The sequence below is a fragment of the Strix aluco genome, chromosome 16 (genome assembly GCF_031877795.1).
Source record: "Strix aluco isolate bStrAlu1 chromosome 16, bStrAlu1.hap1, whole genome shotgun sequence".
NCBI classification, from domain to species: domain Eukaryota; kingdom Metazoa; phylum Chordata; class Aves; order Strigiformes; family Strigidae; genus Strix; species Strix aluco.
The window spans coordinates 3,425,939-3,536,840 of NC_133946.1; the positions used below are offsets into that span (position 1 = coordinate 3,425,939).

At 39.6% G+C, this 110,902-nt stretch overlaps 1 protein-coding gene across 2 annotated transcripts; it reads right to left on the minus strand.

Annotated features, from left to right (window-relative positions):
* Window positions 1-8,065: 8,065 nt before the first annotated feature.
* HIPK3 (homeodomain interacting protein kinase 3) lies at window positions 8,066-83,613 on the minus strand. Of its 2 annotated transcripts, XM_074841770.1 has the most exons (16): window positions 83,370-83,613; window positions 65,828-66,923; window positions 30,372-30,495; window positions 26,308-26,427; window positions 24,344-24,430; window positions 23,292-23,476; window positions 22,347-22,506; window positions 21,837-21,960; window positions 18,204-18,325; window positions 17,910-18,034; window positions 17,640-17,801; window positions 16,423-16,719; window positions 15,399-15,539; window positions 14,125-14,360; window positions 13,736-13,863; window positions 8,066-12,093 (listed from the first exon to the last, which is right to left on the minus strand). In XM_074841770.1, the coding sequence occupies exons 2-16, from the start codon at window positions 66,919-66,921 to the stop codon at window positions 11,617-11,619; spliced, it is 3,582 nt and encodes a 1,193-aa protein (XP_074697871.1). In that variant the 5' UTR covers window positions 66,922-66,923; window positions 83,370-83,613; the 3' UTR covers window positions 8,066-11,616. The 2 variants fall into 2 exon arrangements, with proteins under 2 accessions (XP_074697871.1, XP_074697872.1); XM_074841771.1 differs by lacking the exon at window positions 26,308-26,427.
* Window positions 83,614-110,902: the final 27,289 nt, after the last annotated feature.

A 110,902-nucleotide genomic window follows, 5' to 3' on the forward strand; every position in this document is an offset into this window, starting at 1 on the left:
GACCAACCTGAAACTACTGACTTCCTAAAATGCTGGATTTGTAACTCTGGAGAGCAACCACAGGAGGTGTAGAGTGTCTTTTTCTACGTCCTCAACACGGAGCTGGATGCAGGGAATGACTCCCACCCTGATACGCTCACGGCCCTCGCCTCTCCGGCAGCTCCTTTGGCAACGGGAACACCAACCCAGATGTGCCAGTTCTGGTGCTTTCTGTGGAGTTTCAGGAGCTGAGAGGCATTGAGTCAGTGCTCAGGTAGCTGCCATCCACCAAAAGCCATGGTCCGTAGGAGGTGGGACCGGCAATTTAGCAGCTGGCACAGAGCACTCTCCGAGTTGTTCAATCAAAGCTCCAGCTGCGAGAAGCAGCTACTGCGCTGGAGGTATCGTTATTGTTTTCGAAATCATTGTTAATTAAGGTGAGATCTTACTGTGCTAGTGTTCAACAAACACAGGAAGAAATGGACCTTTCCCTGACAAGTTTATCATTCAAACAGGCTACACAAACAAGCATAAAGGATGATGGAAAATGTAGAAGGTATATTTTAATGTTTCTTCAGACTTGATTTCCCCAGGCCCCCCACTGCAACCCCTCCAATCAGTTGATTAAGCTCATGGGCAACATAGCTGTGAGCAACATGCCTTTTCCTCTGTTTTACTCAAACAATAGTGCCATGTGTATTTACCAGCTGAGAGATGGTCCACCAAGACCAGATCAGCTGTCAACAGCTGCCTTTCAAAGTTACACCCAATTCAGAAACTGCCTCTCTTCTTCCCCCAGGGAAGATGGTTGCCCACGGTTCATGCCTCTGGTGCACGAGGGAGTCTTACCCGGCTGGAGTATGGTAGGAGTCACCCCAAAACTGCACATTCCCTCATTTGTTTTCTCGCTCCTTACTTTTTCCTTTCTTGACAGATATATTCAGTTTGACTGAATTTTTGCATTCATTATTCTATAACCCACCAGAAATCACAGTTACATACTTCTGATTCTGGTAGACAGTGTAATTTTATTTTCAACCTGAAATCAGGCAGTGGTCCTGGGGATAACATGCTGTGGAAATTAATGATTAACTCTGCATGTCACTGAGCAGTTTTGTATGTATCCAGCTAAAGAAGCATAAAATACTTCTAAAATTAAAAATAAAGCTTCTCATCTGCTGTTTGAAATCTAATCGCTCTGTACCTGGTGGTGAAACTGTCCCAAGGCACTGACCAGCACTCAGGTCTGGTTCTGAACCCCCAACACAGAGATAATCAATCTCTCTGCTCCCAACACCTGGTAGCCCAATGCCTCATCCTGTCAGGATCTCTTTTCAGGGAAATCTTTTCCCTTTGTGTCGAATTTTTATCGAGGTCAAAGGAAATACTGTTACCACAGCTATTTAAAATTATCTCAGGGATCAGGAAACTTTTGAGCTGTCTTCTGAAGAACCAGCACCAGAGTAAAACTCTCTTTACCCTTTGCCCCAAGTTCCCCGCTTCATCTTCACACACAGCAATGCTGTGTGTTGCATGTAAACCCAACAGAAGAACCAAGCATTTACCTGTGAGTGTTTACGTATGCACAGACATAATTTTCCCATAGATGCAAATATTCCCCAGTGGAGAAAGCTGTAGTAAAAATGGTGCATGACAAATGCTCTTCCCGGTGTTTAATGCATCACATAACGCCACTTGGACTTCATGGCAGTAGACCTGCTCTATGAACCATATACGTTAGAGTAATAATCACAGAAATCAGTAAGAGCACATTTGCTTAACAGAAATCCAGAACTACACACAGACTGCTTTACGTAAACATACAGTAGACAAAACTAATGTTCTTGATTGAAAATCTGGCTCTACTACGTGTTTTGCCCCTGACTTCAATCGGAGACTGCATTTCATGTGCTGTCTCACTGGAAGACAGAGCTTTATACGTTGATTGACATCCAATTTCTGCACCTTAGCAATCGTAACTGCTGATAAACACTGCATTGCACTAATGAAGTTTTACTTGCAATTTCAGCTGTAATGCTCAAAGCTATTAACTACGACCGATTACATTAACTACCTTAATGTAACTACCTGATCATCTAAAATTCCCAGGTAATGCCTACTGGTGACAGTATTTTCCACTGTGTGTGCTATGCATACTATTATTATGTACGTTGGCTTGGCACTATTGTAGCTTCTCACCTCTTTTCTTTCAAGCTGCAAGCTATGAGATACCTACAAATATGTTTTTTAACTCTATTGGATTTGCTCACTTAAAAGTGAGATAATGGCTGTGTCAAAGACATACGGACCACAAAGGGAGAAATGGTGTATTAATACTTTTCGTTCCTCTCTTGAACCTAGTGATCAAGTGCGAAGAGGTGTCTTGTTGCATTGTCAGAAATACCTCAGCTTTTAAAATTCAGCTCTGAGAGGCTGGCTACCTCCGAGTGAAGACGCATTTCCTAATTTAGACATGGTGCGAGAGTTCATGTGAAATCCAGACTGAATTGACAAGCACAGGTAAAAAATTAGCCATTCCTCTGATCACAGGTCAATTATCTTATAGCGATAAATCAAACGGCCGTATTTACATGTTCAGCTCAAGTAATGAAGTATGAGGCACTGTTCCACCTACCTACAACCTGCCAGTGAGAAACCTTATTGTATTATGGCTATAAAACTGACATCAATTGTATATGATTACTGTACATTCACGTTAACAGCTTGGAAATGCGGATCCACATCCCTATTCTTCTCTTAAATCCATGAGATTAATCTAGCCATATATCAATTTTAGCCTCTTTCAATTATTTTAGCATAGCCTTAGAATTATGTTTGGCATCTCTATCTGGCACATACAATAACTACTAGCAACAGCAATCCTTTCTGCATTGAGGTCACTGAGTATATCGACTGTGTAAGAAGTCGGGAGGACATGGAATACTGCCTGACTCAAAAAGTCAAGGGAAATAGGAAAAATATAACCCAGAAATTGTTGGAGCTCTCGGCTGCATTTGAGATGTAGCGCTCAGATCTCAGCAGAGCTTGCCCTCTCCTAACCCCTCCTTACCTTTCCCTCCTCCCAGCCACACACGTACCGAATCGCTAGAAACGATCCTTTGGTTTAACAAAAGCCTCTGCCCGTCCCTCTTTCTCTGCCAGGAACGAGCCCTAGCCCAAGCAGCCTGCCCCACAGGCAAAGCTGGGCTTTGTGCGTGAGGCAGGGAGGCGATTGCAGCGCAGGCTGCCCACGGGAAGGCAGAACGCCCGAGCATCCCCTTGGCACAGACGAGCCTCTGCTCCAAGCGCGGGTAAAAAGGGCCGCAGAAGACAATGAGGCAGAGCCCGGCTTTCTCCCCACTTCCAGCATGACACGGCACAGGGCGGGTTTCAGGTTTTCAGTCTCTCGCCTCCGGCAGCCCGGCTTGGGCGCACGGGGGACCCTCTGCCACTGCAGCAGGTGAGGCGGCCGCTGCCGCGCAGGGAAGCCCGAGCCCCCGCGCAGAGCCGCCCTCCCCACGCCGCCGGCGCGTTCTCCGCGGGTCTCCGCGGGCAGGGCGGTGACTGACCGACCGCGGCGCTCCCCGCCGCCGGGCCCCCCCGCCCCGCCCCGCTCCTTACCCGGCTCGGCCCGGGCGCTCGGCAAGAGGGCGACGACCACCCCCAGCAGCACGACGGCCCCGGCCAGGCCCGCTCCGCCGCCCACCGGCGGGGCGCTGCGCGGGGGCGCGGTGCCGGGCGCTCCGCCGGGCCCCGCGGGGCGCGCCCCGCTCCGCCCGCCGCCCGCCGCCCGCCGCCACATCCTGGCACGGCCCCGCCGCGGCTCAGCGGGCAGCGCTGCCCATCGCCCCGCCGCGCCCGGCTCTAGAGCAGCGGCTGTGCGGGGAGGCGGCGGCGGCGGCTGCGGAGGAGGGCGGGGGGGAGCGGGGGGCACCGCATGCTGCCGGCGGCTCTGCCCGGGCGCCCGCCGCGGCCGGGGGACGCGGTGCCGGTGCCCCTCAGCGGCGGCGGCGCGGCCCCTCCGGCTCCGGCGCGGCGAGCGTCCCGGAAGGGAGCTTCCCCACAAAGGGCTCACGTCGCCGCCAGTCCCGGCCCCGCTCCCCGCCCTCCGAGCGCGGGGAGGCGGGGAGCGGGGGCGGCGCTGCCGGGGCCGCGGGGACCCTCTCCGCCGCCCCGCGGGGCGCCCGGCCCCCCGCACCCGCCTGCTCCGCCCTGGCGGCGGCCGGGCCGGGCCCGGGGAAGCGGGAGGGGGCCCGGGCGGGCGGACGGAGGCCCGGGCGCTGTCCAGCGCCGGCCGCTCCACCGAGCCGGCGGCCGCGGCAGCCGGGGAGAGGGCGGTGGGGGGGGGGCTCGGCCCTCGGTGCGTCCCAGGGCGCCGCAGCAGCCCCTGGCCCCCAGCCCCTCCCGCATCCTCTGAAGCGGCTGTGCCCAGCACCACCTTCCAGGGGTGAATGAAGCTGCGCCCGCTCCCGGTGCTCCTGCGAGCCCGTGCCCGCTCCCGGCGGGAGCGGCCCTGCAGTGCCCGCTGAGGCACCTGCGAGGCGCCGCCCGGGACATCTCCAGCGATGGCCCCTCAGTACCTGGGGTGCCAGCGAGCACCTCCTCTGGGGCAACTGCCACAGCGCAGAGCCCCGCGGGCAGCGGTTCCGCCAGCGTGGAAAGAGCTCTGAGAATAAAGAAGCGGGAGCGAGCCCCAGGGCTTGACCAAAGTGGCAGCTACACCCTCGGCCCCCCCAGGGTCAGCACAGGAGAGCTCCGCTCCTGGCCCCCACCCCTGCACTCGCCCCTGGTCACTCCGCCCCGCCCGTGGCTGCGCTCAGACCTCCAGGCGGAAAGGGGAGCCCGAAGGACAGAAGGTTTGCCTCTGCAGTGCTCAAAGGTGCACCAGGACACCAGGCGCCTCGGAAAAGGTGTTACGGACAGCAGAGGGGAGCCCCGGCACGAGGCAGAAGCTGCCTCAGTCACAGTCAGACCAAAGATCACCGCACTGCATTTCATGTTCCCCGTCACCAGTATTTTCAGCAGGAGCAAGGTGAATTATCATCTCTTCCCTGAGTTATTTTAGTGCCCCGGTCATGCCTGCGGGCAACAGACGATGACGGGAGGAGGAGGAGCAAAGTGAAGGTGGGCTCGGGGCAGAACGTGCCCCAGGACCCCGAGAGCCGATTCTGAAAGGGTGCAACATCGCTTACGTGGGGGAAAGCTGGGCCAGCCTCCCTGCCCTGCCAGCAGAAAGCAAGGAGTCGTCCTTCTGATCAATTCTTAAAAGTGAGGTTTGAGGTAGAGCAAGGCCCAGCACGGGCTAGTCACAGCCTTACACCCTGCTACCCAGCTACTCACAGCATCCCCAAAGTCACGATGACCCGTAATTGCATAATTACCTGACTAGTTTAGCACACTCCGACTGCCACCAATACAACTACTTGGCCACTAATATGCCCCTTTTGTGCCGTTTTACTTCCTTTTTCCTCAAATCACTAATTCATTCTCTGCAAAATTAGCTTCCACATGATGACTACTAATGATTAGCCACAGAGAAAAGATGGCAGTTGTATGATTATTATAGTAAAATGGATAGCTTACTCATCACTCCGGTTTATTTGGGGCCAGCTCGTTTAGTGCAGGGCCCTCTGGTGGCACCTTCTGTTCCCTTTGGGGAGTCCTGTGGAAAAAGCATTTCATCATTTTCATATTCTTCTAGGCTTTGTCATAACACAATCTTTGTAATAGATCTATCAATAAGTTAATTTTGACAGCACTTTTTCCTGATCTAGTTCTTAACCATTACAGTCTTCTCTTCATTTTCCATTACACAGTATATATGTGTATGTACATATGTATAAAATACAAATATCTTTTTTCCTAGCACATTGTTCTTTCAAAGGATTTTAAAAATGCGTATTTTCCAGAATGATGTCTGGATAAGATCTCTTACAGCTAGTGAAAGATCACTGAAGTTTTACCAAATTACTGTAGTTTACTTCCTAAACTTACCTTTCCCAAATTGATTTGTTTTCGTTGTCCAGAAAGGTAACTTCAATGAATAAACAGGCCAAGTTTATGAACATCTCACTCCACAAACACAACCACAGAATGGAGTCAAGTCTCTTGGTACCTCCAACAGGGTGTAGATGCTCTTAACCCACTACTTCAGGATTTAAGGAGAAGAATCCATTCAAATGTGTAATTCAGCCTCTCAGCATGAAGCTTCACCATTCTAACAAAGAATACTCAGTGCTGTTCCCCAAGACAGGGACTGCTAGAATTGTCTGAATCTGCTTAGAGCACATACCCACCTCCCCTGAGAGATAAAATGCACTTCTTACAGGCGAAAGGTAGCAAGATGTAATTAACATCGATCGCCGTCAAACTTTACCCCTGGTTTTATATGCCTTCCTACACAGCCAGACATCAGACTGACCATCCCAGCCACCGTGTGGGAAGAGAGGCAGGAAGGGCTGCAGCATTCCTCTGGTGCTCGCCAGAGCTCCGCACCACATGCATGCCAAACACTGCAGGCCTCTGAGGCAGTTACAGCTCTTTAAGCAGGGAGCAGTAGTATTTCAGAACCCTGCCGAAACTTTGACTCACGCTGCCTCAATTCACTACAGGGGCTGAAGTCACAGCACGCATGAGTCACAGTGATTCCTGTGAAGCTACCGTGATTGTCAGGACTGTACTGCTTTGTGAGTGATACCAAACAGCAGCTTCTCTGTCGCCTCCCAGAGACTGATCATCTCTCCAGCTGAGAATCTAAGCTAATTCATTGAGAAAAACATAGCATCATCCTGAACGTGTTTGTCCCACTACAGATCTGTGGCATGTGACTGCCCCGTTGACTCTGAAAGCTTTTCCTTGAATGAATCTACTATCATAACTGCAGTATAAATTCGTCCTTTGCTTTTAGTGACAGGGAAAATACCGAATTTTAAACCAGTGTTAGTCATCCTAAAGACAGCTGAGAGGAAGATTACTTACTCATAATAGTCTGTCCTGGTCCTACCCTTCCACGGGACAGGAAGGACCACAGGGGACAGTCAGACATTATTGCTAATAGAAACCAAGAACAGAAAGGACTTCACAGGCAGCATATTCCCTCGGAAAGGCTCAGGCTGTCTTTTCTTGTTTGTTAGATGTTGTCAAAAGTGAGAGTGTGAAATGCACCAAGGCAGTGGCTCTATTTGCTATGGAAAATGTGGGATATAGATACCAGTGTCAACATGCATTTAAAAGTCAACAATACATGAGTCTAACCGTAAAGACTGAAAAGGAAGCAGCTTTCATAGCAACAGAGGCGTCTGCAGAATTTGGACAGATGTGTTTCCATGTAGCCTAAGGTACAGTGCTGCAGGAAAAGCTTTGCATACACTGTGACCAACTTGCATTGAAGAGCTGTGAAAGATCACTAACAGCAGCACCTCGTATTTAGCAAAGTAAAGCTTTCTGTCTGCAATATTTTGGTATCAAAAATATATTGCGCTGTCCTTTCAGCCTTTCACATTTACGACAGCACCTTAAACGCGATGTTAAAGACAGAAACCATGCTACCTCCCAAGTACATGCACCTAATAGCCCGCTCCATGACAGCTCCCAAACCACCAGATTGCAGTAAGCACTGTAACCCCGTGGCAGAACCAGCACATTTGGCTGCAACAGCAGCAGCAAACGCGCCTTCCACGGCCGCCTGGTGCACACCAGGGTGGCCATCTGGAGCCACCGACCGCACGGGGCCATCTGCGGCAGCGGGAGCACCTTCCCGCTGGCCAAGCAGCAGTTGCCACAGGCTTGGGACAAACTGCAGCAGCAATGATGTATCTGCTGGTATCTGGGCCAGGTAACCTTTCTCTAAGGTTGTAAAAGTGGGACATCCAGAACAAAGAACCTTCAAGGTCTGGCTACACTAAAGGCAGAATCTCAAGATGCTCCTAAGCAAACTTTGAAAGGTAATAAAAATTAAATTTTCATAAAGAAGCTTAGTCAAATGATTATACCAGAATTTTAGAGCCCTCCCCCTGAATTTTCATCGCCTTTTACCTTAATCCAGCCTTGATGTAACACAGCAAAAAATGAAAGCCACCAAAAGTCATCTGCTGCAATATATATTTTAATTCAAAGTGAATCTCGACAGTAATACACCATAAATTCTTATTTTGACACTCACCAAAATAGTCACCTGGAAAACCCGCTTTTTGTGACAAAGTACAGAAGGCTTGGTCACATTTAAATCACTGAGAACTAGAAAGAAATACTATCGCAAACTGTAAGAGACATTACATCCATAAAAAATTTTCCCAGTCCTCATATTGTAATATTGCACAGTGCAATTGCTACATGGCGAACTAGTGTAGCATAGAAATTCAAAGCAAAAAAAAAAAAAAAGCCACAAGTCTACAAATTGTTAAACAGTAACAGTTCAAACTTATTAATCAAGTCTCTATCACTGGGTATTTCTAGAACAAGTCTTCCTACAGCTTGCAGTGTGATTTAACTTTTACTTAACACAAACCAAGTTAATTAGCAGTAAAAATAGAAAATTTAAAAATTAAAACCAAAAAAAGTTAATACAGTAGCATATTTGACCAATAAAACACCCTGAAGTAAAGTTAAAAACTGAACACAAGAAATTCATATAAAATCTTGCAAATTAAAGTAATATGCAGATATGCAATTCTGTAGTCATGCAGTGTTTTATTTAAAAAAAGGCATTAAAACGGTAACATATAAATGCTTCTCAGAGGATGACTTTTTTCACAGAAAAGGCCCTCGCCCTGAAAGCTCTTGGTTGTTTTTTTTTTTTTTTTCTGCAGATGGGCCCCGGACACTTGCAGTGACAAGAGTCCGTTCTCTCAGAGTGTATTGCAGGATGGGGGAAAAGTCACCCAGTATATCGAATTTAAGCTGTGGCAGGATCCCAAATATTTCGTTCTTTGAAATGCAGACATTTCTAGAATTACAACACATAGAAAGAGCAGCAGATCTAATTTGGGGCGCATTTACAGCAACTTTTTCCTGCATATGATAGGATACTGTTGTGATATACAGATAATTGTGTCGATTTAACAAGCACGTTAGCTTAAAACCTTAAGCACAGTAAAAAGAAAGTACAGTAAATACATTAGACCAATGAAGATCCCCATGGCCCCAGAAAAAAAATGCAGTATTTTTGTGTTATCACAATACAAAACTCATTTCCTCCATTTGTATTGGTGATTCTTGGTGTGTCCATTGCCTGCAATGGAGTGAGCACCAAAAAAACATCGCTTCCCAACACAAGGGAGTGAACAGAAAACTACCTGCTGGACCATACAGCACAAGTTTGAAGTGGTAAGGTGGATATCCAATTTGAGCATTTTCTCGACTCCCTATATTTAGGCTTTATATATGTGTTGATAAGATTTCAAATTCATCAGGATACTCCTAGTTTCTAATGTATACTTTATATACATACACTTGTACAAAATGCATAGAGTTGATTACTAAAAACACTGAAACTTTTGGGAAAAGTTAGGTTTCTTAATTTTCAGTGTGATTAAAAATGAACTGCTGGTATTTTTATTTTTTTTTTTTTTATGATCTAATACTGTTGTATTTTAGTTATTACTTAAAAATAAATCAAATGTAGGCACATTTATTTCATTCAGACATTCATTAAATAAAACACTGCTTGTGTTAGTGGAGTAAAGAAAAAGATTACCAGTTATTAGCTTATTGACAGAGTTAAATGCTTTGCACTCTTATTCCAGTCAACATTGCAAGGATTGTATTCCAGATTTTGTTTTAAAAAAAAGTTAAGTCAAGCCTGCAAGATGCAGCTTCTTAAGTGTCTACACAATGCCAATATGAAAACATAAAAAAATTAAGTTACATCCATACATCCACTTATATGCAGTGATGAGCTCAAAGTTAATGGAGATAAAATACTGATGCAAATAACACACCCCCAAAAAACATATGCAATCATCTTCCATCATTTACAGTATAGTAGTTACGACACTTCAAACATGAAAACAAAATTTAAAAAAAAAAAACCAAACCCAAAACCCGGCTTCTATTTCATGTAATTAGACTTGTACAGAAATTAGAAGGCTAAGAAAGAACTAGTTAATCACCTAATTTCACAGCTATCTGAAGTGGCAATCATTATATAGCAGCTTATCTATGATACATTCAAGATAAATGATACAATTTATTACTTGCCCATAAGCTAAAACACAGCCTCAGCTTAATACCTTCCGTAAATCCCATCTCTACACTACAGTATACTTGAGGTCTATGAAAAAGTAGCTACCTTTTATAGGAAATGGATGATTAAGTCTTTGGTGCTGCAAAAGCAACTTCATTTGAACAAAACAAAAAACGAAAAGACACACTTCCTAAGGAAAAAAATAATGCAAAAAGCATGTAATTTACGTCCCTGACGGAATGTATTAAATAAGCAAACACACACAACAGGCTAAAACAAATACTATAATGTAAAAAGACTAAAATCTCTCCCATGCATAAATGAAAGATTGCACACAAAGAACTCACATCTTTTCAAGCTTCAATAGTAAATATTCTGCTACTAGTTATTAAATACTGCATGGTTTGCTCAAGCTAAGATGAAACCACATCATGGATCAATGAGCACTTGGCTTTTTCTTTCATTAGCTAGTCAGTCATGCCTACCGCACCTCTAAACATTTTATTATATCCAATTAGACAAACACTTTTAAAATAAACTACTTAGGTTGTATTGCAGTTCCATTTACCAGTATGAAGTACTGTGTTGTGTGTCACTACTCAATAGCTACTGAATCAACTTTTCTTAAGCACTACTAAAGTCTTGTCTTGAAGCTAGATCATTCTGGGGGAAAAAAAGACAGCAAAATTCGGCTACAGCAAAACATGCTGCCTTCTCAGTAAGAAAAACACACCCAATACTAAAATCATACCACACAAAACCCAAAATGAGCATTACGCTATCAAAAAATCAGCAGATCTGAATTTTTAAGTGCTGCAGTCCTCAACATTTATATATAAGTAATAACATTAACAACCTCAAATATTTAAGGCACTATGTGTGGGAACAGTTTACAATGCAGCTGAGATTATTAGGACAACAACATTTAAGAGCAATGTTTAGGCTTTTTTTTTTTGCCCATGCAAAAGACACATGCAATGTGAAGAACAACAGCTCAACTTTTAGATAAGTGACTCAACATTTAAACACCAAGATACGCAATACAAACAAGTTACTTCTACACTGTACTGCTGACACATGTGCATCTGTTGCTCTAGTTCTGTACACTGAATGGCTTCCCAAATGTAGACGTGTCTTGCACTAGTTAGAAGGCAATTTTATAAAAAATAGCAGGAGCAAAACCAGATTTCTGCTCCCATAAGTCACCTGTCTAAAGTTACTATATAAGAAGATAACATGACCAAAGACAAGGTATACCAAATGTGCAAAACACATTAAAAGTGAGTTTGTTTTTTTTTTTAAAGCTCAGAGTTGTTTAAATTGCACCCAAGTCTACATGATTCAAAAAAATAATTTTCCTGTTGTGCCATGGCTAATATTTAATAAATACCATGTTTCTTCTTAAACCAAACTTCTGTATCATTGAGCTTCCTCAATATACTGTATTTGAGTTCTCACATAAATGGATACTGGCTGAGTTTTGTTGGACTCAATGGAAATCCTGTGTAAGCAGGAGATGCTGCAATGTACGAATGCGGTGGGAAAATTGGTTTGTATTGAGTCTGATGAATGGTTGGGGAAGGTAAGAGACGGGGATTTATGCCAACTGGAACTTGGTGTACTATACCACTGGGATGAGAGATATTGTACGTTGGATGTTGTAACAAGGGTCTTGAGGTACATGGCGAGGCAAGGAGGTGGGCAACAGGCGCAGCAGTACTAAGGGGTGCCGACGACGGGTAGGGGAGAATAGCAGGCTGTCCTCCAAGGTGGGTACTTCCAGAGAGATGCGCGTGCACGGTAGTGTGATTTGGACTTCCTTGCGGAAGGGAGAAAGCGTGACCGGCAACACTGGCTGCGATGTAAGCCTGCTGCCTCCTATGAGCGTAGTTTCCGTTCCATTCCTGTGGCCCAGATCCAAAGGGCTGAACCTGTCCACACAGAGAAACGGGCAGGTCTTAGTTATTTTGAAGTATAAAGAGAGTTTGAAAAATGGAATAATGCACTAAAACTAGTCAACTTAAAAATCAAGAGAAATACTGAGATAGGAATAATTAAATGCTCGAACAAAGAAAAAAAAAGTAGCTATTTAGATAGTAGCACAGACAGGAATTCTGACAATAAGAGATGGTAAACAGAACACAAGTTATTTTAATGCTCTTGCAAAAAAAAAGAAAAAGATAAAATGCCATGCTGGGCTGTTTTAACAGAAATACCATGTATCACATGAGCAAGGTGCTTATTCCACTCTACTCAGCACTGGCTTGGCATCAATTGGAAGTGCTGCATTCAGTTTGGGCACCATAATGAGGCACAAAGAGGACAAATAGGAGAGAAATTTTAGAGGAGAGCAGAAAAAAATAATAAACGGATTGAAAATATCTGAGACAACTAGGCAAACAGAAGTCTAGGGCTACGATCACAGGAAGATGTGACAATCATTAACAGTTACAAGGCAAAAGATTAAAAATCAATTACTCCTATTAAATGATGCAGACTTCAAACTACACAGGGCATCTACCAAAGAAGGAAGGATCAGCATAAATTTCTGTAATGAAAATAACGTTCTACACTTTCTGCCAAGAGGCCGAGGAGCCGCAGCCATTGAGAGATTAAAAATTAATACTGTGCTGATCATATTAAGGTTTGCTTAGAATTAATTAAACCAACCCTTCTGCATAATCATGCAGAAGAGGAGATGGTGTCACCCATCCAAATATTTCTTTCAACCTAAACTATTCAAGTCATTATTGGTAAATCCTCTTATCTACATATAGCATGCTTGCATTTAGTATTTAACTTAGAATTTAATATTCACAGTTAGTTATACTCTGCGAGACTCATACAAACAGGTACTGCTCTTATATTAAATGTACCTCCAGATATCTAACCAAAAGCTCAAGGCAGCTACAGTTCAAAATTAATTAATTAAGAAGGGCTTAAACTTGATGTCCTATGTCAACTTCAGTTCTCAGCCACAGCAGACACAATTACTATGTTGTTAGGTAACGATAAAAGTAACTTTCACATTAGCTTTGAGTATTTTCCAACACTGGATTGAACTACAGTCACAACTTCTTCCCCCACCAGCTTCACTACCTGGCAGCAAAGGTAAGAAACTGTTGGGTTTGCTAAGCTCTATCCTATCTCTGGATACTCAAACTACAAGCATTTTCATGCACACTACTTACAGAACAAGACTGAAATACAGACCTAGTTTTTAACTGCACACTGAGTATTTTAGCATTTGGGTGTAGGAAAAAAAATATGCTAATGTATTTTTCATTTTGTCTTGTGCTTTGATTTTACATGGGCATTGATAGTTTTCCCAGAATGGCTTTTCTATCATTTTTTAAAATGAAATTAGCTGCTTTAAGAAAATGACCAAAAGTAAAAGATACTTATGACTTGCCCAGTAAATTGAAATCCATTTTTCAAGATTTTAACACTTCTGCAGTAAAGCTGTTGAAAACCTGCAGTTGCCATTTACAGCAATTGAAATTATGAGCATTCAGCATGTTTGGAACCTCAAAACAGAAAAAAAAATACTTAAATATGAGTAAGTACACATACCTGACTGAAGTTTATATGTTGCTGATGGAATGCTGATGTCAGTTTTTGCTGACGGTTTCCTACTACAGAAGACTGGTTTATTTTTCCCAGGACAGCCCGACCCTTTTTCAGTGGCTGGCACGTAGCATCTTCCAAGATATAAATGAACAATGTTATATTTTTGTTGTTACTGTTCTAACAAAAGTTAGACAAAGTTTCATTTGCTTCAGCATACAGGGAGAAATAATAAAATAATACACTAATGTCTTAAAAAACAACACAATTTAGGAGTGTTTATAGCAGATATATGAGTGGTCAAAATCTTTGTATGTATGGCTATTGAATAGATACTCAAATTTCTATTATTATCTATTGGTATAGAAAGAAAAAACACACCTGAACTAACCTACCTGTATTCACCATCTGTTCATCAAGATGTAGCCTGTTTTCAAGTCTCATTGGTGGGACCACTACTGTGCAAACAGCTGATTTGGTTTCAGGATTAACCGATGCTCTTGCTTCCTTATTTTTATTGGTATTAGTTACAAAGCCATTTTCCACAAATGGGCTGTCATGTCCTGAAGAGTCTGAAGTTGGGGAACCATCCACTGTATCACATCCACTTTCCTGTTCATCATCTGACATACTATCAAAAAATGGTAGTATTGCATTGAAACAAATACATTTTCATAATAGAGATACATTTTATTAAATTACCATATAAAATTTATGGAAGTGGAACTACTCAAGGGTGGATAAAAATGTTACATTTTAATTATACAAGCACAGACATTCAGATGGCAGTTCAATATTCAAACTCATTCTACCCATGATTTGCAAAGTTCAGAGAAAGGGGATAACTTCAACATAAAGACTCAGACGTGCAACCCAACTTACACTCACTTTTAAAATTTATTTTTTAAATAGTCTTGTACTTATAATCCAACTGAAATTTAGATTTTTAGGCCAAATAAAGGATTGTAGAAGATTATTTCATTTCTTCCCGAATCAAAACATAAAAGGTGTCCCAATGGTTATTACACTAGCAAAAGAGAACATACTGATCCAATTTCCTTCTAGAAATCAGCCACATCCTGAAGCCTGCAAAAAGCCATCCCTGGGGCCTGCGAGAGTCAGGATGAGATAGAACGTGCTGAGGAAGCAATCTGCACAGTGGCAGGCAGCTCCCTCTCATCTGCATATCAACCACCAGCACCTACACTAGACCTTATCTACCGAAAACTCAGGTCTCCGTGAAGCTCCTCCAGAGAGCGCTGCCTGTGCATGACTGATAGATTCTTATAAACAGATTTAGATTAAGGAGACAAATGTAACTCTCTCTCTACACAGTGGCTATTTTAGCTCTGGTGGTCTGCAAAATCCATGCTGGTCAAGTGCTGTGAACTCATCCATTCAACCACTGCTTCTACCAAAGCTGCTGGAAGGGGAAAGAGGTGGAGAAGCCAACTCATAATAATAGCCTTGGCTATTATTGAAGCTCCATGTTTGGATCAGAAGAAGAACGGGCTAAGAAGATGGTGAATGCCAGCTGCCAGAAGCAAGACCACAGTACAATCAGTGGAACCAGGACCAAATACCTTTTGGTTTTTGCATTTTTTAGTATAAACTGAGACTGCTGTATATTAGGATCTTTCTTTTTGTTGAAAGAAGCACAACTTTTTACCTGTTGGACCTCTTGCAAGGAGATGGACTGGACTGTCCCGAGGAGCTGGTACTCAGAGTGCTGTCAGGACTGCTGAGAGAACAGACGCGGTCAATGTTCAGGGTATTCCGGCAGGCTTCACAGTCAAGGCTACCTTTACACCTACCACACAAAAAGAAAGTGAGCAAACTTACCATCCTTCATTCATTCTTTCCATACAGCACTGACTTAGGTGTAATTACAGAATAAAAAAGAGGTCAAATATTAGAAATGGTCCCTTAAATGTAAATTAATACCCAATTCCTTATTTCTTTTACATCCAAAAGTTATTTTAAACCTTTTCAGTGTTTTTTTGGAAATTCTAGACTAAACATGCATGTTTTGAAACGTATTAAATGAGTAATTTTTTTACTGAATCAGTACTAAAACAAGTAGATAGAAGACTTTAATACAACAGTTCAGAGCCTTAAAACATTTGACAAAGTTTAGACTTAAAATACAAGTTCTTCCAATTCAGAATCATTACAAGTAAAAATAGTCAACAAACATTAAACTTTTAAGCCCTCATTTAAAATGATACATGCTTCTTTGATAGCTTTGTGAAAGAACGCTCCTCTGGTGGACCATACTCAGCATCTGCTTTTATACCCAAATGCACACCCTTTCATACTGTTAAGAGAAATACTTTTTACCCTTAGGTATGTAATATTATCTACTGGATGCTACTGTAGAGCGATAACATTGATTATAGAAAGCCAGAAGACTGATCTTCAACAAATAAATAGGGTATGACAACATTAAGAAAAAAAATATGCTGGACCTAGAAGTATTCTGTTTGAAAATGCCTAAGATCTATAGATTAATGAGGTAGACTTTTGAAAGTATTTTTCACTTTCAAATAATATCCTGCTCAGAGTTAACTTCTTAGTGAAATTTGATTAGAAGTGGATTGTCTTTTTTTAACTCAGATTCATTAAATACAGTAGCTATGCTAAGACAGCTATATTTAAGTAACACCTTAACAAAAGTAAACATCGATTCTTACTCTCTCAGTGAATGCGTTCGTCCTATGTCATCTTCATCTGTGTCACTGCTGATGGTGATCACACTGACTGCTGGGCTGGGGGAGCCGGCAATGAAGATGGCCTGGCGCTGTTTGGTTGGAAGAGATGAATCAGGGGCCAGCCTGACCGATGCTTCACAACAGTTACTTTCCTGTCCTTCCGAGTTATGATTGTCCTGTGCTTCTATACAACTTATTCTCTTTACAGCCTTCAGGTTAAGTATCTTTGGAGATATAAAGGCTGAATTTTGGATATTGGTATTTTGTAACACATTGCTCCTGTGAAGAAAACACACCACTTGATATTTAGTGAATCTCTACCAACAGACCTGAAAACTACTATTTTCAACAAAAACAAAGAAAGTAATGTAGACTAAACCACCAATTTTCTAAACTAATACAAAGAAAACCACAAAACAGTAAAGTCATAAATACATAGATGATTTCAGACATTAATAAAAAAAATCCAAACTACGTAATATCCAAGACAGAAATTTGCAACAACATTCAATACAATACATTGAAAATCCCATTTTCTTATAAAAGAAATTAAAATCCCATTTGGGCAAAAAACAAGCAAACAAAACCTGGTCAGACTTCCTGCAAAGATTCTCCCTGAAAACAAAAGCTGGTAGCCTCCAAATGAAATCCTTCCTTAACACAGGGCTGCTGACATTGCCCTTTGTAACCCATGCTTTCCCCTTTACTGAGCGCCCACACCTTTGCGAATACTTTGTATGGCAGTGGGGCATATTTTATTCAGCAAACAGCTGAAGAATTTTTGGTTACCAGTGAAAGAAAGACTATTCTTAAGATGACTGTAAGACATACTGCAACCGTGTTATGTAGTATCTCTTTACTTCTCTTTGTCTAAACCTGATATAACCTCATGCACATAAGCTTAGGAGTATCTCATTAGAGCCACCTCCCCAAAGGCTATAAAGACAACATTGCTACCGTGATAAGCACATACTAGTCAATAGGGACTAAAACCTCTTACTATTACAAGTATTTGTTCCATCTAGTCTGTATTACCAAAACAACATTGAAAACTTAGGGCAGAAAGGACAAATTTTTCCAAAAGACCATTTAAGTACAATTGTCACTAACAAACATTCCACTTTTCCAGGCTATTCCCCTTTCCGCTGAACAGCAACTACAGATACAATATCTTTGAATGTCTGAAATATTCGACCAACCTGTTCTGACACAGTTTGTTCCTCTTGGTAGCTGCAGGCTGAGGCCAGACAACATGTGCAATGCCCACACTAATTGGCTGAGGGGCAGACAAGGTTATCTGATGTGTTAAAAGAGGCTGCGGTATCATTGAATTGTAATGGGTGCCCTGGGTAATCATCTTCCTGCGGAAAAGTAAAGGAAGTTTTAAATTGCAAGTCATTTGCATCAGCATCTATAGATCTTGTTAAATCAAAGCCATTAAGGTACTGCACAAAAATATGTGGGCTTACCCCCAGTCTCCAAGCCTCTGTGGGCCAGCCACAGCATCAGAGGTCAGAGATGTAGCAGGAGCTGCCACTGGTGCTACTTGCTGCCATGCAGGAACCAGTATTTGCTGGGTCTGATTCGACCATGTCTGTGGTGAAGCAGAGAAGATTTCATGATACAGGGAATGACTGAACTTACGTTAGCTGCTTCTAGTTCAGCACAAAACAAAAGACCGACTGCAACGGAACTCTACAGGGCAAAAATATTTACTAACTAATAATAAAACAATTAAGATTTTTACTTTAGAGTAGGCCAACCTGAGAAAGGATTCCTGCTCGAATCTGTAGTGGCTGAATTGTGTGAGCTTGGGTCATCAACGGAACTGCATTATCCACCCTCAGGGAGAAACTGGTAGGTTTACTATGGTTTGTAGGAATTCCTATCAAGGAGAAAAGCATATACCCAAGCTTTAAGCAAAACACCAGTCTTATATATATTTTCTAAGCAAAATGAAAACATAAAGGATAATTTTGGAACACTTTACTATTTTTCCTTGATGTATTTATGATCTAACTCCCTAATTTAGACTTTCAAGCCAAATGAATCAACATCTAAAAGATTTTTGTGCTATTACTTATCTGCACAAATATTTGATGCTGTAATTTCCAGAAAGAACTGCCAATAGCTACTATTTGGAAACAGACTACTAGAAAGCAGAATTACTTTGCCAGAAAGGTCTGCAAAGCTAAGCATTTACTCTTTATCACAAATTATATTAAAGGTATTTGAAAGGAAGCAGACAAAAGCAAGTAGAACTGAATTTCAAAGCTTCTCACAACTGACTCCTGAACTTCCTATGCTCTGTATTTCCAGCTAGCTGAAACCCATTCCTCTTCGCTTTTATAGTTGGCAATACCACACGTATAATGCCCCTATTTGTTACCTTTTGTTATATCTCTTTTGTGGGAACCAGTGTAAAATTTTGTGTATGTCATCAAATATTTGCAATGGAATGCAAAGGAATAATCCTATTCCTCCCTTCATCAAAATAATGCAAACTGTAGCACTGTTGGAATATTACCACAAGCACATAATAGGAAAAAGATGCATCTCATGCCCTGTGTAGATTTCATTATTGCCCCAGGAAACTAACAACATATAGCAAGGCTGCAATGTTTACTACTACTACTAATTTTTGACATAATAATGTTAAACTGAAATGAAATAGGATTTTTTTTTTTTCCAACAGATATTGCAACAGAACAGCTATGTTAGAAGAAAATACTGCCTAGGCAATATATTAATTTCATCTTCTAACTGCACTTTGTGTCTTGTGCTTTAGTCAAAGACTAAGTAATGGGTGTTTGGAGGTAACTGCTAAAGAACTATTAAACTAAGAATTAAATGTGGGGTGTTTTTTTAAAATCTTTACAGTAAAGGATGAAGGAAAATCTTCATCTGATGTAATCTCTCATGTCATAACACAATACTGAGATATAACCACGCAGTCCAAAGCTTTTAATTTTGAAACACTGTTGACTAATTTTTTCCACACAGCCATCTAGAACAGCAACATCTTCTCTCTGCCAAGAAGTAGCAAGCTTTAGCACTTCAGATATTCGACAGAGTAGCCAAGCAGGGAAACCTTGAAGCAGTGCCAGATACCATTAATATCCCCTCCCCTCTGTGCCAGCAGCTCGTCACCTATGTGATGAACACAATATATCCCCTTCACTCAGGCTGTAGCAGAATTTAAATTTGGAGATTTGTCATCAGAATAAGAGTACAGTATATAGATCACAGACAGAGTATTTGCCTGTACTGTTTCCTTTTCTATTATCATAGAATGGTTTGGGTTGCAAGGGCCCTTAAAGATCATCTAGTCCACTAGCCCAGGTTGCTCAAACCCCCGTCCACTTCCAGGGCCTTGAACCCTTCCAGGGAGGGGGCAGCCACAGTTTCTCTGGGCAACCTGTGCCAGTGTCTCACCACCCTCACAGGGAAGAATTTCTTCCTTATATCTAATCTGAACTACCCTCTTTCAGTTTAAAACCATTACCCCTCACCCTACCCCTACACCCCCAATAAAGAATCCCTCCACAGCTTTCCTGTAGCCCCTTTAAGGACTGGAAGGCTGCTATAAGGTCTCCCTAGAGCCTTCTCCTCTAAAGTGCTAAATAATCATTTATTCATATGAATTTCATTCGTATAATGAAAACAGAAGGGTTTTTAAATTATGGATTATGTCATTGTGTAAAGCATATATACAATTTAAGTCAGAAATTACTTAGCCATACTAAGTGCTCAGAAGGAAATCTGTGTGAAGCTATGCATGTAGCTCTTACAGCCTCTGACACTCTGCACGGTAAATACACATAGCTTCCATGAGTTTCTGGAACCCAAGACAGATGCAGCCAGCACAAATAACATTACTGAAAGCCTGCTGTAGCTGTCTTTATCTAAAGGGATAGAGTTCTCTAAGTTCAGGGTAAAAGTGGTTTGGGTTTTTTTTCCCCCGAGTGAATCTAGTGTGATTTCTAGAACTTCAAAATGCAGAGGGAGAATTAAGGAGGACTTTGAAAGTCATTCTTAAAAACCCTACTTCCTATAAACTCCATCATTTCAAGATCTGATCTCAACATGAAGCTGAACATCACCAAGACAGATAAATTGCATCTTTGGAGATGAAGACTATAATCAAGCTGACTTAATAAGCAAACAATATAAACTACCTTTCCCTCTCCATAAATGACTATTACTAGTATATGAAAGGCTGCTTTTCATTAGCTCCTCTTTGATCAGCCCATTATAAACACAAAAACCAAGTTTTTCTTGATATATTCTGAGATCTAAATGAGGTTTTAAAGACTCCTCCAAAAAATAAGACCTACATTTTTATGATGCAAATACAGGTTTTTAGGAAACAGAGGTCAACTGCATTACCATGTGTCCTTCTAGAGATGCATATGCTTATTTGTTCATTTTCTACACTGCAGAAATACCTCCATACTAGCATTTCCACCTTGCAGTCTTCCAAATGTTTCTGAGAATTAAATTCTCACCCAATAATTTCTTTCAATAAATACAAAATTGTATGCTTAAATCAATATTATCCTTTGTAATACAGGAGCGTTCAGCCAAGCTGCCCTTTCCTCCTCAGAGCACAATGCAATGAAAATTCTCAAAGATGTAGTTATGTGTTTTTCAGCCATCAGAAAGCTGTGGCAGTTCTATCCAGCTGTCCTGGTTCATCATAACTGCAGGACAGTAAATGTGACAGGGTTTACATAGGGCAGCTACATCCTTAAAAGAAGCCTCGAGTTTCCAGATGTTTTCTTAAACATTCACTTTGAAGTCCAATAAAAAAAACCAACTTTACCATCCAGACAGATTTATCACAAGAACTGTTATGTTTTCTTATCCTTACCCCTAGGATACCCTACGGCTGTAGTTGGAGGAGGGGGAAGAAAAGAAAATAAAAGAAAAAGCAAACCCCAAACCACAACCACATCAACAAACAAAAAAACCCCAACATACACAGACCCACCAAAAAAGAAACAAAAAAACGCACCACTAAAAAATCCACCACAACACTGATATTCCCTTCATCTTGTTTCCTCTCAAATTTTATTTCAGAATACCCTCCTGTCTTGCTTCAACTTTTACAATGTCCCTTTATTTTATCCAAGATATGTATATATGTACACATATCTATGTGCGTGTGGTATACTCTGGATTGCTTAAACCATTTTCTGCAGATGCTGCTTTGCTATTTCTTTCAGAAAGGTGCAATGTATCTGGATCTGACTCACATGCTACTTTTTTAATGACATGATAAAGTCCTTTTAAGTATATAGCTTAAGTGGATATAATGGAAAACTCAAATATTGCTAACAGACAGACAGTTACACTAATATTTTAGGAACTGTAAGAATTACAATTCAACATACCTTGAATAGTAGGAGGACATATAATCAACGCCTGTTGGAAAACATCACTGCAACCAAACTGAGCAGTTCCTGCCTGCAGTGGTATCCCTCGGTGCAAAACTGAATGGGCAGATGCAGTTAGTGCCTATGGGAACAGATTCAATACAGGCAACATTATAACTGTGAATCTATATCTCTCACACACTTGTCCCACCAGTTTATATAATAAACAACTAAAAAACAAAACCAAAACAACTTCTAAGCATTAAAATTTCAACTACATTTCACAGGAAGGGATCCCGTTTGGCCACTGGAGGGCACTACAATACAGCGCTGCTTTGCTACAGCAACCCCAGTTTGTAACTTCATTTTGGAACGGACTGACTGATTTGTTTAAAACACTAGGAAAAAAATGAGAGTAAAAGACAGAAGATTTTGTCACTTAACAGATGTACTTTTTTTCAATTATGAAATTATTTAGAGAAACGGCATTAACGGAGTTTATAATTTTTTAAAAAAAATTGTTTTTACCTGACTTCTTACCGGACCAATTTTGGTAAAGCTCGCAGTCAGATTAGCTGCACTGCCTGAGGCAACTGGTCTCATAAGCGATGTTTTATTGCGGTTACTTAAGTCATACAAATTTGATCTGCATTTGCAAATATCCATGATATGAAAACAGGACTTCACTCTATCAAAACCAGAAAAGAAGTTGCTGTAATTAGAATTTCATGTCGTTAAACGTACAAAACAATACCCCAGAACAAGGAGAAAAAAAAAAAAAAAAGTAGTTCAAAGCCCACATTTCCATGCTTCACAGAATGGCATCATACACAGAAGTAGCAAAAAAAAAGAAATCCCGCTATTACTATGTTCACGTTAAGCCTTTGTAATCCACATTTTAAGATCAAGAAGAATACTGCTATTTCCTGCTCCTCGCGTCTAACACCATTTCCTAACAACTGTGTACCAGCAGGAAGGATAGTAAACTGAATGGATGGAAAGCTTTTTCAGTGAAACACTTGCACTTTAGGAAATCCACAACGAAAGAAACACACAATTCCAGAACAGCAAGAAAACTTTCAATATATTCCACATTAACCATGCATAAAAGAAGGTATCTGAGTTGTTCATCTCGAGAGGAAATGCCTACCCTAGCTCTCAATGACTGACAGGAACTAAGGCTGTTCACACTTCCAAAAACCAAGCCCAAGTTTCTGCAGTGTTGGAATTTAAGAACCAGGCATTAAAATGGTAACTTAGATATCTATTGCTTTAAAGGTAACTTTTCAGAAAAAATCGTAGTTTCCTTGACCAAGTAGATGTATTTAATTTCGCAAGCACTTGAAAGAATTCTCTAAGACATTACAAAAATGACAAAAGATTTTTCTCTCTGATAGCAGAAGAAACAACACTATTATACACATGAATCACTACAACAGAGATTTAAAAAAAGAATTTTTGTGTGTTACATACTGGTTGCTATGAGGAAAATCAAGGAGGTGCTTCATGGTAACAAAAGAATGGTTCAGGGTCTCAGCTGGAGTGATTCTTAGATCAGCGTCGATAAGCAACATTTTCTTCAACAGACTGACAAATTCCCTCCTATCTGCCTTCTCTGCCAACAGGTCACTTCCTTCCAAATCCATCACCATGTTCACCTGGCATTGAGCAAAACAGTCAAATAGAAGATATGCATCTTAGTTTAACTTTTTCTGTTATTGTTTTCTACTATAAAATAGTAATATTCAATGATTTTATCATGCGAGGCATTGGCTTATCCCAACACAGTTGGCTTGGAATTGTGACATTCCTCTGCACACACACTACTCCCCTTGCAACCTCCCCAGCTAAAAACCCCTGAAGGCTTTAATTCCAGTATGGGACATGGAATTTAAGTAGTAAGATTTGGGATAAAGGTCTTTATATGGTCTTACTTAAACTACAGAGGTAATCTCCAAAAAACAATTTCAAATGTGTATTAATGCCAATCTCGTAAAAATATTTTTTTATTCTCTTTTCAAGATATAGAAGAGAACGAAAAATTTCCTTTTGTTATTGACTAGAGAGTTATAAAGCTAAAGAAAAGTGAAGAAACATTTATTTTTTTTAAAAAAAGAAAGGAAAAAATAATTACACTGAGAATTATAATGTTAAAATAGCAGAATTATACTGGAAATTATATAGTTAAGATAACAGGATCCGTATGTGTTCTTTTTTAACCCAGAATGGCAGATAAGGTGGAAGCGAAAGTACACATTACACATAAAATGGAAGGGCTCCCCCACCACAAGGACAGGGACTATTGTTTAACACAAGCAATGACAAAGGAAGATTTTTATAAAAAGCCCAAAGGGCTGACATAGCTAGACATTTTCCTTAGCACAACAATATACAGAGAAGAATGGAGATGAATGATATACAATAAATAATATTCTAAAAGGTGTTTATTTCAAAATGAGTAAAATATTTTAAAATCACCATTCCCCCACATTCCTTTAGCAAAGGAAGAACTCTTTAATACTCACGTGCACTATATCATCCAAACTGTTGAAAATATACTTTCTGGCCTCTTTAGACTTCATACCTGTCTCTGCCTCGTGCTCTTCCAATGTCTCAAAAAGAAAAGGAAAGCTGAGTTTAGAAGTTGACAATAAAGGTCACATATTTGAAGTTACTTTGTAGTTATTTATTGACCTAAACCCCCTGTTTTTAAAAAAGTAATTAATATTTTAACTCTGTATTTGTATGCTGCTTTGCTGCCTAGTTTCATTTTCTAAATTAAAATACAAAACCTACTAAATTTCACATCTGACTAATCACAGTACTGGATTACAATAGATGGTTTGTAAATCATACAGGAAGTGCTGAAAGCCTAGCAAAAAGTTGTTTAAGGAAACTCTCTTGTGTGCTTATATTTTTATATATCACAGATTTTCTATCACTTGCATTTTACCAATTTCCTTAAACTTAGACCTTTAACTACAAACAGCAGCAACATCATATCACTGTAAAAAACAAAACAAAACCCAGGCAGACTGTTCAATTTCTCTTTGCTTTCTCTTTTCTTTCGTTATTTTTATACTTTTATTCCTCCATATACATAAGAGTTGGTTTAAGTATTTAAATATTGAAGTATGAAACAAACAACTAAATCCTAGAGAACAAATGCAATCACTCAGTGATTTATGAGCTGGAATACCACTTCCTGTTACAATTTTCCTCCTTCAACACAGACAGCACCAGTAGGCTGGTGTTGCAAGAGGCAAGGCAGGACTGCAGGGAAAAAAAAAAAAAAAATAACAATAGAGATTACAGAAAAGTTCCCAAAATTAACTTTGGCAAAAACTGTTGAGTAATGACCAGTGGTCCATACCAAAACTCCTTTCTTCCCCCAAAACAGCATTTAGTCTGATGCAAGAGAATTAACCTCTGCAAGGTAACAGCTTCTGAAAATGGGGAGGGCTGTTTGCATCAAGAACTTGTTTAGGTTCTCCGATACGGAGAAGCCAGGTGTAAAGTGCCACCTAATGATCAACTGCCCAAAAAAACAGAATACTGGAATAATCAGGACTGTGTAATTGGAGAATCCTTACATAACCTGACCCTGCAGCATTACGACAAGGCAGCCCGGCCCCAGCCGCTTGGCCCAACGCGCGCCGGGGATTTATGAAGTTACTGTGGAGAGTTACACAACTTGTGCTTTGAGCTCGTCAGCTGTTTGTTACTGCAGAAGTTTTATGTCAACTGTAACTGTTTCCTAACTCCCCGAGTCCTCCGTAAATTCAGTGAAGCTGCACCATGAAGCAATACAATTTAAAATAAAATATATATATATTTGCATAGAAAGTTAAAGTTCTGCTTATGGCTAGTGTGCAATAGTGTTGCTTAGAGAGAAGCAAGGTGTATAGACCATAAAAGTCCATTTTTTTAAATTTTGTGTGTTTTCATTGTATTGCAGCTTTGAGCCAACAAAGACTGTTTTAGCAGGAGATCTGAAGGAAATGAGCTGTACAGTCATGTTGTTTCTTAATCTCCTTTTTCTCCTAGGTACTTCTGATCGCAAAGCCAGTTTTGAACAAACTTTGACAGAGCAGTTTGGGCCTCCGAGACAAATTCTTTAAAGTGAAAAGCAGTAACTGAGCAAGGAAAAAAGACAAAACAAAACAAAAAACTAAAACACCACCTAAATTAGTACCTCTGGAGATGTGAGGCTTAATTTGAATTGTCCACGGGGCAGGCCTGCACTGGCTGCCGCACAGCCTGGCAGCGGCACCAGACCTGCCTCTGGGCCAGCCAGCAGGAGGAAAAGCAGGCATGAGCTCGGAGTGCTGGTTTGGGGGAATGGGAAAAATGGAAGGGACACAGAGCAGGGACTGATAAAAAACACAGGAGGTGCAGAAGGGAGCTAACAGTGTTGTAGCGATTCTTGGCCTCTGGTTTCTCTGCTCACAAAGTAATATACTGTTTTCTACTACATTATACTGTTTACCTTTAATCTCCAACTAGAATATGGTGCATCCGTTTCTCTACAGAAAAATCTTGCAGTTTTCGTTCCCATGCTTAACAACTGCTCCCCTGGCAAACCTTGGGTCTGTGAAATGTAACGAATCTGAGGAAAGGAAAAAAACAAAAAAGCCAAAAAAACATGGGAAATAATTTACTTCTGACTTTCAAAACCTGATCCACAGCTAAAAACTTGTCATTTCATTTAAAAAAAGGCAAAATGAACCACCCTCAAAGCTCCACAGTTCAACAGCTACATCTTACATAGGGGAGAAACCTAACACTGAGTGCTTGATACTGCGCGCTCAGTCTCTCAGAGAAAGCCATACATAAACAAATCTCTGAGGTGACCTATATAAGCAAGCTTTTAAAGTTCAGTCACAGAAGTGAGGAGCTGGGGAGAGTGGCTGTCATTACCTCCTCAACCCATTCAAATCCTAAACGTAATCTTTCGACACAGCGCTTAGGGATATGCTGTAGTTGGGAACTGTCAGTGTGAGGTTAATGGTTGGACTGGATGATCTTCAAGGTCCTTTCCAACCGAGATGATTCTGTGATTCTGTAATATTTCATTCTAAACAGGAAAATTAGTAGGAGTGCTTTGCTTGCATACAGAATTTCAAATAATTTTTTTGCATACTCTCACAAGACTAGATAAAAATCCTTCCCGTTTGCTGTTTCCTGTGTATCAGTCTTTTACATGCCTGACACACCTGCGTTCCAAGGAAATGTTCCACTTGGAAAGGGAGTGCATGTACAACCTCTAGGCATCCAGCAAAAGACACTGTCCTTGTCTGAGAAAATCTGCTACTGAATGCGATGGGAATGGACTAGCTTTATGCCTGAAATGGTCAGATGCTCTTTTCCACTGAAATGATCAACATGCAATTATTTTAGAATATGATTTACTACGCATTTTGCATTACCTTTCTTATAGTTGATGATTAAAGTATTATCTAAAACAGTTAAGGTTCAAGGCTTCAACAGAAATCTGTTGAAACAACATGTTATGATGTGTTTTAACTACCGTATATGCAACATTAACAACAATAACAAGGAGAGAGTGGTGAAATACACCAAACCAGAAACTGGGAGATGAGAAGATGAATTCAACGGATGACAGAGGACGTGAGAGCTAGAAGCACCTCAGAGGAGAAAAACTGATGGACAATAGAGAGGAAAGGTACATGCAAGGCTTCTGCTGAAAAATAAGTGACAGACCAAAGTGGGGAGGAACTAAACGCAATGCTGCCAACTTTCGGTATTTGGTATCCTCCATAATTCCTTACATCAGGAAGCAGAGGGAATCCCACTCTGACCAGAAATATTTCTAGGTCATTTAGTTGTTTTCTAAGCATATTATAAAGTCTTAGAAATTAGGGGGGAAAAGACAATGCATTAATTCAAAAGTTTAGCCGTTAAGCACCTGTGCCTGTTTTTAATGAGTATTAAATCTCAGAAGACACAGCTATTTTCCACTGAGAAGTACAGCTGTTACTGGTTATAATCACAAATGAATATAATAACCAAGAGCTTCCTTTCAAGGGCTAGCATGTTGATTGCCACATACCGGGAGGACAGGGGGAAAGGCAGCACAAAGCCCTTGCCTGTTCATTTACTCGGTGACACACACCACATAGCAGGAGGAAAGGAATTTACTTAGGAGCCATCTCCTACGAATGCTGTACTCATATACACTGAGGAAAACTCCGAATCAAATTTCTCCAAAGCAAGCTTTGCAGACCTGCTTGAGCACAATGACAAGTCTGTCTCAAGTAAGGTAATTCCTGCTGGTGCAGAGGAGGTTACAGCTCCTCTTCCACCACGACTTCTCCAACATGATAATCAGACAAGTTGCTAGACAAGTTATTAACTGACGCTTCCAGCGAACTTGAATGATAAGTCTGTCTTTAACTAAATGTCTTTTAAACTCAGTATTCACTTGTAAAGCAAGCAGAAAATCTTACGGGCATCAAGATTAACCCCTAATCCATGTAGTCCTTTGCATGAAGTACAGCATCCTGGAAGGTGGCTGTCATTGGTGACAACACTGTTTACTTGCACTGTCCAGCTGTATCTAGAGGTTGAGCCATGTTGGCCCTCGGCCTACTACATCAAGAAACAAGTGATAGAAATAGGCTGTCATAAGGACCTGGCTCCCTAAAACTGAGAAAAGATAAGCCAATGAGCACTCTGAAGGTAGGCACTCTGTGCGACATATTAAACTGCCTTCATCTGCCTGGGTTTCATACATGACAAGATGGCTGTGGTGCAGCAGGGGAAAGAAGGTCTTGTCTTTTCAAATGAGACTCTGTGTTATTCTGAAAAAACATCCTCATAACCATGAGCTTGAGCTTTACACTTACTGTTCTCTGTACAGAAGTCAGAGGCTCACGGCTACGTAAGTCTGTTGGCACACATTAATTAACAGTCTGGGCTGCTGCCATCATGACAAATCACAAGTTAATCTGAACAAAGAATTGGGACACAGGCAGCATTTTCCACCACTCAAACCACTACTTCATCATAAGTGACTGAAGATGTGGTCCAAAGCCACGTTCCACATGTAGAAGCAGCATCTGCCTATATGCATGATCATGATCAGAGGACCATGAACTGGGCTTACAGGTCCTTCCTCACCCCCAGCAGCATCCCTTTTAACATCTATTTATAGCAGTACAGGGGTCAAAAGTTGAAGCAATCCTGGAAATTACATATTTTTGGCCCCTCCTCCCCCCCCCCCCTTTTTTTTTTTTTTCAAAGTCCAGATACCCTGCAGTTTCTTTCAAAATAAGAGCTAAATAAATCTGCCAAGGTCTTGGAAATTTTTGACACAGTAATATACATTTTTTTTTTAAAAAAATGCCTTCACTTTTTCTTAAAGAGTATAGTGAATTATATGGTTGTTGTTTCCTCTTTCGTTCTCCATTTTAACAGTAACACCCTGCACAAAGGTCCTCTAAATGCATCAAAGTATTAACCCTTGTTCCACTCTTAGCTCACTGCCTACCCATAAAACACTGAATTTTGTGTAAATAAACTGAAATATGAAATGTTACCAAAATCAACACAAAATCAATATATCCCTTGACAGTGGCTTTAACAAACAATTTTTTAGAAGTTGGTTTGATCTGTAAGTACAGGGAGCCAAAAGCCCTACCTACATGAAGATCAGGATTTGTATAACCTAAATAACATGCTGCAGGAACTTCCCCTAAACTGAATTTTGAATCAAAGATGTAGAAGTTAATAAGAAGCTAGTGCTGTTACATCTGGGATTTTCGGGAGACTTCTTCGCTTCAAAGTTCAAAACCAGGTGGGGATTTGTCAGAATACTGATTACATTCCTTCCGAATTTCCACATTACGCTACAAAATTAAAGACTTCTCTCTCTTAAGTGTTTTAAATAGAATGTTCTATATCTTTCATTAGAAACAACCTTTTTTTAAGTCAGCTCACAAGTGCCAGTGGTGTCAGTAGTTGAAAACTCCACCAAAGGAAAGGCACAGCTTTACCATTGCATTTATACAGTATTATTGTGACAGTTGATTCTTGTTCCTCATGAAGTATAGGCTCCCAAATCTTTGAGCTATGCTGGATTTCCAGAAAACATCAGGAATTATTCAGATGACAACTAATCCTGATACCTGAACAGACATTCCAGAGTCAACTCTGTTCATGGCAAGTGAAAGAGAAATTATAATGCAGTGATGGTGGCCACAAACTTTGGCTTCCATCAGAAAAAGCAGCTTCAATACTAACATTTATTTTGCAAGACAGGAATAAAAAAAGTGGGGTTTTTTTTTAAAAAAAAAAAAAAAAGGACAAATTAAAATTTAATTCAGAAAAGCAGCACAATATACAGTTTGATCTAGAAACAGTATTTATGTTTCTAGGACAATCAATAAGACTAAATTAAAAGGACTAAACAGACTTGAAGAAATACTAATTAATAGGGGATATTATTAACATTTGAAATCCTGGATTTAATGATCTGAAATTCTTAAGTTGCAGAAAGCGTGCATATGCTTGTGAAATTTATTCTACTACCTGGTCATATTCCAGTGCTCCTGGGTACAGTGGCCATCCAAGAAACAGCTCTGCAATCACACACCCTAACGACCACATGTCTATGGCTTCACAAAACGGCAATCCCAGTATGATCTCTGGTGCTCTGCAAATTAAACATGGTTACTGAATTTTTTCCTTGGGGAAAAAAAGATAATTCAACAATCCAACATGGCAAAAAAACCCAAATCAAAGCAAAACTAAATCTGTTATTTGAAAACACAGGCTAATTATTTCAATCAAATCATAGCATCAGAAATTGCATTTTTCTTTATCTAGATAATCCGTGGTAAAATTTTGCAGCTCAGAGACATTTTTCTCCTACAAATATCAGTTTGCTACATATACGAAAATAATTGATTGGCCTGAAAAACAGAATGCCAATGATTCAACATTTTTGCCTTTCCTCCAGTATGTCCCACCAAATGATTTGTTCACTCAATGCCATATGCCTGTAACTACATTCTAAACACAATACAGTCATTTATCTCAATAACAAACAAAAAGTTTTATCTGAAAATCCACTTGCACAATTCCCAACTGGACAGTTCACTTAAAGCTATTTAAAATATCAATTTAATTACGTAACTGCAAATCCCTTAATACACTCAAATTAGTTCAATGTGATCAATTTTTAAATCACTTAAATGAAAACACTGCACTTGGTAAAGAAAGCAGGTCTTATTTTTCACCTAAAATGAATGTGAATTATTTAACCAACAGTATTTGACTTTAGCAGCTGTGTCAATACCAATTTCTCTGGTTCTTGAGTACAGAAATAAAGGGGCTTTTAACGTTTCTGTTCACGTGGAACAAAACTCAAGTATTTCACAGATATCCATTTTAATTGCATTTGTTCTTTTTAAACTTTCCCTCCCAGTTCATTCAAGCTATTAACAGGGAAAAGAATTAAAATATATCTGCATGCTAATACAGAAAGACACCTGGAGATGTAAAGTATTATTTAAAGCATCACACTATAACATGATTTACTTTTAAAACAGACAATCTGTTGTTAGCTTAATATGTCAGAGAATAGTAGGAAGGTGGTTAAAACTAACAGAGTGATTCTCATTGCAGCCGGGCATTCAATTGACCAGGCAACACTCTGGTGGGGAAAATCATGATTTCTCACCTGTGTAAAAGCTTAAGAAAAATCTTGCACTTCAACACATGTTGCTGTATCATATTGACATTCCACACACAAAACAATCTTTGGCCATAATAAATTCCTACATATCTCATTTACCTTCTCCTCTAACATTTACCTTTATCAAAATATTCTTTAATTCACCAAAATGTACCGGATTGGAACAAAATCCTATTTTCATGCTACACTGAGATAAAGAAGCTATTTTGCAGTATATAGTAGACCAAGCGCTGAAGCATCTCCATCCCTTTTCACAAGGGGTAGTTGGCAGAAGCTGTACGTAAACATACTCCAAACTCCAAGGATGCACATCCACTGCCGGGGAAGGACTCCCAATGCTCTGCCTCATCCCTGACCACTGAAACCACCTGGGTTTCTGCTATGGAGAAAATCCAAAACTTTCCACAGATAAGAAAGTCTACAGGACAGGATATACTGTTAAATATTTATGCACTTTCCATTCATGCCAGCGCTACAGTTCTTCCCATCCCTGTCACAAACCGTTTCAGATGTGATTATATGAAGGATAAATCTTGTCACACTGGCAGTGAAACAGGAGAAGCTCAGTTTTCTACTGCCTTCAAAGATTTGATTACAATAAACTTCTAGGGATCAAACATAATGTATTTTTGTAATGCGGGATCATGACACTGCAGTAAGTATTAGCTAGTTTCGTTATCCGAGAAATAAATTTAATATATCTAGATGCCGCAAGACTAGAAATAGCTGTAAGAAACGTCTGCCTTCGGCCGCTGGCTGGGTGCCAGCCTGCATACGGTTGTTACAGATATCTGTTAAAATACACTTCCTTTTGTTGTATTATGTTACAGGCCTGAATAGTTAATGAATATACACACAGCCTATGGATATAGGGGCTTTAACAAATGCTTCTGCTAAAATAAGCTCTTTAAAACCTCTTACATTTACTCAATGGTTAATATGTGCACTGCATAAAAATAGCCACCGTCGGTCAGTCTATTGCTTGTCTCTTTTGAGGGATAGGATTGCAAATAAAAGAAGGATAAGGGTAGATATGATGAGAATAAAAAAAAGAATGTACCGTATATAGTTTCTATATAGTAATCTGTTAGTTTTTCAGGGTCATCAACTAGTTCTATTGGTAAATATATAATAAAAGTGCTAATAAATCTAAGGAAAAGGGATGTATTTAAGGAGAGGCAAGACTAGTGCTCCTCACTTCCCAACACCTGACCTGCCATCCAGAAAGGAAGAACAAATAAATGTGCTTCCAAACAGGGCTACCTGCACCTCACTACAGTACAGTGAAAAATAATTTTCAGGCTAGCTTCGAGTGAGGACAATGAAGAGCTGCTACTCCACAAAAATGTCAAATTTGCTTTTTTCAGGTTTAACTGCTCTACCATGGCCTCATTGCTGGTCCTTAAAATGGAGTAACTCTCCCACAGAAAAGTTACAAGAGAACTTGTACTAGGTTTGATTACATTCAGATTGGTTTTAAGCAGCTCAAATATTTCTGATAAAGGAAAACAGTTTGTTAACAGTACGCTCAAAAGCGCCTTTCCCCTCTCCTTTTAAACTTCCAGTTAAAATCTATTTGGACAATCAGGGAGGAAAGGGTTATAGAGGAGAGAGCAATTCTTCAATTTTTATTTTTTTAAGATGATCCACAGCTCTTTTTTCACGTAAGAAAGAGTTTTACATACAGCTTAAAAGGAAGGTATTCCCTTTCCTAACTACCACCATAGACACTACATTAAGTGGTAGGAACTCCAGATGTCCCAACACAGTCACTTTAACATCAGATTATTCAAAATAGACTGTAACTTAGTACTTTTCTCTCTCAAATAACACCACACACACTACTGCTTAGTATCTACTGCAGATGACAGGATGCTCAGTACACCAGAAGCTACTGTAGTCCCCAACTTAGCAGACAGCATCTGTTTTCCCACACCAAGACATCAACAAGAACAACAGAATTTTCTAAACTTCTTCAGGATACCAAATCTTACTTAAATGTACACTTAAATGAAATCAAAAGTAAGATTTTACAGAGAGCGCATCTACTTTCTTTTTATCAATGTTAACTAAACATCCTGGCTTGCATCAGCAATAGCTTGGCCAGCAGGGACAGGGAAGGGATCTTACCCCTATACTCGGCACTGGTGAGGCCGCACCTCAATTACTGTGTTCAGTTTTGGGCCCCTCACTCCAAAAAGGACATTGAATGCCTCGAGTGTGTCCAGAGAAGGGCAACGAAGCTGGTGCAGGGTCTGGAGCACAGGTCTGATGGGGGGCGGCTGAGGGAACTGGGGGGGGTTAGTCTGGAGAAGAGGAGGCTGAGGGGAGACCTCATCGCCCTCTACAACTCCCTGAAAGGAGGGTGCAGAGATGGGGGGATGAGTCTCTTGAACCAAGGAACAAGCGATAGGACAAGAGGGAATGGCCTCAAGTTGCACCAGGGAAGGTTTAGACTGGATATGAGGAAGCATTTCTTTACAGAACAGGTTGTGAGGCGTTGGAATGGGCTGCCCAGGGCAGTGGTGGAGTCCCCATCCCTGGAGGGGTTGAAGAGTCGGGTTGACCCAGAGCTGAGGGATCTGGTGGAGTTGGGAACTGTCAGTGTGAGGTTAATGGTTGGACTGGATGATCTTCAAGGTCTTTTCCAACCTAGATGATTCTGTGATTAATTAGAAACATTAGCAGAGACCTTCATTTGGAATTTGAAATGCAGTATTACTACACTGGAAAAATTCACTTTATTAAGCAACAATTCCTAGACTAAAACATCTAAAATCCTCCTTTCTTGCTTGGCACAGCAATGCTCAATTCAACTCTCTTGAAGCAGACTTTTCAATTTGAAATATCTAAAAAGATGAAAGACACAAATGAATATTTGCTTCAGGTGTTTGTTTGAATAGCCTCATTTCTATTTATTACATCACAGACCACGAACACGCACATTATTCTATAGGTTTCTGTAAGCTTCTGAGGAAAGAAACAACACAATTTGTTCTGTTAACTTGCTTAGAGACTGAAACATCTCATAAAATAATTTAGCTTCAGCATGTTGGCCAGCTTAGAATCATGCAACAAAATAAGCACTTTTTTTCAAAAAGTGAAATAATTCCTCTCTGGAGGGTTAAGAAAACCCCACAACAAACAACCAAACAAAAACTTTACAAAAAACCTTAGCATAGTAACAGAAAAATTCTTCCAACCTTTACACTGGGATAACAAAGAATAAAGACCAAGAATTAGCCATACTAAAAAAATTAGTCATGACAAAAACTCTAAGAAGTCAAGCCATTTCAGATGATCACTACCTAGAAGTCTTCAGTCAGAAATCCAATTTAGAACAAAAGTTAAATGAAAAAAGCTAAAATCCAACAGTTAATGTACACAGTAACAACTGAAAAACAGCATAAAACAATAAAAAACAGCAGCTTCCTGGAACTGCTAACTTTACGAAAAATTCTGTTGAATACATGAGTAATTTCTGAAAAATGTTCCCACTGAAGGACCTATAACAATTATACGTACCCCCTCACATATCAAGGAAGTGAGATTAAGGATTGAGCATTTTTTATTTCTATTTCTCTTCTGGCAGCATGAAAGGGTCAATGTATCTACTGTCTACCACATGCCATTATTTTATTTATTGACAACCAGGTTGCTACTCTCCAGATGAGAGAAAAGTATATAAATAGCCTTCCTCCCCTCACATCTCCCACTCCTTTCAACATATCCATGTGACTTCTCTCCAAGACCAAAACCTTTAGCCACCACCTATACCAACTTCCATGCCAGAAGCAGAAGGTAACTGTACCATATGAGGAACATGGAGCTACTTTCTCTCCCCAGGCTGGACACTGACAATGCTGGAATGTTCTTAGCAGTGTAAAATTCCTTCCAAACAGGCATATAAGCCTTATCAAGCCATTCTGACTTTGCAATTTAAAACACACTGTCTCTCCATAACTTTTGGCTTCTGTATATTCATATAGTTGACGGGAAATGCAGACAGCATTTCTAATAGGAGCATGCAACACAAAATTTTTATTCTTCTCATATAAGCCAAACATTACTACCCCTAATTACCACTATTCATTGCGTCAATGCCTAACACTTCATCTGCTCAGGATACAGCACACTGTCATCATTATAACGAATACTTATTTACATAAGTCATCAAACGGGTAGGATGTTTATTTTTTTTTTATTAATGACTTGTTGAAAGCCATCCTATGGATCAAAAGAACTAATGGAAACGAATCCAATTTGCAAGAGTTATAGTCAAAAGGGATTACAAACCTGACAATAACACTTCCCCCCCCCCCATTACTAGCATAACACAAGCATATACTTTACAAAAGAAATAACTAGATATGGGTTGTGAGATGGTAGTTGTTCTTCTAAAGAAAGGAGGTCTAAGAGAAAGATCAGATGCAGTGAAGAAGTTAATGAGAGACGGTAATGGGCATTCTGGTGAGTATTCTCATGTACAATTCATTTTCTTCAACTACCAGTCTTTATGAATGTGGAGGAGTGCAAACCTTTCTAAGAGATCTACAAGAACATAGGAAAGACTCTAGGCTAGAGGGATCCAAATCAAGGTGGCAATACTCAGAAAAAACCCACAGGCAAGTACACTTCAATAATGTGAAAGATGCTATGGGAATGAACCACGTAATGACAAAATCTGTGGATGGTGAAGGATATAAAGAACAGGTGGTTCTCTAGTGCATTTGTGATGGACTTTAGAAGGAATTTCAAACATACAATTAGATCAACACAATGACAGGCAGTAGAGCATACACGGTGTATGGTAAATCATAGTGAAAATTAATGTACATTATTCTTTAATTAACTACCCACAAGAATTAATAGGTTACAAATTAACCAACTTTCCAACAAAAAAAATCTAGACAGCTTTACAGATTACTCGAGAAAAATATATTACAACTGTGAGCAAAAATAATCAGAGTATCAGTATTTATTTTTAAAGGACAAAGACATATCAAAAATTACTATGTCTTATATAAAACTAGTGATATTCCCTCACCTTGAATAGTGTGTGTTCACTTTTGAATTCTGTGTTCAGTTTTGGTCACCCCCATCTGAAAAAGGATACAGCAAATAGAAAAGACGCAGAGAAGGACAATATAAATTAAAGACTTGAAGAGACTTAGGTACAAGAAGAAACCCTGGTTAAAACTATAAAGCTTCAGGAAAGAATGAATGATCAGTAACATTACTCAAATTATATATAAAATAATGGAGAAGAAACAGCCAGGTGTTTCTAACGCCCTGCCTCACTACAGAAGACCAAGGAATCCCCCACCCCCTTTGAGATTAAAGACTGAGGCAATTTTTTTTTTTTTTAAAGCCAGAATACAATTAGCCTTTGAATCATGGGCCACTGTTGAGGTAAAAAAATATTAAGAGCATTTAAGACTGGATCAACTGAAAAAATATCCACAACAGCTCCAGTTTAAACAGTAAGGTTCATATCAACGTACAATAAAAACAGTCATCAGCTGTGTAGAGCTGGAAGAAACTTGCATCAGAAGACACTGAAGTTCAACTTTCTGCTCTGGTAAATTTTTTCCATCAACAAAATAGCAGAATACATTGACCATGGATCTGATAACATATATATCTCTCACTTCCTACATATTAAAATCCAAATTGTTGCACAAAGATAAGAGCTATTCAAGCAAATCCCTTGATCCAAACTAAAAAGTCTCTACAATCTTCTTCGTGATCAGAATAATTTTTATCTGTAATGCCATTTCATTAAAATAAGAATTATGTCAATAAAATTTAAAGAAGTCTTTAAAATAAAGACATGTTACAGATAAGATGTTCACTGGAGTGGTTTTTTTTAAGAACACTTTCATAGTTGAATTGTATCTTGTTTTTAAGCCCACTGAGATGTTAGAATACAGACTGGTAGTGTCATGTGTTAATATATATTTGGTCTTTGAAATGCAAGTATGGTACACTATGCCAGACAAGGAGCTTTCCTCCCTATCCTTTGAAAGGATTGTTGCTGTAAATCTATAATGCAAAAGTGCATTATAGCTCTATATTCACAATCCTGGCTTTTCTTATACAGTTTTCTAGTGTTCATTTAACCCTGCTATGATTAGGCATTAGGAAGTACATAACTAGAAAATTCTGATTTTTTTGTTGTTGTTGTTCTTTTAAACTCTAAGAAGGTAAGAGGATTTAAACTGAAAGCAAAAATTAAGTGCTCAGCAACAGACTCTGGAAACATTAGATAAGCTGAATAGGGGCATCTGTGTCTTTGAGGTGGCAGGAAAGAATCAAAAATATCGCTTTGCTATTTAGGGCTATGTCACCATATATCACAAAACACAGGGAGAACAAATACGTTCAAGAAGATATGAGACGTTATCCTCTCATTCATAATTTCATTCCTCCTTTGAAGGAGTTTGGTGCACTATCAGGCCCTCACATGGCAGGTGATAGTGAAGACAGGAGGAAATGAGTCACCGTATCTCCTATAAACTTCTAAGGCCACGGTATTGCTGTGGTGTCCACAGCACTGCGGAGAAGGAATTCTCATTTCCTGGTAGAAAGAACTTCATTTTAGCATAATAAAACTTCTTCATAGAACTATGCAACGTTCAACGGCTAGAAAAGACCTACTTAACATCACAGCCTTCCACTGTTATATATAACATACAAGAATGACGTGCAGCTGCCAGTTTAACTTCGAACTCTGATCTGACCTTGAGAAGGAGATAGGATTTTAAAACCTTATATAGAGAGTAGCCCAAATATGTAACTACTTACAAAAAGCAGCAACCACTGGAAAAAAAAAAAAGTTAATTGTAACATAGGGCTCACAACTGAACGGGGAGAAAAAAAAAGACAAGAAATTAAACCAGACAAGTAACAAATAAATCCTAGGTAATTTCATCAAATAACACAAGTGAACTATCCTAGCGTTCTTCCCCGATACTGAAGAATTTCATTTTGCAAGAGCCATCATAAATTTTAACCTAATACACCTTCTCTTACCACTTACCAGAAGTACTAAAGACAGTAATTATTAATTCTTTTGATTTTTTTCCAGCTGAGAATAAGTTACTTCAATAGATTCTTTTCCACTTATTCACTATCTTTAGTGAAATGAGATGTTGATTTTATTAAAACCAGAAGATGTTTATGCTTCTGCCTTTTCATGATTTTGTTTTCCTCAGAAAGACTGCAACTTACCAAGTGATTTATTTATGTACTTGATATGCTAAGCAGTTTTTGAATTACATGAAAATTAAGCAAAGTGGATACCGATGTAGCAATATAATGAAGAAAATTGTGTACAGAGAAACTCTTCAGATGCTTTATTGGTAAATAGCCTGCAATTTAAAATATTTTATTTACATTTTGGATAGCAAAGTGTCAATATTCAAAGCATTAAATGAGGTTACTTACCAATAAGTGAAGTTTCACAATATCCTTTGCGTACTTGCGCTTGTATGTTTTACTCTTAACTGTGAAACCACCTTTCAGCACTTTATCCTTGATAGAGTCAAAGGCTGCAAGAGATGGTTGCACAGACACTGCCTCTGTCCTCACCTGCAGCGGGGAGCGTACTCTGCCTAAATGCCACGCTCTGCTGTACCCACAATATCAAGGTGCTGAATGAGGCACACGGTTCGGATGGGACACTGAAGTCACCCGTGACAAGTAACTCCCTTCTCAAACAGGTGAGTTTCCTCATCTCCTGCCTTCCTACAGAGTACACAGTTGTGTGTGCAGCCTCACAAATTCCCCCCCAGAGTACAGGGGATGATAGGCTGTTACAGGTGTGTAACAGGTATGTGCAATTCACAATATACAATTACAGGTATGTATATACACACACACAGATACCTAATTTCTTGTTTTGTACATTTCTTTCTAGAAAGACCTAGACACCCTTGCTTGTGCAGTTTTGCAAGCAGTCATACTAACTTCCTGAGCTGCAATAACAGCCTATGCATCTCATTTAACGAGACTGTCTCTATCATATAGTGTGCTGCTCCTGACATGCCTCCCTATATGCTACAACCACCTTCAGGGGCTTTTTTTCCCTCTCTTCTTCTCTTTCTTTTTATTGGGGCAGGACAGGAGGAGGGATGGGAAGGGAAAAGAAGCAACACCCAGAAAATGAAAACATCCAAAAACTTGTGCCAACGCAGGTGAATTGTACAAATCATTTTTCAAGAAAACCTAGTCTGAAATTCTCTTACTTGGAACAGAGATAGAAGTTAGAGCAAGCACAGGTAACTGTGGAAGACCACGCAGTGGGGCAGGTGGCAACCACAAACTGGTCTCCACCCAAGGAGAGGATCAAACACTAGCAACAATTTCCAGCTCTGAACAAGCATAAGAGAAAAATGAGAACAGCAACAGCGTGGGAGATTTCAAGGCCTCAAAAACCAGAGATGCCAGATCTTAATTCCCCCCACCCTTTGCTTTGTTATTGTTGATTTTGAGGGAATATCAACTTCTAACTCTATAAGGGTCTGCATGGACTTGCAGCGCCCACACACAACAGCTGAACAAGAGGTAGGGAGTTTCTACAGAAGAGTAATAAGCACAGCTGTATTGGCTTGTAGCATCCTCACTAAGAACAGCAAGACCTTTTAAGTCAGTTTTGTGTGAAGGCTTCTTCTGCTTTCAGCCCTGATGACGACCCTCCTGCATCTGGACTGAGGGTACAAAGTCATGGTCATCCTAAAGAAGCAAGCAGCCTGATCCTGCCATAAAAACCCTACCGAGGGACTCCCACCAGACACAAGGCAATGGAAAGAAGTATCAGTTTCTGATGTGACTGATTAGCATGAGGGTCTCTCTTATTTACATTTAAATGGATTCTTGCTTTGACATAGTTCAGGTAAAATACCAAAGAACACAAGGATATGGGTGTTAAGTCAAGAATCATGTGAATCATAATATGTTACTTTATATTAACTAGCTATAAAAAAAACAAACAAGACCAAAGGAAAATGTACCCTGAAGACACAAAGGAAAATTCCTTTCATTCTGCAGCAACACTTGCAAAAGAGTTTGCCCTCCAACACAGAACAACAACATGCCTGCCTGCTGCAGGTCTGCAGCTCAGCCCCAAGAGCTTGATAAACATGAAAGTGTTTGAAATCATTTTCTAGCACACACCTGTTGCAGAACAGTTGTTCAGGTAGGCATACTGCAGTGGAGATAAACACACCATACAGATACCTGAAAAAGTAAGGAAACCTGCACACGTCCTCATCCATTGTGAAAAGATTTTGGTTTTTACTGCTGATGTGTGCCCATCTGGATGATGCAAAGTCATACTGTGATGAAATTTTGCAATTCAGACTGATAGATTTTAACTTAAAATTACATTGTTTGAATCACAGAAGGCTCACCAAAAAATCAACACAAATATTCCTGAAGAGGCAGAGCGATGTCATGTCATTCATCTCTCTCAGACCTCCAGATCATTCTGTATTCATATAAATTAATATGTTTATCTTATTTACCTTCCTAGTAACATTCTACATAGTATTGGAATAAGGCTTTCACAGTCTGTTATCCTGACTTGTAGGCTGAAGGTTGTTGCCCTTGCCACAAGCCTGCCCTCAAAGAAAAAATTTGTCAGAAGAAATGAAAAAAAAAAAAAAGGATTTGTAATTGTAGAAAAAGGTCACTATTTTCATTACAGAAAATTTATGTAGTGATACTGGATTATAAAGACATTGTCAAATCAACAATCAAACACTGACATCATGACATCAGGATAAACAGAGTAGGCTTGTTAAAGTTGGTTTATTTTAAAAGACAAGCAGAAGACTTGTAGGAGAAATTAACATTTAAAAATAATTATGTTGGATTAACAGCAACATTTGATCACTTAAATTTCAAATATTCAAAGCATACAGAATTAAAAGAAAGTGCTGCCTAGCAAAAAGTCAAGTACTGAAATCACAGCACCACATAGGAGATTCTTGTCCTGTTCACTATGTAAGTTAAACACCAGAATCCATTTCACTTTGGATATTCCCCTATATAAAGTATTATCTAGTCACTTAATAGCTATGTCAGCTGCTAAATGAAAAAAAAAAAAAAATAGAATAGAAACATTACAAGAAAGTTATAACAGAAAACCTACAGAGCAGCAACTGGGGCAGGTGGGTTAACATACCTGAAATTAAATCTGCTTTCTCAAGATTACACTAGTAGAGACTTTTTGGTGAATATTTTTAAACAATTCTAGGTTCTAAGTCTACTAGATTCATATCCAGCAGACATAAGTCTGGCACAAAGTTTTATTGGGATCTGCTGCTTCCATAAAACAACGCAGAAAAATACACCCAACATACCGTATGCACCAACACTCAATAACCTTAATTTTAATTTGTGTGCTGCTGTAGTAATTTATGATGCACTGGCAAGTGAACTGACTGGCTGACCTGGTGAGTTTTTGCCATACAAACTTCTATGATTAGACCACTGGTGTAAATATGACACCAGCAGAACAAGTCCATCCTCACCCATGGTTTAGTGATCCCACTAACATAATCATGGGGAAATACTGAAGAGCTTAAGCTTTGGGCACTATGGAAAATCATCTGTCAATATTCTGACAAAACTAAGAAATTACATTAGAAAATTTAAAAGGTTATTTTTCTCCTCCCCACTGATTTAAACCTATGGACTATAGCAAGGAAAGTTACACAAGTCTATTTTGGTAGGCTAGACTGTAAGACTTCAGCCTTCCAGTATGTCACATCACCTGCTTGCCACTGCACTGCAGTCTGCTGAAAGAATCCATATGCAACAATTCCTTCACGTGTTTCACCCCAGCCCTGAACCCCACCAGGAACAGTCTGCTGGTTTTTCCCTTTTTGCTCTCCTTAGGCACTTTTTCCTCCCTGCTTTTTTCCTGTTTTTCCTTCCCTGGTAACCTATTTTAATTTATTTGTCCTTTCCTGTTGAAAGGGGAGCTTGTCTATTCTTAGAAGAGTTTCAGATCCCAAAAATAAACTGCTTAACTATGTATCTATTACATCCAGATTGATGCCATATCAGACCCTGACAACATGCTGCAACAGGAATGCGACTATAGCAAAGAACCCCAGCATTTCTTCAAACTCTGCTTTGCAAAGATTTTTAAAGTAACATTACGTACAAAAATGTAACACACTCTACCCCAAACATTAAAACATGGGGTAGGGGTTTTTTCCATTTATTCTTCTCACTACGTAAGTGTCGATATCATTTTTAAAGCAGTTCCTGCCCGATATCTAATACTAAAAAACAGACCCTCTACCACCACACTAAAGAGGTGGAAATCAGGGTAACTGGATTACAGAGGGAATTGTTTTTAATCAAGTAGAATGTTACAATTTTGCTGTCAGAGCAAATAAGAGTTAAAAAACAGGTAGTGCAGTTTAAAGAAAAAAGATAATAATGGGATCTAGATAATAATTGGATAACAATGTCAGCCTTTCATCCAAGTAAACCTTTTGAATCCAGTCCCAGACACTAATAATTGTGAGCAGCTCATTACTTATGGCTAAAAACTCTATTCTGTTCCCAACATAGACAGACACTCACGTTAGGAAGAGGCACACTTGTTGACAGTATTAACAGAAGCAGCAAGGATCAAACAGAGGGGAACTTTCCCCTCATTAACAGAAGTGTTTCTGCTCAGACAGGGCTGTAGCACACCGACTGCACAGTGCCTTGAGTTGGTGCTGTATAATAATTTTTGTCTGCAAGAGGAAAAGGAAGGAGAAGCTGTCTTCACTGCCTGCTCTTCTCAATGTATAAAGAATTATTACACTGAATTTCACAAGACTCTGCAAGACACTGCTGGCAAAGTGTGAGGAGCAGTAAACATTTCCTGAACTTTAAAAAATAGTAGCAGTAGTTATTTCAAGAACACAACTGTCCTTTCACTTGAACTAATTAAAAAAAGCATTAATGTAATACCAATAAAGATTATGAAGCTCTCTCAAATATGTCCTAAACTGAGAATTGACATATATACCACATAAAATCCATAATCCATCTGAAGTACCATACTATGTCAGGGAGAAATTCTAGTTTCAACTTTCAAATGACTTGCACCAAAATACAAAACATGCTAACTAAAAAATGTATTCAAAATGCTTACGACTAACAAAAGCTGCAAAAGTAAAACCACTGAGAAGTCTATTTTGCATGTGATATAACCTTTGGCCAAGCCCTGAACACTGCCCTAAAGGCTAATGTATTATGAGAGTCTACACAGTAGGAGTATTTACTGGGTACTCCTGCTCTTTGAAAAGATGAAAGCTAAAGTTCAGTTAATGAGTCTCCTCTAAAAAGGTATTTGTGATTTCCTTGGAGATGTGGAGAATTCACACTTGTTTTGTTTCCAGCATATAGGAATTTTCTAAGGATAAAAAAAAAAAAAAAACGAAACCTCAAATCAAAGCATTACCTTTTCTTAGTCCCAGGAACTATTTTTAGATTATGTTGTCATACCACAAATTGACACGACAAACTTTCAAAGGCCAGCCCTGCCTCATGTCATCACTTTTTAGTAAGGCTCCCAACACTGGCCTTGCTGTGTTTTCACTGGCAGTCAATATTTCTTTTTGAGTCAAGTTCACTAAGTTTTCTAGGATTTTTACATTATGTTTTTCACTTCAGGAAGAAGTCAATCTAAAAATCTAAAAAAATGTAAGTGTAACATGCATATGTTAAAATTGGAGGTGGGGGGAAATAGCTCTCTTAAGAAAAAACTCACCTCCCAAAAGCAGCCCACTACTGCTCTGCTTCAGCAATGTCCCAAGTTTCCTACCTGCAACCTGAACAGTCCCTATACACACACACTTCTAGGGGGAAATCTTTGCGTTTTGAAGTTCCTTTGTAGTTCTTTTCCGCCACTGACATCGGCCAAAGATTATAGGTGAAATCAGAAAGGATCGTTATCATCAGCTCAGAGGGATTTTTCTATAACATGAGTCAGTTTGAGTGTTTTCCTTGCGAAATCTTGATTTTAAGATTGACAGCAGTAAAGACTCAACTTTTTGTTGACTATTCATGAATAAGAAATTATATTATCCATGATTAGGGTAGCATAAACTATCACAAGCAGAGCAATATACTTAAGGAAATCCTTGGCAGTAATCCCACTGCCAAGACAGACCTATAAATTTGTTTAGAATTACCCAGGAAGAACTGCTGTCAACGAGCCTTGAAAAGATTCTATAAACAACATCTACATTAATGATGCTGCTGGGACATGAGCAACAAAATTACCCATTTTCAAACAATTGCCGAGATGTTGGAATTCTTGAAGCCTTATGCAGAAATAACCTCTTGAGAATAAATAGTTAGAAACAACACCAGCATCAGATCTACATCAAAATAGAAGAGACTTAGAGGCTAGCAGCATAACCTTATGAGGAAGAGAGTCCATTAGAGCATAATGATAAATAAGAGTATTTTCATTAGTCATTTCAGAACTAGACTATATGACAGTGACAAACCTTTTATTATTATTATTTTCTGGCTCTGATGCTGTAAATGCCCTCAGGCAAATAACCTTGTGCTATGATTCAAGATTACAATTTTTTTAAAAACATAAATAACTGAAAATAACCAACTGGGAAAGACATAAAACCTAGCAGACTGCAAAAAAAAAATCCCCAAAGCTGAATTTTTCAAAAGAAATTTTAATCTGAAGATAAAAATCACTACAGTCTACAAAAACTATGTCAATGACTTATCAAGTCTTGGAATGGTACTGTGAGTACCTAAAGACAAAAAGCTGCTTCGGTGAAGTACCAAGGAAAGAGGTCTTTACCCATACTTAGAGAACTCAAGCAACTGTCTTCTGAAATAAAAGGCAAGATGGTCCTGTTCCAAAACAGATTATTACATTCTGCTATCATTTTATGCTCTCCAAGGATGGTCAATGTACTATTACAGTGTTCACTTTAAGGCTTATTAAGCATCATGTAGCAATAAAGTGCATTACAATTACTAAGTTTTCTCCCAAAGATAGTTAAAATTTCATAGAATAAGAAGTGATCATATACATTTTTGCAAGTTATAACCGTAACAGTGGAATGTATTTATGGACCTGCTGCACTTCAACCTGATGTAAACAGGTTTACAAGATTTATAAAACTATGGGTGTGGAGGTTTCTCAAAGATGCCAGGCCTGTTTTGAAACCATTTTTATTATTTTAAACATGACAACAATAGGCTCACTATCAATCGCATACCCCTGATTTCAGTTCAAGTTCACGTGCAGTCCATATGAACTGTGCAGATGACTAGTTGCCACTTACTTTGCTTCCATTAGCTCACCATGCTGCTTTGACATTGGAAAGATATCAGGAACACTAACCAACCAACTTAACAAGCATCATCAGATTTTATCTGTCAAGATCAGGGGGGAGGGTGTGTTCAACTTGGTTGATTAGTTTCATCAGAGGAAAAAGAAAAAAAACACCCTAGTCAGCCTCAAACATCTGAAACAAAAAGACTGTGCTCAAACGTCTTACATCTCGAAGGTTTAAGGACTCTACAGCAGCATCTTTTAATAAAGAATGGCACAGCAATCTTAACAAGACACGCTGTTACCAGCTCTACCAACTTCGAGAGCTACTGAAAATCATCTTTGTTCTACAGAATAAGCACATACCTCACTGTGTTGTGTATTTCTTATCCCCCACTGGTGCCAGTATACCCACTGAAATGAGAAACAAGTGAAATCGTAGAGTTTCTTTGTTTCACTGTTCAGTGCAAGGAAAAAAAAAAAGTATGTTAAAAATCTATGAACTGAGAGATTGAAGTTACAATAGGAGTTAACTGAAGTAAGTCATCATGCATTTAACTAGCTATCTTCTTCCTTCTAGTTGATTTAAACCATTGCTTAACTGTCAAACCACTGCCCATACCCCTGGGAGGAGAAGATGGGAGCTGAACTGTGTCCAGGGGAACTCTATGGTGAAAACTGACCCCTGGGGACACCTACATATCAGGCAGGTAAAGTGCAGAGCACTGGCTTCATAAACTTCTCCCAAGTATCAGCATGTCTCAATGCAACCTTGCTGTGATTTAAAAAGCAGTGTGTAAATACAAGCATAATTACAATTGCCATAACATTTGGTATTTTTCAATACAGGAATGGGCAAAAACTACCAGATGAAGTTAATGGTCACACATGTCAACAGAGCTTTAGATAAGAATGTTCTGAAATAAATACCACCCAAAGCCACTGCATGTGCTACCACTTCAATAAGGAGTTATTGCTGTGTCATAACCATGTCAAAAAAAAGAAATCACAAAAATATCGAGGCAATGTTTACAAGTTGCATGATTACTTTAAAGGTAATTATTTAGCTAGAACACATGACTCGTATTTCCCTATGAAAGGCTCTCTACTTAACTGGATTAACACACTATTGATAGCTAAATTCCACTGCCGGAGGCTACTGTCAAGTCATCATTTCCAGAACAAACCTATAAGCTATTTTCTTTATCCTGTGCAGGACTATTACAACAAGCTCATCATGAATTTGCTCCCAAAGTGCTCTAAAAAAAACTGTTGCAAAGAACATTCAAGAGATGCATGACACAGGATTACCTGTTCTAATGAAATTAGACCGTACATCAGTCACAGGTTGGAAGGCTAAATACGTTTTGCAGCCAACCAAGAAATTAACATCTAATTTTTCAATATTTTTTCGTTTAAAGACGATTCAATTTTGATGCTGTGAAAATTTGACTATCGCCTAGAAACTCCCAGATGTTTTCTAGGGAAAGCAAATCCAGCTCTGCATTCTCAGCAAACATTTCTCATGAATATGTCTATGTTTTTCCTATCAAAAGCAACACTCACAGATATGTACACTCACTTTCTCCACCCACTTCTTAACACACATGCGATACATAGGAGATTTATTAATACACGGAGAAGTCAGCTAGGAGAGAACAGAAGTAACCTATGTCAAAAATACATTTCTTGCACAAACATGTATACAGAGTAATGCTACTGGAAAACATGCCCTGTCCTGTGCTGTTCACCTTTGCAGAGCCCTCCCTTGCCCCTCCATTTCTGCGAGATGGTAACGCAGAGGTAGAGCAAGGAAGAGGAACTCCTGACGCCTCCATTTTCATGCAATCACCGAGAGCCATGTCAATACAAACACAGCCCTCTCTTTTTTTGGTTATCTCATTCCCATTTGTAGCATTTAAAATCAGCAAGAAGCAAACTTCAAGTGGAGTCATAGTTTGTTCCTACTGTGCTTCACGCAAAACAATCAATTTTAAAGTTAGGTTTAGTAACAGGAAAAAGAGCAAAAAACCCCAACTGCTTCCGAACTGGGGAATTTTCAAGTCTAATTTACTTCCTCCTCTTCCAGAAACGCTCTTTGTTTCCTGATATCAATAATGCTGGGTGGCTGACAGAGCACAGGCCTTCCTAATGAAGGGCCCCAAAATGTCCTGTATGAAGGGCCAAAGAGGAATAATCAAAAAGGTTAAAGTACACAAGGAACACAATCCAAAGAAAACATTTTCGTTAGGGACAGGACAGGCTGATGTAGACAAAGACTCAGATGCAGACAAAGGACTCAGAAAACAAGTTAGGGTTCCCTCATCCTGTACTAGCAAAAAGTACTACTCTACTGTACTCAGAGCTGCTTGGAAAATTTCATGAGACCATCTTTCTGACACAATTTGCCCTATTTTCCTGGGCTCTTGCCTGGCTCAGCAACATCAGCAGCCACCGATCACATTTCAAAGCATTGGTCACTCATGCAATAAAATTGTCTGCTGCACCACAGAGCAGCTCCTCATCAGGACCTCTTTATACAAAATCTATTCCATAAAATGTAACTGGACTGTGGAGCTCCACTGGAAAAAAACAATCAAACAAACAAAGTAACAAAAAACTACCTCTAATGTGCTGCTAGATACAAAAGGTCCAACCTACTGAAGCTGACGAACTCAGACTGTCAACAGCCAGGAGAACATACTGGGAAATATCAATATAAATATACCTTCTTTGCTGCTTTGTCTTTGCTTCGGCTTTCGCTGTTGGTCAGGATCAGAGAATGGATCTTTGATAATTCAGAGCTGGTTTTATATTCTTCAGAAGATTATTAGAAGCTCACGTGTGTTGTGCAGCCCTTTGCCTCATCCAGTCTTTTACTGAATGGGTTATGTTTGATATAGGAGAAATAACGAGTTTAAGCAAAGGAAGAACCCCCTTTACAAAGGGATGAACATTGTACTGACACCTAGGTCTACCTGAAATATTTTTGTTGTCTAAGTTTTTTATTTTTGTAAAATGTATCAAAAACATTATCTCTAAGCGTACATTTGTCAGTCATGCAAATTCCACAAATCAGGTTTCAAAGCATGACAAAGTTTTCAAATTTTTCTTAGGCAAGTCACACATGAGCCCAGTGGAAAAAAAAAAAACCTATGGATAATGAAAAAAACAACATTGGAAAATTTAACCTGATGATATATGAAAAGTACAAAAATTAAAAAATTTTCTTTAAAATCCAGTTTAAATTAAAAGTTAAGTTTCATAAAGAATGAAAGGAGACCATTTAACCACATCATAGATTAATACCCAGGGAAATGGGTTAATCCCTTTTGGCTACCAGTTCTTTAGTAACACATAACAGTCCATTCAATGAAAGAAGAGAGTTGCAAATAGAGTAACTGACATACAACAGATTTAGGAAGGAAAAAAGAGATATTTTGACTTGCGAAAGAAAATATTCTTAATTGCAGGTAGTCCCTTTTCAACAACTCCCTTTGCATTCCCTCCTCTTTTGCCCACTAAAAGTTCTACCATGCCTCTGGGAAGGGTCCAATTGCAGAAGATGTTATTAAGGCAGCAAAGCTGGCTACTTAACTGAAGATACTTAAATACTCAAAATAATTACACAGATTAGCCAGTGACTCTCAGACCAGAAAACTGCCTGCCTGTAGCATAATAAGGAGTTGTTCAAACACACCCTCCCCATGTGCATTCTGCGTTAGGTATCTGTGTCCCAAGGGCTGACAGTGGGAGACACTGAGCCTTGTGCATATCCCATGTTTACCACGAGGCAGAAGAGGACCTACCATTATTTACTGGGAATAGTACACCTGCACACTCCCAAGTGATGGAAGGATTCTTCAACCACTACAGAAAAACTTATGGATATCAATAAGGTAAATATGTCTCCCCCAGAAAAGTTAGTTTACAGGCATAAAGTATTTTTCCTTCAGAGCAGAACAGCAGGAACTGAATTCCTAAGGATACCTAGCAGTACTAAAGAGGCATCTGCTTGAGATGCTGCGGTTAAAGGTTAAAGTGCCTAATGGAAATGTGCAAAGAATCCCACGTGGCAGTCCTTCAGATGTCAAGCACCAGAGTGTATTTTAGAACAATCTGGGCTAATTTTAATTTTTTCAGATATTTTCTCATAGGCTCAGACCTACAGAACTTTGGCACAAAATACTATATACTAGTTAAAGCAAGTAAGACATTGTAAAATATTTGTTTCTACAAGGGAGAGAAAAAAAAGAAAAAACAAAACAAAAACAAAAATCACAGCAGGAGAAAAATTAAATACAGCACAAGGCATTGCTCCGAGAATACAGTCCTATAAGTACACACATATGCAGCTGCAGTTATCTTGACGTGATTCTGAGCGTCCACTCTTCTCATTCCCCAATACATTTTTGTGTGGAGATGTCTCTCAGTTTTGGGCTTGTTGGTTGGTTGGTTTGGTTGTTGGGTGGAGGGTTTTTTGTTTGGATTTTTGTTTGTTGGGGAGGGGCAGGTATGGATGTTTTGTCTTGCTTTTTTTAAATGAAGTTCCCTGCCCTGCCTGCACAGTTTTCTGTTCTTGCAGCAGCAGTGCCAGTCATGAGAAGTGAGCACTGAGCTGGAGAGAGATCAGGAAGTTATTTCCATTTTAGAAGTCAGGAAGCTTTTCACACATTTCTCCACAGGTCTTTGCGCCACATTCTGCTGAAGAGGAGAATCTGCTGTCATGCCACACAAATGTGAACAAGCTTATCAACAACCACAGGACTTAATTATACATTGTTGCCATTTTTTCAGATTTGCACTACTTCTCTCCCCAGACAAGAATGAACAACACTAGATCTCTAGTTTGCCTTCTGTTGCAATGGCAACAAGTATATTAGTTAGTTAGTCCAGAGCTATGCACACACTGACTAGTCAGATGGCTACTGCAGAACAACAAGGATAACAACTTCATCCTTTTCACTTTGCAGGAGGAATCACTAGTTTGAACCTTCCCTCTGCTCTGCAGCTGCTGTTCATACTGCTGGTATTGGCACCTTCAGGACTTGCATCTGCTGTCAGATTTGGTTTGAAGTACTTGAAAGTTCCAGTGGTATTGGGACAAAAGCACACTGACACACATTAAGAAGTCAGCTCTGAAGTTTTTCCAGAAATCCCCACTAGATTAGACCCGCCCAGCAATCACCTTCTTTCTTATTGCAGGGGTTTCTTGCATTACCCATTTCAGAACTGCAACTGCAGGCAACCAAATGTCCCCTCCAACAAGCTGGTCACGGTCCATCTTCAAAATGGGTGCTTTTACTTGTCCTCACAGCTCACCATGGGAAAGTTACAGATGCAACATACACAGAGAAACTTCAGAGATTTATCTGTAACCATTCTCTAAAGATTAATGAAAAAGTCAAAGAAAACATTCAAAGAATCTTTAAGAGGAACTACACTGACACAGCCTTGTGCAGAAGAAAAATTAAGCTACATCACTATAACTTAAGAACTGAAGAATGAATCCACTCAGATGACCACTATTAAGCCGTCATTAAACTACAGAATACTTGTACTTGATTTACCTTTCATTTTTCCTTTCACCTCAAACCCCTAAGTCAGTTGCTTGACAACACGTTAAGTTTGTCTCACAAAAGAGAGAGTTCATTCTTAAGGCACAGGCCCAGAAAAAAAACTAAGATAAGGGAAAAATGTTTGAAAATATCTTTATTAACTTCTGAAGCTGCAATCAAAGCACAGCAGCAAGGGAAAACAAGTTGCATCTGATGTTATGCATGCTTAAGACACACAAGTGATGCAACCCACAACAACTGAGGGCATGCATGCGTGTAACGCATGGTGGGGGATGTATAAATACACCACAGCCACACTGCCATATACAGCTGCCTTTCACATTATTTAAGCAATTAGAAATTAACACACTAGCTTTCTAAAGGGTACACACATTTTATTACACGGTCCCTGGCTCCCCAAATGGCATACATTAGCCCCACTGCTGCAGAACAGCACTGGAAGCAACCAGGGGGTCCAGCCCCCTCCCAGCCACCCCCTCCAGCATGGGCAGGCAGGTTTCTGGTGGTTGTTCCTCCCGCTCTAGCACCACACCGGTTCCCGTTCGCTTCTGTGCCAAGTGCAGGGGCTTGGCTCTTCAGGAGTCATCCTGAAGATGCCTGACGAGCACGTTTGAGCACGCCACCGGCAGACCGCATCGCCTCCTTCCCCAACCGCATGAACACCGCTCCTGACTCGACACAGCTCCCCTGAAGCACCAGCCAGGCACCCACCATCAGAAATGCGTGGAAATCCAAAACACGCACCAAGCACAAACTAGGGAATAGCAGGTCTCCTGGGTCACAAGGGGGAACAGCACTAATTACTGTAACTTTTAGTAGGAGTTTAGTTCTGTCAGGAAGGGAGAGGAAGGGCTGAGGTTACTGTTCTGCATTTGGTACTTCTACTTGGTGAAACACTGTCTTCTGTGAAGTGGTTAAAATTGATGCAGATTATTTATCTTGGGGGAATATGACCTATATACACTGGTTAACTAAATGATCTAACTGGTATTACACTGGCACTATTTCATACAAGCCTGCAAGAGTCAGCCAGTGGTCTCACGTAAGCTCAATGCTCCGTACACACAGAATGAAAATGCTGAAGTGTCAAAACAGCTACAGAACAGGAAACCGCATACGGGCATGACCTCCATCCACTCTAGTAAATCCGCACTGAATATCCAACTAAGTTTTGGAGCTTCTCTTTTCATTTTACAACCGATACCTCTACTTTAGAATGGGGGAGGGGGGAAGTAATTTGATATCCTTTGTACACAGGCTAATAATGATGCTACAGATAGAAATATAAAGAAGTTCTCATATGTAAACACTCAATAATCATAGCCAACATAACTTCAGAACAACCAGAGATGACCAAAATAAAACCAGTGCTAATTAGGTTTAGGCAATCCTGAAGTTGTTCTTTCAGGAAGGCAACAGCACAGCTACAAACTGACTATCCCAAATGGCACGTGGCACCACTCCATGAGCAACTATCCCTGTGGGACAGTAATTCAGAGGGCAGGGTGGAGTACTCGGGCACTAATGACACTCGCTAATTCCTGATTATCCTTCTATGTAATGCCCTACAGTGTTGCAGTTTTTTCCCTTGTTAACTACCTGACAGTTTCCTAACGTTTTTGGTAGGTTTTTAACAGCTGAACAACTGTTGCCTATATTAAACACTATGTAAAAAGGAAAATTACACAGAGCAAGACAACACTAGGGACATAAGTGATGTTGGTCATGAAAAAACAGGTCTCTGTCAACTCAGTGAGAGGAGAGACTCATACAGTTCATCTACTGGTAAGGCAGAGAGACCAGTAAACAGCAAGAAATAAACTTCATTATCAGTTAAGCACTTGACTTTTTAGTGCATCTCTCTACAGAAATTACTCAGCATAATCAGATGGACATAACTTGAACTACAGAGCTTTCCCAGCTACTTTGCATGTACAGGAAAGCTTTTGATTTAAGATACTTTCTTAATGGAAGTTCTTGAAATAATTCAAGGCTAGATGAAAACCCAAACCAGAAACTGTACCATATAATCTACAAATTATACCCTCCTATTCTTCTTTCTAGGGCTCTTGTTACCAAAAATGCTGAGGCTCTCCACTTCACCTCTAGCTACTCTTCCAGGGAGGTAAAGTGTCTAAAACTGGCTGCATCTCCACATAACGCTGCACCCAGTGTAATTGTCTCATGAGGGAAATAGCAAGTACATCAGTGCACAGACACCATCCTGCAATCCTTCGTGCTACGGCCAGAAAGTAAGGAGCAGCTGAAGGTCTCTCCAGCTCTGCTGTCACCCACTAGAGACAGCCAACAGAGTTCATTCATCAGGCAGTTCTCTAAGGAAGCCAAAAAACTATGGTATAGCCTCTGGATTTGCCATAAGACAAAGTCCAAACCCCATGAACTACAGCCACTTACTTGGCCACATAGAAGACACAGAAGATGTTTTAAACACACCTCAGAAACCATTTGGGGGCGGGGGATGGAGACAGACAACACACTTGGATGTGTGGAAATGCTGTTGAAAATTTCAAGGTGTTAAAAAACACTCTTAACAAAACACGCATAACCAAATAGCATACTTTACATGAAGAAATACACAACAGATCTTGAGCTAGAACAGTACTAGATGGCAAGAAGTAAAAAATTATCAAGAATGAGAAAATTAACAGCTGAAAATTTTAAACAGTACTGGTGTTCAAAAAAGGCACTCAGTACAACATCCAGTGTTATTATTGCAAATAATACTTTTGACATTAGACTTTTTTGGCAAGTATCATTAAGTCCTATACTAATTCGCAACCTACAGCGGCGTATCCTAACAACTCAAAGCAATTTTAATAATAATGAATTTTTTCAGTTGATAAAACTGCAGTCGCATACAGCTTAAAAGCTTCATATAGTGTTACATTTATAAAAAAGCCTTGTACATAAGTAATGTATGCAGTTTTTTTAAAAAGTTACAAAATGCACATATCCAAAGGTTATTGGGGAAGTAAGTTTTATTGAAAGTAATAAAAAATAATGAAAAAAAGTGTTCCAATCCCTAGAATCAATTTTGGACAATTAAAAGACATTTTAAAGTCACAGTAGTTTTGAAACTGCATCAAAAAAAGAAAGAAGAGAAAGTTCAGTTGTGTTCTATATGTATTTCTATACACACACAAACACTGAATACTGGTATTTTTGCACACTTGTAACAATACAGCACACTCGTGAAAGATTTCATTGTGAAGTATGTGGTGTTTTTAAATATTTTGAACACAGTATTGTATGATTGACTATAAGGGTGAGAACCTATTGTCCTCAAAAATATCCAATAATGCATTCAAAAGACTGATAAAAACTCAACTACAGTGCAATTCTGAATTAAGGGGGAACCATGGAACGAGCTATTTTGTGAGACACTGCTGTGCTGTCCTGGGACAACAGAAACATCATTGGCATTTACAAAGGGGAAAATGGCAACATTTACTATAGTCCCTAGAGCCCAGAACAAAATTCCACAAGCATCTAATTTTTAGCACCGAGAAAGCTTCCTGTGCAAGCAAACTTCACTAGCTACATTTCTGTTGCACACAAACAGCACAGCTGGCAAACTGCTCTGTTTCACTGCTTTAGGTGGCTTTAAATATGGTAGGGCCAGCACAGCACCCACCACGAAGGTAAGAGTGAGAAATCCTGAATCCCATGGAGCATTCGACACGAGTTTAACAGAGAAATGAGAAGAGGTTTGACTTGACTGATCTGAAGGTGCACCATGACTACCTTTCCCGCCTTCCCCCCCCCCCCAGCCAAAAAATAAGGGCTTCCTAGACAGGCTCCTACACTGCTGCAATCCAGACAATGTAGTGCATTTTATAGAGTATGTCCTAATTTACTATTGATATAAAATTCCAGATACCATGCATACCCAAATAAGCTATTTTTAATAATTTATCCTTGAAGTACATATTGTACACTGAGAAAAAACATTCTGGACATAATTCTGAATTTATCTTTATGACTAGTAAACAAAGATTAGACTTTTAGAAGCACAAGGAAATTAAGTGAATGCCAATGTATTCTGAATTTACTATTGCTTAAGTGGGCCTTCACTAAGAAGCGTGGATGCAGTTGGTTTTCCATTACTTAGCAGACTAATGGTCAGATTTTGGTGTTAAGACACAGGAGCTGAAGTCCACTTGCAGTCATACCATGCTGTACAACAAGCTGGACAACATCGCAGGGACAGAAGACAACACTTCCCACCATCCAGCTTCTGCAGAGGCTTAGTACTGCTGGCTTGTGCTTCTGCCCACTTCCAACAGCGAGCACATGGGACAGAAGGTCATAGTGCTGCCCCCTCTCCCACATACTTTGTGCCTATGCCTGCAGGGAGATTCAGAATTTTATTAAATGGTTCACAGGGATAAAACCAATTTTACTTTTCTCCTTACCAGCACAACTTTGCCTGCATAAAGACTCACTCAAGTACCACTGGTTTAAATTACATTATGCCTGCCCTTTAATCGATTGTGCTGTCTAATTACCAACAAACCAGGATTTTTAAGAAACAATGACACTTCACATGCTCTTAAAGTAACATCACAGTTTCAAAACGCAACTTCTTGAAAATCTTATCTGTGAAATGCTTTTGGCTTGCTTCCCCTCGCCCCCTAATCCAATTTCACTTGTTAGAAGGTATTTTATTAACAGTCCAAACAAAAATGCCTCCAAAATATTAGCCAGCGCTGTAGGATCATGGACCTTCAAACACACGGTATAAAATTTGACATTATGGTCATTTCAGGCAACTTGTTTTCATATAAATTTTAATTTTACTTCATTAAGTAAATTTAATTTTACTTAAGTTACTCCTGAGGATATTCCAATCGGACACAAGAGAAAAAATTTTCACAATGAGAACAATCAGCTACCAGAATAATCTCCTCAGGGAAGTAATGGATTCCCCAACATTGGACACTTCTAAGATTCAGATGGGCCACCCTGTCTGGACCGTGCTTTTGCCAATAAAGGCTAGACCAGACAATCCTTGAGGTCCCTTCCAAGCTGGTATTCCATGATTCTATGATTAATTACACCCCAAATACTTATTTTTATGTCAGACATACCTCTACCACTTTCTAATTAATGCCAGAATTCAGAAAAGAATTTTTCATTGACACTGGTTGGGTTTTTTTAGTCATAGTAGTATTTTATTGCTGGATTTGGTCTGAACCAGCACGAATGTTAAGAGTTCTAAACATGCCCACATTATCAATTTGCACTTGTTCAACCTGCTTGATTTTCAGATCAACTGAGGCAGTTTGACTTCTGCAGCTAACAGGACAAGCCCTCAGCTGTGGTACATCCTCTCCCTTTCACAGGCTGTGTCAGCAGAGCAGCAGCTCAGCCCATTTTTTTGTATTCAGCCGTGCAGAAGACTTCTTCCCCCACACATCTGCTTCATCCTCTTCACTCATGTTGGATGCCGTGAGCTGATGCAGAAGGTAGCCCTCACCCACAAAACAGCTCTCCTTTGAAGACAAGGATGCCAGATGGGAGGAATAAGGGCTGATGTATAGGCTTTGCTTTCGATCATGTTGATTTAGATCTAGTACTACCTGCTCTTACAACAGAAATACACAGCCATATTGTCAAAACAGACACAGTGGGAGCGGTTAGACACAGTATTTACAAATATAGCATTGTAGCTACCACTGATATTTTCTGCCTTTAAGATACCTGATATATCCACACTCATGTACACACAGATGTAGATGAACAAATCTTTGTGACTGAAATATCAGTGCAGAGAAAAAAAAGGATCACATTTCAGTAGATCTATTTTAATGTGTGAAAAATAAAAGCTGCTTCCCAAAACTTTAGCCATGACAAACTTAAGTCCATCATTCAACCCCAAAAAACGGAAATACAGCAAGAACCAAGAGCTTTCGCCTTTGAGATTACGAAAGAATTTCCCTTCTGTTCAAACCAAAGCAGTCTAAAGACGAAGAGAACCATCATCTGAACTCTGATTTAAGTTCTTGCTCCTACCATCACTATTAATTTGAAATCTGGGCTGACATCACTAGACTTCCCAGCAGGTACCTTCAAATGCTTTGTGTTACCCCAGCTTACTTTACTCAGAAAGTCCCCGGCTCAGGAAAACAACTAACTCAAAGGCTGGCTGCCATTTCATCCACTCCCATTCCCATGATACTCCTCTGGATCTTCAGAGAGGATTTAAAAAAAAAAAAAAAAAACAAAACAAAAAAAGAAGAGTTGCAAAATTACAATAACCCTGACATTTTTCCACAGTATGGGGGGGTGGTGGTGTGTGGTGTGTGTGTGTGTGTATAACAAAAACCTACCATTACGAAAACATCTAATCTTATTCTCTGCTTCTATGAACAGAGAATAATAAGGTATTATAGACCACATTATGCTGACTAGAAAATAAGAGAATTGAAACTACATCTGTTATCAAATAGCTATATAAACATGAAGTTATAATGAGCTGAGATTGCCACTCCTGGAGGATACTTATAATGGATTTGGTTAGGTCCTTGTAATTATGAAATAGAAGTTTAAAATAGGAAGTCAATTAAACAATTAGCACTATGCAAAACATGCAAACAAAATCTTGCCAAATCACAGGCACAAGCCACAGAAGTTTATCTTGACATTAAGTTCTGTTTGCTCAAATAAGAAAATAAACCAGCAACCACAGTCCTGCAACTTTAAAGGGAGGGGGGAAAAAAAAAAAAGATTAAGTGTCCCAATTCACTTCTAAAAGCAATTCCTTACATTATCACGACTCTTTTCTTATATATATTACTGACAGTAACCATGCGTACTAGTACAGCAGCTGACTTTGAACATGCTGACCTTGAGCAAGCAAATGACCTTAGCAGCATGTACTTCTGGCTTATTTCATTGCAACAGCGAAACAGCCTCACCATCTATAGTAGTCTAGAGTCTCTGGCCACCACCCCTGACTATTTTAAGATATCCCAATACGCTTCAGTGATGCACAGTTCAAAGTGATAGAATAACATCTGCTAGCATGTTGAAGTGCAAGTTGTTTACAGAAGCATTTTTAGTTTGTTTTCGCACTGCACTTCCTTGGCAGAAAACTCAATTTATTAACAGAGCTTTGCTTCCCATTTAAACATCTAAAACCCAAAATTTAAAAAAAAAAAAAAAAACAAACAACCAAACAAAAAAACTGCAAGAATATTAGGCACTGTGAAGGGAGAAAAACCAAGACATTCCACTCAAGATAAAGCTAATTTAGAAACTTCAAGTATGTGACAAGTATGCTTTTTCAAGTCAGTTGCTTCCCAAGATGTCAGTTTTGCACAACTTCTCTCCTTGGTCATCCCTATAAAGAAAATCTGTATTAAGATAGGTGTTTATTTGCATACAAGTTTTTAAGTGATATTTTAAACCTATGTAAGTTGCATGTTGATCTGATGTTAGGAAAAGATAATCAACAAGTTACTGGGATACAACAGATGTGTTACTCACTGAGTCATAATAACCCATCCTGCCAACAATCCTAACCTACAAAAGGCAAACATTCTGTTTAACAAGAAGACTCTAGGGAGGTACTGTCAGCCTCCGCTCTCTGGAGTCCCTGGAGAGACAAGGACTACACCTAAGTTACAAAGGCCAGTGAGAAAACAAGTCTCTCCAGGAATTCACAGCCAAGAGAATTTTTTTCTAGTTTTGAAGGAATGTGTTTAAGAAAGAGGGAGAACAACAGATCAAACAAATTTCATAAATTTGAGGAGAAAAAAAACAGCATAAGCTCTTGACAGTTTATTCTGAAACTAAGATGAAGTGAAAGTCATAAATAAAAGCTGTCCTAGTGCAGCCTCAGAGCACACACATAGCCCTCGTTACATCCCAGCCCATGGGCAGTAATTAAGCCACAGAACTCAATTACTTTACTCTTTTTCCAAAACCCTTTAAAGCAGAAGGGATCACACCGGATCATATCACTTCTCTGAGCTGCAGCAGAACCGACTGGGCAAGTGAAAACAATGTCAGGACTACAGGACACAATGATTATCATTCTTCCTCCATCCTCTCTGATCCTTCATGGGAGAGAAGGGTAAGAGGAGGAGAGGGGAAAAGCCTGCTCTCATCCAACAGGAGTACATCCAACAGCGATTTTTCCATCTCTCTGAGCTCCACCGCAACATTAGTGACATTTGGCATTTTGTCTGGAACAACTCTGTTGATTAGCAACTATCCTTAGTTGGAAGGCTGGAGGGAGGATATCACTGTCCGATTCAGGAATGAGTTGACTCCACTGAGTGCATCTAGTCACATCATTTGCTTTTCCTTATGGGCACATTGCTGAATAACTAGGATCATATTTTACTGATGTCACCAACAGAGCAGAAAAACATTTCCAAGCTACGAGCGTCCCTTAATAACCAGACACCTTCCATTCTGCCAACATCACTCAAGTTGTCCATCAGCCTACCGCAGGTTCTGATGGTGCCCTGTTTTATACAGAGATCAATTATATTGCTTCCCATCCATTTCATTTTCCTAAACTAAACAGCAGGTTGCATACAGACTGCTGGATGCCAAGAGGAGCATTCTTCCATCAGGAAACTGAGTGCTTTGCTTGTTCTCAAAACATATTTTTCAGTAATATTTCCAGCTGTACTCTAACAGCAGTATGATCTGACATACTACAATGAAGCAGATGTTTTCTTGGGAGACAGGAGGCAAAAGATAGGAAACATAACCATAGGGGCAGCTACACAGGCAACTGGAGCAGCAACTGTTCAACTCTATTCGGAGGCTGCGCAGAAGGAGCACACAATGACATAACACACTCACTCCTACACCTGCAATGGCTACTGTTAAGTCCATATTATTAAAAGGATTTTATGAATGGTAAGTTTTATAAGGTTTACTGAAGTCTCATTTTCCAGATTCTGTCTTTTAGGAAGACAGCCCCAAATTCAATCAACATGAAGGTGATTCCCCTTGAAAAACAATTAAGCAATAACTGCTCCCAACCAACAGCAAATCCTAGAAATCATGAAGCTCTGCACACATGAACACTGCTACAGCTCTCCCTTAGTGATCTACGTCAACGTGCAATGCAAACATGGCAATGCATTTTATGAATTCAGTTGGTGGAACAGCCAGGCAACAAGTGGAAGAAGAAACGTATCAGAGAAGAGAGAGGCTTCATCACTACCAAGCCCTGCCACACAGATGTTAACTCTTAGACGGAACTGTGTGGCCTTTAAATACTATTTTACCATCTCTGAATAACAGCTGAATGGTTATGGACGACAGCGAAGTGCAGAAGACATTGCTAACTGTCATGTGGGTATTAGCTAACAAGTAAAACAGAACCCTTTAACCACTGGTATTGCACACAGTTATTTCAAAAAGGGGAAATTATACAGGTTTCAACTGAAGGTTGTCTGGAAAAACACTCCTGAAGGGAGTATCAGAAGTAGTGTGCTGTGAAACCAGGCCTAAAGAGTTATGTCTGAATGTGAAAGGCTGAGAAGGCCATTGCTTCTCACTGTGACAGAAAGGAAAGTAACTCTGCTCCCTGAAGCAGATGGGCAGGACTATCTTGACAACTTCAGATCACTTGACTCTTCTTGGAAGTTATTGCTTCCTGGGGCCTGCTGTTCTGAAGCCCCTCTTCTTACATCCACTTCCCTAAATACATATAAACTCAGGAGTGAGGCAAAGCAAAGGCAGATTACTCCCAGATGGAAACACTATGCCCTGGGAAAACCTTCTGCCCCGCCAGATGAGTGCAAAACACTAGACTTAGAAATAAATGTGTTGATTCCCCACCTCTGTACCGTACACCATGCGATAAAGGGAAAAGCAGCTTTTGGTTTTGGATGCAACACTCCCCTTTTTGTGATTTGGGGCGCAGCTGACCAAAAGGACAGAAACATACTTAACATACCATTTCCATATATGACAACAGCTCGATTACCTATGCTGTACGTAAGGGTTTTTTTCTTTTCAAAATGTATACACTGTCTAGTTATTTACCTACTTGGATCACTCATAAAAGGTCAACAGTCCTTATGTGTGAGGCCAGCAGCAAAGAAAAGTCTTCAAATACCAGATCTCTCTAGTCCACAGCTATGAAAATCCAGACCAGCATAAAAACAGTGTGTAAGCACAGACACTCTCTTTTAGGGAGAGAGTATTCAGAATAATATCTCATCTTTAAAACAAAAAAATAATAATAATCTGTGATTTAAGAGTGTATTGTGGTTAGTATTTATTCATATCCATACTCTAATTTCTAGCAATATATAACAATCAGGAGTTTCCAAAAGGTAACAAAATGTCAGAAAGTATTTTTATACTTGTTTTAACCATTTTCCTACTTTCTCTTTGCTTGACAAAGCTGAAACAGAAACAGGAAAACATCAAATCATTATCATTCCATCCAGTTTGCCTCCATTTTTCTGCTTGTCTACACCCTTTTAAAATTCAATTAGTCTCATTTTTTTTTACAATCTCCCCTCACACAAAAGCACTCTAATGTCTCCAATAGTCATCATTATGTCACCTCTTCTGCTATACACTAAGGTAAGTCAGCCCATTATCCATTCACCTAGCTGTATTACATTCCCCGCTTTAAGTTCTAATTCTCTTACTACTTATTTTTCCAATTCATTACTCACTTCCTTATGCCAATATAAAATACTGTCAGTACCATTCAAAACACCGTAACCTTAGACTTTGTGGTGTTCTCCATTCTTGTGATAATTTGCTCATGACACTCCCATGAACAAGAAAAAGAAGTGGTGACAAAAAAAAAATAAAGCACAAACAAGAAATAATCCCTTTTGTTTATTCACTTTTGCAAAACTTCTTTATGACTTCTCTTGAGCATTCGACATACGCCTCTACAGACGCTGGGGAGCATATGCATTCTACAGAGAAAGTGTAAATCCTATTCTTGAAAATGACCATGGCACAAGTTGACAGTGCTGCCAGAAATAACAGTTCCTCCCTTCCCCCAAGGCCACCTCCCTCCCTCCTCACGCTGGCACAGGCACTCTGGCAGATGCGGGGTGCACAGAACAAGGGGCAGGGATGGGGTCAGTATCACCCCGGGAGCAGGACAGCACCACACCGCAGGGTTGAGAAGCGACACCCCAGTGCTGCGGAGATGCAGCCCTGCTCCCTCTCAACCTACGCCATCATTTAAGGGCATTTCATTCCATCCTTCTTTAAGACCTCAGATCCTAAAATAGTCATTTTAAAACAAAATGTTTCCTCTTCATAACTTCCTTTAAATTCTTGAGCCTGAATGAGTGCTTTTGCACATCAGAAAAGGGCAGGTTCACATCACATTTACCTAGGAAATATTCATACAAACGTCAAAGTAGCTTGTGGTGCCTGTTACTTGGTGAGGCAAAGTCTCACACACTGTCATCTCCAGGCATGCAAGGATCCCCACTGGCAAAAGTTACAGGAAAAGCTCACGACAATACACATACAGCTCAGCACAGAAACAATTTTCAAAGATTGTACACAAGAATACAGATGGCATCACACTAATAAAAGATGTGCTGTAGGGATCAAGCATTTTTTTAAACACATTTCCAATTTGAACTCTATCTGGATTAATTTAGCTCAAAGCTTTAAATAAAAATCTATTTAAATGAATGTTTTCTTGCTAAATAACCTAAACACATAGCACCACTGAGCTCAAGGGGTAGGGGGGGAAGAGAAATTTCAGTATCCCAACTGCTGCTTGATTTTTTTTTTAAGGGTTTGTTTCAACATGTCATAGTCAGACAAGTCAAACCTGCACTATCACTCCCACACTTTTCTAATACAAAAAACATTTAAGTATCGTTATATTTTATGAAGTAGCCCCTTATTTGATTGACAAGAAGCACAATCTCTTGAAAAATAAATTCCATTGATACAATGTATTCTCTGAAGGCCCTTCTCATTCCTCTTTAAGGCTTTTCTCTTCAAATTTCCCTGGTATCATCTATTTTGAGACCTTTTGGATCAAATCCCTATTTTCTGATATTATTTAGTCAGGTGCTTCCAAAGCAATAAAAGAAAGTTTGAGAAACTGCATGCCAAGCTACACAAAATTAATTTGCATCACTCAATGGATAGAAAGCCATGCATCCACAATGAAATCCAGCATGCTAAAAACCTTTCCAGAAGTAAACTTTCTGCTGAAAATAATTTTGTAGTGTCTTTTTTTTTTTTTCAAAATTATCTCAACCAATATTTAACTTAAATACAACACCAAAACTATTCAAGTAGATAGACCCTAACCTTTTTTCTTTTTGTATCTTTTTTACTTTCAAAAAAAATACTGACTTAAATGCTACTTTATAGAAGGATTATAAAACTATACAAGATGAAAGAATATGATCTTCTACTGATCAGCCTAAATATTTACAAAGCACTTAACTGCAACTTAGTAACTAGGGAATTTTAGCTGCAGATGTTATATGAGTCTATATGAATATCATTCAACAGCATTGAGCCAAGACAAGCATACACACCCACGAGTCTTATTCTTGGGGGAAAAAAAAAAAGAATGAGTATTTTTTAATGTACACCCACAACGAACTCCACTTACTCACACTTTAGTGCATGTAATGCAATACAAGTATCCAAAATGCACACAAGGTGCCAAGGAGCTGCACGTTGATCTTGCCAGTCTACAGACCTGCTCAGCCTAGTAAGCATGTCAAAATTCTATATAAAGTATAGGTGCAAAGGAACATCAACCCAAATAAAACAAAACTACAGCTAGAATTTGTATGTAGGCAACTGAATAAGCACAACAATGCTATGGCATTTCCATCTGAAATGGAAAAAAACTATTTGAAACTAGCGAATGAAGTACTACAATAGGACCACCCAGACTGGCTATCAACAGCCTCTCCCTTTGTCAGTTCTTGGGGAGGCAGGAGGAAGAAATGGCAGTAGGTCACAATAATCTGCAATTGCTTCAAGAAATAAAAAAACAAAAGATGTAAGGAATTATTCTCAGACCATGCATCTTGAGTACCTGCTGAATTATGAATTTGTACAGAACAGCTTATGTCAAGACATTTGCCCTTGTCTAGAACCTCACAAAATTCATGCCTCCTTTTCAAGACTTGCACATTTTTGTCTTCCAGGGCCCAAAAATAAAGTACCTTGAGTGACTGCAGCTATTACACCAAAATGAACTCTCAAGTTACTTCATTTCTTATTTCCTCTCGTGCACATTTTTTTATGATGTGGGTATGCATCAATCCATATGGTTTCCCAATTTAGTTTTCTGTTGATGAACTTTGTTCAGTTTTTAAACCCTTAGCTGCAGTTTGTAATTAAGTAATGGGGAAATGCAGGTGATGAATTAGAATATTTTACATAAGCACTGTACATGAAATGTTCTTGTTTACAAGCTACAGTCAAATAATAGTTAGATCCTTCTGGCATGAACTCAAATCACTAATTTCATCAAGCCTAGAACTGCACTGCACAAGTTTTCACTTCCAGTATGGGCTGTCAAGTATTTAAAATTTTCTTCAAATTACTCATTGTCTTAGTTTACCAGCTTTTTACTGAACTTGCAGAGATAGGCAATACCCAGGACATACTATTGCCAATGATGCAAAGCAGAACTGAAAAAGATCTTCAATCAAGACAAGTTCAGCTTATAAAGAAAACAAATGATCTCAGATGCTAAATCCTAATAGCTTTTACATGTCACACAGATAGGATAACTATAGGAAGAAAGAAATAAAAAACAAAAATCAGAAATATACCTTCATTTTGAGGCCAATGCAGAATACAATCGTGTACCAAAATCACTTTAAATGCCTGCCTGGTATCACTAACTCCAGAAGTTCACTGAAGTCCACAGCTGCTGAAGGCACTGAATCAGAACTGAGTTTATAAGAACTAGGCAAAATATTTACAAGTGCTAGAGAAAACCAGAGGCATTTACATAATCTTTGGCAACAAGATATAAAAATATGGCACTTTAGTACATTGTCCAGCTGCTTACAAAAAAAACCCTCATCATGTTAGGAAGGCAGGAAAGGCATCTTAAGCAAGCAAGTGAAAGCTTTTTTTTCCTATTTTTCTTTAAAGTCTCCTCAGAAGTCTCAAAATAGCAGTAAGTGATGACTTCAGAGAGCAACACAAAACATACCTCTAGAAAAAAATAACGCTATAAAAACAAAGCAAGTATTCACATTTAAAATGGTAATTAATCAATTAATCTTAGTATGGCCTTCATTCTTAGATGGTCCTTATGTTTTCCAAATTATTAAGAGTAATTATTTAAGCCATTAACCTTAATAAATGCTAAAACCTTGTTCTATTAAAAGTTAAAAACAAAGACACCTACCTGTAATACCGAGATTGTAAATAGGTTGAACAAATAGTCTTTGATACATGGCTGGCAGACCCAAAATCTATTACTTTAACCCGGTAAGGCTGCCGAACAGGATCCACCAACATAATGTTCTCTGGTTTGAGGTCAGCATGGATTAAACCCAGGCTTTTTAGTTTTTTCAGTGCAGTGGCCACCTGTTGCAGAATAGGCCGTATTACTTTCAGTTGCAGAGGGCTGAATTTGTTTTGTTTCAGGAAGTCATATAAATTCTGTTCCAACATCTCAAATACCAGACAAGTATGGTTACGATGCTGAAAGCATTCATAGGCTCTCACAAAATTAAATTCATCAGCATTTTCAGTACTCAGTCTCGCTAATATGCTCACTTCTATTTGTCCTTGGCGTGCGTACGAAGGATGATTCTTCAAGATTTTGATTGCCACAATCTCATTTGTCCCTCTTTTCCAGCACTTCACCACTTGTCCAAAGGTCCCTCGCCCAAGGAAATCAAGAACCTCGTAAGTGTTTTTCACAGAGCACAATACCTCATGCTGTACTAACTGGTAATCTCCATCTCCGCTTGTACCACTTTGTTTTGAAGTTGCAGCCGTTGTCACAACTGTCACTGGGTTTCCTACGTTGGTTTGCAACATTGCAGGCAGGATGGACAGTTCATCGACAATCTGCATCGTGCTGTTTTGATTATCCAGCTCTTCACTCTTACGCTTCAATCCACATCTCTGGGCTCCTTCCAGGATATCTGATCGGCTTCCTTGTGTCCCAGTCCGAGGTGCCTCTAACTGAGCTTGCTGCGCCCGCGCTGCTAACACTTTTGTAGCACCTGCAATATTTTTTAAAGCAACAGCATTTGACTGCAACAAAAAGTTCTGTCCTCGAGGTCTATCAAATGGGTTTTTAGTCTGAAAGTATGCACTAACCCTGTGGGGAGAAATTCCAAAGTTTTTACCATTCACATAGATTTGTGGGTAGGTTCTTTCGTGGTACACACAACTGCTTGGTTCTAGTTTGAGTTTCTTCACACTACAAAAGGCACTTGACTGGGTTTGATAAACATATGGTGGATAGACCAAGACTTGTGAGGCCATACCTACAGAGGGAGAGAAAAAGAAAAAGCAAGTGAGAATCCTGCATTCACATTTCCAAGCTTTGCTGCAGCTTCCTCTTCTAAAAAAGAGTCAGGACATGAGTATTTTCCAAAAAAGCTAGCCTAAAGTTATTTCATATTTATTTCTTATGGCCAATAGCAAGGTCCTCATGTCTTACCAGGGCGCCTGCTTCAGCACACGAGGACTGTGGCAGCAGCAGGTTACAGCACTGGTTTTGCTGGTGGCACTGGGCAGGACTGAGACAATCTGCAGCAGGCCGCTACATGTAATTTTTCAAGTGGGAGAACTACCTTTGTGCTATTAAAAACTCAGCTTTCCTTTAAAAACCCCGAGCATTTCTACATACAAAAGTACCATAGTTCAGTAACATAAGTTAAATAATCAAATCAAATATTTATCAATAATGATTTAAAATAACTTAAAAGCTATTGAGTCAAAGCTACCTGTTACACAGCGTATCCAACCTACCCGTTGTAAGCACTACCAGGCTTCTAAGAAGAAACAGACAAATGACACAACTGAAAGATCGAAGAATTTCACCATGGTAAAAGGGAAAGCAATCGAGCCATGTGATGGGGCCCAAAATACTTTAGGGGTGTGTGTATATTCATATAAACAATTGCAACTTTCTGGGGAAATTAAGGTGCACAGTAATCTAATCCATTCATGAAAGGCTGGTGCTTTCTTTAAGTTATACACTGTCCCACCGCAGATGTTTGCATATCAGTGACACAGCTGTAGGGGCTAGAGGCACCAATTTTCTTCCCCCCTCCTTCAGTTCAGATTTGGAAACTAAACATTAGCATCATACTTTGGCCATAGCAAACCTGCACTCTAAAGTAACCTGTTAAATTAGCCAAGTGTCATGTTCCATAGACCTACAAAATATGTCCCTGGTCAAGATCATTTCTGAAAACTGGGCTGATAATTGTGAAGAACTTACAAGGACACATTTCTCACAGAAAATTTATTTTCAAGTGAAAGTAAAGGGAAGAAAAAGAATACTTTTTTCTATATTCTGTACATATATATTTTTAATATATATTTTTTCTGACAACACAATTACTTCCTTGCTAAGAGAGAAGTCAGAATAAAAGATTGTGGACAATTTTAACTTTTGAATTCCCAGTAAGGCTGAAATCAAAATTTCCAACTGATTGACTCCACCTTCCTTGAGGCCACCATATTTTTGAAAGGCTACACCTGTACTGCTTCTCAGAAAGAACACTCACACCTCAGAAATCGGTCACAAAGAACAATTTTGCACAAGAGAAGGCAGTTTGCCGGACTGCGAAGCCCCCAAGCACAGCAGCTCTGTTCTGCACAGCCCACGTGACAGCACAGAATTAGTCCCGCTGCCTCCCCAAATTTGTCCCCAGCTCAGGACACTAGCTCTACAGAAAGCAGGGCCACGCTCCACCTCCCTTTACCAGGCACGAAGCAGAGTGTGCCTACAGAGCGTCGGAGGAAGGAGGACAATGGCAGAGGTACATGGCCTGCAAGTAGGACGAGGAATCTCAATTCCACTTTAATTGCATAGACCTCGCCTCTCTCTGATGCTGTACCTTCCAGCTCTCATCTCTGCACTGACCCTGCTGTGTCCCCTTCCACACCTGTCAAACAACACACTTACACTTTTATGTCACATAATGCTAAACACTAAGAAAAAGGCATTGGATGGACCCCAGTGTAAATGACTACAAGGTTTCAGGGAACTTATGGCTTGTACCAGCCCGAGCAGCTCCCAGAGATTAATTCAATACCAATACTACTTTAACTAAATCATTTTTTCATACCAAGCACATGAAGATTCTGGCAACAGGTATTTAAATTGCAGATCACTCACATAAAACTTGGGCCAGACATTGCAATGACTCTGATCAAACGAAAACTAACCAAATGCATGGCATAATTATTCTGAAGCTGTGATTTGATTTATGCAAATTAACATTTTAAGAGTGATTAAAATAATCATACCATCATCTCAGTTTAGCATCCTGTAATGGTTTTTGCCCCAGCAGTAGAACAAAAACTTCAAAGCCCTTCCCCTTCCAAAGCTGTTTGCCCAGAGACAGACAATAAAGGAAGCTGGAGACTGCTGGCAGCTAGGCGCTCTTGCCACCAAACATTATGGGACTGTCACCAGCCTCCTGCTCCACAGCATTTAAGACTGACTCTCAACCTCAAAACACAGGCAAAAATTCTCCAAGTTCTTGAATTCTCTCCTAAATAACATATCCCATTACAAAGTGCCTGGTGCACAGCATAAGCATATTACTGACTATGGAACTTACCCTCTTTTCTATAATAATTATATTTAAATGAATCATTAATCCTGATTATATTACTTAGAGCTCCAAAGATCAACCCTCACCGACTGCCCCAGAGTACACATACATCCAAGCCTACTTGGAGCTTCCAGTGCCACCTGCACAGCTCAGACCAAACCATACCTTCTGTCAGCAGCTTACCATTCCTCCCATTCTTCTGGGACAACTCAAATATCACATTTGCCACATTCACTCCAAAGACACTAAAGTCTCAAACTAATTTTTTTTTCTTAAAATCTTTTCAAGGTTGCTGCTAAAAAAAAAAAAAAAAAACCAACTTGGCTTCCTTTTTCACCAGAAGCCCCACTTACACCTCTTTCACATGCATGTGCATGAGAAAAGTGAAACATTCAACCTCAGAAAACTTTTACACCTCAAAAGTAAAGAAATTGTCCCTCTTGTCAAGGTAATGCTACTGTGTTATCCCACAGTTTGCTGACAGGAGAGTTCCAATGCCTAAAATCGCCTCCATGACTCAGAGACAAATCTAAATGCCAAGGACCCAGGAGCACAACTGCACTGCTAAGCTCCTGGGCAGAAACAGGTCCAGCATGAGCAGCCAAAGCTGCGCTGCCCAGCGGGAAGGAGCCCGGACGCCTGACCCACAGGCCAGAGCCTTGCTGAGCTGCAGCAACCCCAGCGGGCCCGTTCACCCTGGATCTGCTATAACCAAGCAGCGAACGTCTTGCTTGGTTTAACTTCTGGAGAAGGTATTTGCCCGTGTAAGCATGTTGCCAAAGCTGATGGCGTGAAATCAAGACAATTACTTTGAAAAATCAGTGATAAATCTACACTGCAATTAAGGAGGTTTTCTGAAGACAGGACAGCCACCCGGGGCAGGGGGCGGGGGGGGAAAACAGGGGGAGGACAGTCCTCTAGCACAGCCAGAGGACCACTCAAATCCTAACCTCAGCCTTTTGAGACAACTGGCCTTCAAAAAGGTCCAAATTTTCTGTAGCTCATGCTATTCAAACTCGTCCAGAAGGACTGGAAGCACACAGTCACATTTTTTTTTAATATATTGAAAGAAAAACTAGACTATCATTTTTGGGGGGTTGTGTGATTCTTACAGGGTTAACTCCATTACCCTGAGCTCTGACCACAGTAACAGCTCTGTTCTCAGATAAAAGTGTTTATTGAGTTATTACGAGAACATTTTTAGCAACCCCAAGAAAAAAAAAAAAAAGAAGATTTAAGCACCAAATAAATTAGATTACATACTCTGGGAGAACAACCATAACAGACTCAACTAAAAAAGTCAAATTTTACTCCAGAAAAGTAAATATGATCTTAGAGTTCTTGTCTGAGCATCTAATTTCTTACCTTCCCCTAAACACCTTCTTTACCCCCATTGTTTTGTCTTTTTTTTAAACATATACTTCAGGATGCAATCCCATTTGAAGAAGCTACAGTGTCTTCATATAACCAGTGAACAAGGTATTCCTGTGAAATGGGCACATTAAAATCCTGCAGCATCCTACACCAGAGACTACTTAAAGACCTCTGCCATGCACTCATACACAGTGCCCACAAGACATTGCAGACAGAAGTGCACTCTCTACTATACATTAACATATATGCCATGAAATACACCAGAACAGCATATAACTATCCACTACAACCAGCTGCTGTAGGCCTTTGCTTTAGGAAACTAAGTTTATTAATGGAATTGATTTCCCCCCACCCAGACAGAAGAACTACACAACAAACCTTGAAGAGAAAGGGAAAATACCACAACACCCTCTCCCTTAACAGTACTGCCATGTTGTGGGGGCTTTTTTGTTGGTTTGGGGGGTTTTTTGTGGTTGGTGGGGGTTTGCAGTTTTTTTGCTGGGGTTTGTTTGTGAGGGTTTTTTTGTTGTTTTGGGGTTTTTTTTTTACTATTTTGGGGATCCAGATTACAGTATAATCCTATTGATAGCTACACTGGAAAGAGTAAAGAGTGACTGTATGCAGAGGTTTCTTGGGGTTTTTTTTTTTTAAGCAGGTTTTCTGGTAAAAGAATAGATGGCACATTTTCACCTTCCACAGAGTGGATCTTTCTTTTTCCCCTCTTGTCACAAATCATTTCACTGACCTTATACATCTTTCTGCACACTTCTTATCGAGACTACTCTTGCTTCCTCACACCAACTGAAGCTTGTCAGACTATATCTACATTAACAAATCCAGCAACACAGTAAGAGAAGGACGTGTAGAGCAAATCAGCTGCTGCTAAAGGAAAGAAAAATCTCATTTTGTGCTCATTTCAGGGAGGTTACTTGAGCCTGAATACTCACAAGCAGTTGGTGCACATCTTCCAATTAAATTTAATTTAAATTCAAAACCAAAATGTGTGCACCACAGGACCACTCCAGGATGCAAACCAAAGCAGAGTAAACAAAACCTTCAGAAGATGGACTGAAAAGCACAATCCCCAGGTGACCAATGACAGCTTCAGAATTCATTTTCAGTTTTAATCTCAGAGAAGTCTGTCCATTCCTCCTACACATATTTTTAAAGCCCTCTTCTCCTTCCCCAAGTGCAAGATGACCATCATTACTTCACTCCAATGCAGTGGCACATACAAGCTGAGCTTGGTTCCAGAGTTCTCCAGCTCAAGCGCTTTGCTCCCATACTGAGGTTGCTGCACGCCGCCTCACGTGCCAGACACTGCTAATGAATACTGCAGGGGATGTAGAAAAGAAAGCCTGTCTCGAGACACCTACCAAGTATTATTACCTCTAGATAGGCCACCTTTAAAGGAAATTAGTCTTCTCGGCTCTTAAGTTTGAAGCAGTGAGAAGCGGGAAGTCTACACTTGGCTTATTAAACATTAAATTATACAAAATGTGTGAATATCGATCAGAGTTAAGACTGAACTCTGTGCTTCTGAAGAAAGTACGAACAAAGTAATGATGTAAATACATTTTAATGGAATTGTTTATTTATTTAAATAAATAAATACATTTTCACAAAGTATGACAATAAACAGGAGGCTCTTCACAGTTTGTTCCCTCTCCCCTCACCAAGCTTCTCTCTACAGAAACTGAACAGAGAACCATGCAGACATTGCTCAGTGAAACGCAGCACCTCTGGTAACATCTTGCTAATGTTCACCTAACCGTAACAATACTCTTTACTAGATTCTTAAAATTACGTCTCCAGCCTTCTCAAGCGGTTCTAGGCAAATTCACAAACACGATCAATTTGGCAGACAGTAACAATCTCGAGAAGTACAGGCCGTTCCTGGCCTCACCACCATTAATAATTAACCATAAATTGACATTTCCTCGTGACACAGTAAAGGGATATTGGGGGGCGGGGGGGGTGCAGGTAGTAAGACCACTGCAGCAGAGCTGAAGAGAAATTGCCAGAGGACACCCTTACTTCTGCAAAATAAACAGCCCCTTTGAACTGCCCGGAGAAGTACAATCACTGTGTTGCTGATGTTGGAGTAAAACTCCCCACAAGGAAAGCCTAGCCAGAGGCAGCCACCTAATACTATAGTTACAATTTAACTCAAGAAAACTTGTTTTCCAACTTCTTTAAAGCCTCCATGGGTGAGAACTGGTTCCAACCCTCACACCCTTCTCACAGTGCAGCTAGGCATCAAGGGAGGCTTTCTAAAAAGCTCAGTAATCTCCAGCAAATGCACAATTTGAGCAGTAGCACTTACAAAGTATTACTTACATTATGCATTACTTTGAAAATGCTTTAAGGATACTGTCATTCTTCCCAGGTGAAAAAAAAAATTCTTTTCATATGAGGTGCCACCCAACTCTCCAAGTTACTTAGAAAATACAAAGCTGAATTTGTTGACCTCTCTCTTCCCCCAGAAGAAACCTTATTATTGGTAGTAGTAGCACCTCTATGTTAATGTTTTTCAGATATGTAGCTGAACAACTGTACTGATGCACTTTCTTACCCGTGAACTCTTCACCCTGAGGAATTCCTTTACTCCAGCTGCATGATTCATAACAAAGTACTGAAAATTCAGGTTTCTTGCAATGTATAAAGGAAAACGCATCTACAGAAAGAACGAAGAGTTAAGAGATACAAGACCAGGGAATCCCACCCCCCCGCCACCTCAAAATCAGCTCTGCAAACAGATTTCTGACCCATGGAAGGGAAGGAGTGGAGCAAAGGAGAAAGCACTGAGATGTTTCAAGTAACACATGCCATAGGAATTGTTTCCTCACATAACCACAGAGGCAATTCTGGACATGAACTGCACAGGCACACACACTCCACCACAGAAAACAGCGAGGTGCAGAGGCACCTTTGATGCTAGCTCACCAAAGCCGCCAAAACCCAGGTCTAGGGGCAGCAACCAGAAACCTAAAAGTTTAATGACAAAAGCAATGATTATGATCCTCGATTAAAACACAGAAGATATTTCAGAGCTCGGGAAATTTGGTCCATTGTACACCAAGAAAACTAAGCTGAGCTGATGTCAGCCTTTGCCTGACAAACCTCAGTCCTGCACAGATCAGGGACGAAGGTTGAGGCTGGAAGGCCAGAAGTTGGTTCCAGACTTGGGAGAGAGTCTTAGCAGGAAGCAAATGATAAAATGACCCCATTTTGCAGTTGTAAAACATAGTTACTACTTACCTAAGAAAAATGTTACAGGGCTGACTTTAGATTTGTGCAACATCTGAGATATTTTAAATTGGACACTACTAGTGTTGCATTGATACCAGAAATTGAAATACAAATTCATTTAAGTGCGATGCAAACTAGAAAATACAAATTCATTTAAGTGCGATGCAAACTAGAAAATACAAATTCATTTAAGTGCGATGCAAACTAGTCTCAATTGCACCATTGTCTCAATACTTGGAAACAGAACTGACGCCATACACTGAACACAAACATATTTTACATAAAATATCAAAGTGAACTCCTCAGACTCAATGCCGTCATTTGTACCAGTACTGAAGAATACAATCACTATATTCATATTTTCCACAAATATCAAAAGCTAAATCTTGTGATGCCAATATGACTGTGATCATAGTTTAAAAGACAAATGGAACAATACTTCAAGCATTTATTTTTCTGCTGGGCAAGAAGCTGTTATGCAACTGAAAAGAAAGAACAAGCAGCACAGTATCGGCCACCAGCCCTGAATGAGAGCATGCTCTCCAAATCAGAATGTGCCACCATCAACACAAATGGCACATTTCAACCAGCCCGGCTTCACTAGCCTAATCTCTTCTTTTAAAAGACTAATTCCTTTTTGAACCTGAAACCAGTAGGCACACTGAAATAAGAGTCCCTAATAGTGGTGTTTAGCAGAGCCCACACCTTTGGGTTCTGCATGACAGCACAGTGTCGAAGAATGTATTCAAACTGTTTGTCACTCTTCAATGCAGTAAGAGGGGTCAAGGCAAGTAGAGAGGTAGGACAACAAAGCCATGCTTTTGCCATTGCTGTAAGTATTTCCAGAAGATTCTGACACGTTTCCTAAAGCAGAAATAGAATTTGATAGAGGAGTTTAGCTCAAACTGCCTGTTGGTAAGCCACCTGTTCAAATGCTAGTCTTTTTTTTTTTTTTCTAGAAAAACTTCCTAAACAAATGTGTATGCCATTTTTCCTTCTTCTTTCCAGCCATTTTGTTTTGATTTCATTGCTTAATTTTGCATTCTTAGTCTGCTAGGCTTTTGTTTGAATTAGAAGTTGGCCAACCCAGCTAAGAAACTTTTTTACAAGTTTCATTTTAGAATAGCTCTAGACAATACCAAATGCAGCTCCTGTAAGGATATCAATCTAGATGGTTATATTCCTCATTGCTACTTCACCTTCACAGAACTGCTGCCATGCCAGAACATCTGCATGCCCATGAAGAGGTCCTACTTACATAAAGTTGATTCTTCATCAAGTTCTCTAAACTACTCAAGGTGAAGGAGTTTCATGCAAAATCACCTTTATCCCTCTTATTAAAAAAAGATTCTCAGCTGGACAAAGCACACATCAGTACAGCGACACCAAATTACTGTTCTCCACGTAGGACTTGCACATTAAGTTTGCAACAGTGCACACACAAATAACCTGAGCTCATCGAGTCTGCGACGTAAAAATTTGCAAATCAGGGTCTACTGTATCAAGAGAGAATGGTTCAAGGTGTATAAAACTGTTTCCTACACATTGAGAATTACCCAGCAGTAAGTAACGTTTGAGTTAAAACTTTCCCCAAATACAAGAAAAATCATAATCACTCTTCCAATAGGACCAACAAGGACTTCGTTATCAAGCAGTTACTGAATTGTCAAGACAGCATGCCTAGACCATATTCAATTCCTTCTGCAACAAAATTATTAGAGCAAATAAGAACCTTAACTTTTTTTGTTGTTTTAAATCTGACTTAACTGTAAAGGATGAAGACATCTAATCCAACACACTCATCCTGATTTATCTTTTTCTGCTACAGTTTTCAGGTCAGTCACTTCAGCTATACCCGGTAACAACTTTCAAACGTATAATGACTGACGTATATACACACAAACATTATATATACACACACCCAGTAAGTATATGTTTGAAAGGTTCTTTTCTATATACACACAGAGAATGACAACTCTTCAAAGTCTTTTTTTTTTAGAATACAAATTCCTTATTAAAACCACAGTTTTAAGTATTTTTGCTTTTATATAACAGGTAAGTTTTTTTCATTGTAAGCAACATCATCATGAAGATAGTATTGGTTGCTTACTGACAACAGCTGTGTAAGTTAGGCATGGCATATGTAGCACAATAAAGAAACAATGGAAGGAAAACAGGTGTTTACCACTTCTTTCAGATTTCTAAAGATGTGGAGGAAGCAGTGTTTCGTATGGGTAAAAATCAGTGCATTAGAAATGCATATTCTCTCACAGAAGGCTCAGCCTTTTGCCTCCTAACGAATCAATAACTGTAATAACCCGTATTATAATGTTTCCCAAAGCCACCAGTGCAAGAAATTTCTCCCTCTCCCCTACGCAGAAGCTACTGATTTAATTATACAGAAAGGTATGAAAAAAGAAAGGCAAGATTACATGCAGCATATGACTCCACTACTAAAGCATAATACTGATAAACATGTGTCAATTTTCCTCTGTTGTGTTCCTTTCCATATTTAATATTCTTTCTATTTGTAGCATAAACAAACTTTTAACATTCACTCTTGTTTTAATCTTTAAAACAAAGTTTAGACATCTCTTCAACTGAGTTTTTAGAACACATTTAGTCTTGAAGAGCACTTGTAAAGAGCTCCCAAAATATTTCTTGGGAAAAACTCCCACGAGGTCCTCTTGCAGGGCTCAGAGCTGACACTGTCTAAGGAAGAAGTTAGTCCACAGCATCATTTCAAAAGCCATAAAGAAAAGGTATTAAACAAATCCTTTAGAATCTCATGAAAGCAATCCACTCCTACTAGGCTGAATACCAAATAATTTGTTGAATCACAAAATAAGTTGATATTAGTACATAAGGAAAGAGGAGACAAAGAGCTTTTTTCTTCTCTTCGGAACAAAGCCTGTTCCTTCCAAAGAGCTTCACAAGTAGGATCCCAAACACCAAAATTCCCGTATTAAACAGATTCAAGCGCTGAAAAATAAAGGTCTTCTAAGGACCTCCTCTACCCCTATAAATAGTTTAAAATAGTTCAAAAACAAGCTGTGGGGAAAACTTCTCAACTAGATCAGACAGATTGTAGACAAGCAAGCAATTCTAGTAATTAAAAAAAAAAACAACACACCACAAAATAATTGAAAGGAAAAGGGTAGGAAGTAGCAGATGACTTAAGTTTCTAGGAAAACACAGGAAGGAAGAGGTTCACAAGGCAATGATGCACGTTAACAGCTTTTCAGTCAAAAAGGCAGAAAGACATCTTACAAGAAACAAATAAAAAAACTGTCTGGAAATTGTGCAAGTTCCACCAATTGTTGTGTACCAATACAGGCAAAACCTGCACCATACGGAAGAGGGGAAAAAAATGAGTACATTTTACTCAAACTAGTGGAATAAGGTAAAGGTTAACACACCATTTTTTGTAAACACTGACAAGAACCAAAACAAAGTAGTAAATAATAGAGACTGTGGAAACAGGAGAGAAGAAATGTGGTTTTGTATCTACATATGAAACAGTAAATTACTTTTGCAAAAGTAAATTATTAAGGTTTCAGATAAAATTGTATATACAGGTAATTTTTATGAATACCTGATGCTAGCGGTTACTCTTATCTTCCAGAGGAAGCTTAAATCACCAGTAAAAAAAGTTTCTTTGCTGCCCTTATAATAAACTTTGTATAGGTTATCAGTTGGCTTTCTGTCTGCATTTTTGCATTTATATGACAACCTTCTCATTCAGACCTTGAGCCTACGCTAGCTCCTTTCTATGGACAGGCATTTATTTCAGTCTATACCTGCTTCAGTCTATACCAGCAGGATCGGGGAAAGGTTCAGATGTCAGTTCAGAGCCAGAGCAGGCCTGGAGGGATTTGGTCACGCTAATAAAAGCGGCAAACATCTTTGCAATGAAGACACTCCAGCCCCACACAAAGCACAGCTGCACCAGCTATCGAAATCCCAGCTGAAGTTGTTCTACTGGCAGTTTTCCTGCCCAGGGACCAGTTTTGCTATCTCACTTAATCACACTTCAAGGTGAGCATGAGGTGAGGAGACCCAGTTCCATCTCATGGTTCACCTTCTAACCAGAAGTCAAGTAAAACTAAAGTGAAACTCCTAAAACGACCAAGGCAATTTTTTGCAGGTACTAGACATCACTCACACCACAGCAAGGCAACAGCCAAGCTTCAGCTTTGCGTTAAAAATCTTGTGTCACCCGGCAATCGAAGTTCCTGCCAATCTCATGCCTTGGAAGTTAAGTGTCCCGGTCACATAAAAACAGCTGCAAGGTAGTAACCTCAAGGAGCACAGCCTCCAGTACAGAGAAGGGTAAGAACCCTCGGGTGGGTGGATTACGGAGTGGTTTTGGACAGGCATGGAAAGTGGCTGTGAGCATCTGGGACCTGCAGCCACACCCTCCTCTTTTAACCAGGATGTTAATGGGACACTGCACAGGTATTAGGACCTGAGCTTTCTTGTCCCTAAATTTTCCCCCACTTATTCTGAATGGGTAGTTACTGCAGTGTCATACATACTCAGCAAGTAATGTTTATACTATATGAAGGGATTTTCATTTGAGAACAGCTGACTTTTTACATGAAAAGCACTAATCATATTTAATTTATAACATACTTTAAAAAGCGCTAAAACAGTTTTCTAGAGCAGTTAAATTATTTCAGCAAGAATGAAAAGTCACACGAGTTTAAGATTACTGATTTAAAAAACAGGTTTTTTGATGGGAGTGTCACTTATACAATAATAATTCTCTGTACATAATCCAATTACTTTTCACATTGAGATAGTTGCTATAGCTTTGATCATACTAAAAATATATGAAAATATTTCTTGTATTCATTTTGTCTTTGGATATTTCAGTGGGTCTTATTTTATTGCTGTGTTTTAGAACTTGAACTTAACATTTTTCTAGGCTTCATCCTGTTATACCCAAATATTGTAGGGCACAATAGAGATGGAGGAAAGACCATACTTCCAAAAAGGAATATTTTCTAATTTTTCCTGAAAACACAAGGTGAAAAAAGACTGTACAAGAAGTTGACATAATACTGGGGCTATTAAATATGTGAAGTTCATGACACAGGGAGAGAAATTTTGAAATTACACTGATTCCAAGTCACTGAATAAGAAAAAACTCAGAACTAAGCCACTTGAATTGATTTGCTTAAAAAACACTCCAGTTATTTGTCTCCTCTTCCATTTTCAAGCTAAACTGCTAAGCTAGAGATTTTGTCAGAAAGTTACCCACTCTCAAAATTGAAGTGGAATATTATGACAATGTGAAAAAAAATAGTGACATAATGTGAAAAAATACTGTAAAACTGTACAAAGACTATCCCCAAACTGCATCTAAAAACAAGACTCTCACCAATTCCTGCCACCTTTCCCAACATTCACTACACTGAAATAAAACAGCTGAAGAATTAAAAGGAGGGGGGGAAGAGAGAAAGAAAAAAAGAGGACCTACCCTGTAGGAAGTACTACACTATCAAATAAAAGTCACAGATTAAAACACACTTTCACAATTACATGTTGTTCCTCTTCTCATCTGTCACTCAAAAGTTAGTGCCTCTGAAGAGAAACAGAGCTTCAATTTCTCTAGAAATCTGTAAAAGAGATCGAGGCTCTAAATTAAATTGGTCTAAAGAGGGGGCCAGGGGAAGCCAAGAACCGGTAACAGGATTTTCCAGGATTTATGCTTCATTACAGGTTATTTCAGGTCAAATAGAGGGTGTTCACTGCCTGTAGAAGTCAGAAAAGGTAACCCATTTCATAGCACTAGCTATTGAAAGTTAACATCATCATTTAAGGTGCACTGCACACTCATTAGTCATCTCTAACACACTCAGTGCTCATCCCTGTTAATCTCTTCATACTTGGTTTCATGCACAACCCAACCAGAGTTCTGAAATACAGTTTCAGATAGCCAGAGATCCATCTCATACTTCACCCAAAGAACGAGCTTTTCTTACAAGACCTGGATTGAAAGTAATACATTATTTTCCACTCCATCACAGATTTTCGGTCAAGAGATTTGAAGAAAAATAGTATTTCAGTGACTTAGGAACAGAGACATTTACCTTAGTAAAAGCTCCCCAGCATCGAGCTCAACTCTTACTTCCCTTATTTCCAAAGGCAAGAAAATGTAATAGTTAAACCAACTGAAAATAAGTATTTGACCAGCTGTGAGTTTATATAACCCATCTACAGGAGCTCCATAGTTGCAATGAAGAAGTGCTAAGGATGTTTTCTTTGTCAAATTAACCCTATGCCAAGGCTTTCGAAATTCTCCTGTAACTGCACTGTAACATCACCAGGGAGTTGAAGAAACTCAGAAAATACAAAAAGGTACAAACAAGCTTTTTTTGAGGTATGAAAGGTGGATACCATTTCATAAAATTCAGCGCTCTTCAGTTACATGTTCGCTCTTGATATCACCACAAGGGCATCCTACTTCCACATTTCTTCTTCCCTCGATTGAGTATCACCAGTTGATTATCAGGCCTGCTCTACCTGATTCATACTTCTGTTAGTCGATAGAGCAGTCTACCTCAGCTGTAATGCTTCTGCATATGGAATAAAATAATTATATATTCAGTGAAACTAAGGCTTGTCTAATAAAAAAAAGCATCCATGTTTTCTGCCCTTTTCCACAAAGTTCTGTGCAGAAAGCAATACTGCCTACAGTAACTATTCTGAATGTGCACAGCAGTCATATGCCACAATACTTCCACAAACCTCACATTGCAATAGCAAAATTTAGCTCAACTAAAAGAAGTTTTCTTTCTGTTATTTAACATTCCTCTGAAATACATGTTCAGCCTCAAATGACAGCCCTGTGCCCATTACCAATGCTTTTCTTCCCTTCCCCCGACGCTGCCCGAAAGCCAACTATAAAATTCCTGTTTCAAAATGCACCGTTTTGTCAAAAGGATCTTTGTTACTATAATCAGCACACTGGCAGAATGGAAAATACAAGAAAAATAATATATACTGTTAAAAAGAAAACTATTCTAAAAACAGGAAGAGTGCAAGCCCTTAAAATAGTACAGAGGGGTACATCCCTAAACACACAGGCTTGGAGAAGCACAGCCTGACATTCCTATGTGTTTAGGTAGGGATTTTTCACGAGAATTAAGCATAGTTAATTCTGTTCTACCCAGGAGCTGGTAAGCTAACACTCTTTCTCTGGAAGTGCTGCTCAGCCTCCCATCCCCTTTAACAGACACAATCAATCCGACACATGCTTTTTGAAAAATCACCTCCAAAACCACATTTGTTTTGAAGCAACTGCTCGATACTGAAGGACATAACCAGAAAAGCAGCACACACAAATTTTAACATTTATATCAGTTGTGTCAACTTCTGTAACATGAGTTGAAAGCTCACTCTTCCTCCCCACACCCTGTCTTTGTCTCTGGCATCTCGTTATGCAGGAGCCTGTCTCATTTCCCTGTTGCTGCAGGTAATTGTTTAAAAGATAGGAGGGAAACACTCAAAACACAAAAAACCCAAAACAAAGAAAAATCACAGGCACTGGCAGAGACCCCAGGTCAGAGGCAGCCTCCCGAGAAATTTTTTATAATTAACTTTATTCCAGCTGATGGAATCTCCCTCATTACAAAGTGTTCTTAAACCCACAGAGCCACACACCACCACCACAACCCGAATTAGAGCATCTAGCCAAACGTATCTACAAAAAAATAATTTACAAGCACAACCGATGCCACACCCTGAGCAAGCAGCAGAACTCGCACTACAACAGAAGTCCCCAGTAATAAGTGGATTAAATGAAAACTCTATCTAATTCCTGTTTTACATGATTATAAACATCATCTCACCGTGCGCTACCATAAATGGTTCGCGGCAGCACAGATAAAGCAGTCACCACTGTTATATCAGTATCAGTTTTCTCCCAGTAAGTCCATGTTAACACTTTGCTCTATTTATTTGCGATCTCACCATGCCACTTCGTAATACAGTCTTGACCTATTTTCCAGGTGCTTAATTAATCTCTTTGCTGGCTGCCATGCTTATTAGACAGTTACTGCGTGAGTTTTCAACTTATAGAAACGTTTAGCAAATTTACTTTCTGACATAACAATATTTCCATAGCAGAGTTAGTGCTCACAGTCCAGTCAAGCTTTTCTACTTTGTGTGAAATCAGAGTATAAACTTTTTGTAAATGATGTAATGGGATGTAATACTGGGGCGGGGGGGTGGAATAATCACAGAAATATGCATTGTTATCAACAACTGCAGCTTTACTTAAGACCATTGTCTCTCACGGTAATAACATGTTTTCCCACAATTTAAAGATACTAAAATAACTGAAATAAACAAGGTTATAGACAAGCAGGAAGATACAAAAACATCAGAGCGTCACATAATTTCTGGGAAGGCAATCCTGGGAATCTCAAAACAACTTACCAAGTTAACAAAAAAGGAAACCAGGGCAGCTTTTGGCACTGACATTTTAAATCAGATGCAACAGTTAGTAACAAAAGCATAGCCTCGAAAGAAAGACATTTATGTGGAAGCACACAGCTCTGACGATTAAGGGTTCAATGTAAATTTAAAAAAAAAATTTAAAAATCACTATTTCCTACAGCGCTAAACACACAAAAACGCATCTATCAGTTTTATAACTGATACCACGATGAATCAAGAACCAGAACAAACCCAGCACAATCCCTGCTGCAGTCATTAGGTTAAAGCCACCAGCAATAACCCCCTCTGTTTTCCCAGAGCTAGTTCTTGGGAACTGACCAAATTTTAAAGCGTCAACTTCCTTTCCAGTTGTTTTTATTTATACCGGCCCCTCGACACCATTTGCTCCCCCCGTCCCCTCCGCACCAGCTGCCCCCACGGCGCAGAGGAGGGGGTCCCGCCGGTCTCTTCTCGGGGGTCGGGTCCCGCCGGGGCTACGAGGAGCCACCGAGGCGGAGGCAGCCGGGAGCGGGACTCGTCACGGGAGGAGCCGCCGCCGCGCCCGGGCGCCACCCGCGGGACCCCCCGCGCCGCGCGGGCGAAGCGGCCGCCGCCGGCCGGGTGGCCCGAGCGCCCCGTACACGGGGGAGGCGGCCCGAGCGCCCGGGAGGGGAGCGGGGCCCCGCCGCCGCCCCGAGGCCGGTAACGGGCGAGGCGGGCAGCCACGCTTTCCCCCCCGCCGGGCGGCGGCGGCCTCGCCCGGCACCGGGGCCGCGCCGGCAGGGTCGGGGCGGGCGCTTCCCCGCGTCGGCGAAGGAGAAACTTCGGGGACGCGGCGGAGCAGGCGCCGTCGAGGGCGACGGGAAGGGGAAGCGGCGCTGCCCGCTCCCCGCCGCCGGGCTCCGGCAAGGGCAGCCGGTACACCGCGCCTACGCGGCGGGCAGCGGTCCCCGAGCCCGCCCGCCCCCCGCGGCCGCCGCGGGAAGGGGGCGAAAGCCGCCGGGCTAGGCAGCGCCCCGCTCCCCCTCCGGGGACGGCCCCGCTCCTCCTCTCCCGGCCGCTCACCTTCACGGATCGGGCCGCACTGGCGTCCGAGCTGGAGCTGCCGCCGCCGCCCTGGGCATGTCCGGGAGCGCCCCGGGGAAGCGCCGCTCCGGCCGGGCTCAGCCCCTCAGCCCCGCCGCTCCTGCCGCCGCCGCCTCGGCCGCTGCCATCTTGTCCTGGCGGCTGGGAGGGAAGAGCCCCAGCTCAGCCCGCTCGGCAGCCCGGGCCTCCGCCTCATCTTCCCGGGGAGGGACCCAGCCCGCCCCCGGCCGCCGCCTCCTCCGCCTCCGCCTCCCTCCCGCCTCCGCCGCTGCCCTGCCCGCGGCGGCCTAGCGGCGCCCGCCGCCGCCCATCGCCCCGGAGCGGCGGGACGCGGCCCCCGCCGAGCGCTGCCGAGGGGGGCCTGCGGGCCGCTCCGCTCCGGCGTGCCCCGGCGCCGCGCCCCAGGCTGCGGGGCCCAGCCTGCGGAGCCCTCCCGCCGCCCGCTCCGCCGCCCGGCCCGGCCCGGCCCGGCGCGGCGCCTCAGCGGCAGCGCCCCCGCCCGGCCCCGCCGCTCGCCGCAGCCGGGAGCCGCCCCGCGCCGCCGCCCTCCGCCGCCGCCTTCCCCCGGCGCCGCGAGGGCTCCCCCCACCCCCGTCCGAGCGCAGCGGACCCGCGGCCGCCGCGGGGCCGCTCTCCGCCCCCGAGCGCACACCGAGCGCTCCCCGGCCGGAGGAAGCCGGGCGCTGGGGGCAGCGCCTGGCGCCTCTCCCGCCCCGCCGCAGCGGTGAGGCGAGGCAGGTGTGTGGCCGCCCCCTCCCCGCGCAGCGGCGGAGCCGAGGCGGGACCCTCAGCCCCCCCCGCGCCCGCCGACGGCCGCCCCGGGAAGCCGCGCGAGGACAACTCGCCCTACTCCTACCGCTAACGCGCCCCTGCCCGCCCCGGGCTGGCACTGCCTGGAGAGAGGCAACCTCCTGCTCCCGACGGCTCCCCGCGGAGCACCTGCCGGACCCGGGCAGCCCTCCCGCGGCGGCAGCCCTGCCCGCCGCACAGCAGCCGGTGAGCTCGCCTCCCCCCCCCCCCGCTACCTGCCAACTCCCCGAACACGCACAGAGGAGCAACACGCAGGATGAGAAAATTGGCGCCAGGGAGAAGACCTGACTCTCAAGACCTGCAGCTCAGAAGATGACGATGTGAGAAAGAGCATGTGAACTCCGAACTCTTTTAAATGGGTGCTCTTGCTTTATAAGATGAAGAGACCCCCCCTATCCCGCCCTGAAAAATAAGTATGAAGCACCAACCTTCTAGATCCAGTCTGCCATCTTCCCCTGACGAGCACTCCTGGCCACGTTAGCCAGATGCCACCAAACACACCCCTTGCTAGACGAGTAACTGGATGGAGCAAATGTAATGACCATTTTGGGCCCCACGTTAAAGTTCAGCATTTTGCCTTGCTCAACTCTTGACAAAATAACAGGATACACCCTCAGTAACATCATGCCCCTAATATTATACATCACTTGAATATTAGCGGTTGGTTGTAGGACTGGTCAACTTCTGCAACCAGCGTTCTTGACCCTAAATAGTATTCAGCTGATGTGGGGCAAAAAAGGAATTACTGTTTGCCTATAAAGTAGTTAGCCCCAAGATAAATCCCCGACTACAGCTACAACTGGACATCACATGCTTCTCCACCTCTTGCCAAAAATAACCAATAATTTCTTTATTTACTTGCACAACTGCATGTACTCTCCTATTTTTCTCTCACTACTTGTTCCAGTATTTTCAACGCGTGTCTACTTGATTTTAACCTTTATTTAGGTCCAATCCTTGTAATACAGATTGCCAGGATGTTAAGTCAGAATTTTAATTAATTAATTGGAGAAGACAGAGTCCCTGTACGGAAGTACTAAAACCTAACATTGGCGTTACTACCGTAACACCACCAATATTCAGTCTGGTAAGTAACGAGACATATAATTTAGGGGTGGGGAAAAATAGGTGGGTGTCAATGTTAGTAAATTACAGCTCTCAAGAGCTGCTCATCACATCTTTTGCTTACTAATTTTATAAGTATTAATCAACCTTCTCTTCACACGTCTCCTAAAAAAATAACGTCCTACAGAATTATTCAGATACATGTTTTATTAACATATAATCTATTTTAAAAGACTTCAAATGTTGATAAACAGTCTTGCTGATTACTTAACCATACAAACTCTAAAATGGCTTAACAAAGTAAAGCATTAGGTATATGCTGATTCAATCTGAAGTGTATTTTACCTGCCAACATAAATTAGCATACATGTCACCCCAAATTAAATGCTTGTGATCTACTGAAAAAAGAAATCCTCCTTTTCAGCTACTAACTAGTCTTAACATATTTTTATAGCTGTTTTTTAAGAACTATTTCTAGCAATTTTCTTATATATCACCACGCAACTTCTTGTAGTTTGATAACCAAAACAATCCAAATATGTTTGTAAACCTGAATGATACTGATAGACTAAATTTTTAATCCAATGCTCCACTGATACATTTGCGCAATTTTCACCAACTTTCAGAAATAGATTTTAATTCAGGTTTAGAAAAGAAGAGGGTGATTTGAGGGTGATTAACCTCTCTAGTTATACTGGTCTCTCTCTGGAGTTTTGAGTTGGCCGTGTTTGCTAAACAACAGAGCCTCCCAAAAAATCTCACCACTGTCAGTGTTGTCCTCGTGTTCCAGTTTTCACTAATTAGATCGAGCTAGACTTCCACTCAGCCTGCAACAGGAGTATCATCAGCAGGTAATCAAACTCTCAAAACTAGTCAAAACTCCTTCAGCTGCTTTTGTGGAGCATAGCATCTCTCTGAAGATCCATTATTTGTCCTTATTTGGGAGGTGTTTCGCTTAAAGGCTTCCTTGTGCTCAGTGAAAATTTCATCATACTTCAGACTAAAGGGCCTAAACAGCAAGCTGAAGCGCTGGACCTTTTCCGTCAGTCAACTACGTTTAAGGCTTACTTTGGCCACAGAAGGGTTTTTAACTACCCACAGCATGTGGTAAGACAACATTAGATATATCAACGACTTTTAAACACTCTGATGAACATTTCAATCAGAGGTTAAATACAACCAAGAAGCCCTCGTATGATTTTTCTGTCATCAGAAAAACGGTAAACACTTCCTTGTCCTAATTTTTTCTTGGCAGGTACATTTGTGCTGGTAGGTAACTGAGGGGTTAATACAGAAACTCCTGTTACACCTGTAAGTAATGTGGACTACTGATACCATTTGGAGGGGAGTGTTTTGTTTCAAAGTACTTAAGTAACTCAGTGGAAGGAGGCCCATGTCATTTAGATTCATTATAAACTTCAGCATTGAAACACACACCTCCATAGGCTCTTTGTTCCTCCTTGTTTCTATACCTTTGCAGAGGATAAGCAGTAGTTAGGTGTGAGTGCTCAGAGTGGAAAGAAGAAACAAAAGTTATAGAAGATATTTCCAGTAGACGTAATCTATTCTGCAGCAAAAAGATACGATCTGAGGACAAACGCCAGCTAGAAGCTTTTGGCAGCACACCTACCAATGACATTTTGTGCTATTTTTGTTATCAAAATCCCAAGCATAGACACAGACAGAAAATACTTTGGCTAGAACAATTTGTTTTACTCATCAAACCGCTATAAGTTATATCATCATCCACTTTTTACGGCCAGTATGAGTTGTTTATATCAGCTTATGACTTGTTTATATCAGCTAGGCTCTTAATTCTTGAATGAACTTGAGTCCTGAACAAGGCTGTGCTATTAGAGCTGCTCAGAGGAGCAAAACCACAAAGATAAGGACAGGAGAAGGCAAGACCATAGGGCTGTAATTCCATCCACCAGGCCCTTCACTCAGTCGCTAATAACGTAGGGTGCAATTGCACGAAACAGCAAGTCACACTCAAAGTTCATCACTGTGAAAAGGGAGAGAACTGGTCTCCTGCAATTTTCTTGATCTGCTCTCCACACATCCAGTTAAATTCTGCCGGGGATAACTCCTCATTGCTGGTGTTGAACCTCCCATTTAGCAGATTCAAGTCGCTCAGCAAAAAAGGATTTTCTTGGGTGAGTTGAATCAGCTCAGGAAAACACTCAGTGAATGTCAGAGCTAACACAAAGAGGAAGGCAGAGTTTTCCTTGTCAGCTAGTAGGTAGATCTGTGCAGACTTCAGTTTACTTTTCTGGGTAGAAATTATGAAATCCAAACAACCCAGATGCGTGTTGGTTGGCAACATGTTGTTGTGACCACTGAAGGTATCCAGGCTGTAGTCACCTAACCTGAAGAGTATGAGCAACAAGAACAAAGCAACACAAGGAGGGTGGAATAGGGGAAGGTCCCACTTCAATTTTTCTTTTTTTTTTTTTTTTTTTTCAAACTTGCACGCCATAGTCTTTAGTCTTTCCCACAGTATTTAGCAATATCTGTTAAGCAGGGAATTAATTCACGGCAGGATTTCAAATGATAGTATTTGTTTTTCACATTGGCTGAAATATTTTGTGCTCACAATACTTATCCTCCCAAAACAAAGATAAGACTGGACAAAATGAACTATTTTTCTCTCCTTGAAATTCCTTATCTAAAGTATATTTTTAAACTGATGTAACCATTGCTGAAGTATCACTTGTATTATGAGAAACGAGCATTTGATGTGATGCATTTGGATTAAAACTTTTCAAGATCCAAATTCCTGCCAAAACCTGTAAAGGGATCTGAGTTAAACTGATAAAAAGTGTTTTTTTAAAACATAAAAATTTAAATTTACACTTTCCACTGATTACCATCATATTCTCATAAACACAGTTCAAAGTTCCTCAGTTACCCCCTATAGATTTGTTTGCTAGACATATCCAAAACCCAACCTTCTGTTGCTGGGCATAAATGAAAAATTACTTTCCAATTTAAAGCAAACATACACTTTGCTCTTTTGCAACAACTGAAAGGTCAGTTGAGAAGCACTGTATTTCCTCAATTAAAAAAATCACACAGGTTTCTCTATGCAGTTTATATTATTTACGTCATTTGCAAAAATAAGCACGGATATTCAAACACAAATTTCAGCTTTTATTTCCACTTCATTTTTTTTGCATCAAAATACTACTTTCTTTAGTAAAACAGCTTTAATACAGGACTAAAAAAAAAAAGGGGGGGGGGGCATTTTGTTTATTGCTTGATGTTTAATTTGCAAGTTAAACAGCCTGGCTCCTCCATAAGATTTAAAAGCTGTAAAGGACAGAACACACCTTCCATGGGCTAGTGGTGGTTTCTAGGGCTTTGTGCAAGGGGCATGCCCATGCTGATGTTCATTTCATGGAGGCATCACGGTTCTTTCCGGATCTCCTGAGGTATGCATGAGGAGCCATCCACTTCTGTGGCTCTTCCAAAGAACAAAACCAGACTGAAAACGTTCTTCCGCTTGCCCGTCTTTCTGCTTGTTTCTTCCTCAGCCCTTAAAACCCAGTTCTAAGGAACCTCACACACTATCCTGACATTGCTATTTCAAATTCTACCAAGCACTAATGGTAACTCTTAGGAAATTAACTTGCCTTGCATACAAAGATAATGACAGGCTGACTAAAATAGCAGGTCTTAGGAAATGTAGAAGGAATCTTTAAAATCTTTCGGGTTCTCATGTAGATAAAAGCTGGCTGACTTGAGATGAACTGCCTCTTCTAGCTTTGTAATGAATTCTTTCCTTAGAAAAATGATGAACAGACAATTTTGCACAAGAACAGCTTTCCAAAAAAATTGTAAGTGCTCACTAACGAAAAAAACAGCCTTGAAGAATTGCTAGGTTATGTTTCTTCATTGAAAAATTAAAACAAACTGCAGGAAACCTCTGATGTTTCCTACAATGCAACCTAACAGAAGGGGATTTGAAAACTTGGCGCTGAGGACCTGCTGTCCATACTAAATGAAAACTAACATCCACTAATGGCTGGATCACATCTGCTGGTTTAGTTTCAACCAAAAACAATAAAGTTTACTCATGCCAAGGTTGCTCTGTGATGCAACCAAAGCATGGTATATCAGGATTCACAAGAGGATCTCTTCAGAAATGCACACCTCATCCAAACTAAAACACTGACCCCCTTATTTTTCACATCACAGAAAGGCAGTATGACTACACTATAGAAGAGTGACATTTATGTATCAAGCAGCAGAAAAAACACAGAAGTGGAAAAATATCAAGGGTTTATCTTGAAATTACATAAATAATTACTACTTCAATTCAGGATTTGCAGAACTTTTTTTTTTATTATTGTTTGTTTTCAACCTTATTGTTCTTTTAAGTGCCACAGTTGTTGAAACAACCAACTGGGACAACTATATTTAAAAAAAAATAGCACCCTGCCAATTGTCACAGATTATTTTGTTCAGGGGTACTGTGAAATGCTTATTCCTCTGCTTGTGCTCATATTACATCAATAGGTGTAGATCTGACAGATGCTTCATCACTATGCCTTAAACTATTCTAAGTTCTTGTTCATATTTACAGAGGACCACAAAGAGTTAAAGTAATGCAATATTCTATAGGATAGTTTAAATGTCTTTACTGAATCCTGTAAATTATAATGTATCATGGTCCTGTATTTTTCAGTCTATATTTTCATTTTCAGTCTGTTCTTCCTCTTTGTAAGAGCCACAGGAGTAGATCATTCCTCATGTATATACTTTAGAAGGTCCACAGGAAAGGGTGTATCTTCATGAAATGTACCATGATAATGTAAATTTGTAGTCTGACACTGTAAATTTTCTTGCAAGATTCTAACTAGCTATTTTCATGTAGTTATTAGCCTTTGTGGTGTTTGTGGTGTTTTTAAAATAAAAAAAGAAAAACTTATTTCAAACTAAAATTCCAATGGTATAGTGCTAATTTGTAAAATTTTTAATAGAAAATACGGTACTTTTTACTGTTGCTTTGAAATGAGCATCATTTCTGCACCCTACACTTGAGAATATTCATAGGGTACCAATCCACTAATATTACCAACCATTTCATTTTTACAGTTGAGTAATCACTTCTGTTTTTAGTGACTTGATACATTGCAAGATCAAGGGTTGCAGACAGATGAACATCACAAATGTTCCAGCTGATCTCACTTTCCGAAATGCATCATTCCTACAAATAAATGTCATTAAACATAAGTGGGCAGTCAAATTACAGAAATTAAAACATAATCCCACGTTACTCAAGTGAGTAGTTGCTTATTAGTAGGTCTATTGACTCCAGGAAAACTATTTATTTGAATAAAGGTTTCTGGGGCTGTGCTTTTGGGACATATGCCAAAGCCTTTTAAAGTAAATAGTCTGATTAACTGACTCCTAGTTTAGGCTGATGTTTTATTGTGGCAAGAGAAGTTTTATCTTTATGGAGAAAATATTCCTCCCCCCACAAACCACAGCGGACAGGAGTGAAGCCTAGTTTAACTCTGGCAGGCACCACATTCCATCCAAACCTATTTTAGAATTAAATGGAAGATGACCTCGTTACCTGGGTCCCTCCAACCTCACCGTGAAAGCACTTGAGGACTGAGCCAGGGCTTTGCTATCAGCAGCTACAGTCCAACCACATTCAAAACAAAAACCAAACCAAAAAATTCTTTTGTTGCATGAGTGTAAGGTCCTGTTACTAATCTGTCAGTGGCACATATCCTTCCTGAGAAGCAGTTTTACTCAAGTCAATTTGCACATGGCTTACAAATGTTCACCTACATCCTCTTAATAGTTTAATACATCAGGAACTTATCCATATGTTTTCCTACTTTTTAAAAGCAGATATCTTAGTGTCTTCCTTATTTCCCCCCCATGAGACATCATTAATGAAATGTCAGTTAAAAATATCTTCTAAAGATTTAAATTACCACATTAGAGACACTCCTCCTAGAATGAACAACAGAAAAGGCATGTTTTAATTACATGAGTTATGAAACCAGATCAAACCATTATAAGGAAAAAAACATTTCCTTCTTTAGCAAAGAACATATTTTCCTATAAATGTGTTTATTCTGAGATACAAATATTCTAATGAAATTTTTCCAAATGTTAAAAAAACTAACTTGTGCTTATTTTTTCTTATTTTTCTGTGTCAAACCAGTAACAGTGCAAATCTGTTCCAAAAGAAAATGTGATGTTTAGCAGTAGTTTAATGAATTGTTTTGACCAAGTGAAATACACCACGTCCACTCCTAGTAATGAGACACTTGGCAGAAAGTATCACATCACAAGAACAAAAGCAGCAGACCATCATTATGGTCCACAAAATACTTTAACCTCTGAGCAATCTCTCTTCAAACAATGGAGGGGAAGATAAGGTAACATTTCTACTTAGCTAACTGCATGTGCAGTTGGTGGTGGTGGTGCTTTAGCCTGTAATATTTTAAGTTTATAAGCATTTTAATCATAGTAAAAGGTGTATAAACATTTTCATTTCCTTTTTTTTTAACATACTGTTGTTAGCAAGACTTAAAGCTCATGTTGTTTTCTGACTTAAATTGCAGAGACTTTTGATTAAACAACAAATGTTTTAGTGTAAAATACACTAAAATACCATCACAGTATCAGTTTTTGAAGATGACATGTCTGCCTGTGTGACATTTTAATTAGATTTGGGGTGAAGGCAGACAGGAAATCCGTTTGTTTTTCTGGCTTTATCATCTTTTGATATAATTACCACTCTGTGTTACTGGAACAGAAAGTACAACCCTACACATATAGGATGTTTAAAAGAAGATGACAGAGCAGAAGTGGAAAGGAAAATGACAAATCTCTATCTATAAAAACACGGTCATAGACATCATGTCATGCTCAACACTAAAATGAACAGCGATAGGATGAAGCAGGTGAGAAAATGAAGGGACAGAGACTGAAAAGCGTCCAACATTATTGCTACACCAGGAAGAGCCTTGCTAGATCATGATGAGATTTTACTGAGTGTGTACATGCAAAAGTTTTAATGTTATCTTCAGAGTTTCGCAGCAACAATGAAATGAGCTTGCTGTAACTCCTCTTGGAAAAGATCACAAGTAATGGAAGAATTGCCATCAGGACAGAGGCACAAGAAAAGGCCCACGGCATCAGTCTCAGATGCTATTTTAAACAGACTGAAGGTCTCAAGAAAACAGAAAATTGGAGATCCTTTACAAATACGTTATTTTTGTCAACACTGTACTTGTGACTTAGAAAATACAACTTCTACAGTTCTAATATGTGCACTGAACCTCAAGACCATTTTCAGATTTTTTTTTTTAAATACAAACTGCATTTCTCTTAGAATAAGAAAATGAACTGGCATGTGTTACATAAATAGTACATCTGCCAGGGATTAAAGTACTTCCATTCATACATCTTGTGCCATATTTTAAAAAGGAAAAGGTATACAGCTATTCTATACAAATACAATTTAATAAGTGTAAATTAATTTATCCTTTTCCTACTTCAATGACAAAAAGCACCCTTGTAGAATTTTTCTATATACATTTTATAAAATAATTTTAAAATAAAAAATACAAATCTGAGAGTAGCCAGATCTTTTCATTAAAAATATGCTTTGTTAAATAAATTTATTATTCAATTTCATAAATGGTAAAACACTGCAATCTATAGTTCTTATTTGGACAATACCTCAAAATGTGTTAAAAGTGCATCCTGTGAGGAAATATATCACCTATAATACCTAAAATACCTAAAAGCAGCTCAAGGTCATAGCTAGAAGGACAAATGTTAGGGCACAGACTGAAATACCCCAAAATTAAGGCATGAAAGAGAGCAGAAAAAAGCACCACTTAATCAACAGATATGGACTTTTCAACTAACCTGTCTATAGAGTAAAAGCAACACTGTTTAATTCATTGAACATGTTTTAAGGTATTTATTTTTGAGCTGTATTTGGTATACACGTGTATAGCCAATTTTATTCACTTGCTTATCATTTATTCTTAAGCAGAGATTACAAAACAGGGAAAGAACACGTACAGATTTTGGGAAGCAGCGTCCCAGACCACAAAAGTGGAGTCATTACTTGGAGAGAAATCCTACAGGTCTCCCCACACGACAGAGGTCCCAGGCGGACAAAAGGTCTGCGTTCAGCAGTCTCCATGGCAACGCACACAGGGTACCACATCCCACACTCCAGTCAACATGCCAAAAAGCAGTCCTGTTACTAGTTTTGCTCTCCTCCCTACACCTTGTAGAGTTTCCTTTTATACCTAGTTTTCCTCTTTGTAGCTGTTAATCACACAATATGATTATTATCACCACCAGCGCTATTAGCCATTAACCATAACATATTCAGGAACAGGCCAAGGGCATCAGCAGCATCAGGGCTGGGCATAAGCTTTCTAACATCTGACTGTAAAAAGGAAGCTAATAGACAGTTATGCACAACACAAGCAACGCTGGCTGAATGAATTCCTGGTGCAAATCCATTATGGTCAGTAAAGTTATTTCTAGGATGAATATGGCTCCGGACATTTATTGATTACTGAAGAAAATTTGCACACTGAATATTTTATTTATCAAGTTTCTTATGTATACACCTATTAAGATCAACGCTGGAATAATAGTAAAAGTCACATTTTCATTCAAATATCTCCTGGTGCTTTGTGTGTTATAACTGCTACATAAAACAATCAAAATCACATAATGCTTAAATTAAATTACTAATTAACAGGAGTTAGTGGAAATACACAAAATATTGGTATTAATGTTAATAGGCAGAGACAAGAATGTTAGCAGAGAAGCCCAAATTATGGACCAGAATTTCATGGTCCGGAGTCACCTAAAATATAAAACAAAATGATGGCTTCTGAATTAAATCTTACAGAGCTTGCTATCTTAGTATCAGACAAGAGACAACAGATGGATTCAGACAGAAAAAGGGGGTATACAAGGAAAAAGGAGACAATGTTGGCCAGCACTATAGGCAGCCGTATCAGTGCACCAGCTGCCCGCTTGCCTCAGGAGTCCTTATTTCCTGAAGGAAGAAAGTTTGTCAGAGCCAGTGTTATTCATTATTGTAGTGCTGCCAACATTTTCCCTCTCCTGAACAACAAAAATGTGTATACCATGTAAAGCCCAAGAAATATAATACCAGTCTCACTGAAATCTTCAAAGAAAGTACATCACTGACATGGGTGGGATCAAGATTTTTCTTGGATATTTTCCCATTTCTTCAAGCACTGATTACACATGTATCAACATACCCTCAAAAGCCAGTACCTGGAGATCAAAAATTTACTGAGAAAAGTATAAAAACCACCCCAAAACTGGATTGTTAGTATGGTGCCATTCATCATTATATGCCATAAAGACATGGAAATCAGCTTCTTATAGCCTGGCATGATGACAGCTATTTACTTGTGAATTTAAAAGCAGTATAAATATTTTTGTTTTAACACATGAAATGTAACTATCAGTCACCAAAGATTCTTTACAATTTAAATGCATTTCTTTAGCAGGTGCAAATTCATGTATCATACTAGAAACTAATAACTATTTCACAGCAGGCTATGAGTAGCTCTTCATTCATTTTTTATTATATAGTTGTATCTATTACATGTGTGAAAGATTGCTTTAGCTGCTTATATGAGGCTTTTAAGCCAGAATAGCATTCCACTCAGCAGCCAATACTGAAAAGCACTAGTTTAATTCAATAATTACTTCTTTAACTTTCTCACGTTCAATTCCAAGCCTAAAATATTATCTTTAATTAAAAATACAATAGGAAATTGGCTGGTTATCTAGTTCTTTAACAGTATACTTCTTAGTATAAGGCACTTAAAACTAATCACTGTCTGTAGCCTTTGCACTGAGTGCTGCTTAAAAATGAGCTGGTTAACCCATGTCCCTTAACTGATTTGCTTTAGATACCTAAGAAAAAAAATCAGCTCCTGGTTGTATTTCTGATCAGCAATGGAGTATCTTGACTGCAACAACCTTTCATCTTTCAACAGTTGCCTCATAAATGCTTTCTGGTCTAGCAGACTCAATTCTGTCATTTCTAACATCATTTGCATTTACATTATTTACAATGATTTTGCATTGCCTTTTGTACCTTATTACCCTTGTTAAGTGACTGTGAAATCAAATGTACTCATTAAAACATCTTTGGCAAAGCTCCTTTCTGAACAATACTTTTCATTTAGTTTCTTTTCAGAATATAATTTTTAAAGCTTGACATTTATTAGACAAACAATAATGAAGTTGTGAGGCTTCCAGAGTGATTTATTTTTGAGACCTCTTTCTAGCCTTTTAATTTAAATCTTAATTTGGCATTAGTTTAACATGAGAAAGTGAAATCCATTTTTCACTTTAATCCTAAGTCAATATTAGCTCAGAGAATTATTTTATCTGATCCAGAGAGCATATATTTTACCATTAAAAGTAATCTGTGGCAGTGAATATATCTAATGCTGCTTAAAAATAATTCATTTCAGTCCACAGAAAACTCACAACTTCCTATTTCCACAAATCACAATGAGAAGTCCACTTTTTTTTCCAGACACCTTAAAATACTTTTGTCTCTCTGTAGTCCTTCTCTGTATACTGAACTTGCTTAGTTGATGCTAATGGGTACCTAGAAATGAGGTAGTTAGCACATCCCCTAAAACCTTTGCTTTAACATCTGTAGATTCTTCTACCTAAAACACATCAATACAGCCCTCAGAGGTAATTGAGCTGGAAGAAAAACATGATTTAAATGCAACAGCTTGATTACGTTGCAACATGTTGACATTATTATTACAAATATCTGCAAAATCACTACACTTTCATGAATCCTCCCAATTTAGTTGAGTCAGTATTTCTTAGTAGAAAACCAGGTTTAATCAGTATTTCCCAAAAAAGAATGGTAAATATTTCAAAACTTGCTGAACATAATCTAGGTGTTAATCAAACTAAAACCTCTCCGAATATTTTATAAGAGAACCTTAAAAACATAATTCCATCCCTGGCATTGGGAGTGTGCAAGTATTGCAAATTGTGTGGTTTAGTTTATGGTGTTTGGTTTTTTTTTACCAAAAAAAAAAAAGCTGTTTCATCTTCCATTGATAGTCACTCCCCAATTATTAAAGCTCTTGAAATTAGTTTGTCTCATGAGGTCAACTGGTACATTCCATCCCACAGCAGGGAGTGCTGACTGACAATGCCTCAATACCAGTTTCTGACCAAGCAGTGGCTCAAGAAAACCATGGTTGCTGCCAGTCATGTATTCATCATTGCTCAATTACCTGAAATGCTTCTTAGCAGGCTGGGAATGACACCCACTGACAACAGTGGATGCGGGGAGCTGCACCCCACCATCACCTAGAAGACAGACAGAAAGGGAAGATACTTGTGCCACAGAGCTTAAGCTCATCTTTCCCTTCCTAGTCGCAAGTTGGTGGGTAGTAATTGTACTATTTTGCCAAAGACTTTTCAATGTTTTTCAAACTGTCCCCTTCAGTCATGGAATGAGAGGCATATAGCGACAGCTTTTGCAGTCACCTGCAGAATTTCCTCTCACGGATGCTAAACCACCCATGGATGTGTCCAGGACCTGTGGTGCTGCTTTACGTCACTGATGGTCCAGCAACACGACAGGACTGAAAACCACCCACAGAATCAAAGAGAAACAATGGAAAAAATGTGCCATTTTTTTCCATCAAAAAACTTTATAGTGAATTCATTTTCTAGTTAAGGTAAATCACAGTGCTTTGTAGTGGTCTGTTAGGAACTACAAGATCAGTTGTACTATTGGCAAAGTTTTGATTTTCTCTGAATGAGATGATATTAAACTTTACAGTTAGCTCAGCTAACACTGTAGAAATTTAACATTGTTAAATTTAGTCACATTTAATAATTTTTTTATCCTATATTAAGAACACACTTCTCCTGGGCTGTGTGATTATTTTTCCATTTCCAGAGCTTTCCCTCCCACACGGTCAAAGGTTAAGACCCTTCCCTTTCTTCTCATGTGCGGTAATCCTGATGGACTTTAGGAACTGAGGTTTCTACAGTGCAGTTCTGTGCCACTGCCATCCCAGCCTCTGGCACAGAGGGGTGCCAGGGCACGCACCGTACTCCATGCCCACGTAGCTGCTGGAATGGTCCCCAAGGGGTTGTCAGACAGAAGCAAACTGGGATAGTTCTCATCTTTCACAGACACCAACCCGGCTCCTGCTTTACCTTTAGGAATGGGAAGGCTGTAAAGGTACCCTTTAATCATCTGCATTCCCCAGTTTTCTGTTCCAGCTAGCATTCTGGTTTGTCTTTTCCTGCATGTTTTAGAAACAACTATGATATTCAATTGATTTTCTATTAAAGGGCATTGTATTCTCAGAGTTAAATTCCTATTATAATTAAGTTTTATTTTGGTTTGGTCTGGGGACATGACAGCGGCTAACCCAATTCGCTTTTATAGATCATATTAGATGAATCATAGATGAAGATGATAAGTTTCCTAGGTCATTCAAGGTGAAATAGAATTTCAGACATAATACCTTCTTCTAGAAGAAACAATACTTAGATGGCTATTGAACAAATATTTGCAATAAATTCTAACTAACAAATTGCACTGCAGGAATAGTGAAAACAAAGACTGTTCTTCCAGATTTTGCGCTACATGTATCATATCAAATACGAAGCCTTGCACTGACATGCACAAAGCATCGTGTAACAGTATGAAATCCCAGCGTTGATCAAACTCTGATTACCACCCACTGAAATGCCCAATTCCTCCCATGCCTTTTGCATAATTCCCCCCCCACAACTGGCTGAGCCATCTTAGCTGTAGTCCTGAAGTGTCTGTTAGTTTCCGTGTCTCTTGGGGGAGTGAGAATTTTTATTTCTAGTAAGAATTTTTATTTCTCTTCTGTTTTTTCCTGTCTTATTCCTGATTAATGGCATATTCTCTAGTTAAAAAAAAAAGTTTGAGATAAAGCGTGAGATAAGGAATACTAATCAGTGAAACGACTTCAACACACATACTTTTAAATTTTGAGAGTTTATGCTACACATTATCAAAATAAATCTAGAGTAGATCAACTGGCTAAGTTATTTTGTACTGATGGTACCACAAAAACTCATTTTACAGAAATAAAATCAGTTTTGCAATGTGATGAAAAAGAAGAAAAAAATTAAAGGTTAACCAGAAATATCACCAACATGTGCTTTTTATGATGACCACACTGCAGGAACCATCTCATCTCCATGAATAAGCATTTATTCATCCTTGTTAGCAGATATATATGCCTACTTGTCCTGTAACTTAACATTGAAGGCCAAATTAAAAAGATGTAATACATCATTTGCTGAACAAAACTGAAATTAGCCATATAAAAAGATCATTATTAAAAAGACTCTTAAGAGAATGCCAGCATTGATTTGAATTGACTCCAGGTGTTACTCTGCTTATTATTTGGAAGGTTGTAAGTTAATTCAGTGGCACTTCGCTTTGACACAAAAAAGGTATGATGCGAAACTGAAACCAGAGTAATAAACTTTGACGGAAAGACATTAATAGGAGCAACCAATGATAAAATAAACTGTAGATCTAAGCAATGGCTAATCAAACCTAAGAGGATTTGCCTAATTAATCCTGTGTTGCACAGCTATCCAGATTGCTTTTTCCTCCAGTCCATATTGTAACTACTCATTACTTACGCTTAGCTTTCCAGAAACAAGTGACATACCACGTAACAAGCTAAACAGTATTACCTATTTTTGAACTGGTTTACTGTACTACTGTGTAAGCAGTTGGCTAATGCACTGCAAAAATAGTTCCAGAGCTCCAAACTGTTTGGAATTAGTTTCTTTTTTAAAATCACAAACCAAATGGTAACCATAAACATTAATTATTTGGAGAGCAGCATTTGCCTTTAGAAGGGAACCTCCCTTTTAAAAGAAATTGTGGAAGAAGAACTTTATGTCTGCATACTTCACGTTTGGTTTTGAGTTCATCAAAGAAAACATACAGGCTAACAAGAAGTGTATTGTCAAAGAAACCCAAATGGTTACAGTTTAAAGGCTGCTCTAATTGATAAATTTAAAATATCTGACAAAGAAGCTTCAGAATGTGGCAGGTGTGTGTCATGTATAGTTTTACTGTCTAAGTAAAGCAAACATATGAAGAGATTAAAAAAATAGATTAAGTGTTTTATAAGCTACTGCTAGCCTACACTAGCCAGCTGAAGGCTTTAAATAATTTAATCCCTTCAGCAACTGCCAGTCCCAACTGCAATACTGAAACAAGGTCTGAATTCAGTTTGAAACCCAACAGGTGCAGTCTAATACTGCTTCCTTAATTCAGCTACTGATCTATGTTTATGCTTGTAGAGGACAGCATATTCTTAAATTCACCATGGCATTAATTAAATTAGTCTAAGTGCCTCTTGTTTTATCCCATCTTCTACTATCAAATTTACCTCAGACAGTACTCTGTTTCTTTCCCCTCCCCTCTACAAATGGTCTTCGTGCCAGATGGAAGACAAAGAGTTCTCAAAAAGCTTTTAAAATACATTTTTCTTTACATATAACTTATATAAAAATACAAAATAAACCAGGGAAAGTGACCAATATTAAACATTTAATACTGATTTTATTAGCTTGAATTTTCACATTTGAATGTGGAAGGAAGTATATAAAGTTAATGGCAAGCAAAGTCTGTAATACCATCTCACTACTTGTACTTGGTCTTTTCTTCAGATAATCCTGGCAATTTAAGTTGCACGTGATACAAATAAACTATTTCTCATTTTTAAATGCTATTATATTATTTTTACCAACATTTTCTAGTAGCACAAACTAACGCATATTGACAAAAGTAATAATTCACCAGAAAAAAAGTCAAACTAAAAAAGCAGCACTACTATGAAGCTTCTACCAACAGAAACAGGGACAGGGGTTTTCCCCATTTCTCTTTCAAGTCAGGAACAGTTTAACAAAGCACAGGGAAATGCTGCTTAGTATCCTACTTCCCACAGAAGTTTAAAGGCTAACCTATATTTTCTTCCATCACAGGACAAGAGAAGAGGAAACTTCCCACCACCTTACTTCTTTCACTCTGCCAACAGAGCTGGAAGATGAGAAAATTCAAGGCACGACTTCCTTTTCCTTTCTTGCAGCCTGGGGCATGATCATACTTGGGATGCATATAGAGAATTTTCTCTATCAAGCAATTAGGCATCATGTTTGGCATATGCAAATGAGAGGATAGCATTACCTCTTAATGCAATCTTAATTCAAAATTTTTGCATGCTAAAGTAGTAAGGCACTGGAGTAATAAAGCCAGCTCACCTAGCAGATCATAATTCCATGTCATTCGATCAATCGGTCCTATAATATGCCAGGCAAGTGACATGCAGGCTTATGAAAAAGAAAACAGATTAAATGTACACTAAAACAAAATATTTTCTCAAATCCCAAGCTGCTCAAGATATTAATACCTAGCTAAAAAATGCAAAGATTGTCGTCCATAAAAAAATGTCTTGTGACTACAACAAAAAGTAAACTGGTGCACAAGCACAAATTTGAATTTCCAATAATTCTATCAGCCTGTGGATGAACAATATTCCTCAGTATATTAAAAGTATCTTTGAAATCAGATAGAACACAATTATTTCAACAGTTTTGTATATATGGAATTCAACTTTTAATTATTAACCAACAACTATTCTTTTTATTATGTGAAGTAATACAGGCACCATCCATTCTCTATTTTAAAACTGAATGGATTGAATTGTAGATTTTTGTTTTATAATTCATCTTAATGTTGATGTAATACAGTTTTATTAACATTTGCAGTGTGTTCTTTGATCAAACTTGTACTTCAAAGCACTAAATGAATGAATTTTTAGAGCACAGGACAACCCAAAGTGAATTCAGAGCTAGTGATACGGCTCTATCTCCTAGTTTATACAAATCTGAAATTTAAAAATCAGATTAAAACCCGTTTATTCCCGGATTATGACTTTTGAAAGGAGGAGAAATCAGGAGGGGCGGAAATTTACAAAAGACAGATTGTAGGAAGGCTCAGTCAGTGAGAATATCTGTATAATACCAACAAAGCCTAGTTTTAATTCAGAAATCCCTATATATCAAATAACTTACAATATTTAGGGTATATAATTTTATTCCGGTAAAACTATTCACATGAACAATTTTTAGTCACATGAATAATCACTGCCTAAGAATTCCCCATGTAATCTTCTGGAATTAAGAGTTTGCAGAATCAGACTTGTTAAGTATTTAATAAACATGATGCTCACTGATGCTCAAAAAAAAAACCCCAAAAAACCATGGCATTGCAGTGGTAAAATACTATAATACTCCATGGAATTTTGGGGAAAAAGTAGTGTTTTTATGAAGGCACTCACTCCCAAAGATAGCTGATATGAGAAAGTGTGCGAAAGCTACCATAATATACACCTAGAAACTAAAGCAGTTAGCCAGACATCCAAAAGATCTCAAAATGATAATAAGTAGTGGGTTAGTTCAAATTCCAGTCTTTGTTTTTAAAGTTCACTTCTTGTTCTTTTCTAAAGCGGTTGCTCAGAAAAAAACAAACAAAAAAACCCCACCACTAAACTCATAATGTATTTTTCAAGAACAGCATGATTTAGAAAAAAGAACACCCAGCTGCTGTGAAACTTAGAAGAGACTCCTAAGACTCACCACTTTTGACCAGAAGGCATTGCACCCTTTCCCTTCTACATCCTGTAGAGATTTAAATGGGGGATAGAGCCATCTTGGTCCTCTTGCTCATCCCCTTTCTGGCAACATTTGTCCCCTAGCATACAGACATAGAGGGAGAAATTAATATACGTTTTCTCACCTACTTGTTATGCAAAGGATACACGATGCTCCTGGTAGCTCTTATACCACCTCATGCACAAAATCCAGGCAGAGTCTGGCCTCTCATTGAAAACAGTGTTCCAAATTAATTTTTCTTTCTGTTAAGCTACTTTTGCTTTATTTTGTTGTTCATTTGTCTGCAGAAAAGTACCAATACAAGACAGAAAACAATACTGCTTGCTAGAGGCAAGCATGATCCCAAAAGACACAGCCTAACTTTTCCTCAAAGCTGTGCCAATGTACAGGGTTACTGACTTGCAGTGTTTCTGCTATTCAGGTCTTGGGAAAACTCACAGAGCGGCTGCAAAGCTATCATGAAACAGTGACATATGTCCAGAATGGCTCCCATGCATGCTGCTTTGCTATATTGCATAATAACGTAAGCATCCTTTTCCTGTACCAGGATTATTTCTTGAAAGCCATTGTTTTATCTAATCTGGAATCATTTAGTGCCAGTAAGGTACTTTGGCCTTTATCGTTCCTTGGATGAACAACAATGGGCCTACGTTCAGTGTTTACTTGGAAGGCATCACAGCCTCAGAAGAGTCAGAGCACTTTAAGGTTACACTGGTGGGAACACCCTGTTCACTGTAGTACTGTATCTTTCTTGGACCCATTTGTCAATATTTTGGACTGTAAAAATTTCTATGGGAGCAGACAAGACTTCCCCTGAGATTCCTGATTTCATAACAGAGTTTTTGCCACAAACCAAAGGGCGGCTCCAAATTGGCAAATAATGTTTGCCTTTCTACAGCATCTTTTTTTCAAAGCCTGCAAATAATGCTTCAAACACATGCTCATGTATTTTAGTAGACAGAATTTGGCAGAGAAGCACAGCATTGAGAAATCCAGTCCTGCCCTGCCTGTGCCAATGTGAACTTGATCACTAGTTCTTTGAAGTGAATAGTGAAGTCTCAAGTGTCCACTATACCTCTGTAAAAAGAGTACTTATTATGCAGGTTAATTAATAGCCTTGTTTTATGGACACTGGAAATAAGATTAGTAACTCACTTCCTATTCTGTTGGGGTTCCACCCTATGCCCAGTCACCTCAGCATGTCTTCATCTAGTCAAGTAAATGACAGGACTAACATTTGTCACCTGCAGTTTCTTTTTCCACCCTCTCCACAGGAGGAAAAGTTAATGTTAAAAGAATATCTCAGGAGAGAAAGTGGTTAGCTTTGTGTTAGTTCTTTGTTACTGTGAGAGTTAATTCCAACGGCAAGCAGCAGCCCCCCGTTGTCAAGTGGCTGTAAGTGATACGTGGCAAGTGATACACAACGTAAGTAGTGGTCTACATCCAGAACTGTACTACTGCAATGAAAAGTATTACACCAAAGATTAACCCAAGCTGTGCAATTTTGCATGTTAGAGTGGCTCTGAAGCCTGTAACTCCTAGTCACCATTAATAGATGTATGATGCAGTACACCCAGGCTGTGTATTTGCTCATTACGCTTCCTTCAGGAATGAAGGATCATTGATTATATGAGCTAACCCTCCCCATAAAAACCCTTACAGTTTCCTCTCACCATGACACAGCTCACCAGATAGTTACTACATATATAATTTTCAGCAGCTGACTAGTATAGCACCCACTCTATATGCACATGTGTGAGCACACGGAATCCCTTCTGAGACCATCACACAGTGGCCACGTGGCTTTTGTGAGTGCTCTGCTCTTGGGCCAGTCAAGCCCACCTATCACACAGCAAAGCCCTGCTAACAAACTAGCACAGGCAGAGGATTTTTCTGAAAGAAGTCTTGGTCACTTGCAAAGAGTGGCAGAGTAAGGAAAACTTCAAATACTTAAAATGTAATTTCGTAAGTATCCTTGCTATTATTAGTATTTAGGACTATTATTTTCCTTCCCCCTCTGCCCCCCCATTTTTTCCCTCAAGCTCATTTACTAATTTTTCCTCTTCAGCATTTGTACTCAATTCTATTTCAAGTTGTGTATGTAGGGTTTTAATTATCTTCTATTTTGGGGTATTAAAAGATTCTGAATCATCCCACCTTCTGGGAGATTAGTAAATCCAGTGATTACCAACAAAAATGCTGCTGAATGCCTATTATCCATGTTAATTATTCAATTAAAAAATATGCTGGAGCCGTCAGCAGGACACTTCCATTTCATGGTTGAATAGAAGAAAAAAAAAAATCTTTCAAAATTGCTCTAAAGCAATTATTTTAAAACTTGTTTTTCAGAGCTAATTTTTCTCCTGTACCTACATGCTGGAACAATAAAACCTGTGCATGGAGGTCAATGGCTGTAGCAGCCTATGCAGAAATCATTCGGCAGATACAGAGGCTTGTCTTTGACAGCCCACTAAGATGAAGCCCTTATTTGTACCCATTTTTTCCCTTTCTACATATGCTTTGAGTAGAATACGTTTTGTTTCTGCCTAACCTTTTTAGACACAAGGAGGCTGCCACATGTGTTAGTATCCTGACACTCTTCTGATTTCAGTGTTTTAAACACACATTTCTGATCACGAAAAGAATTTTTAGCCTAATCAAGCTTAAGATCATCAGTAATTTAGAGTTTTTGGAGCGACTTCTCTTTTTAGCACTTCTGTGCTTCAACCTTTATTTTTCTTCCATTTTTTAATCTTGATTTTGCATTCAGAGTGCCTATATGCCATCTTATTGTCTGGCTACAGTCGGAAATGAGTTGACTGACTAAGCTGGCGAGGAAACCCAGTAGCAGGTGGAAGAGTAGCCTGGGATGGAGCCCCTTCCTAACAGCTATTTACACCACAGCCAAAACACTCCCTGAAATATGCCTCCTCCCAGGTCTCTCAAGCTGATCTTGAATTCATATATGGCCTCATACTTCATCACCATGGCAAATTAAGCTACGCCAAAACTCTTCCAAATCCTTCCAAAAACCTGGGTGCATTTCAAAGGAACCTTTCATTTCAGGGATCTGTTTGTGGCACCTGTGGAACAAGTGTTAGGCAACATACACACGTTTGCCAAAACAAGTAATTTTGAAATTAGCTAACAACAAGGTCCACTACATAAAGATCTCACATTACCTGTCTGAGGAAGCCATTATCAGAACATTTAGCCACTATAAAGATGCAATAGAACACAGGATTTGAGCAGAAAATACACCTGGAGGTATACCCGTATTAGGCAACAACTTTCAAGGCTTGCCTGCCTTTTATACTTTCAGAAGGATATTCAAAGGACTTTCAAATGGAAGCCACTGTAGAACAGTATCTACACATACCCTGTTTCAAGGAAGGATAGGAGCAAATAGTTTTTCCCATGAGATGGTGTATGCAGGGAGCCTGTCAGTGCCTTGTAATTCCAGTTACAGTCTCTGCCCATCCTACCAGCAAGAGCAACATGGATGTTAACATACAAAATGGGCTCTGGGGAACAGAGCAGATAAATGGTAGTCAGCTGTGCATAATGCAAATGAATGGGTCAGGGATTACCATTAACAGGGCCCGTCATACATATTTCTATCCATATTTTTATACATACATATATAAATATACACACATGCTTTAAAATATGAAACAAGGATGAATATATAAGATTCAGACTTTCTATTTTCAGGTGCATTAACATCTGCTGTACAGACACAAAAAGCCAAAAAGGTTAGACAAACAACTATATGCAACTTATGACTTAATATGAGAGAACTGTGTCTGCTGCCTGTCTCTAGGGACTGTTCTTTCATTTGGGGCTAACTGAAAAGGTTTCTGCTCCCTATCTATTTCTAGCCAAATGTAAAAGCTGTGACTTCAGCAGATCCCTTCAGCTATCACAACCGTGCTTGTTTAGAACAACACAGTCGTGTCCTTCACTGGTACAGCTAGCACAGACAAAACACTAGTGCTCCATGGAGAAATTTCTCCTTATAAAATAGAGAAATTAACTCTTCCCATTCCAACCTGAGAATGATTCTGCTCAACCTTCAGTATCAGACTTGGGAGGTGAGAAGACTGCCATTTGGTAAAGACACCCACCCATCAGCTTCATGCAGGCTCACGTCAGCTGATGAGCAGCATTTCTATTCTCTCCTACCCAAGCACAGCACAGAAAAGTAACATAAAATCCAAATATTTTAAAAAACCTTTAAGCATTTTTTTGCATTACTATTTCCATCCCCATTTGTTTTTCTCAGTTGCTTAACTTAAAAAATAAATTAAAAAAAAGGCAATTTTCACTCCAGAGCCACACACGTATATGTAGACGCCAGACACACCCCAGTGACTTGTTTTTACGGGAGTTACACAGTATTCCTTGTGTTGCCTCAGTAACAACTCCTACACTAGGATACTTGAGGAAACCAGGGCACAATTTAATGAGTACCATGGCATGTACTCTCTAGTCCTAAAGCTACTTCAGTAGTGTCTGGGAGGAGGCTGTTTACTTCTTACCTTGACATTTACAAAGAGAATATGAAGCAGACTGTCATCCATGACGCATGTGCAAATCCCAGTGCCGCGCAGAGCAACGTGACACAGTTACTGGCACAAAGTATACCATAGAAACGACCAGAGTACCTGCTTTGGGTCTGGAGTTTTTTTCCTAAATCTTTTCTACTTTTTTTTAACCCTGTTTGAATGCAATTTATTAAATCAAATGTTCTATAAGGAAGAAAAGACAGAAAAAAATGGAAAAAAGAAAAAGTCTTATGAGCCTTTAGAGAGAATAGGGAATATCCTGCAAGGAAAATATCCCAGCTCAATATCCACTAGACTCCTGAAGTTTTACAGTTCCCAAACCACATTCAGGATTTCATAGGCTGACTTGCTAACAGAGGTAGCCTGTAATAAAGGAGAACTGGTGAGCTGCAAGCATACCATTGGTAGCAAAAACAGCAATGAAAAAAACGGGACATACACTTTATGAATACCAGAGATGGATGTGACAGTGTTCTCAAAGCTGGTAGGGAAAGTTTAAGAAGTAAGCAAGTGAACAAGATAATATATCTTCTGCTGGTTCTACCTTTTTGCTCTTTGTAATTGGAACCTTGTTTATAAAAGCTGTTTACTTCTGCCCCTACTCAAACAGCCTAGAGGTGCCACACCAGTCTGGACTGAACACCTGGGGTTTTTTTAACCTTTTAGCTTTTCTGGTCAGGAAACAGGCAGAGGATGCAGGCCAGACAGCCAATTCAATAATGATTTTGTGATTTTTTTCAAAGATAGCCAGTTCCTAAAAGGATTTGAAGGGTCAATAGGTGTCAAAAATACAATTTGCTCTAGAACAACTACAGCACCTCTTCACATTTTTAAAATAATTGTTAGGGACAACAATTATTCTTGCAATTAGGGGACAAATGCAATGGTGTGCAGGATCTGTCAGATCTGATGTGCAGAAAACAGCACTGCACTCAGAACAAGATGGCTACCTTAAATATACTACACCCCATTTTGCAGACAAAGCTCTGCAAATTACAAGTGATTCTTTAAAGCAGTCCACTGGTAAGATCTTTGTGAGCTTTACCATTAACGTCTCTAGGATCAGAATTTAATCTAAAGACAAGGACAATCTAAGGAGAATAAAAAAGGATCCAACAGTCAATATGAAATGACAGCCATGTGGAAAACACAGTCTCTAGATAGTGTGTTTGGACTTTTTCTTCCTTTAGTAACAGTGACCCCAGGTCTGACTGTTGTTTATTTTTAATAGTATTTTTCAAATTGCACTCCAATTTTAAGCATTCATTACTCACTAGAGATGGATTTGACTGTAAATTTCAGTGCTGGTTCAAAGAGTGCCTACAGTTTGCAGGAGGGAATCCCTTCCATACAGAGAGACAGATTTTGACATATTGAAGATTCTAGCTTTGTATCTTACATTTTTCTGTTTACAAAACTGGATAAAGAGAAAGCAAAGGGCTGTTACTTTTTCTTACTCTATCCTCCCCTGAGGTCTTGGTATCTGCTTTAGCCTATGGCAGGTTTCTTTCTTACACATTTTGACACTGCATTCTAAACATTATTTCAGACAATTTTTTCAGTATGTGTCCTTTTTAAATAGAAACAAACTGCATTAGTCCCTAAAAAGAACTACACAGAAGGCCAACTAATGAGATGACCTCTTTACCCCCAGTAAAAAATCTGGACAACTCCTATAAAGGATATCCTATAGTTATTTACAAGTACTGCACAAAAAAGTAACACAAATCTTTCTCTGAATTTATCACTTTATAAATGCCTGAAGTATTCCCTTACCTTTTTATTCCCAGAATATAATGGGAAAGTGTATTTACTCTAAATCTTTCTAAAATACAAAAGTAATTACTTTACTTTAAAATATATATATTTAGACAATCATTAGGAATAATATTTTTTCCAAATTCACAAAAATAAAAGGTAAAATAGTTTCTCTCAAAATAGTTGCTTGTGTTTCATTTCTCTTTCTTACATTATTGGAATTTCTCAGTCATTTGTTGTTCACTGTCACTCAGATGTGTTACTGAAATAGATGGCAATGCTGTCAGGAAGCTGTGTCAGATAGCTCTGAGACAACATGCTATATCACCTTAGATGTATGTAACTTATGTCCCACATTTGGTAACAGTTCACTTTGTTTTCTAGAATCCTATGTCAAGTAGCAAAAATATGAGAAAAATGTATAAGCAATGCCCTGAGTATACAGAAACAACAGCATCAGCCCTAATAGCTCCTAAGGCCTATCTGAACTACAATGTACTTTAACATTAGGAAATATTTTAAACAGATTTAGGAAAAAAAAAAAAAAAAAATCAATCTGTATTTCCAGATCCAGGACTGAAATTGTCACCTTATATCTGGGTTTTATAAATGCCTTTATTTATGTTGTTACTGTCACGTGCTATATGTCCTCCTTTTTAATATGAGTTAAATACAAAAATCAGAATGAATGAAATACAGCTGGGAAAGAGAAACTACAGATGTTTCCTCAATTTCATATATGCATGTAGATATAGACATTTTGAAAAGCTGTACAGACATATAAAATGCATTTAATCTAACTAGTTAGTTCTGTCAGATAACAGTGCTTCTGTTTGAGTATTAGCAACAGATGCTCTAACTTTTAAGTACAAAGGAAAGGGATAAAACAAGCCGTAACAGTTTTTAACCCATAGTATTCTTCTGAGGGCTTTGAAAAGGTGAGTAAATGTGCTTTCAAAATTTATCATGATTGTAAGGGTCAACCACTTAAAACAGTGGTATTTTTCTTCATTACCTCTTGGTATTAACTTACATTCCTCATAGTGTTCACACTTTTCTGGTGCATATAGCAGTGTTTTCCCCTACAAACTTCAATATGTTTGGAAAATAAAAGATGTAATGATTTAGTAAATAGCTTAGGAACGGTTCTTTTAACACTGGTAACTAGTGCAGAGAGCTAGCTTCTGCGAGAAAAATGCAAAAAAGATCATGAATTTATAAACATATGAAATTTCAAAGCAAACTTGAAAAGGAGAGTAGCAAAAGGAAGGAATAGGATTCATTATGAAAACCAGCAGATAATTGTAACAAAAACATATTATAAAAATGAGTCATAAGCAAAGGAAGGAAGAAAAAATCAAAGTGGGAGGACAAAGATACTGCTGAAAAAAGCACATTGAGCTAGATAACATACACAATGCATTAAGTCTTTTAAGTACTCTAACACAACCAGCCAAACCTGCTGTCTTTCAGCTTTTCTAAACACAATTACATCCTTTGATGAGCAAATAATTTACGAGACACTATTACGTGCCATCCTTCAGCCTATCACATATGCACACTGTCATCAGTTAGCTAATCATAGTCTCTAAACATTTGTCTTCAGTATGTGAAGCAAGAAGTTATCACATGCTTTTCAACAAGACTTGTATATCCCTCCAGAATACCACACCATTGTTGATAGTTTCCATGCTGCTGCCATGCCCTCCATCCCACCAGCACATAGACAAATAGAGCTGCCTGGCTCTGTATTCCAAGACATACAGCACCACTGCATGCTATGTTATTTCTTGCTTGCACCCAAAAGAAATCAAGGGATAATTTCTCTGTTCATCTATGGGATAATGGGATAAAGGAGGCCCCTGAAATAAATTTCTTACTAGTAACAAAGTTAACATAGGGGTAATCTGTTACACCACATGGAAAAGGATTCTGTTCTCACTCATTACTAGGATAGAGACCTGTTGCTCTTTTGGCATGCAACATTTCTGCAAGGAGATAGCAGTGGGAGTTTCAGAAGCTATTTTAGAGCCGAAGTCCACAAACGCATTAGCAGTAACTTTGTCAGCCTGCATTGTCACAGATCCATGGACTGAATTGGTTCTGTTCTGACAGAGCAGTGATTCTTACACAGGCTCTATTCCACCCAGGAACAGGAGCACATGCTGCAGAAAGCACATTGTGATGTTTAACCCACAGCAGGTCCAGAGTTTTTTATACGCATACAGCTTTGTGAGAAAGTCCCCTGGTACTTTTAGCATCCAAACAATAGCCCAAAGGCATGTTTCTACCATTCTGCAGAAACGATTACTGCTAAATTGTTTCAGATCTGCTGGCAATATGTTTGTAACTGGGAAAGCTACAGTTGTTGCAATGGGCACTTGGATTTACAAGGTAATTAGCTCTGACAGTATTCCCAAACCTACTGTCATGTCTGAGTGGATGGCGTTCCCAGACTGTGCTGGGATACATACATCCTCCTGTGCTCATAATTTCTAATGAATTACAGAAATAAAAAGGAAAAATGTGGGATTC

Bases quoted from the DNA above. Each gene is read 5' to 3' on its own strand.
- HIPK3 (XM_074841770.1), bottom strand. From the start codon at position 66,921: ATGGCCTCACAAGTCTTGGTCTATCCACCATATGTTTATCAAACCCAG. The intron at 30,496-65,827 runs GTAGGTGTCTTT...TTTAATTTGCAG, and splicing joins TTACAATCTCGGTATTACAG to AGCACCAGAGATCATACTGG. The intron at 22,507-23,291 runs GTATGTAACACA...TGGTTTTGATAG, and splicing joins GATTTTCCTCATAGCAACCA to AGTGAAGTCCTGTTTTCATA.